At 42.0% G+C, this 144,179-nt stretch overlaps 5 protein-coding genes and 2 pseudogenes across 6 annotated transcripts; 2 read left to right on the top strand and 5 right to left on the bottom strand.

The window, feature by feature from the left end:
* Window positions 1–54,666: 54,666 nt before the first annotated feature.
* LOC136713628 (prosaposin) lies at window positions 54,667–59,629 on the bottom strand. Its single transcript, XM_066690762.1, has 4 exons — window positions 59,551–59,629; window positions 58,742–58,800; window positions 55,550–55,645; window positions 54,667–55,250 (listed from the first exon to the last, which is right to left on the bottom strand). Exons 1-4 carry the CDS (start codon window positions 59,594–59,596, stop codon window positions 55,086–55,088), a joined length of 366 nt encoding a protein of 121 aa, XP_066546859.1. The 5' UTR covers window positions 59,597–59,629; the 3' UTR covers window positions 54,667–55,085.
* Window positions 59,630–63,013: 3,384 nt separating this feature from the next.
* LOC136713647 (saposin-C) lies at window positions 63,014–64,836 on the bottom strand. Of its 2 annotated transcripts, none has more exons than XM_066690794.1 (5): window positions 64,755–64,836; window positions 64,481–64,524; window positions 63,733–63,834; window positions 63,252–63,429; window positions 63,014–63,117 (listed from the first exon to the last, which is right to left on the bottom strand). In XM_066690794.1, the coding sequence occupies exons 1-4, from the start codon at window positions 64,804–64,806 to the stop codon at window positions 63,268–63,270; spliced, it is 360 nt and encodes a 119-aa protein (XP_066546891.1). In that variant the 5' UTR covers window positions 64,807–64,836; the 3' UTR covers window positions 63,014–63,117; window positions 63,252–63,267. The 2 variants fall into 2 exon arrangements, with proteins under 2 accessions (XP_066546891.1, XP_066546892.1); XM_066690795.1 differs by having other exon boundaries at window positions 63,014–63,114.
* Window positions 64,837–80,337: 15,501 nt separating this feature from the next.
* Window positions 80,338–83,844, top strand: LOC136713534 (antimicrobial peptide NK-lysin). Its single transcript, XM_066690652.1, has 5 exons — window positions 80,338–80,493; window positions 80,905–80,957; window positions 81,118–81,222; window positions 81,419–81,579; window positions 83,702–83,844. Exons 1-5 carry the CDS (start codon window positions 80,451–80,453, stop codon window positions 83,715–83,717), a joined length of 378 nt encoding a protein of 125 aa, XP_066546749.1. The 5' UTR covers window positions 80,338–80,450; the 3' UTR covers window positions 83,718–83,844.
* Window positions 83,845–88,042: 4,198 nt separating this feature from the next.
* On the bottom strand, window positions 88,043–94,752 carry LOC136714107 (tonsoku-like protein; annotated as a pseudogene).
* Window positions 94,753–104,639: 9,887 nt separating this feature from the next.
* LOC136713615 (antimicrobial peptide NK-lysin) lies at window positions 104,640–107,052 on the top strand. The gene is made up of 5 exons (XM_066690746.1): window positions 104,640–104,839; window positions 105,243–105,295; window positions 105,456–105,560; window positions 105,757–105,917; window positions 106,910–107,052. Exons 1-5 carry the CDS (start codon window positions 104,797–104,799, stop codon window positions 106,923–106,925), a joined length of 378 nt encoding a protein of 125 aa, XP_066546843.1. The 5' UTR covers window positions 104,640–104,796; the 3' UTR covers window positions 106,926–107,052.
* A 5,855-nt stretch (window positions 107,053–112,907) lies between these two features.
* On the bottom strand, window positions 112,908–124,463 carry LOC136714106 (tonsoku-like protein; annotated as a pseudogene).
* A 9,086-nt stretch (window positions 124,464–133,549) lies between these two features.
* Window positions 133,550–137,186, bottom strand: LOC136713642 (antimicrobial peptide NK-lysin). Its single transcript, XM_066690783.1, has 5 exons — window positions 137,032–137,186; window positions 136,576–136,628; window positions 136,311–136,415; window positions 135,954–136,114; window positions 133,550–133,692 (listed from the first exon to the last, which is right to left on the bottom strand). The coding sequence occupies exons 1-5, from the start codon at window positions 137,072–137,074 to the stop codon at window positions 133,677–133,679; spliced, it is 378 nt and encodes a 125-aa protein (XP_066546880.1). The 5' UTR covers window positions 137,075–137,186; the 3' UTR covers window positions 133,550–133,676.
* Window positions 137,187–144,179: the final 6,993 nt, after the last annotated feature.

Below are 144,179 nucleotides of genomic sequence, written 5' to 3'. Positions count from 1 at the left end.
TTGGTGCTTCCCGAAACAATAGATGCTAGAACAGAAAAGAATGAAGAGAGGAGGAGATTATGACTTGGGGAATAAAATAAATGATTTGAGATGTTTCTGTGTCTATTAGAATGATGTCAAAGTCTTGACATTATAAATGAATCAGTTGGATTGACTGTTTGTCTTAGCACTCCTCTTTGTGTTTCTGGAGTACAGTATACTTCAATTTGATTTGATTGATATTGTTATGAAATCACCGCGACCCTAGCTAGGATGAGCGGTTTCGAAAATGGATGGATGGATGTTATGAAATCAATCCCTTGGTTGGTCAATCTAGAGTGGGAAACAGATAAGGATGGACTCGCTCCATGGAGCACATTTGTTCCCTCCTAATTACCTTTATTTTATTCTATTAATTAATTAATTATTTTACTTTTCTTATTTTGAGGACAGTTTTATTTCCCGGAGGATAATGAAACCCATCACTGAGTGAAAGATGTAGCAGCCTTTTTGCTCTCATTCATATTTTTCATTAAATATAAACAGCTGATGTAGAATGAATTTCCTCAGGTTACTGGTGTGACAGAGTAAGCAGACCATGTGTGTGCAGGGAATAGACTGCTTTCTGTCTGAGCAGTGGGCCCCACACAATCATACATTCATAAGGAGAAAGATTTAGTAAATTCATCATGACAATGTTGGGTATAACATCAGGGTGACTTTCAAAGCTTTTTGCTGTAGTGCACAATTTGTTCCACTTTTTCCTAATGCCAAATACATTCCCATTCCCAGTCCTGCATTTGAGATTTCCCTGTGACTTTTCAGCAATATGAAGCAAATTATGACCCAGAGAAAACGAATTTGTTAATCTCTCTTCATGTGTTAAATACTGCTGTCACTAAACATTGAGCTTATTTTATTGATCCTATAAAGCAGGATATTTTACAATGTTATTATATACTGTGTCCCTATAATGTTACACAGGAATATGTAATGAACACGCTAGTAAGCAAGCACCAGCTACTAATAGCAAAGCAGGTAGTTTTGGCAATGTCACTATATGAATTATTTATAGAATTATATATGTATAAAGCATGAACACATGGGAACAATGTACCATTTGTTAATGACATGCAACTGATCATTATTTGATGTCAGTTCATACCTGGTTTATAAACAGCCTATTCTACATTTATTAACATTTTGCTAACTCAAAAAACTGTTAATACATGTCACTTGCAGCTAAAAAAAATATTATAATATTATGATTATAATATTAGATCAACACACACTCAAGAATCAAGTCACTGGTATTTTTAATGTGTTGGTTCATTACTGATGCTGTTCGTGGACTTTCAGCCTGTGAAGACCTCACCGTGGATCAGAGCAGGGTAAAGCTCCTACATTATATGAGACACACCCCGAGGCCCCTAAGAACTTGCTCACATTTCCTATTCTCATTTAATCTAAAACAGCAACTTCAAACCACTTACCAAAAAGATATTCCTACTGTAGCATGCTTACAGTAATGCCCATGTGCTCTACTGGACGAGTTTCAAATGCATGTAATCCTGGACTCTGTGTTTGCTAGAAACTGGATCTCCTTCAGTTCAGCATTTCAGTGTTTGGTTCTAAAAGGGCTCTTTAACCCAGCTGTCTCATTCCACTGTGGCTAAAACAAGTACCAACTAGATTAGTGAACATTTATTTTTGCTTGTCTTAATTCAGATGAACATAACAGAAGAAAGGCTACAAATGAAAAGAATCCTCTCAGCCCTTCTAGCTCATTTGGATGCATTTCTGAAACTAACTGACCCAGGTGTTTCTTCTAACTAGTTTCTTGAAGGACTCTGGTGTGTGTGTGTGTGTGTGTGTGTGTGTGTGTGTGTGTGTGTGTGCCTGCTTCAACAGTGTGTCTGAGCTTGTGTTTCTTCATTTCCACTGACTAACTTCAACAGAGTCAGTACTGCTTGCAGTCAACCTTGTATTTAAACATTCACATCCATCATCCTTCGGGGATCATTGTGTTCTATAATACCCCTCTGTCTAGTAGTTTCATTGCACTGATGCCTTACAACAATCAACGCAGGCCTGTCACAAGTCGGCAGTGAACGAGTTAAAAATGCATTTAAATATTTCATATTATATGATAATGTGTTCATTTCAAAGTCTATGTGAACTGCATTTAATGTTTTGTATGCATGTGTTTTATTTCTTTCTGTGTTCATTCACAGAGAGTTTCTTTGACATATACAGTCTGTTGTAATTTCCTCTTCGGGTAATTGAAATTTATGATCCTAGGGAGAAAAAATAACTAAAACAACTGACAATCATAAAAACATGAGAATAGCAGATCCAGGACATGATGGTAAATTTAATAAACACCACTTGTAAAGTAAGAATGATACATAATAAAAACATCTGACTGATTACTGTCAAAAATATGAATGATCAATTACATTAAAATAGTAGTGAGACATGATCTGGAATTAAAGTGAATCCTGCAATTGTATTGAAATGATTCCTGATAGCAAATTCAAACAATACTGTATTGAAAACCTTAATTACTTAACCATGTAATCAAAAAGTAAGACTGACAACCTGATCTAATGATTGAAGTAAAGACTATGAATCTCTTCAGCTTTCTTGCTCCAAACCTCATGTTAGTGCACATTGAGAGCTCAGAGGTGGTGACCTTTGAGATGTATATTTAAACATCAGTTCATGACACTTGCACATAAGTTTAACATAAACCACAAATGATGCTGCCTAGAGGTTACAATCAAGCCTATGCACCTTGAAAGCATTCTGACTAACATCAAAGAGGACACTTCTGAGCCCAGCTGAACCACAGGAGAGTTTAGTTGCCTAAGAGCTGTGCACACAAAAGGAAGGAAGAATGATTCTGTATTCGCGGTCTTATCATTTCATATAATCCATGTAAGAGAAACAATGATATTAATGATCTTATTTTAGTTTTTTTAAGTGTGACATGTAAGAGCATGCATTAATCCTGGGCCAGCATTTGTGTTGTGTTAAACAAGAGGCTTCTCTCCCTCACATGGACTCGTGCCCGGAGCGTATCTCTGTGAGTGTTCAGTCAGGCCAGTCTGAGAGTGTCCACTCGCCCTGGCTGTCCTCCAGGCAGGTGATTTGTGTGGGCCGGCATCCAGGGCTAATATCATCCCACCCCTCTGTCCGCTGCTCCTGCCAGGAACATAGTGCACTGTAACCCAAGATCTGGGTTAGATCTGTCACCAAAGTACAACTAAAGCACCTGTGCCTCTTACTTCCCACCAACTCATCTCCACATTTAAGGGGATATGAGTACAACCAGGTCTCACAGGTGAGTTTCCCAAAGCTGTGAAAGGCGGCCCACCCTGGCCTCTTCTATGTCATTGATATTACTCATGATGTGCGAAGCCTGCTGCTGCCAGGGAGGACATGTTATTTAAATGTTTAATAACTCAATTAGGACCTTTGGGTCGCTTTGGAAGGACTCCAGTTTAAAGGAAATTATTATAAATTTAATTATTATTAGTTATTTTTGAATTTCAATACAATGATTAATAATGCTGCTACTATTACTACTACCTCTACTAATGCTATTACTACTTTACTACTACTACTACTACTAATAATAATAATAATAATAATAATAATAATAATAATTCTATTAAATTACATTTTTACTGAGTATAGCACCATTTGCAACAAATTGCCACAGAACATGCTTAACATGAGAAAAACAAGAGAAACCCATTAGGCACAGTGGAGAGAAAAACAAAATCTCCTGTAGGATATCAGAGACTATTATAGGAGGAAATCGATCTCTGGGGGTCCATGGCTTAATGCCGAGGCCTGTAATAATAATAATAATAATAGGATCCAGAGACAATAATAATCTGTGCCAAAATCACAGAGCAATGCTGTGAGTATACCTCTGTTTCCTGCCTGCCTCCTTTACTCTCTGATTAAAGTGAAATGAAAAATTGTAATTTGGCACAATAATATGAGTTTTAACATAAAATAATACAAGATGTTTCCCTGGGATGAAAATTAATCATCAGGTTTAATTCAGTGTTTTCATTCATAATGCATGCATATTATGCTGAGATACTTTCTAGGTGTGAGAAAGAGGTCTTTTAAAATAAATGATGTTTTTACAATTATACTCACAAATGCTGGTGCATCAGTTGCATTTTAAGTTCATAAGTAACAACATGTGCAGCCCTTGTCAGTAATACTAATTATAGCAAATTCAAAGCTAAACTAGAACAGGCAAATAGGCGTCACATTCTCCATCTTCTCTTTAACAGGGTCCGTCCATCTGTAATTCCAGATCACGAGTGCTACTCATGGGAATGGGACTCACCTGCATGGGAATTCAGTGCAATTCAGTAACATGATGTACATACATATACACCGATCAGCCATAACATCTTGACCACTGACAGGTGAAGTGAATAACACTGATAATCTCGTTATCATGGCACCTGTCAGTGGGTGGGATATATTAGGCAGCAAGTGAACATTTTGTCCTCAAAGTTGATGTGTTAGAAGCAGGAAAATTGGGCAAGCGTAAGGATCTGAGCGACTTTGACAAGGGCCAAATTGTGATGGCTAGACGACTGGGTCAGAGCATCTCCAAAACTGCAGCTCTTGTGGGGTGTTCCCAGTCTGCAGTGGTCAGTACCTATCAAAAGTGGTCCAAGGAAGGAAAAGCGGTGAACTGGCGACAGGGTCATGGGCGGCCAAGGCTCATTGATGCACGTGGGGAGCGAAGGCTGGCCCGTGTGGTCCGATCCAACAGACGAGCTACTGTAGTTCAAATTGCTGCAAAAGTGAATGCTGGTTCTGATAGAAAGGTGTCAGAACACACAGTGCATCACAGTTTGTTGTGTATGGGGCTGCGTAGCCGCAGACCAGTCAGGGTGCCCATGCTGACCCCTGTCCACTGCCGAAAGCGCCTACAATGGGCATGTGAGCATCAGAACTGGACCACGGAGCAATGGAAGAAGGTGGCCTGGTCTGATGAATCACAAGATCAAGGTGTTGACTTGGCCTCCAAATTCCCCAAATCTCAATCCAATCGAGCATCTGTGGGATGTGCTGGACAAACAAGTCCGATCCATGGAAGCCCCACCTCGCAACTTACAGGACTTAAAGGATCTGCTGCTAACGTCTTGGTGCCAGATACCACAGCACACCTTCAGAGGTCTAGTGGAGTCCATGCCTCGACGGGTCAGGGCTGTTTTGACAGCAAAAGGGGGACCTACACAATATTAGGCAGGTGATCATAATGTTATGGCTGATCGGTGTACATGATCTGACAGAGATCTCCCTGCTTAACAATGAAACATTAACAAAGTTAAGCCTCTTAAATTACTAATTCATATATTTTGATTTGAACGCCAGAGTAAACGCTGTGGTACCTTTAAGAAGCATTCAGTGGTGTGTGTGGAAATGGCTGGTTCAACGTGTACCTTGAATTGACTGCAACGCTGAAAGATCCTGTTAAAATGTAAAAAAAAAAATGTGGATGTTCTTGTTCAAACCACAAATCAATGATAATGAGGCAAATGATCCGAAACTGCAATTACAGAGAACATCTTTATAGGCCTTTCCTTCCCATTCTGCTCATTAAGCATAGTTAAAGACCCTTGTGTTTTACACTAGAGTACGTTTTGAAAATATACATTTGATAAGATGTATCCAGGCTGAAGGCCTCCATAGTGGATGGCACTGTTCTAAGATACTTCAGGTTCCATAATATATCCATATGAGACACAATTACTGAAATTGCACATTATACCACATTAGAGGATAATTCAATTAGACCACACTACATTATTATATGGCTAGGCATAACCAGGGTTAAGAGAACATTTCTTAATTACTGCCTTCCAATATGACACCTACAGGACAAAAACAATGCTTTGATAAAGGCATGTTAAACAAGCAACTGGCAATGGATGTTTTCTCAGGTGATATATTTTAAACAGCTTTCCTTGATAGGCCAATGTTTGACAGAGAAAAGCATAAGTGCTCATCTGGATCATTACAGGGGATTATAATGGAGAGGGCTTTGTAGTGGCAGAACAAACAGAATCACCAGATAGGCATTACAAATATCTGAAGCAATTCTATCATTCTGTAATGGAGGCAGTAAGATTGCCACTTCTCTTCTTGCATTTGGGTAATATATTATATAAAGCATTTTGTTTTAGGTTAAGCCACTTATCACACAGCCAGTGACAAAGGGAACAGAGACATGTGCTCAGTGGACTGGGACGTTTGGAGGGCAAAGATGACGTCATCGTGTCTGGGAGAAGAGAGCCAATACACGACAGCATGGAGAAATGAGCATGAGAGGCAGGACACACAACCTCCAGCAAGCAGACAGTGCAGAGACTTCAGAGGCAAAGAAAGTAAATGGGGGAATCGTTGATCAGTGATTTGAACCTCATTATCAGAGCTGTGGAAAAGAAAATGTTTTGTGTGCTTGTGGAGCAGGTGATTGTCAGAACCTATGAATGGCTACAAATGGGAGGAAGCCTTTTGGCCCATTTAGAATATCTAGTCGATTAGCTGCTAATAACTAATTGATCGAAGGATGTTGTCCATTATATATATATATATACAGTGAGGGAAAAAAGTATTTGATCCCCTGCTGATTTTGTACGTTTGCCCACTGACAAAGAAATGATCAGTCTATAATTGTAATGGTAGGTGTATTTTAACAGTGAGAGACAGAATAACAACAAAAAAATCCAGAAAAACGCATTTCAAAAAAGTTATAAATTGATTTGCATGTTAATGACGGAAATAAGTATTTGATCCCCTATCAATCAGCAAGATTTCTGGCTCCAGGTGTCTTTTATACAGGTAACGAGCTGAGATTAGGAGCACTCTCTTAAAGGGAGTGCTCCTAATCTCAGCTCATTATCTGTATAAAAGACACCTGTCCACAGAACCAGTCAATCAATCAGATTCCAAACTCTCCACCATGGCCAAGACCAAAGAGCTGTCCAAGGATGTCAGGGACAAGATTGTAGACCTACACAAGGCTAGAATGGGCTACAAGACCATCGCCAAGCAGCTTGGTGAGAAGGTGACAACAGTTGGTGCGATTATTCGCAAATGGAAGAAACACAAAATCACTGTCAGTCTCCCTCGGTCTGGGGCTCCATGCAAGATCTCACCTCGTGGAGTTTCAATGATCATGAGAACGGTGAGGAATCAGCCCAGAACTACACGGTAGGATCTTGTTAATGATCTCAAGGCAGCTGGGACCATAGTCACCAAGAAAACAATTGGTAACACACTACGCCGTGAAGGAATGAAATCCTGCAGCGCCCGCAAGGTCCCCTGCTCAAGAAAGCACATGTACAGGCCTGTCTGAAGTTTGCCAATGAACATCTGAATGATTCAGAGGAGAACTGGTTGAAAGTGTTGTGGTCAGATGAGACCAAAATCAAGCTCTTTGGCATCAACTCAACTCGCCGTGTTTGGAGGAGGAGGAATGACCCCAAGAACACCATCCCCACCGTCAAACATGGAGGTGGAAACATTATGCTTTGGGGGTGTTTTTCTGCTAAGGGGACAGGACAACTGCACCACATCAAAAGGACGATGGACGGGGCCATGTACCGTCAAATCTTGGGTGAGAACCTCCTTCCCTCAGCCAGGGCATTGAAAATGGGTCGTGGATGGGTATTCCAGCATGACAATGACCCAAAACACAGAGCCACGGCAACAAAGGAGTGGCTCAAGAAGAAGCACAGCCAGTCTCCAGACCTTAATCCCATAGAAAATCTGTGGAGGGAGCTGAAGGTTCGAGTTGCTAAACGTCAACCTCGAAACCTTAATGACTTGGAGAGGATCTGCAAAGAGGAGTGGGACAAAATCCCTCCTGAGATGTGTGCAAACCTGGTGGCCAATTACAAGAAACGTCTGACCTCTGTGATTGCCAACAAGGGTTTTGCCACCAAGTACTAAGTCGAAGGGGTCAAATACTTATTTCCCTCATTAACATGCAAATCAATGTATAACTTTTTTGAAATGCGTTTTTCTGGATTTTGTTGTTGTTATTCTGTCTCTCACTGTTAAAATACACCTACCATTAAAATTATAGACTGATAATTTTTTGTCAGTGGGCAAACGTACAAAATCAGCAGGGGATCAAATACTTTTTTCCCTCACTGTATATATATATATATATATATATTACTATAAAATCTTCCTCAACTACCTGAATAAAGAAATGCTTCCTATTTTAAATCCTAAAATCACATCTATTTAATTACCATGTGTGTCCACTGTTCTGGTACAACAGCAGATCGTAACCCTAAGAATGAAGTGATTTCAGACAGAGATCAGGAGCCCCAAATGGCTTGCTTTCACTTCAGTAAGAAGTATGGGTATTTCAATATTTTAGAATCTTTTGAAACTTAAAACCAGCCTCCCAGAAGGGTCTATAATTGTGAGAAAAATAAAAATAACAATTTAAAGATGTTCTGATGAGGTGAAAATAAAAACAAAGAAATCCTTTGTTGTTCTAATACACAACTGAACAACTGTGACTGGAATTGTGTGATAATAATCGGTATTCTGCAAATGATGGCTTCAGTGAGATTTCATATTTAGCATATTTAGACTGCATATAAGGTATGTAAATGAATTAATAAAGACATATTTCCCCAAAAAATGATTAGGATTTTGCATATATGTATTTTGTTTGTGGTCAATGATGATTGGACTGACTGAGTTCTGGTCTTGGTACATGCTGATGTAGTGATATCAGAGACATTATTTTCAGCTTGAACCAGGCAGGCTCTCACTCTGAATCCATAGAGAAAACCTTGAAATGCATACTTTACTTGGATGGATGATGCCGAATCAATGCTTGAAATAGCAGTGCAGTCATTTGAACATCCTCGGAAATATTAGTCTTTGCTCATATAACACTATAATATATCTATAAATCAAATACATAGTCTATAACAACATGAGCATAATCTAGTCAAAAGTCATAAAATAAACATTATCGACACATTTCAGAAAATAGAAGCACGTTAAGACTTTCTATATACAGTACAATACCGTGAATCCATAAATACATAATTTACGGGAAAAGATAGCAAACACCTAAACCAAGGTAAGTGAGCTATATAATGGCATAAACCTAAGACGAATATATTTATATAAACTAATATATATACTGTATATTATTATGTTTTTATTTTTTTATTGTGGCACTTTTGTGGTTTGAATATGACTCGTGTATTTTGATTACTGTAGGAAATACGCTTGGCCGTGGTGTATAAATTGTTTTCTATGAGACAGTAATGAATCTGACTAATATCAGACACGTTTCTGCTGAATCTTCAGCCACGTGAAGAGAACAAAACTGATTGTTTTCATGGCATCCATGTGTTACTATCAGCTGCAAAGAAAAATAGTCCATAACTCTTTAAACAGTGTAGTGTCACATTAAAGACGATGCTAACACCTTTACTGAAAGTGCTCCCAAAGTATCTAAAGATAAATGTTTTGACTTCACCAAAACAATCACAATCTCCCTAGTCTACCCTACGTGGTGTGCAATTGCCAGTTACAACATGCTTAAACTTGTGGACTTGTCCTAAATAAACTGTTGACCTTCAGATTTATGTTGTATACTTGTGGAGCACATCGGTAGCAGAGCAGAACTGAATAATGTCTCCTCCATATATTACCTGTGCCAGAAGAATTAAAAAGCACTATGTTATTCAGAAGCACTATGAACAGAAGTCTGTGTAACATTTAGCAGCTTAGAATATTTTATATCAGTAATTAGAAACTTTATTATTATTCCCATCCATCTGTCAGTGTGAGAAACAGTTTATTCCATATATAATTTTGCAGAGATAAAGCGTCCACCATGCTACAGAATAATAATGTAGCCCAAGGACAGCATGTCTCCTGTTGGGTTTAATAAGGATCATATTGAAAATGCAGCTTCATGCGTCAAAGAACTTGTCCAGGAAAATCTGCATCAGAGTCCAAACTTTGCATATCACTCTCTCTCTCCGAACAGCTCAGTTGCTTGGCTGGACACAGCAGTTGCGACCCCTACAGCTACAGCTGAGACTTCGCAGTGTACAGTAGGTGTTTGTTAGTACAGAGGCCGAGGGGACACCACTTTTTGTGCTGCTGGAGAATGACAGACAAGAATTAATTAAAATGTATGTGTGAATTAACGTCACTGGTCCTAAACAGATTCTATACTAGTGCATTCAATGTGTAGAAGATTGATCTGACATTTAGAACACATGGAGAATCTGTGCGGTCCGGTTTTAATTTAATGATTGCAGTGAGCGATGGTCTCGTTAATGAAGCCCAGTCCACAATGAAGAATGGCACTCGTATCAAAGTGAAATATTGTGGCTTCATCTTAAGTCCTGACACAGTCCTACATTCAAGGAGAGGCAATGACGTGTGACGACCCCCTCTCTACCTCCATTAAGGTATAAGGGCAAAATAGTGCAAACTCTGTGTAGTAGTTATTGTACTTGTAGGATTCAGAGGCTCACACTGACCTCATCTGTTTGTAAATGAAAGGAGAATGAATATGACTGCCAAATGCATTTGATCCAATCAGCTTGATCCATGTGAATAGATTAAGTTTAATGGTGTCTCATTATAACCCCAGATGCATGGATCATTTCACATTACAGAATGAAAAATGCACAGTGTGATTTGATTGAAAACAAAAATCTATCAGCTGCCCTTCGTCCAATAACTCTGGCTCGCTCCTGATCAAAGCTCATTGACTACCATAAGCATATTTAATGGCTATTCAAGCGGCATGACAAGCTGTTTTAAGAATCGAGTAATAAATGTACACAAGTGTTTTATAACAGTTTCCAGCTAGGTTTGTAGTTAACAGATGATCAGATCCTAAGCCTGTGCAAGATTAATGGGGAATTCAAGCAACTATTTAGTCTTCATTCTGACCCCTAAAGCTGTTTATCCATCCACTTTGTCCTTCAACAAAACTTTTTGACCCAACAATAAGAGACAATTATGTACATCCACTGGAACTCATGTAACAGTGTCTCCAGTAAATAAGTAAATGCATACATACATACATGCATAAATACATAAATACAGACGGGTGACAAATTAAAGGAAAAACCAACATAAAGTGTCTCAGTAAGGTGTTGGGCACCACAAGCCTCCAGAACAGCTTCAATGCTCTTGGCACAGATTCTACGAGTCTCTGACTCTACTGGAGGGATGAACACCATTCTTCCAAAAGATAGTCATTCATTTGATGTTTTGATGATGGATGTGGAGAGCGCTGTCTAACACGTCGGCCCAGAATCTCCCATAGGTGTTCAATTGGGTTGAGATCTGGTGACTGCAAAGGCCATAACATAAGAACATAAGAACATAAGAAAGTTTACAAACGAGAGGAGGCCATTTGACCCATTGTGCTCGTTTGGTGTTCATTAATATCTAAGTGATCCAAGGATCCTATCCAGTCTATTTTTAAATGTTCCCAAACTTTCAGCTTCTACCACATCGCTGGGTAGTTTATTCCAGATTGTGACAACTCTCTGTGTAAAGAAGCGTCTCCTGTTTTCCATTTTGAATGCCTTGAAGCCCAGTTTCCATTTGTGTCCCCGGGTGCGTGTGTCCCTGCTGATCTGGAAAAGCTCCTCTGGTTTGATGTGGTCGATGCCTTTCATGATTTTGAAGACTTGGATCAAGTCCCCACGTAGTCTCCTCTGTTCCAGGGTGAAAAGGTTCAGTTCTCCTCTGAACTGCCTCTAAAGCAGCGATATCTTTCTTGAAGTGTGGTGCCCAGAACTGTACACAGTATCCAGATGAGCTCTAACTAGTGCATTTTACAGTCTGAACATCACTGCCCTTGTTCTCAATTCTACACTTTTGACAATATACCCTAACATTCTGTTTGCCTTTTTTATTGCTTCCCCACATTGCTTGGATGGAAAAAGTGAGGAGTCCACATAGACTCCTAGGTCTTTCTCATGCGTTACTTCATCTAGTTCTGTTCCTCCCATAGTGTAATTATAGTGGACATTTTTGTTACCTGCATGTATTACCTTGCACTTGTCCACATTGAATTTCATCTGGCAGGTGTCGGCCCACAACTGAGTATTATCGAAGTCCCTTTGAATAGCCTGTGCTGCCGAGATTGTATCTGCTGAGCCACATATTTTAGTATCATCTGCAAATTTGACAAGTTTGCTAACTATCCCAGAGTCCAGATCATTAATATAGATTAGAAAAAGCAAAGGCCCTAGTACTGATCCCTGTGGAACTCCACTAACAACCTCACTCCAGTTAGAAGCAACTCCTCTAATCGACACCCTCGGTTTCCTATACATCAACCAGTTCATAATCCATCTACTTACATTACCCTGAATGCCTACAGCTTCCAATTTGGGGATCAGTCTTTGGTGTGGAACCTTATCAAAAGCTTTTTGGATCATTTGCATACTCATCAAACCATTCAGTGAGCCCTCGTGCCCTGTGGATTGGGCATTGTCATCCTGGAAGAGACAACTCCCATCAGGAGTGATCACTCAGAATACATTTGTAATGATTTGCATTGACCCTTCCCTCTAAGGGGACAAGTGGACCCAAACCATGCCAGGACAATGCCCCCCACAGCATAACAGAGCCTCCGGACCCCCTCACTGTAGGGGTCAAGCAGTCAGGACTGTACCGATCTCTTGGTGTCGCCACACATGCACTCGCCCGCTTGTCCAGAACACGAGCCAGTTGACTGTGTGACTGAAGCTCCTGCCATTCGTGCCCCAATAATGACCCCTCTTTCACTTAAATCCTTTCCTCTTGCCATATTGACCCACAATTGAGGTCAACTGGGTCTGCTCAGCATTTGTATACATGCCACAGAGCATGACAGGATGTTAATTGCTTAATTGTATCATGCAGTACACCTGTTTGGAGGCACCTGCATTCATTATGTTCCTCCACTCATTTATTCAGGGTTTTCCTCTAATTTGTCACCCATCTGTACATACATACATGTATACATACATACATACATACATACATACATACATACATACATAAAACAGAAAGTAAAAACAATGCAGCTCTAAGTTTTGTTTGACAGACATCTAGATCTGTAAATATCTTCCTGAAAGAAAGAAAAACATAACCCCAATGTGTTTGAACTCCTCAGGAAGCACACAAACATGTAAGGGCATTTATTCTGGGAAAAAAACAGAACACTGTAAAATGCTTAAATGACAGTTTTTAGGGATGTCACCATTATTTTTTTTATTTTTTTTGTCTGACATCAGATAAGACCTACATTTTTTGGACTTGTCAATGTCGATACATTTGTTCACTTCCAAGCCCATGATATATGATGAAGGATACACAGTATAAAAGATCAACTCTGACGGACTGGAGCTCGTCGCAAGAGACATGTGTACCTGATTTAGCCTGATGTTAGAGTTCATCTGCAGTTATAGTGTTTCTTTGTCACTCTGCTGTCACTCAGAGTGTAGCGACCGTGAGGCCAGCTTAGAAGTGGCAGAGTCATTACGTCTGTAAACTCACACACAGGCCAAATGATCCAAACTGTTTTTACTATGCTAAATTAACAGAGGGGGGAAAGAAATTACATTTGAAACTCTACAATGTATACAAAAAAATTTGTAATTATGCACTGAATCTTTTTTTGATTGCTTGTTTGTTTAACTTGATGCACCAAGAGCTATGTAGATTTGCTACTACTGCTGGAAAAAACAAACACAAAATCTTTGCAACATATTCCTAATAAGCAGGATACAAATTAAGTGAAATGTGCAGTGTTGTTAGGGATCGCTGGGAGCCAACCACACACCCTTCAAAAGAGAGGTTGGCTTACCAAAATGTATCTGCAGAGCTGGTGCTGTACCTTCATTATCACTTTTAAATACTAAGGGCTGGGCCCACCTAAGACAAGCCAATCATCAAGTCCTGTTATTGATCCGTGATTGACGAGACTGTTGAGGTTTTGCACCAGGTAGGAAGGAGAATCCTCAGTCAAACAAACAGCCACTATGGCATCTTGGACACTGGCAACACTGGTCAAGGTTTTAGTTTAATCTGCCTCAGAGTGCATCTGCATTGCTACTACAAACACGTTGCTTTGAAGCAATTGTGTAAGTTTCATCTCTGTATTCAAGGTCAGGAGGATTTGCATATAAACACCATATAACCTTCAAGTTGCTGACACACACAACCTCTGAGCCAGGGGGGCTTAATCTGCTGCATCACAGGCTGCTTAATAGTTTCTTATAGGTAAACGTAGTTGTGCTCCTTGTCAGAGATGTATTGCATTCCTGTCTGGAAAAATATTCATGGTCATAGGTTTGAGGGGAAAGAGGGTATAACTGTCCTACAAATCACTGTCAGCTCATGTTTCTGTACTTATGCAAGAGGTAACTTGTACACAATACTTAATGTTTTCTATAGTTATTAATCATGAATGAGAAACCAGCCAATCACAGAGCAGCATTTGCAAAAAATCCTACACTGCGTAGTGTCTGTAGAAATGCCATCACATGCAGGGAATTAAAAAATACTTCATTTATTTCAACAGGGGTGCGGTTAATCATGTATTCATTCATACAATGCTTTGGGCTGTACAGACAGGTGACAAATTAAAGGTAGGGTATGCAATCTTTTCCAGATTTGTTTGTTTGTTATACTGGTTGAAAGTCTCTTCACATCCTGATAGCAATCAAAAATGTAAGTGGTCTAAATGTAAAAAAAAATATATATATATATGGAAGGCGAGCCGCAGCTACTATTTTTAAAAACATAATAACCGTAAATAAGTTGTTTACACTCGTTATTATTGTAATGTCTAACCTGTGAATGAGACATGCGGTTTTGAAAGAGTTGGCGATCGATGTGTGTTTGTGTGCGCATGTGTGATAGAGGGGCGTGGCTTTGGAGACGCTCTGAAGCGAGGGCGGCTCTATGCTTTCAAAACAAGCTGCTCACTGCTGGCCTCTCAGGATTGCACACCCTAGCTTTAAATGAAAAACCTGGATAAATTAGTGGAGGAAATAGCGAATGCAGATGCCTCCAAACAGGTGTACTGCATGATACAGTTAAGCAATTAACATCCTGTCATGCTCTGTGGCATGTATACAAATGCTGAGCAGCCCAATTGACCTCGATTTTGGATCAAGATGGCAAGAGGAAAGGATCTAAGTGACTTTGAAAGAGGGGTCATTATTGGCGCATGAATGGCAGGAGCTTCAGTCACACAGTCAACTGGCTCGTGTTCTGGACAAGCGGGCGAGTGCATGTGTGGTGACACCAAGAGATCGGTACAGTCCTGACTGCTTGACCTCTACAGTGAGGGGGTCCGGAGGCTCTGTTATGCTGTGGGGGGCATTGTCCTGGCATGGTTTGGGTCCACTTGTCCCCTTAGAGGGAAGGGTCACTGCAAATCATGACATAGTTATTCTGAGTGATCACCTTTATCCTGTGGTGAAACATTTCTATCCTGATGGGAGTCGTCTCTTCCAAGATGACAATGCACATCCACAGGGCATGAGGGGTCACTGAATGCTCTGATGAGTATGAAAATGATGTGAATCATATGCTATGGCAGTCACCAGATCTCACCCCAATTGAACACCTATGGGAGATTCTGGACCGACAGCGCTCTCCACCACCATCATCAAAACCCCAAATGAGGGAATATCTTTTGGAAGAATGGTGTCCATCCCTCCAGTAGAGTCAGAGACTCGTAGAATCTGTGCCAAGAGCATTGAAGCTGTTCTGGCGGCTCGTTGTGGCCCAAGACCTTACTGAGACACTTTATTTGTCAACCATCTGTATGTGTGTGCCTAATCCTTCCATGTAAATGACAGGTGACTTTTATTCACTCTTCTTTACTTTAAAAATAAAATTAGTGATTTAAATGTTTTAAGCTGTAAAATAGAAAATAATCTGTTCATCATCCTAAAATTTTAGGATCTCAAATCATCACTTTTTTAATGCACACAAAGCTTCCTCAAAGAACAGAATTTGATCCAAAATAATTTAATACATTTTGCATTTGACCTTGAAGAAGAGATGACTTGTGACTGGAATCAAAGCAGAAACATAAAAGTGCGAATAGCTCATCACTTTGGAGATTATCTTTGCATGAGTTTTACAAGATGATCAAAGAAAAAGCAAGAAATGCAAAACACTTAAAAATGAAACATAATTTGCTGTTAAATCTTGCAAATGAAATGCTAATTCCTGTCGCTTTTTACCAAACAGTGGGGCCGTTCTCACCACTGGGATCATTTAAAAGTATAAATTATTTATAATGAAGTGGGATGCTTTAATAGGATACTTAGAGAGAGAGTGAGCTCACTAAATGTTTCAGTGATATAGTTCATTGTGCTATATAGTGCATTCTGGGCCAGCTGTGTTCTCATAGCCCCAGTAGATCATCTGTGCCACTGGACTGCATGTCATACTTCAGCAGAATCACAGGGGAAAATAAATTACAGAGATTTTGTTCAAAGAAGTCTCAGATTCATTAAAATTTACATTCAAAGCATTGTATATAAAGATAGTAGCAGTAACATATGAAATAACAAAATGTTAAAATTAAAATAAAAAAATAATGAATTGGCTTTAGGGGAATTGTATTATTAATGGTACTACGGAATATGTGATCATATGACTACTGGGTCAATGTAATGCGTAAGTTCTGAAATAAGTATATCACTTGTAATATTTTACTTTGATACATTAAATGTTTGTTGAATACAAAATAACGGATTACTGTATCTTCAATACGGAAACCTGAACACTGAATGTCCATTGCTTTTAATGTTTTGCATAAAGACAAGGTGACGTTCACTATGTTAATCTGCTCAGTCTATCTTACTGAGAAGTGTAGTTAGAACTGTTTGTTGGTAAAGTAAAAAGGAAAAAAAAATATGTTACTGTATTTAATTCAGAGCTTAATCCCTAAGGGTCATATAATACTTACCCAAATACCCAGAACACAATCTGGAATAAATTTGGCGCATTGGTGTCTAAAATAAAAATGGTGAATTTCTAGCGTTTGTCTTTCTCTGTTGTTAAGTAAGTTGCTGAATCAATTCTCTAAGCCTCTTGATGTACATTACAATGTGTCTGGGGATCTGTGCTGCAGGAGTTTTGTGTTCTGTGAGCTGGCCTTTAGGTAAAATTTATATCCACTCTTATTCCTGGCCCTGTTCTAGAGAAATAACAATGCTGTTTCCCTCCCCTGCATCTTCAATCAGTGCATCACACAGTGTAGACTTTCTAAGCATTGCATAAAACCTGGAGAAAACAAACAATAAAATGAACAAATAAATAATAAAATGACACAATGATGTGTTTATTTCTCAGTTGCAGTCCAAAGAATAGCTCCATGTTTGGAGAGCTGGGAAGAGTCCATATTTTTCTGCATAGTCAGTTGCAGAGCTGCAGATGTTCCAACATTAGTCTTTCTATTGCTGGAGCAGTAAAGCAAGGCAAGTGTTTCTGATGATAGTTTAGCACTTTTTAAAGCAATGCAGATTACTGTGGGCAGTGGCAGCGTGCATGATGAGTGATTGGAACACTTGGTAAGTGACAGAGTCTGCAATTTGAATGCTGGCAATTGTGGATGAAGCCTGGGTTCAAAGGGCACACACCCCTTGCATCCCAGCAGAGAGCAAACACTTCATGTCTGGTGCAGCACAACTTGCATGAAAGCAGAATAAATTATGTACTTTTTACTATTTACTCCTTGATGTTGCACTGATGACAGACTGGGGGGGTGAAATCTGCATTTTCTCAACTACCCCCTCTCAGGACAAGAGAAAAAAAGCATAGCAGGCAAACAATAGTGCACAGAAAAACATGACCCATTACCACACAGCATGAATACCTGTGTTACACAAGAGTATTTTACATTCAATGTATTTGTTGAACCACTGCTTTTAATGTACCATCCTCCCCTCGATGGTGTCAAGGTCCCTTTTCTCTGATCAACATAAGGTAAAAACAAAAGCTGAATTCTCCTTAGTACAAAACAATAGGGCTTTCATATTGCACAGCAAATAAAACATAACCTATTGATAATCAATCAGTAAATTTAAATTTAACAAGGTAAACCTGAAAATGTCTTTTTCATGCTCTTACCTCAACAAAGCACAATACACGCATAGCAGGTACCAGGCTATTTCCCTTGTGCTGTGAATGACCTTTCATAATATCCTGTTCATTGTTTTGGATTGCTGCATAAGATGGTATTGATTGTTTAAGGTTTGTGAGAGACTTTGATCTGAACCTTGGGATTGATGTTTTGATTCATCATTCTTCCTATCAGAGCAGCCAGAATTGAATTTTTTCTTCAAAACCTTTGCTATATTTTCTATTGAATTTGTTTCTTGTTTATGTAGCCTCTATGACTTAGGTGTATATTTTACGAGTGGTGCCCCTTGATCATTCTTTTAAACCTGGTAAACCAAAAATATTTAGTTTAAGCTTTTGCTGGTTTCCTAAAGGTGACAGAGATTTGATTCAAATTCAGTGACTGACCCTAATGACACCATCAACTTGTACTCCTGCCTGGTAAGGTTAGAAGGTACATTAAGATACTTTCTACTTGTGTTAGCAATGCCAAGTCAACTAATCCTTATACTATTACACCTCAATGCTATAAGCATCATTCAATTTTTTTTTTTAGCTTATTATGGACAATGATGGTGGAAGATTATAGTATTATTATTATTATTATTATTATTATTATTATTATTATTATTATTATTATTATACACAGTTTACAAAGAGAGAGGAGGTGGAGGGGTAGCACTTCATATACACAAATTGCCTAAAACCTCACAGTATACTATAGAAGACCACAACACCACCAAGAACACACAAATGATCAATAAAAATAAAAAAATGGAAAAAGGAGAATCCTGATAGAAATTATCTGGGGAATTCCCAAACATTGTTACACTTAAATCTGTGGACAGACTTTCATCTCCCTTTACAAATAATGAGAAACTCTAATCCTTGTGTTAATTGTGCTCTCTGTGATCTACAGCTTATAGGCATTGACACTTGAGCAATGCTATTCCATCCTTCCACCTCTGCGTCTGAGCTGGAGTCGAAACCCATTAACTCCATGGAGCAACAATGACTGAGTGGAGGGGGGGATGAGGGAGGTTTCACAACCTGATTCTCCTGTGTTGCTCTTACTCTTTTTTGTTGTTATCCCTGGAAGAACATCCCCTTTAACCCATAAACTTTAAGATGACTAAAACCACGGTTGTGACAAAACAACAACTTTGTTTAAATAAAAATAAAAAACAGCATCAGTCTGCAGGGGAAGATGTGGTAGTCTTCATATTTTTAACGGATTCAACACAGCTGTCATCCTACAATTTTCAGCAAGCCTTTGTTCAAGTACAGCCTGGATGGGACAGCACCCACACACCACACTCACTGGACTCCGGGGCAATTAAGGAGAGGCCAGGCTCTTAGCAGCCTGTGTTTGGGGTGTGGGAAACAGTGGAGCACCCAGAGGAAACAAGGGATCGAGTACAGGGGCTGTGAGATGCAGCAGCACTTACCACTACACCACCATACAATTTCAATTAAATGTTTTATACCAGAAGTACATTAAAGAAGGGAAACAATTTAAAAAATAAATACAACTACTTTTTGTTGTACCTGGAACAAGAGCACAATGACGTTGTGCGAGCCGGTGTGGGTTATAATTGCAGTAGTTGATTCCACTGGGAAAGTAGCCAAAAATGTGCATGGAAAAAGAGCCTGCTGTGTTTTAAGAAGGGAAGACACGCTTACTGTCAAGTGCTTACTTACAATTTTGTAATCAAGGCAGATGTTTGACTGTTTCTGGTGAGAAGAGGCCCCAGACTGGCAGGCGAGTGTACTGTATCTGCACGCCTTTTACCCTAGGAATGTGCGACCACAGATCCCTGAAACTTCAATCAATAAAGGTGGAAACTTTGTGAATGAGCTCTTCCCAGAGTTGGTGCTGTGAAATTAACTAATTTGAACTGAGTGTCAAGGAAGCCCACTGTTTCGCAGAGATAATCTGCTCAACGGAGAGAGCTGGCTGATCAGTGCCGAGATAAACAAATCTCTGCCGGTGCAGCCCATCGCTTCTCTCAGAGGGAGCTGCAGTCAGACCCACTGGGGACCAGAGCTCATGAAGCGCAGAGAAAACGCCGGCCGTAGAGCGGGAAGACGGGCGAGCAGAACTGTCACACAGTTGAGGTTGTGGACAGTAGATAATAAATAATAGTGCTACTGTATCCACAATAGCATTGGACACAGAACAGGTTACCCATCACAGTATTATCTAACCTTCACCCTCCAAATGCAGTATTTTATAACTCCTCACCCAAACAGATTTCTTATATTGCTTTAGAAATGGAAGAAATGTATATATACAGCATATATATACATACTGTATATAGGTGCTTGGAGGGGCAAAACAGGCTACTCCTATGGATACTACATGCCCCAGAAGCCTGTTAGCTGATTGGCTGATATGCAGGGCTCCCATGTTTGGCGCAGTTCCTCCTCAAAGGGAGGACACCATCATATTCATGTTTGAGGCATTTTGACGATGAAGTGTAGACATCACACAGGAGATAGAATATACAGCTCTGTAAAAAATTAAGAGACCACTTAACATTGATTTCTGAACTTGTGGACTCTGGTCTCTTAATTTTTTCCAGAGCTGTATATGTGTAAGTGTGACGGGGGTGCCCTGGGGGTATAGAGGGTCTGCCCACTAGAACCACACCCACGTCACTAAACCTCCCTTCTGACCACGCCACCACATTTTTATTGATGTGAGGGCAGGGGCCTCACTAACACCCGCCTCAATTACAACTCCTTCCCCCTACAGGTTTGACGCTAGAGACACCCAACACAGAGACAACAGCAACTATCTTTCAAAATGTATTTATACAATATAAACTTGGAAGCAAGTCTCGTCCCTCTTCCTCAACTGCCTTTCCTCCTTTTCTCTGTTTCCATCTCGCTGCCCAGCCACTTACTCGCACTGAGCCAGCCGCCATACACCCCCTATGCAGCCTGTCTCTCACACCCTTCTCTCTTCTCACCCTCTCTCTGATCTGGTTCAGCTTTTCTTTGTCCTCCTCAGCCCCCTCTCTTATTGGGCTCTCCTCTCATTCCAGGGAACAGGTGGGCCAGTGATTGAGATAGAGAAACAGGTGATGCCCCATCTAGCGCAGGTGTAATCACTTAAGGGATCTGGCTCAAAAACACTGACTCATGCATAAAAGCAATTTGTGAATCAAAACAAATAAAAAATAATCATAAAGGATAATAAGTGATAAGCAAGTGAATATAAAATTAAGCAACAAAAGATAATTCAATTAACCAATTAATAATAAAGTAGCCTTATCCCGTCTGTGACATAAATTTACTTTTGTTTTATGCACTTGGCCTTTGGAATTGTGATTTTGGATTGTTGCTACGTGTGTTTGTGTGTGTGTGTTTAGAGAGGACCTGTTCAAAGTACAGGAGTTAGGTTTTCTATGTATTTGTCTATTAACTCATCGTCACAAAGCACTGTATAATAAATGCACATCCCGTTCAGCCCATCCCTGCCTCTGGGTGTGCACCTGCTTATTAGACCCCACCACATTCATGAGCTCGACACCCTGGCACCCCCCCCCGGTGCTTCAATATTTATATTGACATGAAAACTGGAAGCTATAGATCAAAGCAAGTGGAAACATCTTGAGGAAGCTTTCATCCAGCAATGGATCGATATAGGTTGATGATCTGAGATATGTATATTTAGCTGCAATTGCTTTAAACATCTTAAATATACACATTAGCAAGAGCTGTTACTTTACTGTATAAACCCTGACAAAGAACCAACTTCTGTGATTTTTAAGATATTGCTCTTTGCTTTATTTTTTTAAGTGCCAGACTAGCCTGAGAGAAAACCAGCTGGGGGGTCTCAGTGTCACAACCTGTCTTTCCAGAGATGCAGAGATGTGAAGCACAATGAAAAGATAAGAGGAGACTCATCTATCTGCACTCCTCCCTCTTGTAGCCGCTGGGGAAAGCAACGTGCTGGGCCTTCGAAAAGAAATACACAAAGGGTACAATTTTAATTTGACATTCTTACTTGAAGAGAGGCAAAGTTGTATGAGCAAGCCAGAGGCAAACTGTCTCCCTCTTAACATCTAAGCTGGTGTGTTGATAAGTGGGATTGGTATGTGCTCCAGTTTAATATATATATATATATATATATATATATATATATATTTGTGTGACGGATTGATGGTGACATTCAGTTCTCAGAGCTACAGAAAAGTCTTGCTGAATGTTTTGTGCATTAGGCCTGGTATGGCTAATATTATGCCTTGGAGCGGAGAGACTGGGAAGTCAGAGTCTCTGACAGTAGTCAATTACGGAGTCTATCACCTCGATCAATCTCACACAGACCCCCGATCTTGATAAGAGATTAAGTATTTCCCATTGGAGGTCATCATCTTTATCTTAGCTGGTGTGAGGTTTTTCAGCAGTGGGGATCAATCCAGTCCCACAGGGTCTCACTGATTCCCACACACCATTGCTTAATTGACCACATTTTTTATGAAGTTGTTTTCTCCATGTCTGAGGGCAACAATACCAGCTAACATAATTATCAGGTAACAAAACATAGCTAACATTAATTTAAACTGCGCACATCTTCTATGGGAGTTGAAAGTGTAGTATCATTTTTCAGGTGATTAATTTTCATCCAATTTTTATCCACAGCTTTTACATTTTCTTGACTTACTTTGAAAGCAGCTCCAACATGCAGTAAAATAATCCTTGGTGTTGTTACTCGCAAATGCAGTCGCTCCAACCCTCCTCGTCAGCAGAGTCTCACTGAGTGGTCTGTGAAACCAACCATCCCCTCCATAGCTTCTCACGGATCAGGTTGTGCTTCATGTCTGTGCTCATTACTGAGCTACAGCACAATGTTTTCTCTCAGTTTTGCTACTTTGTGGTTTAATTGTAAGGCATGGCTGGATGTGTCCAGTATTTTAGTCTTTAAAGAGCTTGTGCTTGCTAATTTCTGTAGTAGGAGTACAGTGGAAGTCAGTTTAATTTTCAATCTGTGTCTCTGTGCACAAAAGACAGGTCTCAAAATCAAATAATATAATTATAACAGATATATATGTACAGTGCCACAGTGGGGAGATGATTACGATGCTGGGTTCATGATTAGGCGGGGTCTAGGGAGGGATACAGTCACAAAGAGGCAGGGATATGGTGCAGAAGATTGTGAGTCTGCTATTTACAGTGTTCATGATGAATCACAATAAATTAAACACATACAAAACATAAATAAAGCCCTAATTCCACTGGAGCCTACCTAGGAACCATGAAACACATCCCTCTACAAATGAAACTAATAATTAACAATCCAAGGTGCACAAGCAAAGTCCTTGTACCAGTCTGCCATCTTGTTCATTGTGCACTCTCTCAGACACACTCCTCCTCCTACACACCACACACACACACCTTCTTCAACAAATAAAGCATACCGGCTTCCTGCTTATATGCAGGAGACAGGCCAATCAGGACTAAATAAACATCCAAGGCTTATGGGAAATAGAATGCCATTCAGGGCACCATTTTGTGTCCTGGTCAGCACTGCACCACATTATATATAAAGTGCCTACAGAAAGTCTACACCGCTTTTTTAACATTTTGTTGTGTCAGTGCCTCAGAGTTTCATGCATTTAAATTAGGAGTTTTTCGACCAATCTGCACACCATACTCCATACTGTTCAGGGGAAATCATTTTTATTGTGAAAATAATATATACAGTAGGTCCCCAACTTACAAACTTTCAAAGATATGATATAACAAAGTGTTAGCATTAGTTTTTTTCTGTTCTGGAAAAACCCAGACATCTAGCCAATAAGTGTGTGTACAGATAAGAGCTAACAAACAAAGACTGGATGAAGGGATAAAAAGCAGCTAGAAAATGCAGGGCCATCCACATCTAAGGAATACAGAAAATACTGTATTTCTGAATTAGGAAAATTTTTGACTGATAAACACACCTCTAGAATGTATTAAGTTTGTAAGTCGGGGACTGTATAATAAAATTACAAAAAAAAAAAAAATTGGATAGGTCTCCATCCACTGAACTAATACTTGTTGGAAGCACCTTTGGCAGCAACTGAGCTGTGAGTCTTTTGGGAAAGGTCTCTACCAACATAGCACACCTGGATTTGTATGTTCATCTTTAAAAAACAGTTCAATCTCTGTCAAGTTCCTAGGGGAGCATTGATGGACAGCAGTCTTCAAAGTCACATCCCAAATTTACGATTGGATTTAGGTCAGGGCCATTCAAGGATATGTACCTTCAAGGACAGTTCCTTAGCCACTCCAGTGTAGGAGTGAGTGGAAAAGGCTGTGTGCTTTGGGTCATTGTCATGCTGGAAGGGGAAATTCCATTCTAATTTCAGCTATCTTGCAGAGGGCAGCAGGCTTTTCTCATTGACTTCTTTTCTTAATTCTTTTTACCTTAGAACTATATCAACAAGTTCCCCAGTCCCTGCCAATAAGAAACCCCATAACAAGATGTTGCCACCACCATGCTTCACAGTAGAGATTTGCATAAACATAACACTTTGTATTTAGTTCCATTTTAGTTTCTTCAGACCACAAGACCTTTTGCTACATGCTTTTTGCATAATTCAAATGGGATTCTGGGTAGGCTTCTTTGAGTATCATACAGGCCACATTTGTGGAGCACTTGGGATATTGTTGTCACACTTAGACCAGTTTTGGCCATAAAAGCTTGTATCACTTGCAAAGTTGTCACTGGCCTCTTGGTTGCCACTCTGCTTCTTGATCGATGATCCATTGTGGAGGGACGGCCTGGTTTAGGCAGTGTCTTGGTGGTGCCAACTTTGTCCCAAAATTGTTTTGAAAGCTCCTTGGTGCTCATGCTTCAGACTTTGCATTGAAATGTAATACCCAGCAGAGACCCACAGGAACTGCCAAATTGATCCTGAAATCATGTGAATCATTACCATTTAACACATGTTGCAGGCCACTTCAGTAGGTTTGTGATTCTGAAGGCGATTGCTAACAATTTAGGAAGGGAAGTGGACACTTATCCAATCAAGCTATTTCAGTTTTTCATTTTAATACATTTTCTACAAATTCTAGTTTCTTCTTTTATTATTTGGCATAGGATGTGTTTGATATATGGAAAAAAAATATTTTGCTATAAGGCAACAAAAGGTGAAGATTTTGAAAGAAGGCACAGACTTTCTATAGGCACTGTATTTAAATCATGTTGGCTGAATGGTTTGGCTGGTTTCTAACCTGAATAAACTGACATGTTACAATGTAATTTCCATGGTCAGATGTTAGGTGTTCATGAACACAGGAACTGGCTTTCTGACAGTGCAGATAAATATCCGTCAATAAATAAGGACTTTATAAAAGGAAAGCCTTGTGATGGTGTGGGTTAAGAGCGCTTCCTCCCTCCCTCCTCTCCCAATGCCTGAAGGGTCAGATTGAACACCACAGAAAACTGAAATGAATCTGATTGGATAAGTCTCCATGACACTGGACTGAGTCAGAAGTCTTTTAATGTCTATTGAAAATTGTCAGTAATATACCTCAACTACTATTAGACATATAACCTAAACTTTAACCCTATACATGTAATGTATTTTGGTATTCTGGTGAAAACACAATGAAAATAATAACTTTGTCGATATACTATTAATCAGCTGGTACACTAAGGAATCTCGAACCCCCGAGCAAACTATAATAACAGATAATATGATGCAGAACAAGTCACATTCCTGTAGCATCGTTCATTGTACTGATCCCAAGAGTCTTCATACAGCAAAAGAAAAAGGAGAAATCAATAGTCAGATCCTGTTGTATACATAATTATACATCTAATATGTAATACATTTTGGATTTTATTTTTCTTTAACATTATGTTCCTGACAGCCTAGAAGACAAATACAGTTCGTTTGTTTTTTTTCATTTCTTGGGAACCTGCTTAAAAAAAAAACATCTCTAAAGTAATACCTCCACAACCATGCAACAAAACAAAACTTTTAATCGTGGACAAATACCACAGGGTCACACTTTAACCACACCGGTGCGAGAGTGCCTTGTGTTCAAAATGAGCTGATCTGACTTACGGGAACATTGGATTGATTTCTTTCAGGGGAGGGAAGCAAAGATGGATGCTAGGGGGGGTTGTTGTCTTGGACACGGAGGTAAACAGGTCTCTGGGTGGCAGAGATCTGGAAAGTATTTAATGCTGCATTTTGGAGACACTAAAAAAATGAGAACTCTGAATTTCTCTTTTTCTCTTTAAATGAAGACCTTATACCTGTTGCTGTGGTGCATGCCCAAAAGAGGACTGAACATGCAAGCTTCCTGAAGGACCCTTACAGACAGACAGAGAGAGAGAGAGAGAGAGAGAGAGAGAGAGAGAGAGAGAGACTGCATGCTGGCAGAGGAGAGCTCTGATGGTGTGACTCTGACCCCTGCAGGCTTGTCATATATTAGCATACTGTGACTGCCCAGAGTCACCCACCACATCACAGGCACTTATAGTCCACAAAGTCAGACTAATCTTGCTTTTTCCCCATATAAGAAAAAACAGCATGATGAAGGGCAAAAATGTCACATAAATCTTCTATGTTTTCAGTTCAAGAGCTACTAATAGACATTTATGTTTGGTGCTGTAACATTAAGATGGTTTGTTTTTCATTTTTCTAAGAACAATGGTAGAATGTTTTCATACAATTCAAACATGTAATTACAGTGTAACTAAATATTTATAATTGTGTATTAATATGGTTGTTGCATTTGAATTACACTGTAATTTGAAGACAATATGCCATCATCTGTGTACTCAGTTACTGTATTTATTTATTTTATGCTAATGTTTATTAACACAAAACTGTGTGCAGATTTTGGTTTAATAACAATGTCTTAATTGACATGTTTTGTGAATCAGATTTATGACCATAAATATGCTCTCTAATTACCACCCTGGGTGGTTGTTGCAGTACATATTTTTCACAGATGGGAGCAGGACGATTAATAGAGAAATGTTTTAGCCTAGGTTAGATGATTCTTTTGAAATGAATGCTAGTTAAAGAAAGTGTTATCAGACAAGTTGTTTCTTCATTCTTTTATGATTTGTTAATGTATGGCATTCTAGTTTTTAGTCAGTTCTAAATGTACACTTTGAAGTTTTATTTGTAACTCTTCATTGCAATGCATCATTTGGAACACATGATCATATAAAATGAATTAATTCATGTATTTATTAATTGAAAAACTAAACGATAGCCCTGGAGGAGTTACAGCAAATTTAGGTAAGTGTTTTGTTGTTGTTGGTTTTTTTACTAAAATGTCAACATTGTGTTGGCATTTACTATAAAAACTATTCTCCCTTCTGTAAACTAAGTGGTAAGTGGATCTCACTGGAGAATGCCTATTAATGGAGATACCGTCTGCACGAAGCCAGAGTCAGTAACGTATTCATTTTATTTTCCAATAAGTCTTTGATGCATGATGTCAGTGATCGGTCCTGACCTGAGCCATCGGGGATATTCAGTGACCTTTTTGAGAAGAACAGCAGGAGAGTGTTGCGCACAGCAGGATTCAGGATCTTCTGTCCTGGCGCGGGGCAACACAGGGACACCAACCTGAGGAGTATCAGCGCACCATTCATCCACAGCACAAGGATTCAGGAAAGTCAAGCCTTTAAATCCAGCCTGATCTGACACTTTTTCTAATAATATAATAATTGGGATCATATTACGAGGTCAGTAGGACAGAGGAATCCCCATAGACTGTGTACTGAAACCAAGTGTCATGAGTTAAAACAAGTAATGTACAAGTTGTTCTTGGCCACCGCAACAATGTTACCAGGCACATTTGAGCTTCAGTGTATGTGTAGATAAAGGGTAAAGCCAACTAAAATGTGTATAACTAACAAGCAGATATATCAATTAAAAGTGTGTGTGTGTTTATGTATGTACAATCTAACAAGTGAAGCATAAAAGCATTGTAACTGGCAACGTGGGTTCATTATCTGGTCATGTCTTCTGAGAATTGCGTCATTGTACAGATGTGCTGGAAAGGACAGTGTGTGGATCAGGTGGGTTAATGTAGTGTGCTGTGAAGGCTGTGTTTTGAATGCAGCCCAGCGTTCTGTGGTTTTTGCTTCTTCAAAAAAAAAACATGTTCATTATCTGGATTGGTTTGTAAACAGTACATTTGTTACCTTTGCTGATTAGCCCAAGAGGGTGGTGCTTAAGAAGGCAAAGCATAGGTAATGGATAGCACTGAGTAAGGTCACAGAGAAGGCAAATGCAACATTTCAGCAAAAATCTGTTGTGAGAGCAGACTGTAAAATAAAAATGAAGTTATTCCTGTAAAGTCAGTTTGGTTTAGTTTCCATGAAATGTATTTGCCCACTCTGACTTTCTCATTTTAAATATTCACTTCGGCCACAAGATATTACCTCAGTAATCTGTGGAAGTCATTTTAAACTACCTTTCAGCTTCACAAAACCTTTATTTATTTAGGAATTGATTTAGAAATGCGGAAACAATGTTGAATTAACATTATGAGTCAAACCTCACTTAATATATGCCTGTGACTAAACTGTCACATCAGTACACTGTCTTTGAGGAATCGCATTAGAGGTGTCAACTTGCTGCCCTCGGTAATCTTTATTTCATGTATTTTTCCAATTCCTAGGTATCAGATACAGAACAATGCTCACCAGTATTCAATACACATATGCCTATATAATCACGCATATTTTGTTTAGGGCGTAACACATGCATAATGTGCCACAGTGTGCAACACCATTTCAAAGAGACCCACATTCTCATTAAACGGCATTCTGTACGCTAAATTGTGCTTTTCCAAGGATCCACATGATTATGACAGAAGCTTCTTCACAGACAAAGCCTGCACACTTCCTCAGCAGGTGCGTGTTATGAAGTGATGCATGCAAAGTGAGCGAGAAAATAATTAATAGAATCAAAATCTGAAGGAGAGCCAGACCTAAACTACCACAGCATGCAATCATTTGCTCATATTCCACACAACTCTGCCTCCAGGGTCTCACGGCACTAGCCTCTGTGCCACTGCAGCTGTGCAGTCATTTTTCCATTTAATAAGGAAAGGTGGCTCTGAGATTTACAAATCTACCCCACAAACGAGACTAAGAAAGAAAGAAAGAAAGATTTTAATTAATATTGTGGGAAATGGTGCTCATTTGGTATTCACAACGACTTCTAAGTACAAAAGACGCGGATGCATTATTTTAAAATGATCCTTCACTTTGCAGGGTGTGCCGTACGCTGATGTGGCACGCCGCTTGCTCGTGGTGCTTCTTTGATGGAGTACTTAATGAGCTGCTGTTATTGCGACTTTTGTTTTTACTGACAGATTCCTAATGAAAAAGCCCTACTAGTAATAAAGTGAGCTACAGTACTCACGGCTGGGGACCAGGAGGGTGATGTGCATGACAGCTGTCTTTGTTCCTCACACACTCCAGCTGACTTTGATTCAGCAGCACGGCGATGGCTTCACTCGCGAGAGCCTAGGGTGTGCTCAGTGCCGGCTGCGACAGTGACACTTCATCAGGGGCCCCCAAGATGTATCTGCATGTGAAGCGTTTCATCGTTACCCCCATTATTGAGCTGACAGCGCCAAGTGGAGGAACTTGACCTAATAAATCGCTCTACCTCCTGGCGGTCAAAAAGAAAAAGTGATTAACAGAGGAGCGTGATAGATCGGAAGGATATTTTCAACATCAATCGTGTTATAAAAATAAAACAAGAAAACAACCTTTAACAAAATGTGAAAACATCGCCTGCTGGTTTGAGTTTGAATCGTCCAGATCTGTCACAGTGGACGAGACCATGTCTTTGTCAGTGCTCTGTGCATTTTTATTTGGTGGAAGATCACCCAATCTTGTGTACTTGTGTATTGAAATGTGGATTCAGGATATAGCTCACACTGCCCTTCCCTTCAGTATTGCATTATTAGTAGTTGCTGTATTTGAAAATGCATGCTTATGTCTACCAACACAAGATATCAGTAGGACAACTGCAAATGAAACCCTTTGCCGGTAATATTGAATGCATTTGAAAGCCATTCTGAGGCTCCTACCTGAACAAGCCAACACCGTCCTTATAAAGATGAATAGGGCATGTCAGACAAAGACCCGTCAGAAGGCCAGCCCCACAGGAGCGATCGCTTCTGACAGTCTGTATAGAGAGGGAAGAGGGCCAACAGTATTGATGTTCTTTGGAGGTGTTGGTCCTATAGCACTAAATACTAATTAAATTCCAAAATACATTTTATGAGATGTCAACCCTTTGACTTTTAAACCTGACAGTGGGACCTTATTGCTCCGAGAGATTTTTTTTTTTTTTTTCCAGAAAGTAGTTTAGTATGGCTGCTCCCAGGCCTTTAATCGCTGGCTTGCTGAGAGCATGCAGGATTGTAAAGAGGCTGATCTGCAGGACGCCCATCTGTGTTTTTAGACCTGCACACCAATACAGACTCCAGTCTGGGAGGCAAATAATGAGCTAAGCTTTCCACCATGGTGAGTAGGAAAGAAAGCAATGAAAAGAGGATCAGATAGGAATTTACAGAATTGATTAATTATTGATCTTTGCATAGGTTCAGATTTTATTGCTTGCATTGTGTTGCAAGGCTATACACTACAGCATTAAGGGAGCCCAGTGGCAATTGGGATGTTAACTCATTTAGCTGAGAACTGTCACGAAGGCGTAACTCACTGGTACAATTTCTTATACATAGAATTAAAACCCTTTCTGTCTTCAGCTTCTCCAGTGTTTTTCACAGCAGCGTGCGTAATTATGATATGGAGGTTTGAATTTCAAACATTGGCAGGTTGTGTCTAACTGACTCATCTCAGCAGGATCTCCGCCTGGGTCAAGGTAGACGACGTGTCAACGTTCAGCCCGGCGCCCCTTCCTTTCACAATCCCTCATTATCTCTCCTGGCTCTCCCTGCTCGCTTACCCCGCGCCTCTGATCTGTGCTGATCGGCGGGATGGCAGTGAGCATAGTGAGGCCGGGGAGAGATCAGTGTAAGCTGTGCCGAGCTACTTCTCCATGGCACGCTCTGCCAAGCACATCATCCTGCCGCAGCAAATCTCAGGCAACTGGCGACTCTCAGAGCTGTCTGCGTCGAGGCTTCCCCGGGAAACAGAAACACAGGCAGACTGAAGCGGAGGCCTCCTCTACTGTCACGAAGCCCCAGGGAACACAAATCTTTATGCTTGGGGGAAAAAACTAAATTTAGGTAGCCGATGTTCGCTGTGTAGATGTGGTGAATATGTTTCTAATGTACTTGAAATAACCCCTAAATAGAAAAAGTATTTTTACCTCCTCTTAGTTAATTGTACACCAATTAGGACTAAAATCATATATTGTATTGTTTTGCTCTTACTATATCATATTTATTTAAATCTGCATATTTTGTGACAACTGTAAGCATATAAGAATAATAATACACAATCCACACTTTCCACAGTATCACAATACAGACAGGGCCTGCAGTATTCTTATCTTTGCTAATACAATAAAGCCAGTTATCTTTGAATGGCCTGCATTTGCATTGCATTTTCATAGAGTATCAGTGTTCCCAATGACAAGACTTTAAAAAATGTTATTACTGGAGGAACATTTGTCTTGTTTTTTTCCTTATCCCCTCCGCAGTATCCGCTCCCGAAGCCTGCCTCGCCCGCAGGAGAGAAAGGATATTGAAAATATTAAGTCTTCAGCCTGGGAAAGCAAATAAAAAAGCACAACTGCTGTCTCTCACAGTGTACACAGAACTGTTTCTATAACTTAAGGGAGTTATGTCCTAGAGCTGAACGGAGTATAAGCAAATGCGCCAGGTTGTGTGCAGCAAGCGGCTCCCTCAGGACCAGTAAATTCATTACTTTATGACAGCGGCATCGTGATTGAGTTAATCCAGCACCTGTGGCTGTGTGGCAGCGCGCCGCAATGAAAATGGATTTCTTTCCTCTTTATTTTCCTCGGCCGTCCTGCACTAGCCTGACCGCCTTTGATATATGGCGTTATTATTATAAACGAATTAGATTCCCCAATTACAACCTCAATGGCATATTGATTCCTAGCATGTCTAGGGGAAGGCCAGCTCTGTTTAATCCACACCACACCTATCTCTTGTTTTTTTTCATCGTTGCTGTTTTGTTTTCTGTTTTTATCCGTCAGATGGCGGTGTGCCTGCAAGACACTGTGTGCTACCTCGAGAGGTATGCAGCTCAGGCAATCTGTGGAGGAAGGGCCTGGGGTAGGAGGAGCGATCTATCACACCTCGTCAATTCCCTTCGCCACGCAGTGATTGATTGTCTCCCTGCATAGTGGATAAAAGATAATCCTGAGAATCCAGGGGTACCGCAAAGCACAGTCACTTTCCTGGCTCCCTCACTCTCTCAGAATCTGCCTGGCACTGAATATGGATAAAGAACTGCATCCCTCAACTACACTTTCCACAGAGCCGTGTCATCATCAGCCAAGAGGCCAGGTTAGAGAAATCAATCAGTCACGTCACAGGCATCGCTCTTTGCCACAGGGTGGCAAACCCCAAAGCAAGGCCGGCTCATGTTTGATTGGCTTTTGCAATTGAATCATAGGTGTCGGCTTAGAACCTATTATATGAGAACATGGATCACTGCTTCTACCCACAAGCAACCTCAGCTTACACACGTGCAGATACAAAATGGGAAGTTTTCTTTGAGAAAATCTACAACAGGCAAATGCGTTCCATCGTATCTCTGTCATGTCTCTGAAAAGCAGTGAAATGTCATCCCATGTTTTATGTTAAGTGATGGATCTCTCTGGTTAACTTTTAATTGTGTCCATAAACCAAGAGATACATCAAGGTCTGCCTGGTCAAGTGAAAATTTGATATAATAGATTTTATTGATCATTTTTGCTACACTGCAATACTTCTGACAGCACGGCAAAACTCATTGTCATACAGAAATACAGTTAGGATGTGGCTGCTTAGGTTTGCTGTTGTTGTGATTGCTGAGGCAGTGTAGTTTTGAAACCTCCTGTTTGCGCTGCAGTTTTAAAAACACGGCAAGGTTGTGTGGCTCTGCGGATTTGAAAGAGGTCTATAGTATGAAACTCACACAATGCTTTCGCTACAGGACCCCACAGGACACTTCTTCTGTGAATGCATATCAAAAAACAACAGTTACTGATATGAGCTGGCTGTGTATTTTGGTGACAGTTATTCTTGGTTCACTTATTCACTCCACCTGAGCTCTCAAACGGCAGCACTAAATCGATTATTGGCCAAAATGACCACTACACTCAGGTTTAAAAGCACAGGAATATGGTTCTTTTGTGTGGTTTATATATTCTGTGCTGGAGTTAGCCCCTCTTAATGGCCATCTCTACAGAAAGTGAATTATGTTTTGAAACCCTTTCAGTTTTTTTTTTTTTAAAGCTTCAATCACATCTGCCCAAAGCATGATCTCTCTAAATCTCTGCACGCAACTCAAACACTTAAGTTGGGAATAGCCGCCAATCACTTTTGAGAAGCGCTTCAGGAAAGTAGCCTTTTTTATTGCCAGTTATGGGCAAAGGACGCCTTCTACCCACCGAACCAGCTCGAATCCTTGCTATAAACACTGTTGACATTTTTTACAGTCTACTGAGCAAATTGCAGAAGAGGATGAAGAGTATAATTAACTGTCTGTGGGAGAAGGCCATTAAAAGAGTTTAACAATTAAAAAAAGGGGAATAGGAACGCATGTGCAAAAGCTATAGGGTGTTTATGAAATATTGAAATCCTAGTTTAAATAAATTCCACAATTTCATATTTATATTAGATTGTATATTTAATACAAATACAGCTTTGAAATTCCTTCTTAAATGTTTTCTTTGTGTTTTTCAGTGTGACAATCTGTTGTGAGGCTGCAAGTTACAAGTGTAAACCTGCAACATCAAAGTGCAGTATGCATGTGTGTGTGCGTGCGTGCGTGTGTGTGTGTGTGTGTGTGTCTTAAAGGCTCATTGTTTGCATGAACCTGTTATGCTGTTGCCCCTCCCCTAGACTTGGAGCAGCAGTCAATCCACTGTGCCATGGGACTATTGTCTATGCTTGGGAATCTTATGTACTGTGTGTTCACAAGATATGATCCCCTGCCTCCCATGATTAATTGTGAACAATATAAATATTTTTCTAACTGGTGTGACTCCCTCCTTAAAGAGAGTAACCACATCTTAATTGCCATATGTTGGTATTCTTTAGAACACTAATACACTCTTCACTGTGTCTTAATAATTGAGTCTCTGAAAGCATTAAAACATGATTGCCATTCATTTAATTCACAACCCATTTCTCAAGATGTAATCAGTGGGCATTATCTAAATGGAGTGTAAAGGCATTTGTTTCAGTTCTTTGTAAGAATATTTTGTTTCACTGCGAACGAGGATGGATGTCGACTCAAGAACGGGAGCCGTGCGGCAAAGCTTGGCGCAAATTCATTTAACTGGAAAAGGGTCCATGTTGATGCTCGTGTTCCCTGCTTCACAGAGAATTTGGGATTCAATTAAATCTCAGCTGAACAGAGGTCATTATTAATATTCTGGGTTTGTAGCAATCACTTAAAGCTCTGCTTTAATGATTAATAATTCAAAAATGATACCTCACTAAAGTTGCACATCTCGTGTCTGATCTCGCCACCTGTGATGTCACACCCAAGGAGCAGTGCAGCACATTGTAACCTCCCTCCCTGACTCAATTATTTAGCTCTTTCACTATGCATGGTGTTGACACATGAATCCATTAAAGATTCATGATGTTCCCATCGATTGCATTGACCCAGTTACAATGAGCCACATTTCCACAAAACTATACAGAAATGTGACCAAGATATGGATGAGAACTACCCCTCACCTGACAGTGCAAGAATAGCCTACCTGAGGCTATGTATCTTTCTATATATCTAGCTGGCTATAAAAGTCTTGGTTGCATCACGTCATGTAATCTTCAAGTGAGAATCCTGCAATTGTTTTTCATCCCCTTTTTTTCTTGCATGATTTGGGTCTGTTTGGGTTCATCATAATAGCCATCTCTCTCTCTCTTTCTCTCTCTCTCTGCTGTTTACATTCTTCACACCCTCCCACACCTCCCGTATCATCAGCACACACTACCTCTACATCCATCTGAATCGGGACCTTCGTATAAGTGTTGGAAGGGTGAGGAGCTGCTTCTTCTGAAGGAATAACAGGAATAACAGCCATCAAAATGTCCAAAATGTCAGTTCATTTCTGCCCAGTAAGGTGTGTGCAGAACTACAGGTGACTGAGCTAGCTGGAGACGGGCTGGAAGGTCTTTTGTGTGCTGGTTGGACACATTTAAATCCTTAGCTTTGTGGTGTGCTCCTAATTCACAACTTCTACAGGCAGAAAAGAGAGATTTTGCTGCTCTCATTTTTCAACTCATAAGGCAACATCAAAAGATAATAAAACAGCCAGTCAGTAAAGTCAGCTTACAAAAGTGCTTTAAGCAATGGAGGAGTAAATGCAACTAGCACGTCTTTGCTATTTTAAACCTTATGCTGCCCACAGGATACAAATCCAATTTAAGTAAACGCTCTGGCCCTTGGTGACAGTTAATGAAAAATGTAGTTAGCATGTAGTCTATTTTCACGCTGTAATAACTCTCTGAACTTTTGATGGTAAAGCCACCAAAGAAAATCAGGTGAAAACCCAGCGAAGAAGCCCAGCGATTATGGCATGAGAGGTGTCCATAAAGGGCTGATTATTATTATTATTATTATTATTATTATTATTATTATTTATTTATTTATTTATTTATGTATTTATTTATTTATTTATTAGCAGACACCCTTATCCAGGGCGACTTACAAAATATAAGCCAATACAAAGTGCAAAAAGTGCAAAAATACAGTGCAGTTCAAGGCATAAAACATCATAATCAAGTTGTTTGATGCACCAGGAAAGCTTGAATTATTTGATACTTTGGAGCAAGCGCTACTCCAAACATTGAGAGCACAGAAATGTGCTATACTCACAAAAAAGAAGAATGCTGTTAACCTCTTCTTATTTCTAAATCCATCATCGTGATGACTGCCAACAGAAAACATCAGAAAACAGAAAACCCTTTTGGAAGCTGAATAATGAAAGCAAACTTGAAATAAACCTTGTGTCTTGCGGCGTCTCTCTCTGCGGCATCTGCATCAGGCTACTATAAGCAGGCAGAGCGAGAGATACGGTGAATGGTTCATGGTTCTGTTCTGACCTACATGGCTTCTCATGTGACCCGACAGACAGCCTCTATACACTGTCTGACTGCAGCCCAGGGTCCACTGGGGACTACAGACTCACAACAATCGGTCAAAAGGTCTCGGTTTTGAATCGGATTAATAAGGGTCTATCACCCTCACTGCAGGAATTGGGAAGCGCTCTCCAGCTACTTACGCTGTTAAAAATCATAGTAATTGGCATCACGCTCTGGATAGAGCTGCAGCTCCTCGTCTACACTGTAACGCATAATTATAATAACTTCCACTTCACTTGACCTCTGCCACTGAAGGTTATTTTTAAAATGTGTGTGTGTGTGTGTGTGTATGCATGCATTTAAATGTCAAGTAATGTGTATGTTTATACACTTGCTGGGTATGGCTGTGTGGGGTCTCTGTGGAGTGCTGAGGAGACCAAGCTCAACACGTGATCATCAAAGAGCGTTTATTATTCTTTCTACTTTCTTACATTTCAGAATCCATTTTACTTCAGGATAGATGAGACAGAAGGGGCCGGCAATTGTAGTACTGGTTTCAGCACCATAGGCTGGAGAGACAGTGGACTTTCAGACACATGACAGTGCTGGATTTTACAGTGCATCCACTGCTGTACAGGGATCTCAGGTATTGGAGGGCAGGACAGGAGGGATGTCTGAGGGGCTCATGGGAGTGGGGAGGAGGCAGAAGCCAGGCTGCGACACTCTGTGACTTAACTCGGCAATGCAATAGCCGGGCTGCAACCCTCTGTCACTCAACCAGCTGCAACCAGTTATGTCAAGGTACTGGTGATATCACACAGTCCAGAGCCACCTGTGTCAGCAAGCGAGTAGTTGCCCTGTGCTGTGGGAAGTGTTGGTCAGCTGGTTGCACTCAGTATAGGGAAGCACAGTAACACAATGAGATAGCAGCACCTGGCTAAGGGAGGGCTTGCTATTTATACAAATATTCCATGGTCTAAATGGATGATTTACAACAAAGGAAGAAAAATCTATATAGATAAGCATATATATTCATACAGTCAATTCAATATATCTTGATACATAGATAGATTGTTATTAAGAGCAAGTAAATTATGGAAAAAGGTATTCCGTTATACATGAATTAGCTTAGGCTCCATTGTCAGTCCTCATGGATTTATGATTTTCATTAACCTGGATATTAAATCTTTACATTTTTAAAGCCACGGAATTTTCTGCACATGAAGTGTTCTGCATTAATGTGTTGGAGTCCTGGAGCTGGTTTAAAGTTCAAAGAACTCGTAATACAAATGCTTACCACTATATATATATATATATATATATATATATATATATATATATATATAAAGGTAGATAGATAGATATACACCAATCAGCCATAACATTATGACCACCTGCCTAATATTGTGTAGGTCCCCCTTTTGCTGTCAAAACAGCCCTGACCCGTCGAGGCATGGACTCCACTAGACCTCTGAAGGTGTGCTGTGGTATCTGGCACCAAGACGTTAGCAGCAGATCCTTTAAGTCCTGTAAGTTGCGAGGTGGGGCCTCCATGGATCGGACTTGTTTGTCCAGCACATCCCACAGATGCTCGATTGGATTGAGATCTGGGGAATTTGGAGGCCAAGTCAACACCTTGAACTCATCAGACCAGGCCACCTTCTTCCATTGCTCCGTGGTCCAGTTCTGATGCTCACGTGCCCATTGTAGGTGCTTTCGGCAGTGGACAGGGGTCAGCATGGGCACCCTGACTGGTCTGCAGCTACGCAGCCCCATATGCAACAAACTGCGATGCACTGTGTGTTCTGACACCTTTCTATCAGAACCAGCATTCACTTTTGCAGCAATTTGAGCTGCAGTAGTTCGTCTGTTGGATTGGACCACACGGGTCAGCCTTCACTCCCCACGTGCATCAATGAGCCTTGGCCGCCCATGACCCTGTCGCCAGTTCACCGCTTTTCCTTCCTTGGACCACTTTTGATAAGTACTGACCACTGCAGACTGGGAACACCCCACAAGAGCTGCAGTTTTGGAGATGCTCTGACCCAATCGTCTAGCCATCACAATTTGGCCCTTGTCAGAGTCGCTCAGATCCTTACGCTTGCCCATTTTTCCTGCTTCTAACACATCAACTTTGAGGACAAAATGTTCACTTGCTGCCTAATATATCCCACCCACTGACAAGTGCCATGATAACGAGATTATCAGTGTTATTCACTTCACCTGTTAGTGGTCATAATGTTGTGGCTGATCGGTGTATATACAGTACTGTGCAATAGTTTTAGGCAGGTTTGAAAAAATGCTGTAAAGTAAGAATGCTTTCAAAAATAGACATGTTAATAGATTATATTTATCAATTCTTCTAGGTACACTTGCGCAAAGTAAGGGATTTTGTAGGCATATAGTCAGGTGTATGATTAAACAATTATACCAAACAGGTGCTAATGATCATCAATTCAATATGTAGGTTGAAACACAATCATTAACTGAAACAGAAACAGCTGTGTAGGAGGAATAAAACTGCCTGAGAAACAGCCAAACTCAGCTAATAAAGTGAGGTTGCTGAAGGCACTTTACTGTCAAAAGTCATACACCATGGCAAGACTGAGCACAGCAACAAGACACAAGGTAGTTCTACTGCATCAGCAAGGTCTCTCCCAGGCAGAAATTTCAAGGCAGACAGGGGTTTCCAGATGTGCTGTACAAGCTCTTTTGAAGAAGCACAAAGAAACGGGCAACGTTGAAGACCATAGATGCAGTGGTTGGCCAAGGAAACGTACTGCAGCAGATGAAAGACACATCATGCTTAGTTCCTCAGCTCAGAATTGGCAGAAAACAGTGGGACCCAGGTACAACCATCTACTGTCCGGAGAAGTCTGGTCAGAAGTGGCCTTCATGGAAGACTTGCGGCCAAAAAGCCATACCTCCGACGTGGCAACAAGGCCAAGCGACTCAACTATGCATGAAAACACAGGAACTGGGGTGCAGAAAAATGGCAGCAGGTGCTCTGGACTGATGAGTTAAAATTTGAAATATTTGGCTGTACCAGAAGGCAGTTTGTTCGCCGAAGGGCTGGAGAGCGGTACACGAATGAGTATCTGCAGGCAACAGTGAGGCATGGTGGAGGTTCCTTGCAAGTTTGGGGCTGCATTTCTGCAAATGGAATTGGGGATTTGGTACAAATGAATGGTCTCCTCAATTCTGAGAAGTACAGGCAGATACTTATCCATCATGCAATACCATCAGGGAGGCATCTGATTGGCCCCAAATTTATTCTGCAGCATGACAACGACCCCAAACATACAGCGACAGTCATTGAGAACTATCTTCAGCATAAAGAAGAACAAGTGATGGTATGGCCCCCACAGAGCCCTGATCTCAACACCATCGAGTCTGTCTGGGATTACATGTAGAGAGAGAACCAACTGAGGCTGCCTAAATCCATGTTTGGGCCAACCTACATGCCCAGTTCATTCAAAACCTGTGTGCAAGTGTCCCTAGAAGAATTGATGCTGTTTTGAAGGCAAAGGGTGGTCACACCAAATATGGATTTGATGTAGATTTTTCTTCTGTTCACTCACTTTGCATGTAGTTAATTGATAAATATAATCTATTAACATCTATTTTTGAAAGCATTCTTACTTTACAGCATTTTTTCACACCTGGCTAAAACGTTTGCACAGTACATCATCTTCATTATCATCATCAGCCTATATCGATCCACTGCTGGGAAAAGGCCTGCCCAAGATGATTCCACCTGCTTTTATCTACAGCTTCTCTTTTCCATGCCACACCTGCAAAGTTTATTATTTCAATTCCCCATCTTTAAAGTGGTCTTCTTCTAGGTATATGTATATTGTGACACCCTGAGGGGACTAGTTCATGTTGGGCAGCACCTCCCTGTCCTTATTTTTCCTGATAAAACCAGTATGGAAAACTATTGTCTTGTGCACCTGTCAGTCTCGGCAACTAAATACACCTGTCTCTCATCAGACAGCAGTATATAAGGGAATCACGCCCAGTGGATCATTGCATAGTGCCTATTGGGAAGTGTAGGATGGTGTGAGGAGTGCTAGAGTGCTTTTTGGATAACAACCCCCGATTTGTCAGCTGACCAAGCACTGGACAACAACTATGAACACCGAAAATGACCCTCCTTGGAAAATGACTGATGTATCCGACTCACATCCCAGATTTCCCGACACACACGTCCCATGCCCCACACATATATATATATATATATATATATATATATATATATATATATATATTATTATTATTATTATTATTATTTGTTCTGTAAAATCAATGCCTATGTGTCATGCCCAGCCATGACACTTCTTAGCTCCCCACCAGAGGTCACTAATTACCACGCCTTGCCATGCTCCTTCATCCTGATTAATTCAATTAGAGTTGACGCATGATGAGTTTTGGTGCGCTGAGCAGTTTAACGTACGATTTAAAAATATAGGTATTCATATACATATATATCTTAAAGGTAGCACCTACCATTAATTGCTGTGATTGTGATTTCTGTGAACATCTGCACAGTTCAAAGCATGAGTGAATTTACAGCTAAATGTATTTTTTATTTAACACTTCAGAACAGCTCAGAACTGACAACAGTCCAGCAAATACAGTAACTAATATACTAATCCACACGCTGAAGGGGGAAATATATTGTACAGCACATTCTTATTTTTTATGTGAAAAAAAAGATGGCTTTAAGGTTATGTGACAGAGGACTAGAGAATCCAGAAGGCAGCTTAAAAATAAATGCAGTCACAACTTAATACTCGTCATACAGGCCATGCAAGATTATGTGCCATACACTGCAAAACAATTCACACAGTACAATGTACAATGATGATTATTTTCTTTCTATAATGTATAAGTTGAATTTATGATAATTTCTAAATCCCTACAGTTGTATTTGTTTTGATCATATTTTATTCAATATTTTTTATTGGATGCACATACGCCGACACACGCCGTGCACTGACATCTACACTGCTGTACCGTGACACAGAGGAAGCCTTACCTCTGAGCGCTGCTGCGATGGTATCGGAGAACACACCTTCATCACATTTCTTTTCATGATTATTTCAGTTGAGGTCAGTGTAAAAACCTCCAAGGATTTGGGATATGAGGGGTTTAGAAACATATTTTTTAAATTAAATGATATTAAAAAAAAAAAAGTTTTGAAGAGTGGTGTGCTGAGGTTGGTAAACTGTGCTTAATGTGCTTTTCAGAGATTAGCCGAGTCCACGGTAATTTCTGGAGCATGGAGATAACGATGCTGAGCTTCCACGCTGGGGATGGAGGCAATTGCTTCACGTTTATTTTGTAATTCAGCTGCTTTTCATTCATGTCATGACTGAACGACAGTAGCGAGGCAGGCTGCTATCAACAAGACTGTTGCAAACCTGAGGGAGAGGGAGGAGGGGGAAATGAGAGGCACAGCAGCCAGAGCTTGAGAGAGATATTGGGCACACTGGAAAACATGCCAGGCTTTTCCCACATGATAGCAATTAGGTAAACGAACCCTGCACACCTGAAACGGACACCTATCAATCCCTTCTTTAATCAATTGACCTTGAAAATCCCCTGGCCCAGGTCTTTCACCTTCATACTGTATGATTAGGTTATTATCTCTCTCTCTCGCTCTCTCTCGCTCTCTCTCTCACTCTCTCTCATATATATATATATATGTACATTTAAATATTAGATTATGTAGTTTTTACAGCTCAGGATAGGAAACAGATATATTTAAGCATTGGATCTGGACACATATAGCAAAAGCAGCCAATGGTTAAATTCTTAGGCCACAGCCATCATTATTTTTCCAGAGACATTTTTAATGTAATATAGTTTAGTATCCATATCTTCTTCAGGAATGTTTACTCTGCGACTAAGAGCATCAGTAGAGATGGCGATATAAAACCCAGTTATAAGTGAGTGCACTGTCACTGCTAATGTAGCAGATAATAAGGGAGGAGGTAATCACTGACCTAATCACTTTATTCCTGATCTTGCTGTGATAAAGTCTTCTCTGTTGTATATTCCATTTCCAGTTGTTACCTTGGGTTCACTATCATCCAAATGTTTTTTTAAACTTCCATCTACTGTAGGTTTTCGTGTGACTGCCTTTTGAAACTTAATGCCATTTGCTTTCAGTCTGCATGCAGCTAATGAAATGCCCTGAAAAAAAAAATCATATGCCATATATTCTAAGAGTGCAGGACCTGCTTGGCTTATTACAAGATGGCACAGAAATGGCAATGGGAAGCATCAGTCACAAATTATTGCAATTATTATTGGTAGTATGAATAAATCTAAATACCATATATATATATATGGTATTTAGATTTATTCATATATATATATATATATATATATACACTCACCTAAAGGATTATTAGGAACACCTGTTCAATTTCTCATTAATGCAATTATCTAACCAACCAATCACATGGCAGTTGCTTCAATGCATTTAGGGGTGTGGTCCTGGTCAAGACAATCTCCTGAACTCCAAACTGAATGTCTGAATGGGAAAGAAAGGTGATTTAAGCAATTTTGAGCGTGGCATGGTTGTTGGTGCCAGACGGGCCGGTCTGAGTATTTCACAATCTGCTCAGTTACTGGGATTTTCACGCACAACCATTTCTAGGGTTTACAAAGAATGGTGTGAAAAGGGAAAAACATCCAGTATGCGGCAGTCCTGTGGGCGAAAATGCCTTGTTGATGCTAGAGGTCAGAGGAGAATGGGCCGACTGATTCAAGCTGATAGAAGAGCAACTTTGACTGAAATAACCACTCGTTACAACCGAGGTATGCAGCAAAGCATTTGTGAAGCCACAACACGTACAACCTTGAGGCGGATGGGCTACAACAGCAGAAGACCCCACCGGGTACCACTCATCTCCACTACAAATAGGAAAAAGAGGCTACAATTTGCACAAGCTCAGCAAAATTGGACAGTTGAAGACTGGAAAAATGTTGCCTGGTCTGATGAGTCTCGATTTCTGTTGAGACATTCAGATGGTAGAGTCAGAATTTGGCGTAAACAGAATGAGAACATGGATCCATCATGCCTTGTTACCACTGTGCAGGCTGGTGGTGGTGGTGTAATGGTGTGGGGGATGTTTTCTTGGCACACTTTAGGCCCCTTAGTGCCAATTGGGTACCGTTTAAATGCCACGGCCTACCTGAGCATTGTTTCTGACCATGTCCATCCCTTTATGACCACCATGTACCCATCCTCTGATGGCTACTTCCAGCAGGATAATGCACCATGTCACAAAGGTCGAATCATTTCAAATTGGTTTCTTGAACATGACAATGAGTTCACTGTACTAAACTGGCCCCCACAGTCACCAGATCTCAACCCAATAGAGCATCTTTGGGATGTGGTGGAACGGGAGCTTCGTGCCCTGGATGTGCATCCCACAAATCTCCATCAACTGCAAGATGCTATCCTATCAATATGGGCCAACATTTCTAAAGAATGCTTTCAGCACCTTGTTGAATCAATGCCACGTAGAATTAAGGCAGTTCTGAAGGCGAAAGGGGGTCAAACACAGTATTAGTATGGTGTTCCTAATAATCCTTTAGGTGAGTGTATATATATATATATAAAATAATACTTTTTTTTTTAATGAGCCAATGTGAGAAATAATTAACACAAATCAAGGCTAGTTTTGGTTCACTGGACAAGGTAATATGTGTAATTTGTACATTTAATACTTCCACTCTCTACACCCAGTTTGAAGTACAGTCTACATTATCTATAATATTTTGTTAATTTCACTTTCAAAATGGACCTCTAATCCTTTTGTTTTTGTCTTTTGAGGAAGGGTTTTATTGTCTGTCTTAATATGCTTTACTTTGAAGTTAGAGTACCTTATCATGAAGACAGAGACACCCAGTCAAGAAATTACAGCTCTACCCGTTTGTGTCTTTAAACATTTCCTCCCAGGAAATCTGAAACACATTTTACTCTTTAACACAAAGATTTTCAAAAACGACTGTAGTTTGCATGGGTGTCACAGGCAACCTCTCCTGACTGAAGGTGTCATCTTTCTTTGTTAATTTCACAGATTTGGGAAGATCTCAATCACATCTCTCCCCAAGCTGTCTTCACACAGATTTTCTGAGGGGATGGTATTTGGGGAGGTTGGAAAGTGTGAAACAACAGATTCTAAGTAGTCATTGAGTAAATGAGATTACAGTCCAATTTCTCTCCTCCATTATTACATATATTAATTAATGTATTATTATTAATTACTTAATTGTATAATTTTCCTTGAATTTCAAGCAGGATACAGTGTAAAAACACACACATACAGTAAGACAGCACAGGGTTAACATGTGAAGGACAGTCATGTCAACTAAGGTTATTGCGTATTGAGCACACCTGCAGCTCATCATGGAGCCGCATTAAAACATCAAGCATGCAATATTGCTTTGCATTGTACCTGTGCAGGAGGGCGCTGGGAGTGCTTTACCGGCAAAAGACTAGAGAGGATTATGTATTGTGACTTTTGGCTTTGACAAAAAGGTGGAGGGCTACAATGATAGCTTACAACCTCTATTTTCTGACCTACGCTCACGACTACCACATCATGACTATATCTGGTCCCTATTTATTCTCTCTTTTAACTGGGAATCCGTTTAGTGGCCCAGAGGCTAGAGAAAATCTACTCTCCCCAGTATTAGTACCCTTCACTGGGGCAGGTTTTCTTGTTTTACAGCCTTCCTTTTGGGCTATATGTTATGTTGAAGTGCCACAGCCCCTGTTAAAATGTTTGTGAAGCAATATATCAATCTGTATTAAACATACTAATTTAAACACAGTAATATATATACACATTTTCAAGTGAATAAAAGTCTTCAGGTTTACTCCTCTGTATTAAATCACCAAGCATGTTCATCAGTAGGGCTTGCATGGCTATGTATTGTGTACCGGCACTCAGACACACGGAGGCCATTCAGGGAACCATGTGTAGATGGAAAGTCCAATGTCAGCCCTGACAGGAGAGGACACATTTTTCATTAGCAAAAACATTTACATGAAGTAGATCAGGTCTTTAAAAAAATGAACCAGTGCTTCTCCAATTATTCATTCTTTTATCTAATTTTACAACAGGACTTAAAGTACCAGATTCCACTGGCTGTCCTCATTGTGGGGATGCATTGTGCATACATTAATGTGACTGAAAAAGATGAGCGCTGTGTCAGGGTTTCAGACATTCTCATTCATAGCTGTAATTCAAAATCACCATTTTACTAATCAAAACTCTAATGCGCTCGAACTGATATCATCGCCAGTGACTGGAACAATGCTGAGACATGGACCTGGTGGCGGCAGGGAGATGGAATTGTAAGACAAGTTAATCTGCATAGAGGTGACAGAGAATATAGGCTGATTCTCCTAAGAGGTGGGGTCAGGAACACACTTCAACTTATTATAAATTACTTCTAATTAAAAAATGTCTGCCATTTACATGTTGTACAGTTGTTAGAGATGAATGTAATAAAGAATGATTACAATAAGGACGTCAATAGCTATTGCTTTAAATCTATAGAGCAACCATTAACCTGCACATATTTAGACAAGACTGAAAAAGGTATTTGTGATGTACATTAGGTTAAAATTATTTTTTAAATCATGTTACAGTTAACCTAGTGTACATCATATGTACCCATGATCTTGTTTTATTCACTCTTTTATTTGTACCTTAAAGTTTAATCCTTTCTAACATACGCAGACTGGCCATCGGGCAAGTCTGGCAAATGCCAGAAGGGCTGGTCCATTTTTTAGTTCGGTGGGCAGGTCACCCCGTGTAGAGTCAATTTAGTGATTGGTTTTAGATTTGTCTTTGTTTTCCCTTTACCTCCTGAGAATATAAAATTAATCTGAAAAGCTTCTGGAATTGTGGTAAGTAATTGCTGAGTGGATTTTTGTAACTCAGTCATGCCTGCTTGAAACTGAGAGGAGGGTTTCCTGTGTGGAGGCTGTTTTTAGGCTTTTTATTGTTGTTTTGTTTCCTTGGTCATGGTAAACAACAGCTCAATAACAGGCCCTCAATCTACTCCTTGGTCTGCTTCCCTGCATTAGACACTGATTTCGGGGCACAAAACTGCTGTGTCAGTGGAGGAAAATTGCTTACTAATTATACACACAATTTACTGCATAATTACATTGTTCTCCGTAAACCAATGGCTGGGCAGAAGCCACGAGAAATATCCTGTAGAGTGAGTCAGTGTGAAACAATACCCTGAATTAGAAAACAAATCAGTGCATAATGTGACCAGAAAGGTAGGAAATGAGATGCAGCTCCTCAGGTATACATTTCTCAGAGAAGTATAAAATGCATCATATTTGTACATCTATATTCACATAACCCTGGACAGTATATCTAAAGAAGAACAGGAATACAATCCTCCTGTGACCTGCAGCTGTGTTCATGCTTGTGTTTTAGCATTGGCCTGTCTACAAGTACAATCTTTTAATCTACATTATTTAAAAGAGCTTCTCCCTTCACTAGCAATTATTTATTTTATGAGTGACATTTAAAGCGGCTCCATGTGAAGAAGTGCGATGCAGGGGCGCAGGTATCTGAAGCAGGAGGCACGTTGTATAATCTGTGAGCTGCAGGACAGATGCAGGACCACAATGTGTTTTGACATTTCAGTCAGAGGACCAGACGGCTCTGGCCAAACACAGGCCTGAAAAATCATTGCTGACATTTTCCAATTGATATCTTAAACACAGCTCTGCTTTCCGAGATCCTCGCAGGAAAGAAAACAATAATAATGAGAACAACAAAGACACGGCCTCCGGGGTGACATTACTCTCATGTGTGTGAGCAGTGCATTCACTATGAGCACGGGAGGCGATAAGGATACAGAGATGTGTGAGAGGACGGCAGCGAGGCAAAGTTTCACTTTAGAAGCACGTTAGAGCTAAATTATGAGGAAAGAAGACAGAAAGAAGACACTTCTACGTGTGGATAATTAATGATTTAATTATTTAATTGAAACATTAATGTGTTCATTCTCTAGCAGACCCATCATTAAGGGAGGCAGCTGCCTGGTCTGCCCCCCCTCGAAATTAAACACAACGAACCCAGATAATACGTGAAGCACTGTTCTTTCATAGGTTTTGGGGAGATACCTCAGCTTCTTCCACTCAACTTGCTGAGTTCGCTCTGTTCCCTCATTCTCTGCTGTCAAATAAAGGACAATGAAGTCCCCTCCCAATCCCCACACACCTCACTGTTTCCAGGCAGGATGCACGCTCTCTCTATGTGACAAAAATTTACCACAATTAAATTATATTTAATGCTTTTAAAGTAGATATCTTTTCTTCATGTGAAATGAAACTTACAAATGCAATGAAGGCAATTTACCTTTATTATTGTAATCAGTTTGCTTTTTTGATGATGAATGTTAATACCTTTAAAAAGGCGACACAATAATTGTGAATATGAAGAAAAGCGCTGTTCATTACAGAACCTCATTACATTAAATGGCTCGTGCTGTCATAACAACGCACGCAAAAGCCACCGCAGTGATTTTGAAGAGTGTCAAAGTGTCGATGCTTTAGGAAGGTTTCTTATGACGCTCTGTGGTCTTCTCTCCCTTGAACATCAGAGATTTAATTTATATTCACAGATGCAGATGATTCTCCTCAGAAGAACTCTGCTTTTTCCATTACATAAGCACAAAGAATGACTTTAATTAAAAGTGTACAATCCGCTGGGACAAATGACATCTACATTTTGCGTTTTTGTTTTTGTTTTCATTTTATTTTAATTGCTTCTGTTTCTGAATTAAGGGTCCTGTGAGTATCTCTACCACGAGGCTGGAAAGCTCCTGAATTGAGGGTACATCGGGAAGGGGGGGATCAGGCATGTTCCTACAGTGCACTGAGGGAGTTACGCTGATGAAACTGTAATAGGCACTTACACACATGTTTTATTCTTGGCACGAAGTGCCTGCTCTGGCATTTTAGCTATGGCAATAGATTCATCCACTTAACGTTGGCGGTCACCCTTTTGTCCAGGAAAGTCCTCCACCCACAGAGAGACAAATTCCAGACAGAAAACTGAAACACATGTTTTGAACTGCTGATAAGTCGTCGTTGTCCTTGTGACCACTGTTATTCCCCCTCTCCCTCTGCTGCCCTAGTCTCCACACCCAGGTGCCTCAAAGGACTCGATGGGGAACAGGACCTCCCAGTGAACTCCCCAGTTCCAGGGTTCAAATGCATTGGAGTTCATGGGTGAGTTTTCCTTACTGGCCTGGTCTGGACCGTGCATGTGTGTCTATTTGACTCTTTGAAGAGACTATTGAGGTTGTCATTTCTTCTTCTAAGTGTTGTACTGCAGATTCTACCACCAGATGGTGATGTTACCCTGTGCCATGGTCCCTTCCTTTTTTACTGTACTGCAGGAATAGCTTCACTGGTGTCATGCAGCCATTGCTTTAACTAGGGGAACCATCTGGCTCTTACGATTCCCCAGGCACACGGCATTTTTGTTGCCCCAGACTGAAAGAAATTGTCATGGAAATTGAGCGTTAAACATTATTACTGCATATTGTATGGCAGCATTAAAATGCAATCATTTTTGATGAAATAATAATAATAATAATAATAAAAAGGTCTACTGCTCAATTTATGCACTTATTTCTTTCAGGAGAGACTTTAAAAACCTTTCCTGTCTCAAAGTGTCCTGGGGATTGTGAGCCACACATGGTCACTCTATTTCTGACCAATCCAAATCATATAATGAGAGAAATTTTAAACATGCTTCAGAACAGGTTTGAGTACCAGTGGTGTAGTCAAGGGGATACACAGGTATACGGCATATGCCCATGTAAACAAAAGTGAACTTTGCATATGCACAGGTAACTTTGCGTATACCCTACTATAATTCTGTCAATAGTCCACCATTCCCTGGTTGACAAACTGCCAGCCTTCCCCCTGGTCGACGAATTGTGCCAGCCTGGTATTAGAGTATACTCACTGCAGCACTAATGTACACAAATATGGCTAACCCTCAGAAATCATATCAGATAAAGGCAAACTTAAAACAATTAATACAAAATCATACTAACATCTGACTGTCATTTGTACAATTAACGTGAATAAGAACAAGTATATCATGTTAGGCAACATTTGAATAAGAGATGTGCAATGAGTTTCTGCAGGTCTGAGGTTTCTGTATGCAGTCTTTTGTGAAGTAGTTGTCTTAGCCACAGCTCAGTGACTACAGAGGCTGCATACTCGGTATCTAACTGGCTTCTGCTGCAGGGACGATTCAAGCATTTAAAATCCTCAAAGGATTTCGCCTAGTCAACTCAGAGGACTATTTATTCCAAACTCCCAAAATTCAGAAATGAAATGTGGACCTGCGATCACAAGCAAAACATGAAAAGCAGAGTGTTTGGGGAAATATGTTTTTTTTTGTACATACCTAGCCACAGAGGGGGTCTGTAATAAACCACCCAGCCATGTAGCTAAAGATAACTGACTTTAGGTATTTTCTGGAGGAAGATAGACAGAGTAGGAAAGAAAGAGCAAGAGCTAAAGAGAGAGAAAGGGGGGAGAGAAGAGAGTGTTTGTGCTAAGAGTTTAAACAGAGGTGCTGTAACCTCTAAGAGAAATGGGAAGGGCAGAGTGGGGGAATATCTGGTGCCTGAATTTGATTAGCAGTGATCCCACAGCTATGCCCTCAGAGCAGAGCCCCAGCTGCTCAGACACAGACAGCACTGAAGACAGTGGCCTGGGACTCCCACAGTGCAACACTGCCCCCTGCAGGAGCAGAGCTGGAAGCGCAGAGAAGAACAGGAAGTGCTACTCCTGCAGTGACATAGGCTTATTTTATTACAAAATGGTAAAATCAAATAAATCACTCCTTAATTATCTCCTACCTGAGGCTTCAAATTACATTGTCAAGTCCCAGAGATGAAGCATTGCAGATTGGTAATAGGATCAGATTAAGTGAGAACTCTCTTCCTTATGCACTGATCAACTTGGTTTTAATTTCTTTAGCTTTCTGCGACTTCTTCCCCGCCTCAAGTCTCAGAGATGCACAGGTGTAAGTTATTACTGTATGAAAAAATGAATAAGTATGTGAGAGCTATTCTCTAGCACAGACCTTAAACTCTTTGGGTTCCTTCAGCCAGCTATGCCAGCCACTCAGGGGCACAGTATGTAAGCAAAGTAATCAGTAAACCTACACCCTGCGAGACACATTTACAAACTTGACCGGCAATTCACCATATCGTTCCTGCCCCACCAAACTAAAATAATTTCCCACACTGAGCTGCACTGAGCCTGTAGACACACTACAGGGAAGAGTGTGTAAGGAGCTCCACACACACACACACACACACACACACCTCATTAATGTAGAGTTCAGTTCTCACAGCATCACCACTGATAGTTTTGTTCTTTTGCTGCGTTCATGAGAAATATGTGTGTGTGAGAGAGAGAGAGAGAGAATTTTATGGGCGAGTGAGTGGGCACTGGTGGGTGCTACAGCCAAGGACGTCAATAGCAGTTGTTTGCAAACACCTCTTCCTGAAATAGAGTCTCCTGTGAAGAAAACTATTTAAGGACAAAAACAAAGCAAAAATATGAAGTCAGCTATCATGTGGAAATATGGCCTAACCCTAGGGTACACAAATGTCATTTTAGGCACTATACTATACTGTTACATCCAAGTTTTTGACACTAAATAATTCAGACCCTAGAATTCTGAAGTATGAGAACAACCAACAGACAAGGGCTCTTTCACTGAAGCTAGTTACACTTCCCGATCTAAAGTATTACCAAAGCTGTTTAAGAAGATACTGTAAAAGATTGTTGTGTTGGTTGGTTGTGTAAGCATCACATGGAACAGAGCTGCAGAGAGACAGAAGGTCTTCTGCTTTTTGCATCCATCCCCGACGCAGTGCAGACTGGCAGCACAGAGGACTGGGTCGTCTCGGGTCATCTTTCATTTGTTTCCTGCAAATTCAATAATTATATCTTATCTGAAGTAATCTGTCAAGTATTATGTGTCTCTGACACACAGTAAGTGTATCAGCCGCCACAGCTGTAACATCAACATGCAGCCCACAGATCAGACTCGGTAACAAAGGAAATGGAATGGGGAGTTGGGTGAAGGGAGCATCTGAGAGGGGCCATATGAGATTGTTTACCCCCTCCACTTCCTCAAATGAGCACAATTTGTTTTATTTATTGGAATTTATTAACTGCCTGCTGTGGCACTCGGCTGCTGTCACAGATATGGGAAGATTAAATTGAGAAATGGTGCAGAGTCTTGCTTTATGTATGTTGTGATACCGTGTTGGGTTGAACATGAAATCTGGGGCTCTCAGGTGGGGTTTAGGAAACACAGAGGCATGGGTTGGTGGGGAATAAGTGTATTATTTCTATACAATGTGCAAGTGCTCAAACCGAAACAACAGAAATTAAAATAAACCTTAGCTCCTGGTTGTGCCTAAACTAAACATAAACACAAGTCTCTAATGGCACATGCATGTATTTATATAGAGCACTGGTAGTCAGGTTGAAAAAGGGTCACAGTGTATAGGTATTGGTTTTCATGTTAAAGAGAAGCAGTGGTTTTTACTAAAGATTATTTCAGAGCTCAATACGTGCATTACCATGTGAGGGTGATGTCACTTCCCTGTTCTCACTCATTAAGGGATATCAATTAGAATCAGCCTGTGCAAGCAGCCTGAGTCTGAAAAGTATAACGTTATCGTTCTGGCTGCTGAAGTGAGATGCCTGCATTTTCGCTTTTTGACTCACTCAGTCAAGATAAAATATCCACAATCAAATCAGAAAGTGTTCAGATGAAGAGTCAGCCCTGAACGTGTGACTGGTTTCATTTGTCTCGGAAAACAGTACAAATCAACAAAGAGCCATTTCATAGTTACATCAGTAAACAAGCAGTGTGTCACCCTCTCTGCATTTAAACTCCCCCATTAACAGCGCTGGGGCTAATTGTGTGAAATAGAAACCCAGTTTTCCTCAGGCACCCTTAATTTGCTGCTGGCTGGACCATTAAGCATCAAATACTCCTGATGGTTGTGAACAGGTCTGGTGTAATTGAAAAGCACACAGGTGTGAAACGATGCATGAGATGAGCAATTGTGTTCCTGTGTTTTGTTTAAGAAGTGTGTGACACTGTGTACGTGAGGACCAGGAACCCAGTAATAGATCCTGACACAAGGACAAGTGTGACAGGGGGGCTCTGGGAGAATTATCTTTCAAGGTGAGAATACTACCCAAAGTGAGGTGGGACGTCCATCGTTACCATGTATTGACTTAAATATAGATGGCTTAGTTACACAAGAGATTCTATTTAATTATATATTTATCTATTGTGTGTTATTTTATTCTGTACTCTACACCACCACCATCAACCCACCCAATGAACATGTATGAGTGGCTTTTTGTGGCTATTGCAGCTGTGTCAGAGGGTGTGCTCTTTCCGTATAATGTGATTAATACGTTGGCCCTGAAGTGCAAAACACATGCAAATAAAAAAAGATGACATTACAATTACAACAAAACACCAGCAAACTTAAAAAAAGAGTCTGGATCTCTGTGTGGAGGAACACGTATTCAATTCTGCAGACCAGGAAACGTCCTTCAGCAGCTCAAGTTACCGTCTTTCTGTTGTTTTTGTAGGTATTAAAAATACTTCTAAACACAAGACAGGCTGGAGTATTTTATATGTTTTACAACATGAAGTGGGAAATATGAATCATAAAGAATGACATGTTTTGACTGGTAACACGCCTACATGTATCGATTGGAGTCGAAGAAGAAGAAGAAGAAGAAGAAGAAGAAGAAGAAGAAGAAGAAGAAATGTTTGGACACTTCCCGAATGCATACTTCCTTGTTAATAGTGTACACCTCTATGCCATTTGATAGGGATAAATGTACTCCCTCAATAGATAGGCAGACAAGGAATACTCAGGGCCCTATTTAACTGAAATAATACCAAAATACTTTATTCAGCTACAACGAAGTGCTCTGGAGATGGCCAGTCGGGAAAACACATGTAAAGTTTTTCTAAAGAACATGCTACCATATACAAGACGACTCCCTTTGGTTGCTGAGTAACTGCATGATGTCAATGAGGTGCCCCAAACTTGATCACACACGTCTCCTTTGTCTTCTGTTCTCTCATGGCCTTGGATGAAAATGTTTTTCTAAAAATCAGCTACACAGAACTACTGCAGCTGGCCTCTCTGGAGCAATACACAAAGCCTTCACTAACAATAGTAGCAGGTGTCTACACTCAACTTAAATAAGGAGCGGACAAGCTCAAGTGTCTATTCCAACAAACTATATACACAGTGGGGTGCAGGAGCCAGCTCATGCACCACACGCAGGACACAGGAGCAAGTTACACACTGCCGACCAGCAGCTAGCAGCAACAGACGCTTCACTGATGTCAATAAATGAACTATATACACAGTGGGGCACAAGAGTAAACTCAAAGCCTCCAGCTGGACACAGCAGCAGCGGCCCTCAGCACAGCTAGGATAGCTAGGGCGGGGACACAGACCTGCTCACAAAGGAACTAATAGCGGGATACAGGTGTAAAAACACATGCACTCCCGCCTACAGAATAAACTATATACAAGTCACAGTCCGGTAGGAAGGACGGTTCTGCGTCGCTTCTCCAAGCACACTCAACAAGGGCAGACAGGGATAGAAAAGCCAGGAGCCAGTGCCTGACAGGCTACTGAGGCTCAACTGAAGCCAACACCGGATTCCCAAAACGGACACACAAAAGGGTGAGCGGACAGGGCCACTGTAGATATATGTGCGAAAGATGCAGCACATATGTTGAGTGCCACTCTAAAAGGTTATTAGGATTATCGTGTTATAGATCCTTACAGATACACTATTGTACACTTCTGAGAGACATATTTTGCTTTGCTATATCCAAAACTCAATTTAATGTCATTGCAAAAAAAAAAAAATCTATTAAGATGTATCAATACTATATATTATTATGCATTCATAAAACTAAACAATTTCACAAAACAAATTACCTGCAAATTACAATGATTAATTTCTGATGTTACCAATAGTATTCACTCTTGTATTTTGTGTTTTGAATAGAATGGTTGTGTTGTCTTCCCTCTGTGTCACCAGCAGCTGTAATAGCCATGTGTAGCTCTTTGACTCATGATTTCAGTCACAGAAACACAGGAGCTTGGTGAAGTTGTTGCTTGCTTTATTGACTCTGCTACATTACATATACACTCACTCTTCAGAAAAAAAAAAAAGCAGCCGTTTTGCATTAATGGAAGTCGTTACAGGGCAGAACCTTATCGCTTCTCACAATCATCACTGACGATGTGGGCAAGTCACTTTCATTTCAACTCATAATATTATGAAATCTGGAAAACCTTTTACTTTTTTAAACAAATATTTATATATATGTTACTGTATATATAGACATACAATTATGAAAATATCATAATTGTCACGTAATTTTAACTTTACTATTTTTGGTTTGGCCTCATTGATTGTGCACATATTCAGATCTTGACTGAATGATTGCATGTGAAATATAAAGCTTTACATTAGCAGGAAAGGGAGAAGCAATGTGAGTGAGGGGCTCGGCAGCCCAGCTTCACCACCAGCAGAGGCGGATGGCCCGGCAGATGGCCCTGGGGCTGCTGTGCAGCAAGATGTTTTCCACCAGCTGCTTGATGTAGTTGTTCACAACCCTGTGACACAGGAACTTCAACACATGTGTCGTCTGGCAGACATGTTCCAGAACTCTGCAGATCTGTTGCTGTTGACAAACAGTAAAGAATAGGTATATAGCCAATGGTAAGAGGTCAGGGGTGTCAATCAGCTGCATTTATTATAACTAGTATTGGACTCCCCTTCCTGAGTCTGTGAAATGGGAAGATGTGTTTAGTTGTTTATCTGGACAGTTTAAGATCAGAAGTACTGAAAACAGCATCTGTCTGTTAGTCTTGTAACATAATAATCACATTAACCAGCAGCTAACACCCACATAACAACCAACTGGATACCAACAGAAGACACGGCACTGGTTAATAACGATAAAAAATCCCCCTGCTTTACCTTGGTATCGTTGACCGGTAACATTCTCCTGACCTCAGTCACCACAGTCCTGCAGACATAGCAGACCCCTGGGATTTTCTCAGTGCTGTTCAGTTTCTGCAGAGCAAATGTGTTCAGTTTATATTGGCACGGTTGTGTACAGCAGTAGTGACAGTAGTTGACCAGTAGCCACTTATATATAACATTGTAAGTATTTCTAAGGGTTTTGCACAGAATGCAATGTTTAAGTCAATATGCTAGTTTGTCTCAAATAAATGTATAAATGAAGAAAATAAATAAATAAAAATATATACATACTGCTAAAAAAAATAAAGGGAACACATAACATTGATTTCTGAACTTGGAGTGTTCCTTAAATTTTTTTGAGTAATATATATACAGTGAGGGAAAAAAGTATTTGATCCCCTGCTGATTTTGTACGTTTGCCCACTGACAAAGAAAAGATCAGTCTATAATTTTAATTGTAGGTGTATTTTAACAGTGAGAGACAGGATAACAACAAAAAAATCCAGAAAAACGCATTTCAAAAAAGTTATAAATTGATTTGCATGTTAATGAGGGAAATAAGTATTTGATCCCCTATCAATCAGCAAGATTTCTGGCTCCCAGGTGTCTTTTATACAGGTAACGAGCTGAGATTAGGAGCACTCTTTTAAAGGGAGAGCTCCTAATCTCAGCTCATTACCTGTAAAAAAGACACCTGTCCACAGAAGCAATCAATCAATCACATTCCAAACTCTCCACCATGGCCAAGACCAAAGAGCTGTCCAAGGATGTCAGGGACAAGACTGTAGACCTACACAAGGCTGGAATGGGCTACAAGACCATTGCCAAGCAGCTTGGTGAGAAGGTGACAACAGTTGGTGCGATTATTCGCAAATGGAAGAAACACAAAATCACTGTCAGTCTCCCTCGGTCTGGGGCTCCATGCAAGATCTCACCTCATGGAGTTACAATGATCATGAGAACGGTGAGGAATCAGCCCAGAACTACATGGGAGGATCTTGTTAATGATCTCAAGGCAGCTGGGACCATAGTCACCAAGAAAACAATTGGTAACACTACGCCGTGAAGGACTGAAATCCTGCAGCGCCCGCAAGGTCCCCCTGCTCAAGAAAGCACATGTACAGGCCTGTCTGAAGTTTGCCACTGAACATCTGAATGATTCAGAGGAGAACTGGGTGAAAGTGTTGTGGTCAGATGAGACCAAAATCGAGCTCTTTGGCATCAACTCAACTCGCCGTGTTTGGAGGAGGAGGAATGACCCCAAGAACACCATCCCCACCGTCAAACATGGAGGTGGAAACATTATGCTTTGGGGGTGTTTTTCTGCTAAGGGGACAGGACAACTGCACTGCATCAAAAGGACGATGGATGGGGCCATGTACCGTCAAATCTTGGGTGAGAACCTCCTTCCCTCAGCCAGGGCATTGAAAATGGGTTATGGATGGGTATTCCAGCATGACAATGACCCAAAACACACAGCCAAGGCAACAAAGGAGTGGCTCAAGAAGAAGCACATTAAGGTCATGGAGTGGCCTAGCCAGTCTCCAGACCTTAATCCCATGGAAAATCTGTGGAGGGAGCTGAAGGTTCGAGTTGCCAAACGTCAGCCTCGAAACCTTAATGACTTGGAGAGGATCTGCAAAGAGGAGTGGGACAAAATCCCTCCTGAGATGTGTGCAAACCTGGTGGCCAACTATAAGAAACGTCTGTCCTCTGTGATTGCCAACAAGGGTTTTGCCACCAAGTACTAAGTCGAAGGGGTCAAATACTAATTTCCCTCATTAACATGCAAATCAATTTATAACTTTTTTGAAATGCGTTTTTCTGGATTTTGTTGTTGTTATTCTGTCTCTCACTGTTAAAATACACCTACCATTAAAATTATAGACTGATCATTTCTTTGTCAGTGGGCAAACGTACAAAATCAGCAGGGGATCAAATACTTTTTTTCCCTCACTGTATATATATGCAGTACTGTGCAAAAGTTTTAGGCAGGTGTGGAAAAATGCTGTAAAGTAAGAATGCATTCAAAAATAGACATCTTAATAGATTAATTGATTCTATGTTTGTATATGTGGGTGGCACGGTGGTTAGCCCTGCTGCCTCACAGCTCTAGGGTCCCAGGTTTGAGTCCTGGCTTGGAGGACCTCTCTGTGTGGAGATTGCTCTGGTTTCCTCTCTTTATTTCTTCCACCATCCACAGACATGCAGGTTAGGTTGATTGTGTCTGTCTGTGTGTGGTGCCCTGTCCTGGGTATATTCCTGCCTTGTGCCCTATGCCTGCCAGGATTGGCTCTGGCTTCCCTGTGACCCTCACCAGAATAAGCAGTTTCAAAGATGTGTATGTATGTATATATATATATATATATATATATATATATATATATATATATATACACACACAAAAAAAGTGTGTGTGTGTGTGTCTTCTATGAATATACAATAAGTTAATGCACTTTTGGATACAAATGCTCATGTTGAGAACATATGAAGGGGTTGAATTGTTGGGAACCAATTGTCACAGGGCAAATTAACAGGGACAAATTGTCATGGACCTTCCAGATATAGTGAAATACATTCTGGATATACTGAAACTGTATGTATACTGTGAAATCTCTTGCACACACACGTATGAGAAAACATCTATATGAGACTTTCTCACGCATATACATGTGTGTGACCCTTTCCTTTTTTTTGTCTCTTTTGGTCTTGTCAGGCAGTTATTTAATCCACCCCAAATATATTCTGTCCTTGATACTACATTTATTATTTTTTGTTATGTACTGGACTGATAATGCATTCTTATGTAATTTCATGTAAGAGAGAAGTGCTGATCATTACATGTTGTTACACTGTAACAAGGGATGAGTTTAAGGTCATAAGTAACATCACAAATGTTGGCACCATTTTACATGAATATTTAAAGTAAATAACACACACTAGATGTAATTAAGCCATACTACTTGTTGTTAAGTGTATCGAAGCTTACATCATGCTGTAATCATGCTGTAATTACCAAATCAATACTAGCATTTAATATTTAACTATACACCGACTACATGGTCAATTCACTTTTGTTACTGTGTAATTACAGTATAAGTAAACTGTAATAAGGGTACTGTATTATAAAGTGTTTCCCTTTACTGAAATTAGTTCAAAGCAGATTTCAATTAAAAAAAATCTTACCAGCAAGTCCAGCAATACTTCTTCATCAAAGGTAATTGGGGGATCACTAACGGCATATGCTGTGGAGAAAGAAAAAAGGACATACATATACAAAAGTACGAATCATGTACTCAGTTACCTGACAGTAACGTGTTTCTTCATTGCATATTAACTGCTCAGATGATGGTGTTGAAACACTTCTCTGACTATCATGGGTGACTTATATTTAAAAGGCTGTCTTTTCAGTGATCTCTCAATTTCTTTGACGGCAATTAACTTGTAACTAAGGGCTGGATTAAATCAAAACTTTTACCCACACGCTAATAGAAAACTACAAGTATATTCAGTTGCAGCTGCATTTTTAGTAAGATGCCACTTTCTTCTAAACATAAATTTAACTGCTATGATGTAGAGGTTTGTAGTTTTCTATTAGCTGGTGGGTCAAAGTTTTAGAATGCTATAATTGTTGTTTAATCAACATCTATTTTTATAGATATAAAATATCTACAGATCATTATAATACATTACCAAAGTTTTCACATTTGATTTGTGGTGTTTCATGGAGAAATATTGTTAATTTAGCTACATGTATTTATTAATTATATAATTCCAGTTGAACAATAATTCCAGCTAAATAAAACTTTCCAGTCAGAACTTTACCTCAAAGTCAGACCCCCTCATTAAACTAAACGAATTACCAAATGACCAATCCAATATCTGAAAATGTTTGTGTACCCTAAGGTAATAATGTTCAGGAACGTGTGAGATCATCTGATGCAGTGCAATGTGTTATAAAGAGAAGAACCTGTTTGTGGTTAAAGTATTCTCACCTGAGGAGACAGCAATAAGGCAAAGGAGCCACCCCTGAGGAGACATCTCGAAGTGCTTGAGAGTTCAGATCGCTGGTCATACAACAGCCCTGCGAAAGAGGATCTTTTATATAGGCCAGTGGTTTCTTGCAATTTACCATACATAGACAGAAAATATTAGAGTGTTGAATTTGTGTGAACAAAAGTTATAAGCATATGTGGCATGCATTTTCACAGATCCATGAGGTTTGCTTTTAAGGAGCAATATTAATCAATGAATCAACCAGTAAATAAACAACTTGGAATAATGTTTACAAGTGTTTATACTAGTTATATAACAAATCAAATCCAAATGCTATTATTGAAAAATACACAATCCGTGATTTTCCACAAATTAAAATATAATGCTAGAATTAAGAATTACTAACCAGAATATACACAAACAATATATTGAGTTAGACTAACAGTTTTTTATTCAAAGATTAATCATGTTAATTAAGATCAGAGCTCAATAAAAACCACCAGCCTAATAAAATACATTTAAAAAGGAAAAAGAAAACAGGCTACATCATTTTAATAGTTCATCAAACCGTATTCACTATTGTCCATTGGTGAGAAAAAGTGACTATGTTTTATATACAGTCAGAAATGGAAGTGAAAATGTAATGTGGACTTTAGTCATCGTCAACATTTTGGTTGCTATTGAAGCAGAGCTGCAGCATTCCTCTCACATTTTCATCATAGACATTAGCGCTGAGTACAGAAAAATATATTTAAGCACAGATCACAAGAGGATGATGTGGTGTACAATTCAGAAATTACACTCAGTGGTAAGCTAAACATTCAAAATACATGTATCAGCAAAGTTCATATATTTAAAAAAATAACAAAAACAAGGAAATTATTTGCCAAATTGAAACATTCATGTTTTTCTGCTGCAAACGGATTGCCAGGAACCTTGGTCATAAGGTTTGGGAAATGATTGTAAAAGAAAATCTACGGTAAAACAGAAGTACAATAATAACACACTGAAAGAGTTTGTCTCCTGACATTTAGCAGTATAGTGCACTACTCCTGCAATGCATACCTGTTTACAATTCTTGACTACAACAGACATTTCTACAAAGAGAAGAATGCATGCGAACAGCTTATCCTTCATGAATTGCTCAGAGTAATGGAGACAGAAGCTGTGCCCAAACACTCAGGTATACCACAGTAAACCAAAGAGCGGGGTATAGGTGTTTATTACTGTAGTAATACAAGTAATACATTCCCCCGGCTCAGAAATATTCCCTTACAAGGATATTTGTTGAGCTTCTATCTACAGAGAAACAGCCCTTCAAAGACCCATACGAGAGACACAAACTTCTCTGTCATTCCCCCACTTTGTGAATGTATGTTTCCGGTCCCTCCTTGTCCAGAGTTTCTGCTGTTACTCTCTTCTCTTTTGTCCCCCTTTTATTCTGTTAGTTCCACTTCAAGACTTAGGAGACAATGCCTCTTCACCAGTAGAGACACTTTAAAGCACTTCCAAGTCCTGTCCATTCATTTGATACATCATATTCTTATAACCAAAATGTTAAACCAATGGCTCAATCTGATAGCTCAATAGCTTGTGTAAGACACCGTAGTCCTGTATTTTTCCATTCATTTTCTTGTATTGGTTGATATAGATTGCAAGTGTGGGACGTTAGTGTCTTTCATTGCAGACGTGCCCCAAACCTCCTAATTTCTGTTTGAGCACCAGAATTACTTTACTTTAAAGTCAGTATCTCTATTGTGCAATTCATGTTTTGTTAAAAGTCTCCAGAAAAAAAAAAAAAAAAAACGGACAGTGGGTCATGGGTTTACAGTTGTGTGAACTACAGTACTAATGCATTAAAGAAGTAAATTTTTATGAAAACTAGTTACCTAGCTGGGTAATAGGCATGTAATGCAATTCACACCTGTGCAGAATAGTATCATACGTGTTAAAGGCAATATAAAAACCTTATAATTTATGTTTGAGGCTTTTGAGTGTGAAAAGAAATGAGACGGTTGATTTTTCACTTCCTTTATTATGATCCACACAGGTTCATATGAAGTTATGAGAGAATAGTAATGTATATATTCAGCAAAGAAAGAAACGTCCTCTCACTTTCAACTGCTTTTATTTTCAGCAAACTGAACATGTGTGAATATTTGTATGAACATAAAAGGATTCAACAACTAAGACATAGACTGAACAAGTTTCACAGATATGTGACTAACAGAAATGGAATAATGTGTCCCTGAACTAAGGGGGGGTCAAAATCAAAAGTAACAGTCAGTATCTGGTGTGGCGCCCAGCTGCATTAAGTCCTGCAGTGCATCTCCTCCTCATGGACTGACCCAGCTTTGCCAGTTCTTGCTGTGAGATGTTACCCCACTCTTCCACCAAGGCACTAGCAAGTTCCCGGACATTTCTGGGGGGAATGACCCTATCCTTCACCCTCCGATCCAACAGGTCCCAGATGTGCTCAGTGGGATTGAGATCCGGGCTCTTCGCTGGCCATGGCAGAACACTGATCACGTCCAGCACAGGTGGGTTTGTGCCCATAGGCGATGGTGTTGCCGGTGATGTCTGGTGAGGACCTGCCTTACAACAGGCCTACAAGCCCTCAGTCCAGCCTCTCTCAACCTATTGCGTAGTCTGAGCACTGATGGAGGGATTGTGTGTTCCTGGTGTAACTCGGGCAATTGTTGTTGCCATCCTGTACCTGTCCTGCAGGTGTGCTATTCGGATGTACTGATCCTGTGCAGATGTAGTTACACGTGGCCTGCCACTGCGAGGATGATCAGCTGTCTGTGACTGGCACACTCAAGGACATTAATATTCTTCATTTTCTTGGCCGATTCTAGCAGGTTTTCCTGTAGGATTTACCTGTATTTTGCACCATCCACTTTCCCCTCAATCCCGACAAGCTTCCCAGTCCTTGCTAATGAGAAGTATCCTGATAACATGATGCTGCTACCACCATGCTTGACAGCTGGAACAGTGTTGACTAGGTGATATGATGGGTTGTGCCAGATGTTTTGCTTTGAGTTTCAGGATGTGTCGTTATTCAGGCAACTGAGTGTTAGAGTTTCACATTGTTGATCTGATAATAATTACTTGACTTGCCAGGAAGAAGACAAATCCTGTCCTTTTGTATTTTTTCCACTATCCAGGAAGTTATGACACAACATATCCTGAAAAACCGAACATCTTTATGTATTGAATAACAACTATGAAATATACTGTAGCAACTGTTCTGTAAAGTATAGTGTTAAACTGCAGAAAAAGGACCATTATTTCTTTACATGATAATGTTTGAGGCATTTGAGTGTGAATAAGGTGGTTTATTTTGTATTTTCTTCCCCTTTTTATGGCTCCTATAATCACTGTGCTTCTGCTAATAAAAAGCCCTGACAAAGATCAGCCATACTCATCACATGCAAAATAAGCAGCAACTGCCACACAACCCAAGTTTTTTTAATGCTTTATTGAGATTTATATTTCACCATGTGAGGATTTCAGAGCCCTCCCGACCATCAGTCCACCGAGACCTCCCGAATCAGGGCTTTCTGCTTAAAAACAAAACTGGAATCAGTCATCAAGGTGCTATTGTATCTCAGTACCATCACTCTTTTTCTTAACTGACTGTGACGTGCAATTTGAATCGTCTTTTACAAATGATGTTTGTTTGCTATTTATGTCTTACCTGCAATTGTTTTCTGTCACTTGCAAAGTTTCACTTGACGACAGACTTCTCTTGGGTCAGAGCTGGCCATGAGGGCATCAGCCAAATTGCCAGAATAGCGGCCAATAACCCTCGTGCAAGCGGCTTTCAGGAAGCGCATGATGTTGCACACGGAATGCAGTTTCTCAACGATTGCCTCCTGACATAAAAAAGGATCAAAATCAATGTGGAAAATCAATGCAAATAATATTACAGCCTTTTTAGGTCGTGACTTTCTACTGATATGGTGAAGCACAGGCAGGCACACAATATGTTTCCCTTCTTAAAACTGCAATTCTGATTAATATGTAGTATACATTCAAAAAATTTTTTTGTATAAATTGATATTTAAACTAAATCACAAGTGTTGTAATATGGCATTCATTTAAAATATTGTGAATTAATTATTAGATTAAAGAGAAGGAAGTTGCCCTCTGGACATTGTTCCTAGTTCAGTCCTCACCTTGGTTTTATTTTCTGGTAAAGTTCTTTGGATCCTCTTCACAATAAATCGACACACTACGCAAACCCCAGGGATGCTCTTCTCCCCGTAGGTCTGCAGAGGCTGGAAGACAGACAGGAAGGCATAGACAGGGATAGTGCGAGTCAGAGACATTATGACACAAACCATGCTGTTTAGATAATGGCATTTCTCATGTTGAAGGACACCTTTAATGATAAAATTTTGTAAATGCATCAGACGTATTGCAAATCCAGAGTACCTGTTGTGTTGTAAATTATCCAGCCCAAACCAGGTATCTTTCCAATGCATTACCCAGGAAGATAGAAAATATAGCAAAATCGATTCTGAAAACATGTGTCAGACAGCAATCTCGGTTACTCCTAGTGAAAACGATGGGTCAAATGGCCGCACGATGGGTCGAATGGCCTCCTCTCTTTGTAAACTTTCTTACTTTCTAAAAGGTTCAAACCAACAGTCTTTCCTGTGTCTTTGTGCTAACGTCACAATGAACAAATTAGCAAAACCCTACCAGTCAAAGGACATTTAACAATAGTAATATTTAATTATTATATTTTTAATGAGTTCAGCACAGGAAAATGTGTAAAATGAATTATAAATATGACATATATGTATATAAATGCAATCTTAGTATTAAAAGTATAATAATAATAATAATAATAATAATTATTATTATTATTATTATTATTATTATTATTATTATATAATTTAGTTGTGTTTTTCTGCTCACCTGATCCTCCAGCAGTTCGTCGTCCAGGTGAGCATTCCCCAGTGCTGAGGACAGAGCAGCACACTGAGACACAGCTTTTCCCAGTTGCAGTATATTTCACATATATAGATTACAAACAATACAGCTTTGAAAAATAGCCTTGTAACTGCAGGTGAAACTATCCCCAAGTGCTGCTTTTTAATACAGGGTGTAAATCTGGGGTGCATTCTCCACTAGATGTGGAATTATAAGAAATCTTGTAATATTGTAGTTCTACGGAAAGGTTGACTCTTACCTGCAATAAACAGCACACAGAAGGTCAAAGTTAACAGAGACATTTTGAACATCGTCTGTGAGCAATTGACAAGAGTATGCACTTTACGTTTTGGGAAGAGCAATTTATATTAGTGAAGAGTCAAGAATGACCACTTCTTCAAAAGCAACTTCCTCTTAGCATGCACAGTACTGCAACCATTTTAAGGAGTAAATGTGATTACATGCCCATCTCCAAGTTTTTATTTTTATTTAGACACTTTATTTTCTGTTTATTGCACATATTATTATTATTATTATTACTATTATTATAATGATAATGATGATGATGATGATGATGATGATGATGATGATGATGATTATTATTATTATTATTATTATTATTATTATTATTATTATATATTGTCAGATACCCTTATTCAGGGCGACTTACAGGATACAAGAGCATATAATACAAAGAGCATTGATATGATTCAGATGATTTGTTCTGGTTTAAGTTCTTTATATTTAATGCACTGTTGTGTTGTATTTCACCAGGCTGCACCTGAGGCTAAACACCAGGTCAAATCTGCTAATAAACCCAACAACCTCTTCTCCACCTTCTGCTCCCTCTCTGCCTGTCCTATCTGTCACTGAGCTTTGACTCTGCATCTACTACTCCGCTACTCCCCTGCTCTGCTCTCTCCACTGGCTCCCGATCTCAGCTTGCATCTAGGTCATTATTTTGGTTCTCGCCTACCGTTGTCCTGACCAGACTGCACCTGGATACCTCTATACTCTGACCTTTTCTTACTCTCCCTTAAGACCACTCCTGTCTTCCTGGGCCAGACGATTCACTGTTCCCCATCTCCTCTCCACCCTCACCCATAAATGGTGGAACAACCTGCACACCAAGGTCAGGTTTGCACATCCCTGGCCCTAACCAACATACAGCTTCTGCTCAAGACATGCTTTTTCACACTGTACCTGTAATAACACAGCCAGCATCTGCTGGGCCTCTCAGCAGTCTTGCTCTTATGCACTTTCTGATTAGACTAATATGCTCCCTCATGCTCCTGATTACTTATGGTATGTTTACCACTAATAATCATTTTAACTGCTCCTGTACTTATGCCTGCCCTCCCCCTTAGCACACAGCAGTTTTAGCTCATTTGTACTAGAAAGTATGCTTATTGCTCTGATTGTATTTACTGGAGTTGTAAATTTGACAAATTTGGGTGTACTTTAAGGGTGAGGGCATGCACGTATGTCTATGTCTATGTCTTGAAGAGCACTTTTACGACAGACCTGTGCTCACCAAAGTACGACAGATAACACATCCATGCTGGAGACCGCCCAACTGACAAACGGGCTGCTATGCCCGTCTCCAGAAAGACCAACATCACATTCCAATTGAAGATTTCTCTTGTGCAACACAGACGTTCAAGGTACTTTATATATTCCATAGACCAAGGCAACAAACCCAAATACAATCTACAGGCTGCTAACAGAAGTGTTACCCAGCTTCTCCCTCAGATTGATAACAAACAATAAAATGTGACTTAAACCTAACTTAATGACACTTAAGTAATTCTACCTCAGAACCAAAACATGCTCAAGCCATGTTTGGTCTTAAAAGAAAGAGCATTAGCTAAAACAACCATTGGACCACTTATATTTCACATACAATGCAACATTAACATTTGGTAAAATAAGTATTCACACATCCTAATTGATCCCTCACTGACATGGGCATCAGACCAGCCCCCCTGGAATTCCAAAAATACTCAAATCTAACATCACCTGGAAGAAGAAACCAAGGAGACGAAATCCAGGAAGACTGAACGGAACCAGAACCAGAACTTCTCCACCAAAAACCTGAAAGCTTTGCAACCGTCCTCAAGTCGACACAGTCTGCCAACCCTCCCCGCTTTCGACCATCTGCATAACTGAATCTCAGTAAACCACACAGGTAGTATATTTCGTGTACTAGTCAAGAATCAGGTAAACCACAATTACATAAAACCTAGTTGTGTATGAAATCTAAATTGTAGGAACGGGCAGCGTAATCATAATACTTAGTTGTTATTTTACATGTTTTGTGTCTCGAGTCAAAACTCGAGTATTGGATAGATCTCCTCTCACTCTTACTTTTAATATTATCCACCCTGCTTGTCTCTATCCTATCTTTGCAAATACATGTTGTCTATTCACATTTTAATAAACATATATCCTATTTGAATGAAACAGCCTCAAGGTCAATTAATGCAGATCAACCTCACCGCTAATCTGAATTTGTATCAGTAAAGTATTGTGGTAACTTACATATCAACCACGTCTTGTTTTCAGAGGACTTGTCTGCTGTGGGTTGTATGTGTGGGGGGTCACTAGATAAAAGGACTTTATTCAGCAATATAATTTCTTCAGATTTTGATTCCAGATTAAATGGAAACTCTAGTTTAAAGTCCTAAGACAATCGAAAGTACTTACTAATAAAACAATAACTGTAATGCTAAATTAAAACAATATGTCCATTGCAATATTTTAGCTGTATCTTGAGATCAGCATCCTTTCATTTCACTAAACTATTTACAGACAGCTGCAGTGCAGGCCTGCCAGAGCATCACCAGGGAAGAAACTCAGCATCTGCTGATGTCTATGGGTTCCAGACTTCAGACAGTCATTGACTGCAAAGGATTTGCAACCAAGTATGAATCTCACAATTTAATTATTGATTATGTTAGTTTGTCCAATTACTTTTGAGCCCCTAAAATTTGGGGGACTGCATATAAAAATGTGTGTAATTCCTACACCATTCACACAATTTGTATATAACCACCCTCAAATTAAAGATGAAAGTTCACACTTAAAGCACATATTGATTGTTTCCTTTCAAATCTATTATATAAAATATAATATTAAAAAATGATGACAATTGTGTCTCTGTCCAAATATTTATGGACCTAACTCTATGTATTAGTGTAATCGTAAGTCTACTCCTTATAATTGCATATGGGATAATTGCATACTCTTTTATTGCATAGCAAACAGCTGGTCCCATTTTAAAATGCATAGTTTTTAATTGAAACATGCTTCGGTTAAATGCATACCCTTAGTGTATAATGTGGTCCCGTTCACAATTTCACACTTCATTTTACACCTGATAATTGCATAGTGCTCTCCACTACAGTAAAGTTCAGATTTATATCAAATACTTTTTTCATACTTAGTAGAAGTAAAAAATCTAAGACAGTGTACCAGCTACGCACTTTATTATCATTGACCACAGAGAAGTGTGAACTGTTTTTATTATAACTCATTATTAACCTATCCTTTTTTGGTGAGCAAGCGAAATTCATTAGTACATTTTAGCACCAATGGCTAGATAGATATGACTAACAGTAAAATTATAACACATTAGAGAAAATAGTTTATTTTTGGTAGCGTGTATCTTCATTTGTGTTGCCAAGAAGCAGTGTTTACTTTTCAATGGTACATTATTCTGTACTATACCCCAGGCTGATTGAGTTTAAGTTTAAGGTTTTGCTTGCTTTACATGTAATAACATTTTCCTACTGATTTCTGTCTATGTTTGTGCTAGTACCATAAACCTACAGTTACAGACTTTTAACTTAGGGTTTTGTTGGAACTAATAGCTGAAGCCCACTGTGCATTGTACTGGTGATGAATCTGATTTATACAAGTCATGTACACATGCGCAGACTATATTGTTGTATTATATTTTAACAATTTGCTCCGGATTAATGCATACTCCAGTTAAGTGCATAACGTCACAACAGTTCCAAGCCTATAGTGGTTTCAGTAAATCTCAGGAGACAGATGAAGAAGTAACACGTTTATTATACAAAATAAGAAATAAAACTCGGAGCCCCCCTCTCACATTAAGTGAGGAACAGAACTAGATGTGAGATGGAAGAAGCTCCTTTGCATCTTTGATAGACAACAGATTACAGCAAATCCAACTCAAACAACAACTCATTCAGCTGTATGAGTGCAATTTACCCCATGCATACTGATACAGTTGTTGATCAGGTATTCAAAGACAATCGCTGTAGGCTAATATTCATAAACAGTGAGCCTTAAGGCAGAGGCAGAGTTACTTGAAGACCATTGTTGAATTGCTTTATTTAATGTAAATTTGAATTTGTAATGTTTGATGCCTTGCACTGTATTCTTGCACTTTGCATTCTTGCACTTTGAAATAAAAAAATAAATAATAATAATAATAATAATAATAATAATAATAATAATAATAATAATAATAATTAAAGTACAGTACTGTGCAAAAGTTGTAGGCAGGTTAATTAAGATTGCTTTCAAAAATACACATTAATAGAGTATATGTATCAATTAACTAAATGCAAAGTGAGTAAACAGAAGAAAAATCTACATCAAATCAATATTTGGTGTGACCACCCTTTGCCTTCAAAACAGCATCAATTCTTCTAGGTACACTTGCACACAGTTTTTGAAGGAACTTGGTAGGTAGGTTGACCCAAACATCTTGGAGAACTAACCACAGTTCTTCTGTGGATTTAGGCAGCCTCAGTTGCTTCTCTCTCTTCAAGTAATCCAAGACAGACTCGATGATGTTGAGATCAGGGCTCTGTGGGGGCCATACCATCACTTCCAGGACTCCTTGTTCTTCTTTATGCTGCAGAATAAATTTGGGGCCAATCAGATGCCTCCCTGATGGTATTGCATGATGGATAAGTATCTGCCTGTACTTCTCAGCATTGAGGAGACCGTTCATTCTGACCAAATACCCAACTCCATTTGCAGAAATGCAGCACCAAACTTGCAAGGAACCTCCACCATGCTTCACTGTTGCCTGCAGATACTCATTCGTGTACCGCTCTCCAGCCCTTCGGCGAACAAACTGCCTTCTGCTACAGCCAAATATTTCAAATTTTAACTCATCAGTCCAGAGCACCTGCTGCCATTTTTCTGCACCCCAGTTCCTGTGTTTTCATGCATAGTTGAGTCTCTTGGCCTTGTTGCTACGTCGGAGGTATGGCTTTTTGGCCGCAAGTCTTCCATGATGGCCACTTCTGACCAGACTTCTCCGGACAGTAGATGGGTGTACCAGGGTCCCACTGTTTTCTGCCAATTCTGAGCTGATGGCACTGCTGGACATCTTCCGATTGCGAAGGGAAGTAAGCATGATGTGTCTTTCATCTGCTGCAGTAAGTTTTCTTGGCCAACCACTGCATCTACGGTCCTCAATGTTGCCCGTTTCTTTGTGCTTCTTCAAAAGAGCTTGGGCAGCACATCTGGAAACCCCTGTCTGCCTTGACACTTCTGCGTGGAAGAGACCTTGCTGATGCAGTATAACTACCTTGTGTCTTGTTGCTGTGCTCAGTCTTGCCATGGTGTATGACTTTTGTCAGTAAACTGTCTCCAGCAACCTCACCTTGTTAGCTGAGTTTGGCTGTTCCTCACCCAGTTTTATTCCTCCTACACAGCAGTTTCTGTTTCAGTTAATGATTGTGTTTCAACCTACATACTGAATTGATGATCATTAGCACCTGTTTGGTATAATTGTTTAATCATACACCTGACTATATGCATACAAAATCCCTGACCTAGAAGAATTGATGCTGTTTTGAAAGCAAAGGGTGGTCACACCAAATATTGACTTGATGAAAATGTTTCTTGTGTTCACTCACTTTGCATTTAGTTAATTGATAAATATAATCTATTAACATGTCTATTTTTGAAAGCATTCTTAATTTACAGCATTTTTTCGCCTGCCTAAAACTTGTGCACTGTACTGTAGTTCTCATAATACGGTGGCTCATTGGACATAAATTACCTCCGGTTAACTCATGATCACTACATAACAGGCCGTTCCTTGAGCATAAAAAATAATGCAGAAAATAATAATCCACAAAAATTATAAATGCCCGCAATTGAAGTGCAGTGGGTATCCTGTACGAGCTCAGGGCAAACTATAGGGTGAAAAGAGTGGTGGCCCTGACACTGTGGACCAGTTCCTCTTAACAACGGTATGCCATAGTGTGACTACAAAATAAATTCCAAAACTTAGTGTCATCTTCAATTATGATATAAACATAACATATATTAATTGACTCATCTGAAACTGCAGTCACAAGACACAATCCCTTCCTACTTTAACTATTCCACACTTTTCCTTATTCAACAATAATGATTACTTTTCTCTCTCTATTCCACTCTGTTAATAATAACAACCAAAATACAAAAAATATGGACAAGATTCTGGGCTCAGATAGCTTCTAAAATCTGAATTAATTAATCTGAATGTATTGCACTTATGTTATAAGTCGCCCTGGATAAGGGCGTCTGCCAATAAATAATAATAATAATAATAATAATAATAATAATAATAATAATAATAATGTGTTGCTTAAACAGTTGTAATACGACAGGGGAAATACAAGGCAGGAAAGGGATTAAGATTCAGTTTATATTTTTAGCAAATGCATGTTTCATTCCTAAGAATGATCAAAAGAGTGAGATATCGCAGCAAAGAAACAATATGCCATTCTCAAGATTAAGAGCTACAGAGCAATATGTAGGTAGACAATTTGTTAATAAAAACAAAATATATTCATTCAATTATATACTGCTCGTATATATACACTCACCTAAAGGATTATTAGGAACACCATACTAATACTGTGTTTGACCCCCTTTCGCCTTCAGAACTGCCTTAATTCTACGTGGCATTGATTCAACAAGGTACTGAAAGCATTCTTTAGAAATGTTGGCCCATATTGATAGGATAGCATCTTGCAGTTGATGGAGATTTGTGGGATGCACATCCAGGGCACGAAGCTCCCGTTCCACCACATCCCAAAGATGCTCTATTGGGTTGAGATCTGGTGACTGTGGGGGCCAGTTTAGTACAGTGAACTCATTGTCATGTTCAAGAAACCAATTTGAAATGATTCGACCTTTTTGACATGGTGCATTATCCTGCTGGAAGTAGCCATCAGAGGATGGGTACATGGTGGTCATAAAGGGATGGACATGGTCAGAAACAATGCTCAGGTATGCCGTGGCATTTAAACGATGCCCAATTGGCACTAAGGGGCCTAAAGTGTGCCAAGAAAACATCCCCCACACCATTACACCACCACCACCAGCCTGCACAGTGGTAACAAGGCATGATGGATCCATGTTCTCATTCTGTTTACGCCAAATTCTGACTCTACCATCTGAATGTCTCAACAGAAATCGAGACTCATCAGACCAGGCAACATTTTTCCAGTCTTCAACTGTCCAATTTTGGTGAGCTTGTGCAAATTGTAGCCTCTTTTTCCTATTTGTAGTGGAGATGAGTGGTACCCGGTGGGGTCTTCTGCTGTTGTAGCCCATCCGCCTCAAGGTTGTACGTGTTGTGGCTTCACAAATGCTTTGCTGCATACCTCGGTTGTAACGAGTGGTTATTTCAGTCAAAGTTGCTCTTCTATCAGCTTGAATCAGTCGGCCCATTCTCCTCTGACCTCTAGCATCAACAAGGCATTTCCGCCCACAGGACTGCCGCATACTGGATGTTTTTCCCTTTTCACACCATTCTTTGTAAACCCTAGAAATGGTTGTCCGTGAAAATCCCAGTAACTGAGCAGATTGTGAAATACTCAGACCGGCCTGTCTGGCACCAACAACCATGCCACGCTCAAAATTGCTTAAATCACCTTTCTTTCCCATTCAGACATTCAGTTTGGAGTTCAGGAGATTGTCTTGACCAGGACCACACCCCTAAATGCATTGAAGCAACTGCCATGTGATTGGTTGGTTAGATAATTGCATTAATGAGAAATTGAACAGGTGTTCCTAATAATCCTTTAGGTGAGTGTATATAGACGGGTGACAAATTAAAGGAAAAACCAACATATAGTGTCACAGTAAAGCGTTGGGCACCATGAGCCGCCAGAACAGCTTCAATGATCTTGGCACAGATTCTACAAGTCTCTGACTCTACTGGAGGGATGAACACCATTCTTCCAAAAGATAGTCATTCATTTGATGTTTTGATGTTGGTGGTGGAGAGCGCTGACTAACACATCGGTCCAGAATCTCCCATAGGTGTTCAATTGGGTTGATCTGGTGACTGTGAAGGCCATAGCATATGATTCACATCATTTTCATACTCATCACACCATTCAGTGAGCCCTCGTGCCCTGTGGATGGGGGCATTGTCATCCTGGAAGAGACGACTGCCATCAGGATAGAAATGTGTCACCATAGGATAAAGGTGATCTCTCAGAATAACTTTGTAATGATTTGCAGTGACCCTTCCATCTAATGCCTCGGTTCCACTGACTTCGTCATGTCCATCCTCAGATGTGTCCCAGAGCTTTTTTTGCAAAACCAGGCCGTTGTGAATCCGTCCCTCTGATGGAGGAGCAGCGACTGTGGGTTTGGTTTGTGTTCGTGTTAAAAACAGAGACAGTTAACACTACGAGCGATAGAGCCTGACGTGGAAAGGACTTGTGTGTCTGTTTTATTCTTTGTGCTTTACATGATTGTAAACAGCGTAATAAATACACGTTTCTGTTCAGAGATATTAGGAAGAGCTAGACATGTAGAGACAACATTATATTCAGACAAGCATAAGAAAACGTTTATATTTGCAACAATAATACTAAATAGCAAATATGTATTGTTATTATTATCGTCATCATTTGTGCTAGTATATATGTATTTTAAACGGCACAGCGTGACTCCCTTAACTTATTACTCTTACTACAGATTTATAACTGCAAACAATACTTTTTGCCATATTATTTATAATTTACTTATCAGACATCCTTAACCAGGGCAAGTTACAGTTGAAACAAAATACACACATTTCACGATTAATCATCCAGATACAATATAGCAGGTTTAATTTAACTAAAGTGTGCGCGTCTCATTCATGGCGTTTATGGACACATTTATTAAACCAGTCCTTATTGTTTTAGAGGAAACCCAGATCTGCTGTATTTATTTATTCATTCATTTAACTTGTAAATGGACACGTTAACTTAATCGTGTTCGTTTTCATACTGATTGTCTCTGCAGATTGTCCTGCATACCATTCACAGCCTGAAACACCGTCCAGCTGTTCATACAATATTAATAACATCGGCTGCTACGATCCGATTATTATCCTTCAGTTTATTTTAACTAGTCACGGCACTGCACCGGTCCTGTGAAATCCATGTTTTTAATGCACTCGGATATTAACTGTAAGCAGTCATTGTTTCTGTACGTGGATTTCACTCCATGCTGCTAATAAAACTGCAATTTCTTCGTGATCGCAAACGGCACTTGAGAATATATCTTCCAATATAATGTATCTGATCTCTTCCCTGTCTGTCTACAAGTTTAGTGCACACCTCTCTTCTGAAAGCGAATCATGTCCTCAGTGGGGACGGATGCTTACGGACACGTCTAGCACCAGATTGTTACCCGTCCACAAAACACGGACGCGTCCACCAGTGGAAACAGGGCATAAGGGGACAAGTGGACCCAAACCATGCCAGGAAAATGCCCCCCACAGCATTACAGAGCCTCCGGACCCCCTCACTGTAGTGGTCAAGCAGTCAGGCCTGTACCTTTCTCTTGGTGTTGTCACACATGCACTCGCCCACTTGTCAAGAATATGGTGAAGGATGACTCATTTGACTATATCACTTTTTTCTCTGTAGACTAGTGCCTATCGTTTTTGCACCACTGAATTCTCAAATGTGCATTTGTCTTTGTAATGAGGGGTTTATGCACTGCCTTCTTGACCCACAATCGAGGTCAACTAGGCCTGCTCAGCATTGTTGTACATGCCACAGAGCATGATAGGATGTTATTTGCATCATGCAGTACACCTGTTTGGAGGCATCTTCATTCATTATGTTCCTCCACTCATTTATTCAGGTTTTTCCTTTAATTTGTCACCCTTGTGTGTGGCACGCATGCACTGAGAGGTAAGGCTGAGGTCAGGGCGGGTCTTTCAGTGGAGAAGACTACAAAACCAAGACTTTCCAAGACTCCAAACCCCAGAAGCCAGCAGGGCTCCTGATGGGCATAGCTCCACCCACCACTTCCCCTATAAAAGGAACCAGGAAACAGACCAGGGTGTGCATGCTTGGCTAGGGGGGTAGCAAGGTGCACAGGAGGGCAAGAAGATGACAGATTCACTGGCTCGAGACCCTTTTTCTGGACTTGGACCATTCTCCCTCTTGAACCCCAGACTGTCTGACAACCTCCCACCGGTAACGAACCTGTTATTATTGTTAGTAGTGTTTTGCTTGTAGTTAGGGACCGTTTGTTTAGTTAGTGCTCGGACAGAGCTAGGTTTTGTTTTGTGTGGTTTGACACTGTGCTTGCAATTGAGGGAAGCAAAAAAACAGCGAGCCTGTATTGTACCCTCTGCCTGCATCCCTACTGTGCGTTTCAAGACCAGACCAAATGCACCTACATACAAGCCTCTCTTTGCGACAGGCCCCCCAACCTGCTACAATTGGTGGAGAATATGGGCACATTGTCAAACCAAACCAAATAAAACAAAACCTAGCTCTGTCCAAGCACCAACTAAACTTAAAAAGTCCCTAACTACAAACAAAACACTACTAACAATAACAGTAAATGCCTGGGTTGGCAGAGCCAAACACCGGGCAGACAGAAGTATAAAGGGATAAGGCAGGTTTATAATCCAAGTTCGTTACCGGTGGGAGGTTGTCAGACAGTCTGGGGTTCAAGAGGGAGAATGGTCCAGAAAAAGGGTCTCAAGCCAGTAAAACGGTCAACTTCTTTCTTCTGCTCTCTCGCCCTGCTGTGCACCTTGCTACCCCAGTCAAGCATGCACACCCTGGTCGGTTCCTTTTATAGGGGAAGTGGTGGGCGGGGCTATGGCCATCAGGAGCCCTGCTGGCTTCTGGGGTTTGGAGTCTTGGAGGTTTTGTAGTCTCCTCCACTGAAAGACCCACCCTGACCCTAGCCTTGCCTCTCACACTGCCACAATATATACATACACTCACCTAAAGGATTATTAGGAACACCTGTTCAATTTCTCATTAATGCAATTATCTAATCAACCAATCACATGGCAGTTGCTTCAATGCATTTAGGGGTGTGGTCCTGGTCAAGACAATCTCCTGAACTCCAAACTGAATGTCTGAATGGGAAAGAAAGGTGATTTAAGCAATTTTGAGCGTGGCATGGTTGTTGGTGCCAGACAGGCCGGTCTGAGTATTTCACAATCTGCTCAGTTACTGGGATTTTCACGCACAACCATTTCTAGGGTTTACAAAGAATGGTGTGAAAAGGGAAAAACATCCAGTATGCGGCAGTCCTGTGGGCGAAAATGCCTTGTTGATGCTAGAGGTCAGAGGAGAATGGGCCGACTGATTCAAGCTGATAGAAGAGCAACTTTGACTGAAATAACCACTCGTTACAACCGAGGTATGCAGCAAAGCATTTGTGAAGCCACAACATGTACAACCTTGAGGCGGATGGGCTACAACAGCAGAAGACCCCACCGGGTACCACTCATCTCCACTACAAATAGGAAAAAGAGGCTACAATTTGCACAAGCTCACCAAAATTGGACAGTTGAAGACTGGAAAAATGTTGCCTGGTCTGATGAGTCTCGATTTCTGTTGAGACGTTCAGATGGTAGAGTCCGAATTTGGCGTAAACAGAATGAGAACATGGATCCATCATGCCTTGTTACCACTGTGCAGGCTGCTGGTGGTGGTGTAATGGTGTGGGGGATGTTTTCTTGGCACACTTTAGGCCCCTTAGTGCCAATTGGGCATCGTTTAAATGCCACGGCCTACCTGAGCATTGTTTCTGACCATGTCCATCCCTTTATGACCACCATGTACCCATCCTCTGATGGCTACTTCCAGCAGGATAATGCACCATGTCACAAAGGTTGAATCATTTCAAATTGGTTTCTTGAACATGACAATGAGTTCACTGTACTAAACTGGCCCCCACAGTCACCAGATCTCAACCCAATAGAGCATCTTTGGGATGTGGTGGAACGGGAGCTTCGTGCCCTGGATGTGCATCCCACAAATCTCCATCAACTGCAAGATGCTATCCTATCAATATGGGCCAACATTTCTAAAGAATGCTTTCAGCACCTTGTTGAATCAATGCCACGTAGAATTAAGGCAGTTCTGAAGGCGAAAGGGGGTCAAGCACAGTATTAGTATGGTGTTCCTAATAATCCTTTAGGTGAGTGTACATATACTCAGCAAAAAAAAAAACCTCCCTTTTTCTAGACACTGTATTTTAAAGATAATTTTGTAAAAATCCAAATAACTTTACAGATCTTTATTGTAAAGGGTTTAAACAATGTTTTCCATGCTTGTTCAATGAACCAGAAACAATGAATTAACATGCACCCGTGGAACGGTTGTTAAAACACTAGAAGCTTACAGATGGTAGAAAATTAAGGTCACAGTTATAAAAACTTAGGACACTAAAGAGACCTTTCTACTGACTCTGAAAAACACCAAAAGAAAGATGCCCAGGGTCCCTGCTCCTCTGCGTGAACGTGCCTTAGGCATGCTGCAAGGAGGCATGAGGACTGCAGATGTGGCCAGGGCAATAAATTGCAATGTCCGTACTGTGAGACACCTAAGACAACGCTACAGGGAGACAGGAAGGACAGCTGATCATCCTCGCAGTGGCAGACCACGTGTAACAACACCTGCACAGGATCTGTACATCTGAATATCACACCTGCGGGACAGGTACAGGATGGCAACAACAACTGCCCGAGTTACACTAAGAACGCACAATCCCTCCATCAGTGCTCAGACTGTGCGCAATAGGCTGAGAGAGGCTGAACTAAGGGCTTGTAGGCCTGTCGTAAGGCAGGTCCTTACCAGACTTCACCACAACACCGTCGCCTTTGGGCACAAACCCACCTTCACTGGACGTGATTTCCTGCAAGACAGGAATGTCAGTGTCTGCCATGGCCAGCGAAGAGCCCGGATCTCAATCCCACTGAGCACGTCTGGGATCTGTTGGATCGGAGGGTGAGGGATAGGGCCATTCCCCCAGAAATGTCCAGGAACTTGCTAGTGCCTTGGTGGAAGAGTGGGGTAACATCTCACAGCAATAACTGGCAGATCTGGTGCAGTCCATGAGGTGGAGATGCACTGCAGGACTTAATGCAGCTGGGGGCCACAGCAGATACTGACTGTTACTTTTGATTTTGACCCCCCTTTGTTCAGGGACACATTATTCCATTCGTCTGTGAAACTTGTTCAGTTTATGTCTCAATTTTTTAAACCTTTTTATGTTCATACAAATATTTACACATGTTACTTTTGCTGAAAATAAAAGCAGTTGAAAGTGAGCAGACATTTCTTTTTTTGCTGAGTGTGTATACAGTATATATATATATATATATATATATACACACACACATGAGTATGTGAATAGATTCTACATACACATTCATCTGTGTGAGCAAGTATGAATTGTGTGGTTACCAGTGGCTGTTAATGTGATTCACTGTGATGCTGCAGTGCAAGATGGAGAGCAAGCACAGTGTGAGAAGGGACACAAACACACTCAGAGCTGCTACCCACACATCTACATCTACAATCAGACAGTACACAAGACATGCATCCCATGTCCTATAGGAAACAATCAAACTATCATTCAGACATTGTTTAGATTAATATAGAGCCTTTCAGTAAAGATCAGCAATGCCTTTCATGACTCTGACACCTTCATTCGAAGTTCCTCCCATGTCCCCCAATGAAGACTAAAGAGCTTCAGCTCCTTCAACCCAGGGGTTCTTAGCCTACACCCCTAGGGGGATGCCCTTTCTGGGGGTGCAAGACATGGCATATTTCTTTAGAACAATGCTTCTTAAACAGGGGCGCCCGTCCATCTTGGCAGCACCCCCAACACAGCTAATGCATCGCTGCAGGGGGTGTGAGCTTACAGGAAGGTTAAGAACCACTGCTTTAACATCACAGTAACCAGTTTCCTATGACTAGGAGCTGCATCACATGTTCACGATTTCTTTCAGTTTACTAAAACACATTTCCTGAAACTATTTGCTCAATTTTAAAGAAACGGCTACTGAAAAAAGATAAAAGAAAAGGCTATTCAATCAAATTAATTTATTTGCAATAGTAAGTTTCTGTTATCATTAAATATAATTTAGTCATATCATTTAAGTTTCAATATCATTAAATGTTTGTACCAGGTCATGAGATATTGATATTCTGTACTTAGCTCAAAAGAAACGGCTAAACTCAGCATGCTAAATTAGGTCTTGTTAATGAATTTCATACTTTAAACCCTTTGTTTAAATGTTACACTTCTGACTAAATACCCTTGTTTTGCTTGTTCAATTATTCATATTGATCTCACCACAGCTTGAGGCTTCTCTCATTATCAGTAATCAGTTTCTGCACAGCAAAATGGTACACATGCAGCACCCTGGACTGAGAACTAATCTTCTGTGTAGAATTGTATTTGATGTCGAATAGATATACAGATCCTATAGAAAGTCTATCCCCCCTTTGAGAGAGACTCAACCTTGAGCACCAAGGATCTTCCAAAAGAACTCCAGGCACAAATCAGGAGACGGCTATCATTAAATGTAAAATGCCTTGAATATCCCTTGGAGCACGGTCAAGACGATTATTAAGAAGTGAAAGGTTTATGGCACCATCAAGACCCTGCCTAGATCAGGCTGTCCCTCTAAACTGGATGACCAAGGAAGGCAATTGCCAACTTTGCAAGAGCTACCGGCTTTTAATGCTAGGACTGGTCAAAGTGTGCATGTAATAACAAAATCCCAAGCACTCCACAAATCTGGCCTGTATGGTAATCAAGGAAATTCCCTTGAACTTGAATCCTGTTTGAAGGATGCCAAAAACCAATCGGGAGATTCTATACCCATGTGGCAATTTTGTTTTTGGTTTGATTAAAATGTATGTAATGTTAAGGGGCTGTTTCTCATTGGCAGGGAATGGGGAATGTTTCAGGATAGAAAGAAAAATTGAATGGAGCAAAGTATAGAAAACTCCTTGAGGAAAACCTGCTGTCTTCTGCAAGAAAGTTGAAACTGGGATGGAAGTTCACTTTTCAGGGTAACAATGACCTGAAACACCCAGTCAAGACTACACTGTGGCTAACGAACAATAAGGTAAATATCTTCGTAAATCCAATGGAACATTTGAGACATGACTTGAAAGAGTGCTGTCCATCAACGCTTCCTCAGGAACTTGACAGAGATTGAGCAGTTTTTAAATATTGACAAATCTAGGTGTGCAAAGTTGGTAGAGACCTGTCCCAACAAACTCACAGCTGTAATTGCTTCCACGAAATATTAAGTCTTTTCCACTTATTATATTTCAGTTTTGTATTTTAAATATATATATTTTTTTCACAATACAAAGTTTTCCACTGTAAAGGTATGGAGTATGGTGTGTAGATTAGAGGGGGAAAAATCTAAATTTAAATGCATGAAACTCTGAGGCACTGACACAGAGAAATGTGAAAAAAACGGGTGTAGAATTTCAATAGGTACTGTGAATGCATCTTCATCTTACAGCCTCTGCTGTTCTTTCTTGTATGTCACATCCTGTCAAAAGTGACTCACCCCCCCCCCTGTAGTCAATACACGCTGATACAGAAGACAGAAGTGGTATAAATTGGCAGGTACTCCAGAAATCTGCACTCAAGAATCATTTCATACAAGGTTGTGAAAATGTCTCCACTTGTCTTCTTGTGTTTGCTGGTCTTCTCGTCAGGTGAGTATCCTGCATTGCCATCCATATTATTGCAGGGTTCAGTAATCACTGCCGGTTTGTTCCAATAAGGAAAGTGTTTGGTGATTTTTCAACTCAAATAGCACATCATGGTATGGCGAGATGGACCTTTCTGTCTTGATTTGTATTAGGTCACATGCAAATTCTTCTGATGCACAAGGAAGGACATTTTGAAATCTTTTTTGAATGGTGTAGTATATTTTCCACAAGAGTCTGTTGTCTGGATTTCAATAATGCAGCTTTTTTGTCTATAATCATCATAATCCGCATCATATTAATAAAATAAAATCTAAACTGTGCACATCCCATTTTCTCCTGGGACAGAAAGGAACAAACAGTCATTTAAGCTGCTGTTGTCTCTTAAACAATTGTAACTTCTGTTTTTGCTCACAGCATTGGTTGACTTGGGCACTGCTAATGATAACATCAGAGAGTTGTACATCAAGGTAAGGACATTCATTAATAACAAATAATGACGATTTAAATAGTTATTATAATAATGTTTTAGAATAGCTTTAGAAGTGCACTACAGCCATCAGTGCACAGTGTGTTCAGCTGCCTGTAGGAGCGCCCGTGGTGGTGAGTGTGTCCCACTTTGTGTTGCAGGCCCTGGATGACTCTGGAGACACAGAGGAGATCCCCAGCTTGTGCAGCGCCTGTAAGTCCCTTGTCAAATGGGTGAAGAATGAAATCCCCGAAGATGCAAATCAGGTGAATGTTTCTGAATCTGTCGGACCTGGGGCAGGAGGGATAAGGAGGTGGGTGGGCAGGTGGGTCAGTGGTACATCTGTTTGTTTGTGCTGTTCAGCATGTCCCTGCACAGGGAGGTCTGCACATCAATATGCTCAATGTGTTTGTTGGACTATTTTTGTTTGTCTTGTTTTGTCTATCTTTTCCTTTCTTCCAGGATGATGTTGATAAGAGTCTTCATGACGGGTGCGATAAACTGGGATGGGGGTTGAAGTCAATCTGCAAGAAGCTGATTAATAAATACCTCAGCAAACTGATCAGTGAAATTATGAAAAACGAGGATCCCAAGGAAACCTGTGTGAACATTAAACTTTGCAAGTAAGAATTAATTTCACGTGAAATTATGTTATGTAAATAGTTATGACTTCTAGGAAACCAGCTTAAAATTTATCGGAGAAAACATGCAAAAGAAAGAAATTGAGAATGACAGGTCACGCATAAATTCAACATATCATGGTAATGTGCAATATGATTGATTAAATACATGATTTCAACAACTATTTTTAAATGATGGTGCAATGAAATGGACAGTTCATCTACATGTGCATATGTATAGTCTTGTCATGCAGCTCTCAGTTACCGCACTGAACCTTTAGCATCTATCTCCACGCTGTTGAATTGCTGATAATAAATAAGTGGCCCAGTCGACCATTTAAACTAAACTGAACACTTAAACCATGCTTTGAGGTGCAACTTAAATATTACGAAAGTGCTATCCCTATGTGCAGACCTGTAGTTTAGTCTGCAGTGACACAGTGCAGTGACACAGTGCAGGCTGGAGGACTCCCATACTCTTCTTGTCTAAAAGTGATTTCTGTAAAAACAAGGAAGTATTTAGTCTTGGGAACGCTGTGCAGGCCTTCTGGTCCCCCGGTCTGTGTGTGTGCTCGTGCCGTATAGGCTCTGAGCTGACGTGATATGTTATGCTGTCAATCAAGTTTGAAATCCTTGATTGGAGCTGTATGGAGGAGAGAAGGGGTGTGTGTGATGTGAGAGCGGGCGAGGCAGAGAAAAGAGTTTCAGAAATACTGATGAAGAAGTAACAGGTTTATTACAGAAAAAGTTCACCTGGAGCTCCTCTCACATGAAGTGAAGATAAGATCTAAGGATGTGAGTTGGAGAAGCCATTTTATCTCTTCAGATAGACAATAGGTTGCAGTCTTATCTACCAGAAGTGATTATATCTTGTTAAAATAGTTGTAAAGAATAGATTTACCACATGCATAATAAACACAGACCTGAGTTTATTGCTGTGGTTGTGTTTGATGTGTTGATTAGTGCTGGTTAGTATTTTTCAGGCAGCAGATGTAATCAAGACATTGTTTTAAGACCAAATACCTGTGTCTCAAAACACGCAATCTTTATACTGTCTTAGGGGATTCAACTAACCTGAAGACAATAGCTGTAATACAAATCTAAGAAAATAATAAAGTAAAGTAGTCCCCAAAACAGAGTAAATACAAACTAATGATTCCCTTATAGACAAAACAGAATTAACAACATGAAACCTTTAACATACAGAATATTAAGAAAATAATAAAAATACATTTTCCCACTACATTGCAAACCGTAGAAGATTTGTCTTTTGTTTTAAGTCACTTATGTACAATGTTTTGCTGAACTTCAAGAACTAAAGTAAAGAGATTTTAGACAGACAAGGATTAAAAGACATCTGTTTTTGGGACATCTCTGGTGTTTGTTTTGCCCAGTTAATCGGTGACTATCAGGACCAGAGCATGTTTCCACAGAGACTATGATGGGTTTGAGGAATCCAAAGTTTCTAATTTCTATTTTGTTTGGCATTCAGATAAAAAGAAAGTGCTTTGCTATTGGAACATCCTGGGGGTTCCAGCCACAGTGAGATTCAAACCCTGGTTTCCTGCACCACAGTGCAGTGACCTTACAATGTCACTAATGCCTCATTTACAATAGTGTACCCATACGTGTGTTTCCACTAACAATAACTGAGCCAAGCCGGACCCAAACCGTGAAACTCTGGCCTCGTAACGTATGTGAATCTGGCTCCGTGATGAAGGGGGCTGTGGGCAAGGTTACACCAATTAATTATAATTCTGAAAACACACAGGAAAAAATTAATATTTGTATTGTTTATTAATCAGTAATTAATTCTAAACATAATCCCTACCTCTACTCAGGGTCACTACACTATGTTGGTTTGCACTTTTGAATTCAATGTGCATGGATTAGCTCCCCTGGTTTGTGTTAAATGCTTTCTAATTCCAGTTTCTCTGGCACCTGGGTTCAGTAGGTAGGAACATACTGTACATACTGTAGTTTTGCTACTGAGTCCTAGTAACAATCTGAACCATATGAGATGTATTCATTTTTTTATGGTAAGGATAATTCTTGCCTGGCACCCCAGCATCATTGTACCAATACCATTATATCCTAATTTACATGTTTTTTGTTGTGTTTCCAGGTCTCAGCGTTTCTGATGAGACTTGTTCTAAGAAGGACCAGGTTCTGGCATCAATGAAGGACCTGCACATAATGCGTCTCTCCATTGTGAAGAACTCACTCCCTTTGCATTGCCCTTCAATAAAGCACGATACAGTATAGCAATCCCAATGTGTCTGTGTGGTCATTAAACTTGTTTCATATAAAGGGTCTCTGATGTTGGACTACATTGTTTAGAAGACAAATACAAGTATTAACTGTATTTTGCATTTTAAAAGATTATTTATTATCAGAATAAATAATACAAAAAATCATATAACAAACAGACCAATTGCAGTTTCGAATGTGTCTGTTTAACCCTCAGAGTACTGATCGGGGTCATTTTGACCCCAGTGGTATATTTCCCGTCATATCTCATTGGTGCTTTATTTTATCATTCTAATTTTTAATGACTTCGTCAATCAATTTGTTCCTAATAACTTCATATAACTGTTCTTTGTTTCTGATTGGTAAGAAACCAATGTATCGGGGTCATTTGAGCCCAGTCAAAATCATCAATTCTGCCTATGCACTTTTAATAGATGGAACTATGTACCGAGTTGCTGTTTCTCTGGGATAATCATTTGAAGTGTCACAAATCATCAGCGGTGGGTAGGGGAGTCTGTCAGTGACTTTGGAGCACATGAGAGCTGTCAGCTCTTACTAAGGCAAGATCATTGTCAAAGTCAGCAATACCATATCAACACATCATATTAAAAATGTTTATGGGTGTTATATTAAATGTTTAGGTTCCATTCTACAATATAAGATTAAAGTCTTGTGTCTTGCATATCACTGACATGCAGTTAGAGCACAATCAGCACACAAGTTGATATTTTCATTGTTGTTTAAAGACACGATAATGATGTTCATACTAACAGATGAGAGCTGTTCAGATAAGGCCTGTTAGGTTGTGTTCCTAGTTCCTGTAAATGCCATTCATTATAAATGCAAATTAACACATCTACACTCAGTGTCCACTAATGCAAATAGCCTTTCAGCGAATCATGTGGCTGCAAATCAATATATTAAGCATGCAATAGGCCTAGTTGTTGTTCGACCAATCATTAGAATGTGGGGGAAGATGTGTGATCTAAACCACTATGGCTGTGGGATGGTTGTTGGTGCCAGAAATGGTGGTTCCAGCATCTCAGGAACAGCTGACCTCCTGGGATTTTCACACACTACAGTCTCTAGAGTTTATAGAGAATGGTGCGATAAACAAAACACATCCAGTGAGCTGCAGTTCTGTTGGCAAGAACACCTTGTTAATGAGAGAGGTCAGAGGAGAATGGCCAGACTAGTTCAAGCTGACAGAAAGGCTGCAAATACTCAAATAGCCACACTTTACAACAGTGGTGTGTAGAAGATCTTCCTCTGAATGCACAACGCATCGAACCTTGAAGCCAATGGGCTGCAGCAGCAGAAGATCACACCCTGTTCCTGTCAGCTAAGAACAGGAAGATGAGGCTACAGTGCTCTATTTGGCTGTAATTGTTGCTTATTCCAATAATTTATTTGTGGGGTCAAAATGACCCGAGCTGGTAATCCATGTTTATAAAATATGTTGATTGGATGAGGGTTAATAAGTCAACACATTTGGTACAGCTGTGAATGGAGCTATTATAGTATTAATGTCACCCTCATTCCTACTCTACTGTTTTGATAATTGCTGAACTTCAGCTTTTTCTGTCCCCTCCCTTCCACCCTAATTCACATTAAAGAGTCTGTTACTTCCAAATCCTCAAAAGCCTCAGGATCAGCACTGTTCACTGATTATTTTGGGGTACAGGGAGGTGGGGTTACATTTATGTTGAGTATCTCTGATCTCACCAGAGAAATCGAAACCAGGAGAGCTGAGTTTCCCTGCTTGAGCCACTTTAAGGGCTTGCCTGTCACTGGAAAACACTACAACACTAAGGGGATTCAATTGCCAATGCCTGTAGTGAGCACTGCCATGCCAGACTGTGCAGAGCCATACCGGGGGTCTAATCTGTTTTTAAATGTTCCCAAATTTTCAGTGTCTACCACATCGCTGGGGAGTTTGTTCCAGATTGTGACGCCTCTCTGTGTGAAGAAGTGTCTCCTGTCTTCTGTGTTGAATGCCTTGAAGCCCAATTTCCATTTGTGTCCCCGGGTGCGTGTGTCCTTGCTGATCTGGAAAAGCTCCTCTGGTTTGATACGGTCGATGCCTTTCATGATTTTGAAGACTTGAATCAAGTCCCCACATTGTCTCCTCTGTTCCAGGGTGAAAAGGTTCAGTTCCCTCAGTTCCCTCCCTTTTCACATCGTTTGGATGAAGAAAGTGAAGAGTCCACATAGACTCCTAGGTCTTTCTCATGCACTCGTCCACATTGAATTTTATCTGCCAGGTATCGGCCCACAATTGAATATTATCTACCCGACTCTACCCGACACACAAAGCTACACATGCAGCTCATAAATTGGTTAATGCAGAGAGAGTGCAGATGCCTGATGAGAAGAGAGGTGCCAGGGAGTGACAGAGGACACAGTATTATTATATTGGGCTTGAGACCAGCTTCCCCTTGGTTTCTCCTGAGTGTATGTTGAGTTCCATGACATACTACAAAGTACTTTACTGAGGCAGATACACTAGATGAAGGGAAAAGCTTTTAGGTTCAATACTTAAACCATTCAATGCTCACTGTTACATGCACGGGCCTTTAATTATGAAGCAAGCATTTAAACTACACATTCACACTTAATCGTTGATGAGAAACCCACACTAGCAGTGAGATATTAACACCCAGGCCATCTCAATCAGCCACAAGAGGCTCAAGATGCCTATTAAGCACATCTTAGTGCCTCCCTCCTCTGTGAACTTTTTTTTTTTTTACTGAAGAATAGTAACAATTTCCATGGTAGGACCACAGTTGTCGACAAATAAGCTGAATAGTTTGAGGGTGAGATGAATATTATCACAATGCAATAAATACTCTTCACACTACACTATAGGGGACAAGGGACAGGGGACTGGGTACCCAGTAAGTGTGCAAGGAGATCCAATTAGAGAACACTCAGGCCTTATGTGGAGACCAAATGACAATACGTAGTGGGTGCGTTTTAAACTTGTGTTGCCCCAGTCAAAATGTGCTTAATTTTAATGGTCTCATCCATGGCCATGAAAACGCTGTGTAGTGGGAAGTCATCACTCTCCCACTGCCTTTCAACTCGGGCTGAGCCCAGGGGCTGCAGTCTCACTAAGATACCAAGGCCAGGACTAAATCAAAGCTTTGACCTAGACGCTACAGATACTACTACTAGATAATACTACAGAACTGTACTCAGTTGTGGCTTTGTTTTTAGTAAGATGCCACTTTCTTGTAATCAGAAATGTAACCGCTATGATGTTTGTAGTTTGCAGGTTTGTAGTTTGTTATTAGCGGGTGGGTCAAATTTTGATTTAAACCGGCCCTAAAACTGTTCAGCTTCCATTAATGGGTATATTGACTCAATTTTCTCATCAGCCCTTTCAAATAAAATAAAAGTGACAGTTTCTTGTGAAATGGAGAAACTAAAACAAAATAAGAGCTGACTATGATAACTCTTCCTGGAACAAAGGAGCCTTACCAGCAATGTGCATGACTTCTCGTGTTTCTTGCTGACCCACAGCCGTTTACTGGTTTAACTTCACCCCAGTATCGTGGTGGGGGACATGTTTACTGCCCCCGCTATAACCATTACTGTTCTCCTGATATAAAAATAGATCATTTATAAGATACAATTATTGAAACCACAGCCTCTGTACGAGAAGATGCATCCTCTCACAGCCAGATCTGAAAATAACACGTGTTGGTTTAGATGTGTTTTCTCTAATGTGGTTTACACATACTATGAAACACAGTTCATGCAACTCAAGACTCCTCTGAGATATCTGGGTGAAAACCTGAAATGTACAGGCACATGTGAAGCTGCATGAAGCCCATGCCTCTCTTGGGACATTGTGAAGGGTAGGAGCAGAGGGGCTGAAACTTGACTGGACCCTGCAGTTCAGGTCTGTGTTCACATCACCTGGTTAGAGGTCCATGGAAGAAACACAGACCCCGGCAGTCATGTAAACAGCAGTTCTGTGACTAGCAGCACAACACGTGACAGAAACAAACCACAGACTTCAGTCTTCACACACTCGCACACCCAGTTCGAACAATAGTGAGATTCTTACACTGTCGAAATAAATACCCAGCGTGTGCTGGGGGAGTTTGACACCATCTCACACCCACAGGCTGCAGTCACTCAGCTCAGCACTTTCAAAAGCAGCACCAGTTTCCAGCCATGCAGGCTTCCTCATGTTGAATATATAAATATACACACGCACACATCTGCGTCATCGGTTTACGCTGCAGCCCACGAAAAACTGAGATGAGGAGAACCACCGTCTTCTACCTCTGCCTTCCGCCAGACAGGTTGAAGGGTCAGCTAAGGTGGTGGGCTCTGATGAAACACTTGCTGTGTCGGGAGAGCAAGCTGACCCTCCCCCCAGCCACCGCCCCCTCTCCCCCCCAGCTCTGCAGCACGGCCTGCTGGTCCAGCTTGTTGAGGCGCTGAGAGCAGAGACGCAACTCCCCCACGCAGGAGGACAGGCTGTCCACACTTACACCATCCCAGGGACCGGACACCCGACACACTGTGAGAGACAAAGCAGGGGGGGAGAGAGAGGCTGTGAGATTAGAGCATTTAGCTACTTATTAAATTATTATAAATGTAAGCAATATAAGATAGACAGAGTAGAGACTGGGAAAGTGGGTGTATGACCACATAAAGGACAGACAGTATTTAGATTAATAAAAAGGGGGCCAGAAGGAAAGACAGGAAGAGAGAAACATGCTATTATTATTATTATTATTATTATTATTATTATTATTATTATTATTATTATTATTATTATTATTTATTTATGAGTGTGGGGGGAGGGTGACAGGGCCCCTCTGCAGTACCGGCCATGTTGAGTGAGCGCAAGGCCCGCTGAGCCTCTCGCAGGGAGCAGAGCAGAGCCTCCAGCCCTGCTGTCGTCACACCAGGATTCCCAGACAGATCGAGAGACTGCAGAGCGGGACACACCGGCAGACACCTGCACACAGACAGTAGTGTTAGAAACCCACTCTTTATTAACTAGACTAGACTACTGCACTTCTGTCAATATGTAGTGCTGTAGGAAGAGACTAGTTCAGGCTTGTACTCAAGGATTGTGGAGTAGCTTCCCTAAGATGTGCAGCGGCACGGTTGGAGATACAGCTGTGCAGTATCAGTGTGTACCTGGGACAGGTGTGCCGTCAGGTGCTCGGTGGCGGGGGGGTCTGCAGGGCTCCTGCGTATGGCACACAGGTACAGGTGTGTGAGGGAATGCAGCGGCAGCGTCTTCAGGATGAGCTCCAACCCCGTGGAGCCCAGTGCATTGTGGGACAGACACACAGATCGCAGGTACAACATACAGACTACTGTGCACAGCCTGGTCTCAGCGAGTGTGTGTGGATGCAGTCCAGTGGCCTGGTCAGTGGGTGTGGAAACAGACTGAGAGTGGGAGTGGTGTCACCTGCCAGAGCGCTGGCCAACAGGAGGCGGTGCTGCTGCAAGAAGCGGGTGCGGAGCTGGCAGGCCTGCAGTCTGAGTGTGGCCAGCAGGGGGCAGGATGACAGCAGCAAGGACAGCGCCTGAGACACGCCATCTCCCAGCGGGTTCACACTCAGGTCCAGCTCCTCCAGGCACTGCAGGGCACAGCACTGTCAATACTGCACTCACTCAATGTACACTGCACACGCGTCTAATAACTGCAGTGTGTGACGCTTTGATTACCTAGGATGTAAGACCTAATATATTGTTTACTGAACATCTCGTATACACTTGTGTAAAGTGGAATTTGTGAAATGTATTATGCCTTGAACTGCACTGTATTATTGCACTTTGTATTGCTCTGGACAAGGGCATCTGCTAAGAAATAAAGAATAACTACCGGGAACGCAGCCTGGCTCCTCCCATCCAGGGCCGTGGCAGCCTTCCTCAGGCCCTCCCCCGTGATGTGGTTGGAGGAGAGGTCCAGCAGGCAAAGGCTGGGCATCAGGCCGTCGTGGAGACGGTTGCCCAAGAGCCGGAGCTCCTTCCACTGTACAAAGACAGAGACACTGTACAGAGACAGGACAATATAGAAACACTGTACAGAGACAGAGACACTGTACAGAGACTGGACATTATAGAACCACTGTACAAAAAGAGGACATTACAGAAACACTGTACAGAGTCAGAGACAGACACACACACACACACACACACACACACACACACACACAGTGAGCACTCACCCACAGCCGGGCTCTGGGAGCCCTTGCTGTAGAGCTCCCTCAGGGTGTGCAGGTCCCGGATTTCACCTCTGCCAGCACCTGCAGGATGGAGAGAGAGAGAGAGCAGGAGAGAGAAAATGAGAGAATGGGAGGGCACAGTCACTATCACAGACTCAATCAGACAGAGAAACAGGGGCCTGTAGTACAGACCAGTGCAGCACAAGGTTATTCTCATTATTCCTGAGCTCTTAACTCCCTAATTGAACTCAGCTGCTAAATTGGACTTTTCTGCCACCACTTTCCTGAGGCGCTGATGATTCAGAGCTTTGTGAACCCGGGTGCACCACAGGTCTCTCCCAGTCCAACGACACCACCACAGACACCGCAGACACAAGCTCTCCAAACCTCTCCTGTCTTTTTCATCTACAGATTCACCCCCCCAGCCTGCTCACCTCCTCGTTGCTGTGCAGCACAGTGAGCAGCAGGTCCTGGGGGGCCAGGACAGCGCCCTCTTTCTGCAGGGAGAGGCGCGGCTGCAGTCCGCAGGCCTGGTAATAGCGCTGAGACGCCTGTTCACACAGCCAGGACACAGTGCAGGTCTCCGCTTCACTGAAACACACACACTGATTACACTACTACACACAATGATTATCACACCCCCACACACACACACAGGTTATTGCTAGGACCAGATATATCGAACGCATCTCTTAGACAATGCTGGATAAAACTGAAACTATACATGATACTTATAAAGCTATTTCAAATCCTGAAATTGCTCATGTACCTTGTTCTAATGTATAGAACATGCATATTTATATATTCTTCCTTTATTCCCCCTAATTCTAATGTATTTAATGTATTATTACAATGTTTGATTCGTGGTTGTTATTTATTATTAAAATTAATGTTACATTTCTTATGTAAAATGTTAAAATCCTGCCTTCAGGGGCATATTTTACAATTTCTCTCCGACAGTTAGAGATTTGAGGGGTTCATGCTGGAACATGTCTGTTTTGCATGCTAACAAAAAAAAGTAAATATTGGCAGATATATCGGTAATCAGGAAATGTAGCTTCCCAGTTATCGGTATCAAACCCAAAAAATCTGTATTGGTCGGGCTTTAATTACACATTGATTAATACAGGGCTGCACACAAAGGGCTGTAGAGAGGATCCACTCACCTGTGGGGAACTGGAATGAGGAAGACATTGTCCTGAACTCTGACCCTCACACTGATTGGTGCAGGCAGAGAGGTGCCCAAGGGCTGCGACTGGGCTGGAGGCTAAAACAGAGAGAGACTGGGAGGGAACGTCAGCAAGGGAGCAGGAGAAATCAGGCAGAGTTATAATTCAGGGAGCGGCGCCCGCTCTTTACCTGCCCTGCCACTGTGTATGTATTTGTTGCGGGTACGTGGGCTGGGCAGGCGTGTCAGCGGTGGGGCTGTGAGGCGGCCGCTCTCCCGGCGGCCCAGCATCACCATGCCCGACATCTGGGTCATCTTCGCCTGCCGTACCCGAGCGCCCCCCCACCGCAAAGAGAGACCTCTGCCCGGAAGGAGGCACCAGTGTCTCTGAGTTCTCTGCGTCGAACAGCTGGCTGTCCTGCAGGGCACTGAGAGGCTACACTGCAGTCTGGGACGCAGACACCAACACTGCGGGAGGACAGGGTCTCATCAGGGCATACAAGCAAATGCTTTTCTGCAAAAAACTTTTTTGGGGAGGGGATCAATACACAATGCTGCCCCTCTCTCACCATTCCCAGCAGCTGCTCTCCTCAGTAATCTCTCCATCTCAACGCACTCCAGCCGTGTCTCCTGGTCCAGGTGTTTACTGTAGGTCTTGAGCCACTGCCTTAGGCTGTCCTGGGGTGTGTCGTCCCTGCAGGGGGCAGTAGAGTAGCACACTCAGAGAGGATGGCAGGGACACACAGGCACACGACTCTACATACATAGTCACACACAGACACACACTCCTGCATACAGACACAAACAATGACACCCACATGCTGACAAGAGCAGACATGCAGAACCTGCTCCTCAACAGCCAAACCCTGCAAGATAAAGAAGGCCTTCCTGTTCAGCCACGTCTTCAAACTCATACCCAAATCAAAGAGCAGCAAGAGCACTGGAAACCTCACTCTGTGCTGATGTTACTGTGTTAACAACCACAGGCTTCCGATTCAGACCAGACCACGACCACTTCCTGACTCTGTTTATCAATAACCTGGTCACGATGCCGAGCAGTGCTGTGCTGTCAGCACTGGACAGCTGTTGTGTTGTGTGGCAGACTCGTCATGGGGTTGTGTACCTCGGAGTTGCGAAGACTGACACAGGCACCCCTCTCAACCAGCAGCCTGGCCACGGGGAAGTGTCCGCAGCTCAGGGCGTCATGCAGTGGAGTGATGCCCTCACACAGCGGCCCCCTGGGGTCGTTCACATTCGCCCCCTGGTCCAGCAGCGCCCGCACAATCTCTGAGAGACGGGGAGAGAGACAGCCTCGGTCAAAATGGTCTGCATGTGTTTTTTTTAAGTAAATTATACTCATTGATGTGCTGCGTTTATTGCCCAATGCCCTGTGCTGACCTGTTCTGTCCACAACGGAAGGTCTTTATAAATGTTTTGGCAAGACTTGCATAACAAAACAGTTATTCTGAATCTTGGGAGAGAGGGAGAAATAAAGACACTCAAAAACTCAAAAACGGGAGACACAGGCAGACTCACCCAGCTGGCCGTGGTTACAGGCTTCATGAAGGGGGGTCCAGCCGTAGAAATCCCTGGGGTTCACCGGGTGACCCTGAAACACAGAAAAGCAGAGACCATGCGTGAATGATGAACAAAACCAAACAAACAAAACAAATCAAAAATACAAAAACAGTGACAGCACAAGATTGAAGAAACGGGTTTAGTTCGATTAGTCAGTATCACACACTGCGCAACCGCTAATGGTAGGCCTAGAGGTAAGTTGACATACATATTCATTTCTTAAGTAGCATCGAATTATTGTTGGTATTCATATTTTAATTCCAAAAAATATGTTTGCCAAAATGTGGTGACTAACTGATGTGGACTAGCTGAACTGGAATCTGGTGAAGAGCACCCAACATGCCTGAAGGATTGTCATGGGAGGTGACAGGGCTTTTTTTAGGTTGTTGTGTTGATTATTTTGATTGTGCAAACGTGCCTTATTTTCTTTTCTTTATATTTGTTTTATCACGTGCATATTTAATTAATTATTGATTGACAGGGGTTAGTTAAGTGTGCACACCAGTGTTTGAGGGAGGAGGCGCCTCTCTGCGTGACAGCCCCGGCTTTAAAAGGAGGGGAGAAAGAAAGTTTGTGAGGAGATCGGGAGATGTGGAAGTGAGGGGGGTGTGCGGCTGCCTGCCTGGGTATTACAGAGACTTCAGCAACCCGAGAGACCCGAGAGACTTGAGCGGCCCGAGAGATCTGAGCGACCCGAGTGACCCCTGATCTAGAGATTTGATGCACTGTTTCGGAGTTAAGTGGATATTGCTATATGCATTTAAGATAGTTGGCGGGGGCTTCCGAGGAGAGTGACCGGAAGCAGAGTATAGCGCCATGGTTCAGCTTCAGCTTCAGCTGCGTGCTGTAGTTGATGGCGCTGCCATGGCAATGTGGAGAGTGATATTGGGGTATGTAGTAGTATCGGATTGTTGGAAGATGGGAGGGGGGAAGAAGTGTTGGATTTGTGGCTCTGAGGGCGCTGTGTTTAAATTGCTCTGCGTTGGTGGAAGGAGAAGGATTCCTTATGTGGACAGTGGAATCTGAAGGGAGCCGTGGAGGGGGCGAAGGAAGGACAGTGTAAAGGACTCTTAATGGAGAGAAAGGGCGAGGGGTCTGAAGGGAAATGGGATCTTTTAGTTGATGTCTGCCATGAATTTCATTATTGTAAGGAAAAAGGAATGTTTTAATGAGTTAATTATTTTGTTTCTGTATCATTGTATTTTGTGTTTCTGTGGAGTGTTTAAGTATTTATTTTTCCTTTTCAATTAAGGGAAATGTGGATCTGGTCTTAATGTGGAAGATGAATAAAGATTGTGTATTTTATGTTCGGCCATGGTGGCTCTCTGGGTGACTGCATGGTAGTCAGAACCTGCGTGGGGGATAGTAAGGGGTGACGTGAGGTTTCCTTCTCCTCACCATAATCAACCTGAAGGTGGTGTAGTCCCAGGAATTATATAGAAGGTTGTTTTTGTGCGGGAGTAAATAGTTCCCTCGCCCCCCCGTTACAGGATGTTGAGTCGTTTTGCAGACTGGATGTACTCCAAGTTCCGGGGGTCAGTCAGAACCAGGAAGGGATGCGTGGCGCCCTCTAGTCAGTGTCTCCACTCCTCGAAAGCCAGATTGACAGTGAGGAGCTCACGGCTGCTGATGTCATAGTTGCGCTCCGCAGGTAACAGCTTTCGGGAGAAGAAAGTGCACGAGTGGAGCTTGGGTGGTTGTCCATGTCTCTGGGAGAGCACAACCCCCACTCCGGATTCAGAGGCCTCCACCTCTACGACGAACGGGAGAGAGGTGTCCGGGTGTCTGAGGAGGGGGACTGTGGTAAACAGCTTCTTGAGTCGGGCGAATGCGGCAGTGGCAGATCCGGGGGGATCCCTTGAACAAAGAAATCAGTGGAGAGGTGACAGTACAGAAATTGCAGATAAACCGCCAATAAAAGTTAAGAAAATAAGAACATATTAAAGTTTACAAACGAGAGGAGGCCATTCGACCCATCGTGCTCATTTTGTGTCCATTAATAACTGAGTGATCCAAGGATCCTATCCAGTCTGATTTTAAATGTTCCCAAATTTTCATGTTCTACCACATCGCTGGGGAGTTTGTTCCAGATTGTGACAACTCTCTGTGTGAATAAGTGTCTCCTCTTTTCCGTTTTGAATGCCTTGAAGCCCAATTTCCATTTGTGTCCCTGAGTACAGTATTCCAGATGAGCTCTAACTAGTGCATTGTACAGTCTGAACATTACTGCCCTTGTTTTAAATTCTACACTTTTGACAATATACCCTAGCATTCTGTTTGCCTTTTTTATTGCTTCCCCACATTATTTGGATGGAGAAAGTGAGGAGTCCACATACACTCCTAGGTCTTTCTCATGCGTTACTTCATCCAGTTCTATTCCCCCCATAGTATAATTATAGTGGACAGTGAATACTTGCATGTATTACCTTGCACTTGTCCACATTGAATTTCATCTGCCAGGTGTCGGCCCACAACTGAATATTATCTAAGTCCCTCTTAATAGCCTGTGCTGCCGAGATTGTACCTGCTGAGCCACATATTTTAGTATCATCTGCAAATTGACAAGTTTGCTAACTATCCCAGAGTCCAGATCATTAATATAGATTAGAAAAAGCAAAGGCCCTAGTACTGATCCCTGTGGAACTCCACTAACAACCTCACTCGTTAGAAGCAACTTCTCTAATCGACACCCTCTGTTTCCTATACATCAACCAGTTCATAATCCATCTGCTTACATTACCCTGAATGCCTACAGCTTCCAATCTGAGGATCAGTCTTTGGTGTGGAACCTTATCAAAAGCTTTCTGAAAATCTAAGTATATCATATCATATGCTTTCACCTGATCTACAGATGCAGTTGCATGTTCAAAAATTCAAATAAATTAGTAAGACATGATCTACCTCCTCCTCATTTATCCTGATCTTTCTTAGGGTTTGACTGGACTGGTTGTTAACATGTGGCATGTTATCCATTTTTTCTTTTGTAAAAACCTCTGTGAAATACTCATTTAGAACATTTGCCACATCTTGTACGTTTTCCAGGATACTTCCATGTTTGCCCTTTATCTGTTTCACTTCCTCCCTTATTGTCCTCTTGCTGTTGTAATATTGAAAAAAGCTCTTGGCATTAGTATTAGCTCCAAGAGCTATGTTTCGTTCTATTTCCCTCTTTGCTTTCCTGATCCCTTTCTTAAGATCTCTTTGCAGCTCAACATAATCTCCATTCCTTTTGTATGCACTATACAACATTTACTTTCTCTTGATATTTTTTTGCATACCTCTGTTAAACCATTTTGGCCAATATTTATTGGTCCTCAATTTGCTATGTTTTGGTACAAAAGTAGCATATTCTTAAAATATAGCCATCCATTTTCAACTGAATCTATATCCAGTGTGCTCCAGTCTAACTCTTCTAAGTGCCGCCTCATACCTTTAAGGTTTATTTTCTAAAATTGTAGACCATTGTTTTAGACTTGGAAGAATGCCTCAAAGCTAACCATATTGTGATCACAGTTTGCCATTGGTTCTCTAACTAGTGTCCCTCTGACTCTATCTTGGTCATTTGAAAAGATCAAGTCAATACATGCGCTCTCTCTGGTTGGTTCCCTGACAAATTGAGTTAGAAAGCAGTCATTTACCATCTCAACCATTTCTATTTCTGCTTCTGTAGTCCCAAGTGGGCTTTCCCAGTCTGTTTGGGAAATTGTGCTTCTGCTAATAAAAAAAACAAAAAAACATTGGTATGATTCCCATTAGCAATTACAGGATCACAGACACTGCCCTGACAAAGATCAGCCATACTCATCACATGCAAAATAAGCAACAACCGCCACACAGCCAAAGATTTTTGAATGCTTTATTGAGATTTATATTTCACCATGTGAGGATTTCAGAGCCCCCCCGACCATCAGTCCACCCAGACCTCCCGAATCAGGGCTTTCTGCTTAAACACAAAACTGGAATCAGTCATCAAGGTGCTATTGTATCTCAGTAACATCACTATTTTTCATAACTGACTGTGACGTGCAATTTGAATCGTTTTTTACAAATGATGTTTGTTTGCTATTTATGTCTTACCTGCAACTGTTTTCTGTCACTTGTAAAGTTTCACTTGATGACAGACTTCTCTTGGGTCAGAGCTGGCCATGAGGGCATCAGCCAAATTGCCAAATTGCCAAATAGCGGCCAATAACCCTCGTGCAAGCGGCTTTCAGGAAGCGCATGATGTTGCACACGGAATGCAGTTTCTCAACGATTGCCTCCTGACGTAAAAAAGGATCAAAATCAATGTGGAAAATCAATGCAAATAATATTACAGCCTTTTTAGGTCGTGACTTTCTACTGATATGGTGAAGCACAGGCAGGCACACAATATGTTTCCCTTCTTAAAACTGCAATTCTGATTAATATGTAGTATACATTCAAAAAATAATTTTGTATAAATTGATATTTAAACTAAATCACAAGTGTTGCAATATGGCATTCATTTAAAATATTGTGAATTAATTATTAGATTAAAGAGAAGGAAGTTGCCCTCTGGACATTGTTCCTAGTTCAGTCCTCACCTTGGTTTTATTTTCTGGTAAAGTTCCTCTTCACAATAAATCGACACACTACGCAAACCCCAGGGATGCTCTTCTCCCCGTAGGTCTGCAGAGGCTGGAAGACAGACAGGAAGGCATAGACAGGGATAGTGCGAGTCAGAGACATTATGACACAAACCATGCTGTTTAGATAATGGCATTTCTCATGTTGAAGGACACCTTTAATGATACAATTTTGTAAATGCATAAGACGTATTGCAAATCCAGAGTACCTGTTGTGTTGTAAATTATCCAGCCCAAACCAGGTATCTTTGAAATGCATTACCCAGTGAAGAGTCAAAGAAATCTTGGAGAGAGATAGGTTTCCAATCAAAGGTTTTTAATACATGCAGCTGCAAGGAAGAGGTTCAAGAGGCAATCTCAAGAACAGTCTTAGAGAAGTTACAAACTACAGGCACTTTTATGCAGACCAGACAGGAGAGAAAGATAACAGGACCCACATGTCTGTCCCGTGATGAGTGCAAGTTTAGTTTCTGCCTGACAACTTGTTAGGAAAACCCATATATGGTTAAACCTGTGGAAAATTAAAGCATTCATGAGGTTTAATTTAAGGGGGGTTTGTACGATGTATCAAGCCCAAATTGCTGGAGAAAACTGATTCTTATCAGACTCTGTTCCTCTGCGTATCAGGGTTGCACTATGGCACAGTACCGTAGCACAGCAAGGCCATGAGACAGTGACCTTGTTTACACAGACACACAGGGGAAGAAATGCAGTTCATCACACAGGAAGATAGAAAATATAGCAACAACGATTCTTTAAACGTGTCTCAGACAGCAACTGTAATGTACCGGGGGTCATGGGAACAGGGGACCCGTTTGCAGTGCGTGGTAGAGGTGGTCAGACAGGCGTGGGTCAGATACCGGCAGGACAGGGCAATCAAGGACAAGGCAAAGACGTGGTCGTGGTCACAGGCAAGGGTCAGGCGATCAGGGTAATGAGGAAAGTCCAAAGTCGTGGTCGAAAGGAAAAGCAAGGGGTCCGATGATTCAACAGTAATACAAGGCTCATGGAGAATGCTTGGAATTGCAGGGTAAACTGACAAAACTTCGCAGTGATTGGGAGTAAGTGAAGGGTTTAAATGTGGAGCAGAGAAACAAGACGAGAGGTGCAGGGCGAATGGGAGTAGGGGGTGATCACGGAAGTGCACAAGGGTTCCTGGAATATAAATTGAATGATAGGAGCTAGGAGAAGTGTCGGATAAGGCGACATCTAGTGATGGCGACATCTAGTGGGGATACAGTGTAAGTGCTAGATGGTGGCCGTGACCCGTGAACGCTCCTCTGGACCGTAACCCTCCCAGTCCAGGTATTGCAGGCGGCCCCGGAGGTGACGGGAGCGGAGTAGGGAGCACACCACATAAGCAGTACCGTCATCCAAATCCAGAGGAGGGGGAGGAGTAGCAGGAGAAGAGGCAGGCTGAGCAGAAGCAGGAGAGCTTCAAGAGGGAAAAGTGAAAAGTGGGGGCATCTGGTTGTGTGGGGGCAACTTCAGACAGTAGGCAACCGGATTGACCTGGCCCAGAACCCGAAATGGACCGATGTACCTGGGGCTGAGTTTCTTGGAGGGGAGCCTCATCTTGATGTCCCGGGTGGACAGCCAAACCTCCTGTCCAGGCAGATATTGAGGCGCTGGCCGGTGATGTCGGTCTGCTGCGGTCCTCTGGCGACAGATCACGCGTTGCGGCCAGGTGTGCGCCGCTTGCCAGACTACAGCACTGTGGCCAAACCAGTCGTCCAGAGCCGGGACATCAGCGGATTTCTCATCCCAGGGTAACAGGCAGGCTGGTAACCGAGGGTGCACTGGAAGGGAGCGAAGCCAGAGGATGAGGTGGTGAGGGAGTTCTACTCATACTCAACCCAGGGCAGATAGCAGATAGCAGATAGCAGATAGCAGATAGTCCATCTGGGACAAGCTACAATACAAACGCAGAAACCTCCTGATCTCCTGGTTCAGGCGCTCGGTCTGTCCATTCGACTGGGGGTGATAGCCGGATGTGAGGCTGAAATTTACATTCAGATCCTTGAAAAAGGCAGACCAGACACGGGAGGTGAACTGGGGCCCCCGGTCGGAGACGATGTCCTCAGGCAACCCGTAGATGCGGAAGACATGAGTGAACAGCACATCAGAGGGATGAGCTGACAGCCCTTAGAGAACCGATCGATGGCCACCAGGATGGCGGTGTAGCCCTGGGATTTGGGGAGATGAACTGCCAATAAAAATTGGCAAAGCCCAGGAAGCACTGCAGCTACTTCACAGTGCGGGGCTGCTGCCAGTCAGTGACAGTGCTCACCTTCTCCAGTTCCATATGTACACCACTGGCATCGATGATGTAGCCAAGGAAGCCCACACACCAGTGGTGGAACTTGCAATTCTCCGCCTTGATGTAGAGCCCATTGTGCAGCAGACACTGGAGTACCTGCCGCACCTGGGAAACGTGCTCGGAGAGGGAGGAGGAGTAGATGAGAATGTCATCAATGTATACTATGACGAACTGATTTAAGGACTCTCTCAGGGCATCATTCACAAATGCTTGGAAAACAGAGGGGGCATTAGTGAGACCGAATGGCATGACAAGGTATTCGTAATGGCTGGAGTGTGTAATGAATGCCGTATTCCATTCATCATAGAGAGGGGCTCTAATCTGGATGAGGTTGTAGGCACTGCGCAGGTCCAGTTTGGTGATGTAGCGGGCTCCTCTCAATTTAGCCGGTTAACTTCACGGTTAATGCATTGAGCCCCCTGTAGTCAATGCAGGGCCGAAGACCGCCGTCCTTCTTCGAGACAAAAAAGAAGCTGGCAGTGGCTGGTGACGTGGATGGACGGGTGGATGATTCCCAGGTCCAGAGCCTGCTTGATGTACTTCTCCATGGCCTGTGACTCTGGGTGCCCGAAAGGAGGTCAACAGCACAGTCCCCAGGCCGTTGCAGTGGCAAACGGGAAGCCTGGGTCTTACTGAACACCGCCGCCAGGTCTGCGTATACATGGGGGATCTGTGTCGGTGCGGAGAGAAGAGTGCGCTCAATGTGTGTCGCCCTGCAGGGGTGAGACAGGCACCGGGAAAAACAGTCCTGCCCCCAGGAGATTATGTCTCCATTAGTCCATGAAATGACTGGACTGTGGTGAGCGAGCCATGGCAGGCCAAGAATGATGTCTGCTCCAGGCAGTCAATGACAAGGAAAGGCAATTTTTGGGACACCGGACCGGAACCAATGGGCTGGTTGTTGACAGCCCGGACGCGAAGAGGAGGCACACACGGTGAGAGAGGGATGTGGTGTTTAATGGCTGTTTCCCTGTTAACTAAATTCCCAGCCGAATTTTATGGACGGTTAACAATCTGGTGCTGGACATGTCTGTAAGCATCCGTCCCGCCCACTGAGGACATGATTCGCTTTCAGGAGCGGAGGTGTGCGCTGGACTTGAGACACAGGGAAGAGATCAGATACATTGTGTCGAAAGATGCTGCATGTGATCCTTGTGCTGTTTTATTAGCAGCATGGAGTGAAATCCACGTACAGAAACAATGACAGTTAATATCCGAGTATATTAAAACGTGGATTTCACAGGACTGGTGCAGTGCTGTGACTAGTTAAAATAAACTGAAGGATAATAATCGGATCATAGCAGCCGATGTTATTAATATTGTATGAACAGCTGGCCGGTGTTTCAGGCTGTGTTGTGTGAATGGTGTGCAGGACAATCCGCAGAGACATTCAGTATGAAAGCGAACACGATTCAGTTAACATGTGCCCATTTACAAGTTAAATTAATGAATAAATAAATACAGCAGATCTGGGTTTCCCTCTAAAACATTAAGGACTGGTTTAATAAATGCGTCCATAAATGCCATGACTGAGACGTGCACACTTTAGTTAAATTATAACCTGCTATATTGTAGCTGGATGAATAATCCTCAAACGTGTGTATTTTGTTTCAACAGTAACTTGCCCTGGTTAAGGACATAAGTAAATTATAAATAATTGGGCAAAAAGTATTGTTTGCAGTTACAAATCTGCAGAAAGAGTAATAAATTAAGGGAGTCATGCTGTGCCGTTTAAAATACATATATACTAGCACAAATGATGATAATAATAACAATACATATTTGCTATTTAGTATTATTGTTGCACATGGAAACGTATTCTTATGTGAACATGCTTGTCTGAATATAATGTTGTCTCTACACGTTTAGCTCTTCCTAATATCTCTTAACAGAAATGTGTATTTATTACGCTGTTTACAATCATGTAAAGCACAAAGAATAAAATAGACACAAAGTCCTCTCCACGTCAGGCTGTATCACTTGTAGTGTTGTTCTCTGTCTCTGTTTTTAACACGAAACACAAACCAAACCCACATCCGCTGCTCCTCCCATAAGAGGGATGGACTTCACCGTGGCCTGGTTTTGCAAGAAAAGCTCTGGGACTCCGGCACGGCATGGCACGGACGCTTAAGCCAGTGGAACCGAGGCATTAGTTAAAACGATGGGTAAAATGGCCACACAATGGGTCAAACGGCCTCCTCTCATTTGTAAACTTTCTTACTTTCTGAAAGGTTCTAACCAAGTCTTTGCTGTGACTTTGTGCTAACATCAATGAACAAATTAACAAAATCCTACCAGTCAAATGACATTTAACAATAGTAATATTTCATTATTATATTTATCATGAGTTCAGCACAAGAAAATGTGTACATTGTAAAAATGAATGATAAATATGAAATAATTGTATATAAATGTAATCTTAGTATTAAACGTATAATTATTATTATTAATTATTAATATTATTATATAATTTATTTGTGTTTTCCTGCTTACCTGATCCTTTGTGCATTCCCCAGTGCTGAGGACAGAGCAGCACACTGAGACACAGCTTTTCCCAGTTGCAGTATATTTCACATATATAGATTACAAACAATACAGCTTTGAAAAATAGCCTTGTAACTGCAGGTGAAACTATCCCCAAGTGCTGCTTTTTAATACAGGGTGTAAATCAGGGGTGCATTCTCCACTAGACGTGCAATTAAAACAAATCCCTCTTGTAATATTGAAGTTCTACAGCAAGGTTGGATAGACTCTTGCCTGCAATAAACAGCACACATGTCATGTCCTCACCTCACCAGCAGAGGTCACCATCTCCAGAGTACTAGTCCTGTCTCTGGCATCACATTCCATAGCCACATGTGCATTCAGTTTAATTCACATTCTTCCCTCCTATTGGTCCAGCGCCCCACTGCTCTGCTATCTGCTCCCTCGGCCTTCTCTATATATATATCCCTCTGTTCTTTTAAGTCTTTGTGAAGTCTTGCCCTCTGTAAAGAAACAGTTCTGAGGCCTTCCTTTGTGTGTACAAACGCTCTGTGTGCCTGACCTTGCGTCTGCCTTTGATAACGACTCCTGGATTGTCCCTTGAACCCTGTTTGCTGATCGACTGACCTTTTGCCTACCTTTTGACAATGACTCTTGGATTTCCCTTTTAACCCTGACAACCTGTTTCTTATCCCTCTTCCATTTACCCTGACACTTTATTTTCTGTTTATTGCACATATTATTAATATTATATATTGTCAGATACCCTTATTCAGGGTGACGTACAGGATACAAAAGCATATAATACAAAGAGCATTGATATGATTCAGATGATTTGTTCTGGTTTTAGTTCTTTATATTTAATGCACTGTTGTGTTGTATTTCACCAGGCTGCACCTGAGGCTAAACACCAGGTCAAATCTGCTAATAAACCCAACAACCTCTTCTCCACCTTCTGCTCCCTCTCTATGGAATGCCGTTTGAGTCAATATTAAATAAATAAATAAATAAATAAATAAATAAATGAGGCAATAAATATATAAATATAAAAATTAATATATAAGTGAGTCAATATATAAATAAATAGTATATTTTTTATTTTTTTTCATAATGCCACATTTCATAATTTCATGGCACTATTTCATAATGGCACATTAAAAATGTGGGTGTGCTTTAAGGGTGAGGGCATGTGCTAAGGAAATTAAATTATTAATAATAATAATAATAATAATAATAATAATAATAATAATAATAGAAAGGATTGTCTTATTTGTGATGGTGGTGATGCCATGCATGGTACTTCTGTGAATACTACCCTTGGGGACAGGGCCGGTCCAGCATACAGGAGGACTAGGTGGTCGTCTAGGGCCCCAGAATATCAAGGGCATAAATAATATATTTTTAAAACACCAAATTAAAAACATTCAGACCGAGGGCTAATGCGCTGCATACAATGTGCTGACTCCGAGCAGAGTGACTGAAATGTAGCGTGAGCATTTACCTGTTACATCACGCACAATTATTTAATGTTTTTATGTGGATGTTTTTGTTCTTCAATATATTCTGTTTGGTGCAATATTTAAATTATGTTACTGTTACTACAGTTAGGTCCATACATATTTGCACAGTTACACAACTGTAATCATTTTGGGTCTGTACGCCACCACAATGGTAGTGATTGTGTAATCATGAATTTAATTGTGAGTTTTAATACTTTGTAACACTCACAATGTTACACAAGTGGGTGGTTAAACACCTACCTGTCCCTTTAAATTGAAACAGTAGCCTGGCCAGGTAAAAACTTCACCTCTGGTTCGATGTCTCCTCCCATTGGCTCATTCAAATCCTCTATTGGCCAATCACAGCCTAGACTGCACCTGATATACAGTGCCGTCATAGCTGGGTTTTTTCAATCCTTTCTATAGCTTTCCTATTTCTATTGTGTTTACTTTGATCAAACCTACAAACAGTGCATTCATAGATCTATAAACTTGGTCTTGGTGCCAGATACCAGAGCACATCTTCAGAAGTCTAGTGGAGTCCATGCCTCAGCGGGTCAGGGCTGTTTTGGTGGCAAAGGGGGACCTACACAATATTAGGCAGGTGGTCATAATGTTATGGCTGATCGATGTATTTTTTCATAATACAAAGTTTTCCACTGTAAAGGTATGGAGTGTGGTGTGTAGATTAGAGGAAAAATAATCCTAATTTAAATGCATGAAACTGAGTCACTGACAGGGAAATGTGGAAAAATTTTTTAAAGGCTGTAGAATTTCAATGGGCACTGTGAATGCATCTTCATCTTACAGCCTTTGCTGTTCTTTCTTGTAGGCCACATCCTGTCAAAAGTGACTCACACCCCCCCCCCCGTGCACGAAACAATGAGTGATCCATCTCTTCTATTGAGGTGTGAGACCTATTCTTTACTGTGAATAGGGTCTGGGGGAGGGAGCAGGGTGCCAAATATATATGTGGTTTATTGTAGCTTTCCTGTAATCAATACACGCTGATAGGTTTTTGAGGTCTTTGCTACAGAAGACAGAAGTGGTATAAATTGGCAGGTACTCCAGAAATCTGCACTCAAGAATCATTTCATACAAGGGTGTGAAAATGTCTCCGCTTGTCTTCTTGTGTTTGCTGGTCTTCTCGTCAGGTGAGTATCCTGCATTGCCATCCATATTATTGCAGGGTTCAGTAATCACTGCCGGTTTGTTCCAATAAGGAAAGTGTTTGGTGATTTTTCAACTCAAATAGCACATCATGGTATGGCCAGATGGACCTTTTTGTCTTGATTTGTATTAGGTCACATACATTTTTCTGAAGGAAGGACATTTTGAAATCTTTTTTGAATGGTGTAGTATATTTTCCACAAGAGTCTGATGTCTGGTTTTCAATAATGCAGCTTTTTTGTCTATAATCATCATAATCCACATCATATTACTAAAATAAAATCTAAACTGTGCACATCCCATTTTCTCCTGGGACAGAAAGTAACAAACAGTCATTTAAGCTGCTGTTGTCTCTTAAACAATTGTAACTTCTGTTTTTGCTCACAGCATTGGTTGACTTGGGCACTGCTAATGATAACATCAGAGAGTTGTACATCAAGGTAAGGACATTCATTAATAACAAATAATGACGATTTAAATAGTTATTATAATAATGTTTTAGAATAGCTTTAGAAGTGCACTAGAGCCATCAGTGCACAGTGTGTTCAGCTGCCTGTAGGAGCGCCCGTGGTGGTGAGTGTGTCCCACTCTGTGTTGCAGGCCCAGGAAGGCTCTGGAGACACAGAGGAGATCCCCGGCATGTGCAGCGCCTGTAAGTCCCTTGTCAAATGGGTGAAGAGTAAAATCCCTGAAGGTGCAAATCAGGTGAATGTTTCTGAATCTGTCGGACCTGGGGCAGGAGGGATAAGGAGGTGGGTGGGCAGGTGGGTCAGTGGTACATCTGTTTGTTTGTGCTTTTCAGCATGTCCCTGCACAGGGAGGTCTGCACATCAATATGCTCAATGTGTTTGTTGGACTATTTTTGTTTGTCTTGTATTGTCTATCTTTTCCTTTCTTCCAGGATGATGTTGATAAGAGTCTTCATGAAGGGTGCAATAAACTGGGATGGGGGTTGAAGTCAATCTGCAAGAAGCTGATTAATAAATACCTCAGCAAACTGATCAGTGAAATTATGAAAAACGAGGATCCCAAGGAAACCTGTGTGAATATTAAACTTTGCAAGTAAGAATTAATTTCACGTGAAATTATGTTATGTAAATAGTTATGACTACTAGGAAACCAGCTTAAAATTTATCGGAGAAAACATGCAAAAGAAAGAAATTGAGAATGACAGGTCACGCATAAATTCAACATATCATGGTAATGTGCAATATGATTGATTAAATACATGATTTCAACAACTATATTTAAATGATGGTGCAATGAAATGGACGGTTCATCTACATGTGCATATGTATAGTCTTGTCATGCAGCTCTCAGTTACTGCACTAAACCTTTAGCATCTATCTCCACGCTGTTGAATTGCTGATAATAAATAAGTGGCCCAGTCGACCATTTAAACTAAACTGAACACTTAACCAAGCTTTGAGGTGCAACTTAAATATTACGAAAGTGCTATCCCTATGTGCAGACCTGTAGTTTAGTCTGCAGTGACACAGTGCAGTGACACAGTGCAGGCTGGAGGACTCCCATACTCTTCTTGTCTAAAAGGGATTTCTGTAAAAACAAGGAAGTATTTAGTCTTGGGAACGCTGTGCAGGCCTTCTGGTCCCCCGGTCTGTGTGTGTGCTCGTGCCGTATAGGCTCTGAGCTGACGTGATATGTTATGCTGTCAATCAAGTTTGAAATCCTTGATTGGAGCTGTATGGAGGAGAGAAGGGGTGTGTGTGATGTGAGAGCGGGCGAGGCAGAGAAAAGAGTTTCAGAAATACTGATGAAGAAGTAACAGGTTTATTACAGAAAAAGTTCACCTGGAGCTCCTCTCACATGAAGTGAAGATAAGATCTAAGGATGTGAGTTGGAGAAGCCTTTTTATCTCTTCAGATAGACAATAGGTTGCAGTCTTATCTACCAGAAGTGATTATATCTTGTTAAAATTATTTTACTGAATGTATTCATTTTTTTATGGTAAGGATAATTCTTGCCTGGCACCCCAGCATCATTGTACCAATACCATTATATCCTAATTTACATGTTTTTTGTTGTGTTTCCAGGTCTCAGCGTTTCTGATGAGACTTGTTCTAAGAAGGACCAGGTTCTGGCATCAATGAAGGCCCTGCACATAATGCGTCTCTCCATTGTGAAGAACTCACTTCCTTTGCATTGCCCTTCAATAAAGCACGATACAGTATAGCAATCCCAATGTGTCTGTGTGGTCATTAAACTTGTTTCATGTAAAGGGTCTCTGAGGTTGGACTACATTGTTTAGAAGACAAATACAAGTATTAACTGTATTTTGCATTTTAAAAGATTATTTATTATCAGAATAAATAATACAAAAAATCATATTACAAACAGACCAATTGCAGTTTCGAATGTGTCTGTTTAACCCTCAGAGTACTGATCGGGGTCATTTTGACCCCAGTGGTATATTACCCGTCATATCTCATTGGTGCTTTATTTTATCATTCTAATTTTTAATGACTTCGTCAATCAATTTGTTCCTAATAACTTCATATAACTGTTCTTTGTTTCTGATTGGTAAGAAACCAATGTATCGGGGTCATTTGAGCCCAGTCAAAATCATCAATTCTGCCTATGCACTTTTAATAGATGGAACTATGTACCGAGTTGCTGTTTCTCTGGGATAATCATTTGAAGTGTCACAAATCATCAGCGGTGGGTAGGGGAGTCTGTCAGTGACTTTGGAGCACATGAGAGCTGTCAGCTCTTACTAAGGCAAGATCATTGTCAAAGTCAGCAATACCATATCAACACATCATATTAAAAATGTTTATGGGTGTTATATTAAATGTTTAGGTTCCATTCTACAATATAAGATTAAAGTCTTGTGTCTTGCATATCACTGACATGCAGTTAGAGCACAATCAGCACACAAGTTGATATTTTCATTGTTGTTTAAAGACACGATAATGATGTTCATACTAACAGATGAGAGCTGTTCAGATAAGGCCTGTTAGGTTGTGTTCCTAGTTCCTGTAAATGCCATTCATTATAAATGCAAATTAACACATCTACACTCAGTGTCCACTAATGCAAATAGCCTTTCAGCGAATCATGTGGCTGCAAATCAATATATTAAGCATGCAATAGGCCTAGTTGTTGTTCGACCAATCATTAGAATGTGGGGGAAGATGTGTGATCTAAACCACTATGGCTGTGGGATGGTTGTTGGTGCCAGAAATGGTGGTTCCAGCATCTCAGGAACAGCTGACCTCCTGGGATTTTCACACACTACAGTCTCTAGAGTTTATAGAGAATGGTGCGATAAACAAAACACATCCAGTGAGCTGTAGTTCTGTTGGCAAGAACACCTTGTTAATGAGAGAGGTCAGAGGAGAATGGCCAGACTAGTTCAAGCTGACAGAAAGGCTGCAAATACTCAAATAGCCACACTTTACAACAGTGGTGTGTAGAAGGTCTTCCTCTGAATGCACAACGCATCGAACCTTGAAGCCAATGGGCTGCAGCAGCAGAAGATCACACCCTGTTCCTGTCAGCTAAGAACAGGAAGATGAGGCTACAGTGCTATATTTGGCTGTAATTGTTGCTTATTCCAATAATTTCTTTGTGGGGTTAAATTTACCCGAGTTGGTAATCCATGTATGTAAAATAGGTTTAAATGAGGGTTAATAAGTCAACACATTTGGTACAGCTGTGAATGGAGCTATTATAGAATTAATGTCACCCTCATTCCTACTCTACTGTTTTGATTCTGAAAGCTTTTCTGTCCCCTCCATTCCTGCCCTAATTAACATTAAACAGACCATTATTTCCAAATCCTCAATAGCCTCAGGATCATCACTGTTCACTGATTATTTTGGGGTACAGGGAGTTGGGGTTACATTTATGTTGAGTATCTGTGATTTCACCAGAGAAATCGAAACCAGGAGAGCTGCGTTTCCCTGCTTGAGCCACTTTAAGGGCTTGCCTGTCACTGGAAAACACTGCAACACTGAGGGGATTCAATTGCCAATGCCTGTAGTGAGCACTGCCACGCCAGACTGTGCAGAGCCATACTGGGGGTCTATTGAATACTTGACCCAGTGCTGGGGCAGACCGTCACTCACAATACAGGGAAACTCTACATGACCTCTGTAGGACTGAACTATACAGCCTGCTTTATGTGGACATCTCTATGTCCATGCGATGCACACACACACAGCGCTGATGAGTCTGGGTGAGATCCGAGGCTCTGACCACATGGCGTATGGCTTGAGGTCAGCTCAAACTGCATGGGTCTCCTAACCTCATACACCAGAACACCCACTCTCAGGTTAGCATTGCAGGAAGGGGGGGGTGGGGACCAATACAGCACAGTATTCATTACAGCTGCTACATGAGAACATTAGATGGAAATATAACATTTACATTAGTCCGACCGCTCCATGTGACCTCACGACTCTTACACACTGCTGCAATACATTTTCCAGCTTGCTCTCCGAAGATAAACCCAACATTTATTAAAATAAGAAAAGCAGATTTCTAGAGCATAAGAAAGTTTACAAACGAGAGGAGGCGATTTGACCCATCGTGCTCGTTTGGTGTCCATTAATAACTAAGTGATCCAAGGATCCTATCCAGTCTATTTTAAAATGTTCCCATATTTTCAGCTTCAACCACATCGCTGGGGAGTTTGTTCAGATTGTGACGCCTCTCTGTGTGAAGAAGTGTCTCCTGTTTTCGGTCTTGAATGCCTTGTAGCCCAATTTCCATTTGTGTCCCTGGGTGCATGTGTCCCTGCTGATCTGGAAAAGCTCCTCTGGTTTGATGCGGTCGATGCCTTTCATGATTTTGAAGACTTTAATCAAGTCCCCATGTAGTCTCCTCTGTTCCAGGGTGAAAAGGTTCAGTTCCCTCAGTTCCCTCCCTTTTCACATTGTTTGGACATCGTATGTCAGGTAACTTCTCGTTATATATATATCAGTCTCATTTACGTTTAGGTGCCGAGAAAGATCCTATCATTACTTTTTACCACAATTTCCCTTAACTGATTATTATTCAATGATTAAGCTTCCCCTTGGTTTCTCCTGAGTGTATGTTGAGTTCCATGACATACTACAAAGTACTTTACTGAGGCAGATACACTAGATGAAGGGAAAAGCTTTTAGGTTCAATACTTAAACCATTCAATGCTCACTGTTACGTGCACAGGCCTTTAATTATGAAGCAAGCATTTAAACTACACATTCACACTTAATCTTTGATGAGAAACCCACACTAGCAGTGAGATATTAACACCCAGGCCATCTCAATCAGCCACAAGAGGCTCAAGATGCCTATTAAGCACATCTTAGTGCCTCCCTCCTCTGTGACCTTTTTTTTTTTTTTTACTGAAGAATAGTAACAATTTCCATGGTAGGACCACAGTTGTCGAGAAATAAGCTGAATAGTTTGAGGGTGAGATGAATATTATCAGAATGCAATAAATATTAATTCGCACTCCACACAGTACTGGTGACAACTGACAGGAGATTGTTTGTGATGCAGTTTAAATCTTTGAGAATGTTTCAACTTAAAGATGAGGTATTGTTTTTTCCTAAAGGGGATGGAGGAAGAGACTAAGTCACCCATCTGTCTGTTACAATGAAAATGATTTAATTAATATCGGGCTGCTTAGCTAAGTGACAGAAACACAGGGGGACTGGGGGTCCCAGTAAGTGTGCAATGAGATCCGATTAGAGAACACTCAGGCCTTGTGTGGAGACCAAATGACAATACGCAGTTTGTTTGAGTGCATCTTAAACATGTGTTGCCCCAGTCAAAATGTGCTTAATTTTAGTGGTCTCATCCATGGCCATGAAAATGCTGTAGCGTAAGGTACACTTATAAATTTCAATTAAAGAAGTGAATTTATAGTATCACCTTATCACGAATCCTGGAATCTTGTAGAACTCAATTTTTGAGTATTCAATGATTAAGGATAGGCAGGGCCACCAATAATCTAACGTCTATTAACTTGTGTCAATTTCAGACTAAACAGTTAAACAGGAATGAGAAGATATTTCTCGGCGTTGACAGATTTTATTTCTAAAATTATCAACAAAACAGTTTAATGCAACACACATTTATATTTAAGAAAACTAAATGATATTACACATTCTAGAGTTATGAATCACAGATTAACATTTCTAATTGATTTCTCAAATGTCATGAATCATGAACTCCAAGCTGTTAAACTTATCTGAACTTCGTCGCAGAGAGGCCTCTCTGGCTTCGGGCTCAGATAACAGCACACGGCACGAGGTCCGTGTGGTTGGAACAAAGGCAGTCCGGTTCGGCTTTGTCCAAGAACTTCCACTCAGTCGATGCACCTGGAAGTTGGGGTTTCGCGAATGTAGAGTCTTTTCCAAACAGATTTTCCACTGGATTGAAGGCTCCAAGGTTGTGCACAAAATCTTCTTTGTAAGCAGGGGTTCCACCGTAGTTATTTGAAGACAAAGTCTTTGAGGAAAGCAGGGCCCTGTTTGTTCCAAGGGTCAAGTTTCTTAAGACTCAATAGCTATTTAAATGACTGACACTTTCGTATACAGTCGACTTAGTCAATTGTCCAGCTGTTCTTTATTTAAAAAAGTCCTTTAAAAGAATTCTTCGTACGGCTCAATCTCCTTTTCCCTGTTTAACTCTTCTGTTGCCGGCAAAGACTTAGTTGGTTTCTGGTTCCGGTTCGGGCAACAGAGCTACAGGTTGAGCTGTGGCAGCAAGTTTCTGGTTCAGGTGAGAGAGAGAGAGAAAGAGACTGTGCGCTGTTCTTTATAGTCTGTCAGATCAATAGGTGATTGGTTCTTGAGTTTTTGAGATTGGATTTCGGTTTCAGCCCCCAGTGTCCTATTGGAGGGGGGCTTGATTTAAGACTGATGTCAATCCATGCCATCTTTTGGAAATGCCGGTTGGCCCGGGTTCGTAGCTCTATGTCGGGATTTCGGCTCTCGTCCACTTCAAAGAGTTTTTATTACCCACAGGCCCCTTTCTCCAGACATCTCATAGCAGGATTCCAAACCATTTGGCCTATTCTCGGCACCATCCTCACCAAAACTGTCACCCCGACGCAAACCAGCTCCAAGCTGATGAGCTAAGGAAATCTGATAACTTTGGGGGGCAGAGGTCTTCTTTAGATCAGTGATTCAGCTCAGAGCCAAAATGCTCTTATCAAAATACACCCAACATAATGCTACAATGCTGTGTAGTGGGAAGTCATCAATCTCCCACTGCCTTTCAACTCGGGCTGAGCCCAGGGGCTGCAGTCTCACTAAGACCTTAAGAGACCAAAACTGTTCAGCTTCCTTTGACGGGTACATTGACTCAATTTTCTCATCAGCCCCTTTCAAATAAAATAAAAGTGACAGTTTCTTGTGAAATGGAGAAACTAAAACAAAATAAGTGCTGACTACGATAACTCTTCCTGGAACAAAGGAGCCTTACCAGCAATGTGCATGACTTCTTGCTTCTTGCTGACCCACAGCCGTTTACTGGTTTAACTTCACCCCAGTATCGTGGTGGCGGACATGTTTACTGCCCCCACTATAACCATTACTGTTCTCCTGATATAAAAAGAGATAATTTAAAAGATACAATTATTGAAACCACAGCCTCTGTACAAGGATACATCGTCTCACAGTCAGATCTGCATGTTGGTTTAGATGTGGTTTCTCTAATGTGGTTTACACATACTATGAAACATAGTTCATGCAACTCAAGACTCCTCTGAGATATCTGAGTGAAAACCTGAAATGTACAGGCACATGTGAAGCTGCATGAAGCCCATGCCTCTCTTGGGACATTGTGAAGGGTAGGAGCAGAGGGGCTGAATCTTGACTGGACCCTGCAGTTCAGGTCTGTGTTCACATCACCTGGTTAGAGGTCCATGGAAGAAACACAGACCCCGGCACTAATGTAAACTGCAGTTCTGTGACTAGCAGCACAACATGTGACGGAAACAAACCACAGACTTCAGTCTTCACACACTCACACGCCCAGCTCGAACAATAGTGAGATTCTTACAATGTCGAAATAAAAACTGAAGAGCATGCTGAAACAAATAGCTTTTTAATAATACATCTTTTTTAATCGCATATATAAATGTTTGACACAAACAACTACAACATGACAGACACAGTTCAGAGAGACTGCAGCGCTATGCTGGCTGTGGCATGTGAGGGTCCGGGGGATGGGGGGGACAGAGCGTGTGCTGGGGGAGTTTGACACCATCTCACACCCACAGGCTGCAGTCACTCAGCTCAGCACTTTCAAAAGCAGCACCAGTTTCCAGCCATGCAGGCTTCCTCATGTTGAATATATAAATATACACACGCAGACGTCTGCGTCATCAGTTTACTCTGCAGCCCACGAAAAACTGAGATGAGGAGAACCACCGTCTTCTACCTCTGCCTTCCGCCAGACAGGTTGAAGGGTCAGCTAAGGTGGTGGGCTCTGATGAAACACTTGCTGTGTCGGGAGAGCAAGCTGACCCTCCCCCCAGCCACCGCCCCCTCTCCCCCCCAGCTCTGCAGCACGGCCTGCTGGTCCAGCTTGTTGAGGCGCTGAGAGCAGAGACGCAACTCCCCCACGCAGGAGGACAGGCTGTCCACACTTACACCGTCCCAGGGACCGGACACCAGACACCCTGTGAGAGACAAAGCAGGGGGGGAGAGAGACGCTGTGAGATTAGAGCATTTAGCTACTTATTAAATTATTATAAATGTAAGCAATATAAGATAGACAGAGTAGAGACTGGGAAAGTGGGTGTATGACCACATAAAGGACAGACAGTATTCAGATTAATAAAAAGGGGGTCAGAAGGAAAGACAGGAAGAGAGAAACATGCTATTATTATTATTATTATTATTATTATTATTATTATTATTATTATTATTATTATTATTATTTATGAGTGTGGGGGGAGGGAGACAGGGCCCCTCTGCAGTACCGGCCATGTTGAGTGAGCGCAGGGGCCGCTGAGCCTCTCGCAGGGAGCAGAGCAGAGCCTCCAGCCCTGCTGCCGTCACGCCAGGATTCCCAGACAGATCGAGAGACTGCAGAGCGGGACACACCGGCAGACACCTGCACACAGACAGTAGTGTTAGAAACCCACTCTTTATTAACTAGACTAGACTACTGCACTTCTGTCAATATGTAGTGCTGTAGGAAGAGACTAGTTCAGGCTTGTACTCAAGGATTGTGGAGTAGCTTCCCTAAGAGGTGCAGCGGCGCGGTCAGGCACTACACTGCTGCAGTGCTGTGGTGTAGACCCCTCAGGCACAGCATGTGCTGCGCAGGACTCACCTGGCCAGGGCAGCAAGGTCCCCATCCGTCAGTCCATTACCAGCCAGGCTGAGGTGCGTCAGGGAGCAGCCCTCCTGAAAAACACAGGCGGGTTCAAGGGTTCACGTCTCCTGCCTGGACTATAGCATGTCCCGAACGAGGGACAGGAAGACATGCGTGGCTGTGTGTCATTGTGACAGTGAACAAGTGATCCTGGGGGTCAGTGTTACAGCTGTGCAGTATCAGTGTGTACCTGGGACAGGTGTGCCGTCAGGTGCTTGGTGGCGTGGGGGTCTGCAGGGCTCCTGCGTATGGCACACAGGTACAGGTGTATGTGGGAATGCAGCGGCAGTGTCTTCAGAATGAGCTCCAGTCCTGTGGCGCCCAGTGCATTGTGGGACAGACACACAGATCGCAGGTACAACATACAGACTACTGTGCACAGCCTGGTCTCAGCGAGTGTGTGTGGATGCAGTCCAGTGGCCTGGTCAGTGGGTGTGGTCTCACCTGCCAGAGCGCTGGCCAACAGGAGGCGGTGCTGCTGCAAGAAGCGGGTGCGGAGCTGGCAGGCCTGCAGTCTGAGTGTGGCCAGCAGGGGGCAGGATGACAGCAGCATGGACAGCGCCTGAGACACGCCATCTCCCAGCGGGTTCACACTCAGGTCCAACTCCTCCAGGCACTGCAGGGCACAGCACTGTCAATACTGCACTCACTCAATGTACACTGCACACGCGTCTAATAACTGCAGTGTGTGACGCTCTGATTACCTAGGATGTAAGACCTAATATATTGTTTACTGAACATCTCGTATACACTTGTGTAAAGTGGAATTTGTGAAATGTATTATGCCTTGAACTGCACTGTATTATTGCACTTTGTATTGCTCTGGACAAGGGCGTCTGCTAAGAAATAAAGAATAACTACCGGGAACGCAGCCTGGCTCCTCCCATCCAGGGCCGCGGCAGCCTTCCTCAGGCCCTCCCCCGTGATGTGGTTGGAGGAGAGGTCCAGCAGGCGAAGGCTGGGCATGGTCGTTAACGCGGCAACCAGCTCCGCCATCAGGCCGTCCTGGAGACGGTTGCCCGAGAGCCGGAGCTCCTTCAGGTCGGCCTGCAGCTTCAGGCAGCGCAGCAGCGGGCGCAGGGCGGCGGGGGGCAGGCTGAGCCCACAGACACTCAGGGAGGGGCTGCCTGCCTGCACCTCACACAGACGACCCACCAGCCTGTTCTCCCCTGAGTACACAGAGACAGAGACACGGAGGAGATGCACAGCGCACCAGGGAGGACTGTCAGAGAGAGACTGGACATTATAGAACCACTGTACAGAGTCAGAGACAGACACACACACACAGTGAGCACTCACCCACAGCCAGGCTCTGGGAGCCCTTGCTGTAGCGCTCCCTCAGGGGGTGCAGGTCCCGGATTTCACCTCTGCCAGGACCTGCAGGATGGAGAGAGAGAGAGAGCAGGAGAGAGAAAATCAGAGAACGGGAGGGCACAGTCACTATCGCAGACTCAATCAGACAGAGAAACGGGGGCCTGTAGTACAGACTCATTATTCCTGAGCTCTTAACTTCCTAATTGGACTCAGCTGCTAAATTGGACTTTTCTGCCACCACTTTCCTGAGGCCCTGATGATTCAGAGCTCTGTGAACCCGGGTGCATCACAGGTCTCTCCCAGTCCAACGACACCACCACAGACACCGCAGACACAAGCTCTCCAAACCTCTCCTGTCTTTTTCATCTACAGATTCACCCCCCCAGCCTGCTCACCTCCTCGTTGCTGTGCAGCACAGTGAGCAGCAGGTCCTGGACGGCCAGGAGAGCGCCCTCTTTCTGCAGGGAGAGGCGCGGCTGCAGTCCGCAGGCCTGGTAATAGCGCTGAGACGCCTGTTCACACAGCCAGGACACAGTGCAGGTCTCCGCTTCACTGAAACACACACACTGATTACACTACTACACACAATGATTATCACACCCCCACACACACACACAGGTTATTGCTAGGACCAGACAGATACACTCACCTAAAGGATTATTAGGAACACCATACTAATACTGTGTTTGACCCCCTTCGCCTTCAGAACTGCCTTAATTCTACGTGGCATTGATTCAACAAGGTGCTGAAAGCATTCTTTAGAAATGTTGGCCCATATTGATAGGATAGCATCTTGCAGTTGATGGAGATTTGTGGGATGCACATCCAGGGCACGAAGCTCCCGTTCCACCACATCCCAAAGATGCTCTATTGGGTTGAGATCTGGTGACTGTGGGGGCCAGTTTAGTACAGTGAACTCATTGTCATGTTCAAGAAACCAATTTGAAATGATTCGACCTTTTTGACATGGTGCATTATCCTGCTGGAAGTAGCCATCAGAGGATGGGTACATGGTGGTCATAAAGGGATGGACATGGTCAGAAACAATGCTCAGGTAGGCCGTGGCATTTAAACGATGCCCAATTGGCACTAAGGGGCCTAAAGTGTGCCAAGAAAACATCCCCCACACCATTACACCACCACCAGCAGCCTGCACAGTGGTAACAAGGCATGATGGATCCATGTTCTCATTCTGTTTACGCCAAATTCTGACTCTACCATCTGAATGTCTCAACAGAAATCGAGACTCATCAGACCAGGCAACATTTTTCCAGTCTTCAACTGTCCAATTTTGGTGAGCTTGTGCAAATTGTAGCCTCTTTTTCCTATTTGTAGTGGAGATGAGTGGTACCCGGTGGGGTCTTCTGCTGTTGTAGCCCATCCGCCTCAAGGTTGTACGTGTTGTGGCTTCACAAATGCTTTGCTGCATACCTCGGTTGTAACGAGTGGTTATTTCAGTCAAAGTTGCTCTTCTATCAGCTTGAATCAGTCGGCCCATTCTCCTCTGACCTCTAGCATCAACAAGGCATTTTCGCCCAAAGGACTGCCGCATACTGGATGTTTTTCCCTTTTCACACCATTCATTGTAAACCCTAGAAATGGTTGTGCGTGAAAATCCCAGTAACTGAGCAGATTGTGAAATACTCAGACCGGCCCGTCTGGCACCAACAACCATGCCACGCTCAAAATTGCTTAAATCACCTTTCTTTCCCATTCAGACATTCAGTTTGGAGTTCAGGAGATTGTCTTGACCAGGACCACACCCCTAAATGCATTGAAGCAACTGTCATGTGATTGGTTGGTTAGATAATTGCATTAATGAGAAATTGAACAGGTGTTCCTAATAATCCTTTAGGTGAGTGTATATCGAACGCATCTCTTAGACAATGCTGGATAAAACTGAAACTATACATGATATTTATAAAGCTATTTCAAATCCTACATCATGTTTTGGGTGTGATTTGTACAGTTACGGTTAACATTAGTATTAAGTAAATTACACTTTCAAGGGCATTATTTTTAAATACATTTTTAAAACAAATGCAGCTGTGCTGTGCTGCCTGCGCAGTACTGCAGTATTGAGCACTGAGCAGGACTTGAGACCTGAGAGAACCTGAACCTGTAAAATGCAAATTTAAATCAAACCAGCATATTATTAACCATGATGTGTGAAATTGCTCATGTACCTTGTTCTAATGTATAGAACATGCATATTTTTATATTCTTCCATGCTAGAAAATGTCTGTAAATATTGGCAGATATATCAGTAATCGGGAAATGTAGCTTCCCAATTATCGGTATTGGACCCAAAAAATCTGTATTGGTCGGGCTCTAATTACACATTGATTAATACAGGGCTGCACACAAAGGGCTGTAGAGAGGATCCACTCACCTGTGGGGAACTGGAATGAGGAAGACATTGTCCTGAACTCTGACCCTCACTCTGATTGGTGCAGGCAGAGAGGTGCCCAAGGGCTTCGACTGGGCTGGAGGCTAAAACAGAGAGAGACGGGGAGGGAACGTCAGCACAGGAGCAGGAGAAATCAGGCAGAGGTATAATTCAGGGAGCGGCGCCCGCTCTTTACCTGCCCTGCCACTGTGTATGTATTTGTTGCACTCTGTGTCTGCGGGTACGTGGGCTGGGCAGGCGTGTCATCGGTGGGGCTGTGAGGGCAGCCACTTTTATTTTGAAGTGAGGGCCTGTACTTATATCCACTTCTAGGGGTAGACTCTGGAGCTGCCAAGGAGCTCTCCTGCCCCCTTGTGTCTGCAGAGGGAATGTCAGGCTCTCTCCTCCCTTCCTGCCCAGATCCCACTCTTCGCCTCTTCCTGGGCTGAGCCCCTCCCAGATCGTCCTCCAGCCAATCATCTTCCACGGACTCCTCCACTAGAGCTGACCTGCTATTGGCCGATGGTGTAGGGGCAGGGGGGGTGCGCTCCTGCTCTGATAGGCTCTGGGAGAGGAGGCGGGACTTGGCGCTACCCAAGCTCTGGATGGTTTGATGGTACTCCTCTTTCCTGCTGACCGGGGGCGAAGCACTCTCTCTCTCTGCAGTTCGGGGGGCCTCCTCACTCGGGGAAAGGGGTGCGGGGGGCTGCAGGCGAGGCCAGGGGGGGCACAAGGGGCTGATGGAGTAGACCGAGTCACCGTCGCTCTCAGAGGGACTGCTCTCCTGTTGGGGAAGACAAGAGGACAGGGAGACAGTAAAGTAATTTAATTGTGTGCTCAGTAAAGCCACCCCAGTAAAGGGGACTCCAGAGCTGGGCAGGCAGGATGCACCAGTGGTTCCAAGTTCTCTGCATCGAACAGCTGGTTGTCCTGCAGGGCACTAAGAGGCTGCACTACTGTCTAGGGCACAGACACCGGCACTGCGGGAGGACAGGGTCTCATCAGGGCATACAAGCAAATGCTTTTCTGCAGAAACCTTTTTTTGGGGGGGGGGATCAATACACAATGCTGTTCTCCTCAGCAGTCTCTCCATCTCAACACGCTCCTGCCGTGTCTCCTGGTCCAGGTGTTTACTGTAGGTCTTGAGCTTGGTCTTGTCCCACCTGCACAGAGTAGTCTGTGGTTATTTTGTGTATTTTTAATGGGAATTGGGAATGTCTGTCTCCTGCCAGGCTAATGCAGATTTTACACTGTAATGGTATTACAGCACAATTACAGCAAAGTATAGAAAAACTTGGAAGGATTAAGAAACAGTGCCTCCTATTGGAAAGTTGTTATGATTGCATGATCAGCAGTACATTGGAGTGTCCTGGGGTGTGTTGTCCCTGCAGGGGGCAGTAGAGTAGCACACTCAGAGAGGATGGCAGGGACACACAGGCACACGACTCTACATACATAGTCACACACAGACGCAAACTCCTGCATACAGACACAAACAATGACACCCACGTGCTGACAAGAGCAGACATGCAGAACCTGCTCCTCAACAGCCAAACCCTGCAAGATAAAGAAGGCCTTCCTGTTCAGCCATGTCTTCAGAGCTCAAACCCAGATCAAAGAGCAGCAAGAGCACTGGAAACCTCACTCTGTGCTGATGTTACTACGTGAAGAACCACAGGCTTCCAATTCAGACCGGACTAGATTATGACTAAATCTGTTTATCAATAACCTGGTCACGATGCCGAGCAGTGCTGTGCTGTCAGCACTGGACAGCCGTTGTGTTGTGTGGCAGACTCGTCATGGGGTTGTGTGCCTTGGAGTTGCGAAGACTGGCACAAGCACCCCTCTCAACCAGCAGCCTGGCCACGGGGAAGTGTCCGCAGCTCAGGGTGTCATGCAGCGGAGTGATACCCTTGCACAATGGCCCCCCAGGGTTGTTCACATTCGCCCCCTGGTCCAACAATCTCTGAGGGACGGGGAGAGAGACAGCCTTGGTCAAAATGGTCTGCATGCATTGTTTTTAAGTAGATTATATTCATCAATGTGCTGACCTGAGGGGTGTACTACGAAGCAAGATAACTTCACGGTAACTTCAGGAGTAACTGTGTGAGGTCGGGTGTAACTTCCCCGCACTACGAAAGGTGGATAAGTTTTTCCCGAGGTATGCTGTCATGGCAATATACACAGCATCTTTACACTGCTCCGAGCAGATATCTGCGTGCTTAACCCAATGTTACCCTATATAAGCACCGCCTCTCTGCCCACAATCTTGTCGAGACCCAATCGACATCGGCGCACAGATTGTGAGAGGCTCACTCCGCAGGGTGAGGGTGTTTAGAGACCGTGCAACTCCTCTAGCTCACCCCGATGATGCTCTCTATGAAAGATATCGATTCTCATCTGAGGGAGTTCAGTGTCTTTGCTGGCTTCGAGGGCCAGACGTCTCAATGCCACTCGTCGGAGTGATGCCCTCACTGTTGAACAGACAGTGTGTTTTGCTTTGCTGTATTTTGACACATTAGGTGGTGATCAAGCCACGACCAAGAGTGGATTCCCGAAATATGCGTGAATCATGCCCTCCTCCAGTTTTAACTATCTCTGCCTTTTTTCTGTTTGCTGTGAACACATGAATAGGCTATTATAAGTGTAGGCTACACACCACATCTGTACTGTGTATTAATGATGAGTAGTATTAATACACACCACTTACAGATAGATAGAATATTTTTATAATTCATCCAGACTTGTCGCAGGTGCTCTTTCCACTGGGGCTGCAGCTGAAATGATTGTTAGAATGAAGTTATTCTGAACACAATAGCATTAAATTCACACAGGCAGCCCTACAGCCTATGTGCTTTAGGGAGTAGATCTTAATTCATTAACAGTGAGTAACGGGTCAGTTTCAGAGATGTAGCCCATGTGTAGGCTATAATTGAATTATCCTAATTGTTGTCACATATTTAGATAGACTATTTGACGTGTCCTTACATCGAGTCATATTACGAATAAAAGAAGAATCCATAAGACAAAATAGAGAACATATGACAAGAATACTGTTATTACCTGGCTCTGTTGGCCACCACAGTGTTAGATTTAGCCACTAACCTTTCTTTAAACCCCTCATATCCTGACATTATCAGCGTGCATTATCCCAGGGACAATACAGCGCACAGCCACTGGGCACAAACTCAGCCTGCGCTGCCAGACATGCCCCTTTCACATGAACGTGCACAAACTCCAATTAGGTTAACACCGAGTCAACTGACCGACATCTTAACCACTGTCATAGTACCGTTTAACACCAGTTTAGGCAAACAGAGTTTGTCAACCCTGACTTTCTTTGAAGACCCCGAGTTAAATCTAAGTAGGTTAAACTCCCTTCGTAGTACATCCCTCTGTTCTGTCCACAATGGAAGGTCTTTGTAAATGTTTTGGCAAGACTTGCAGAACAAAACAGTTATTCTTAATCTTGAGAGAGAAGGAGAAATAAAGACACTCAAAAACGGGAGACACAGGCAGACTCACCCAGGTGGCCGTGGTTACAGGCTTCAAGAAGAGGGGTCCAGCCGCAGAAATCCCTGGGGTTCACCGGGTGACCCTGAAACACAGAACAGAACAGCACAGTCTCGCTGCATCATTCTTAGTCTGCCCATGTCTCTGTTTCTCCTCCGTCTGCATTGGGCTGCCCTGCTCAGCGAGTCTCAGGACGTCTGGCAGTCTGGCAGCTCTTACCTGCCCCTTCAGGTTGCCCTCGATGCAGGCTCGGTGCAGCGGCGTCTCGCCCTTCTCGTTCCGCCAGTTCCACTGCAGACAGAAGAACCAGTCAGCACAACAAACGCACGCTGGGAATACACAGCTGCACCCCGGCCAAGCCCAGGCCTGCACTCAACCGGCAGACCTTCCTCCTGGCTGGTATCATCTTGTCGTACTCCTCCAGATCGTCCTCCTCTGAGCAGCAGACAGGGAGGCATGGAGAGAGCGTATCAGAGGAAAGAGGAGATGCAGGTTATTGAGGGATAATGTTACGATCATACTTGCAAACATTAATTTGAAGCCGAAGGAGAGGGAGAGAGAGAGAGCGAGAGAGAGAGAGAGAGCGAGAGAGAGAGAGAGAGAGAGCGAGAGAGAGAGAGAGAGAGAGAGAGAGAGACCTCTGACACATCTGACTGTCTGATATGGGACCTGTGTGAAACACAGTGCCTTGTCAGATCCTGAGATGCTGTGGTGCTTGGGTTTGCACTGCGTTGTTTCAAAGGGCGTTTGCTGAAGCTGTACTATCCAATGACTGACACAGCTTACTACAGTGCAGCAGGGCTGTGTTAGAGCCAGTCTACTGCTTCCCTCCACTCCACTCACCTGAGTCAGAGAGATGAATGTCACTGTCATCTAGGAGCTCGCTGTTCTCCTCCTCTTCCTCCTCCTCCTCTTCTGCCTCGCTCGTTCCATTACCCCCGTCCGCACCACTCAGCTCTGCCTGCGACGCCGCCGTGAGCTCAGACTGCACCGAGCCCCCCGGCTGCTGCACTGAAAGCCACTGCCTCAACACCCGACACAGGGGTGGAGAGAGGCTGAGGAAAGGAGAGGTCTAATCACATACAGGACATATGCATGTGCATGTGTATACCTGACGGGGAGACGGGGAGACGGACCTGTAGCTTGAGCCGCTGTGCTCTCTGTGCACACTCCAGGGCTGTGCGGTAGCAGGGCTCCAGCTGCTCCAGGCCCTGTCCACTGTCCTCCAGGGACGCTGTGATATTCAGCCAGGTTTCAAACTCCTGCAAGACACACTCACTGTTAGGGACTGATGACGACACCCTCAGACACCCCCCCCAGACACACACACCCTAGACACACCTCTTTGGGGTTGCCCTCTCTCAGACTCAGCTCCTGTCTGTAGTGCTGGACAGCCTTGTCATGCTGCCGGAGGTCAGTGTAGGTCGCAGCCAGAGACACGTGGATCACAGCCAGCTCCCGAGACGGCCTCCCCAGGGCCAAAGCGCTGAGGACAGCTGAGACAGAGGGACAGAGGGACATTAAACACTTCCAATCCCTTCGATTCACTGTAGGAAAAGATTTTCCACTTAAATAATAGACTTTGTAAGTTTTACGATGTGCAAGGTCCATTTCAGCACGGGTGTCACTTGTTTCCTTCTATTGCTAAATTTGGGAGTGACCTCTAGTGATTTAAAAAAGTCACATTTGGCTGACCTGGGAATTAAACTGCTCCTGAGACAGACAGACAGACAGCTCTAATCGACTCCAATGTACTGCTGATTCTGCAATCACACCAACTTTCCAATAGGTGGCACTGTTTCTTAATCCTTCCAAGTTTTTCTATACTTTGCTGTAATTGTGCTGTAATACCATTACAGCGTACAATCTGCATTAGCCTGGCAGGAGACAGACATTCCCGATTCCCTTTGACAATACACAAAATAACCACAGACTATTCTGTGCAGGTGGGACAAGACCAAGAGAAATACGCGTCCAGGGCCTTGCTGTAGCAGCCCAGCTTGCAGCACAGGTCCCCCAGCTGCTCAGCCAGCCCCCCCGCATCCTGTGGCCGGCCCTCGGGCAGCTCGGCCAGGGCCTCCTCCAGGGCACAGCCGCGGATCGCTACAGAGAAACAGTCACCGCATCACCGCCACCATCACTGTGTACTGGACTCTATATTTCACCCCACAGTTTACTAAATACAATGCTCTCTAAACAACCTGTCACCTGTAGGCCATTCCTGTCATAATCTGTATCTGTAATGAAATCTTACCATTATTGTAAAATGATAAGTCCAGATATGGCAATTGATGAGCAGTGCATTTGAATAATATTAACAGCGCTTTCACATGACGCCACACTGCTCTGGCCATCATTCCACAATGACCCGGCGGTGTCTACATGTGCGTGCACGGCTCACCCTGCTTCAAGCTCCTCTTCACGGCCTCCCTGTCTGCCGCCTGCTGGGAGCCCAGTTTGTACGCCTTCTTCAGAGAGCGCCGCGCTGCCACAAAGTCACCCAGACACAGCAGCACCTGGACATACAGACACAGTCAACCCCTACACACACGCGCTCCACACACACACGCGCTCCACACACACACGCGCTCCACACACACACGCGCTCCACACACACGCGCTACTTTTATTGTTTAACTCAGTTTCACTTTTTAGTTAATAGCTATTTTGTTGAACACAGCTTCCTTTCTGCATTGAAGCTGCTTGGATAAAAGCATCACCTGCACAGACAATACATAATATCACTCATGACATGTCGTTGCAGCGCTGGGGGTCCTTGCGGGCATCGCACATGAAGCCCAGGTTCAGGTAGAGCCGAGCCCGCATCTCACTGAGCTCCCTCGCGGACACTGCACCTGGGGGCAGACAGACATTCACAACACTGCCCTATACACGGACACGGGGTGTGTGAGTGTGAGAGTGAGTGTGTAACCAGGGAACGTGGCAGAAGTGCTTCTCACCCTCCAGCTGCTCATCCACGATGGCCAGGCTGTCCTTGAAGGCTTCCTCCGCTTGGAGCAGGCTCTCCTGTGATTGGTCCGACTCATAGCGGAAAAGGAATGTGCGGCCAATGGTGGCCAAGGCCCTCTGCTCCTCCGCCGCGTCGTTGACTGAGCGAGCCAGAGCCAGGTGACAGCGCTGGTGCTGAGGGAGGGGGGAAAGGACGTAGCAGGATCGTGATTCAGGGCATACAAGAGTGACAGACTGACTCACTCAATAACCGACACTGCTCTACTGTCTACACTCTATTCTCAGTGTTGTGATGTCAGAGCTGCAGCGCCAGCTCCTGACGGTGCTCCTCGATGGCTGCCTGGAAATCGCCTGGGGAGAGAGTGACATCACCAACAATCTCATTGACATCACTGTCACTCACACGCAGAGGTGAATGTACGTCCGTCTGACTGGCATTCGTGTATTGCCACAGTCACACTGGCAGTCTTCTCATGTGTATTGCTGCCCTCACACACACAAACACACACACACACACACTCTCTCTCACTCACCATTCCTGGCCAGCACCTCGCCCAGCTGATTGCACAGGTTGGCCTCCTCTCTCAGGTTGTTGCAGCTCTGTGCTTTAGTCTTGGCTTTCTGTAGCTCTGAAGAGACAGTAAGTTGAATGCTGAGGCATTGTGTAAGAAGGGACGACAACAATGATGGTTCTGTCTGAGAAAGCTGAGGTCTTCTGATGTTGACAAAACTATTATGATTATGTTTCAAAGGGCCTTTATTGAGTCTGTAGTGTGATTTGTTGGTTTGTGAATCTTGGAGTGAGGCATAAAAATGCACTGTGTCGAATTGTCAGTGCGACAATCTGGCATACTTGCCTGAACTGTTTAATAGACATGCTCTAGGGAAAGATCAGGTCATTTGTTCTGACGGTGAACATCTCCTACATTTAAAGTTTATTACCTTCCCCTCTGGTATCCGATTCAGGATGCCAAAGATCAAGACCAATAGGTATAAGTATTCATACATTACCTCAGCCATCAATTTGTTAAATGGACTCCATTATGGATAGCATCAGTACTTTTTATTATTATGCACTTTTTACAAACTTGAGGATGCTTTGTTTGCTTTTTGTTTGCTTAATGTTTTTGCTGTTGTTGAAATTACATTGTGTGCAATTTGTTTGTTGTGTTGTTGTTTTTTTTATCATGCTGCAAATCATTCGCCCTTTGGGATTTAGTAGATAAACAAATATTGAAATACAAACATGGGATGGTTTATGGACAATGCACAGCTGAGCAGATCAGCTGATACACCCTGCACTGAAACCTAGCAGCTGCGACACATTTTCCAAGCGGACTCAGAGCTACAGACACACTGCAGTCCGCACACAACCTCTCCCAGATGCTCCTGGTTCACGGCCCGTTCACATCGAGTCTGTTGCATTCGCAGGACAGAAGAAAGTATAAATCGCGCTATAATAACATGTATGACAAGACATGTGGATCTGCTGGAGCAGGGATGCACACCCCTGTCCTGCCCCAGCCTCTGATGAGGTCATAACTAATTCGAGACCGACCATCAGCCTTTGTGAGGTGCAGGCGGGCAGCCCCTCCCTGAGTGTCTGTGGGCTCAGCCTGCCCCCCGCCGCCCTGTGCCCGCTGCTGCGCTGCCTGAAGCTGCAGGCCGACCTGAAGGAGCTCCGGCTCTCGGGCAACCGTCTCCACGACGGCCTGATGGCGGAGCTGGTTGCCACGTTAACGACCATGCCCAGCCTTCGCCTGCTGGACCTCTCCTCCAACCACATCACGGGGAAGGGCCTGAGGAAGGCTGCCGCGGCCCTGGATGGGAGGAGCCAGGCTGCGTTCCCGGTAGTTATTCTTTATTTCTTAGCAGATGCCCTTGTCCAGAGCAATACAAAGTGCAATCATACAGTGCAGTTCAAGGCATAATACATTTAAAAAAATCCACTTTACACAAGTGTATACGAGATGTTCAGTAAACAATATATTAGGTCTTACATCCTAGGTAATCAGAGCGTCACACACTGCAGTTATTAGATGCGTGTGCAGTGTACATTGAGTGAGTGCAGTATTGACAGTGCTGTGCCCTGCAGTGCCTGGAGGAGCTGGACCTGAGTGTGAACCCGCTGCGTGTCTCAGGCGCTGTCCTTGCTGCTGTCATCCTGCCCCCTGCTGGCCACACTCAGACTGCAGGCCTGCCAGCTCCGCACCCGCTTCTTGCAGCAGCACCGCCTCCTGTTGGCCAGCGCTCTGGCAGGTGACACCACTCCCACTCTCAGTCTGTTTCCACACCCACTGACCAGGCCACTGGACTGCATCCACACACACTCGCTGAGACCAGGCTGTGCACAGTAGTCTGTATGTTGTACCTGCGATCTGTGTGTCTGTCCCACAATGCACTGGGCTCCACGGGGTTGGAGCTCGTAATGAAAACGCTGCCGCTGCATTCCCACATTCACCTGTACCTGTGTGCCATACGCAGGAGCCCTGCAGACCCCCCCCACCACCGAGCACCTGACGGCACACCTGTCCCAGGTACACACTGATACTGCACTGCTTTGTCTCTCACAGGGTGTCTGGTGTCCGGTCCCTGGGACGGTGTAAGTGTGGACAGCCTGTCCTCCTGCGTGGGGGTGTTGCGTCTCTGCTCTCAGCGCCTCAACAAGCTGGACCAGCAGGCCGTACTGTAGAGCTGGGGGGGAGAGGGGGCTGTGGCTGGGGGGAGGGTCAGCTTGTCAGCAAGTGTTTCATCAGAGCCCACCACCTTAGCTGACCCTTCAACCTGTCTGGCGGAAGGCAGAGGTAGAAGACGGTGGTTCTCCTCATCTCAGTTTTTCGTGGGCTGCAGCGTAAACCGATGACGCAGACGTCTGCGTGTGTATATTTATATATTCAACTTGAGGAAGCCTGCATGGCTGGAATCTGGTGCTGCTTTTGAAAGTGCTGAGCTGAGTGACTGCAGCCTGTGGGTGTGAGATGGTGTCAAACTCCCCCAGCACACGCTCTGTCCCCCCCATCCCCCGGACCCTCACATGCCACAGCCAGCATAGCGCTGCAGTCTCTCTGAACTGTGTCTGTCATGTTGTAGTTGTTTGTGTCAAAGCACATTAGAGAAAACACATCTAAACCAACACGTGTTATTTTCAGATCTGGCTGTGAGAGGATGCATCCTCTCGTACAGAGGCTGTGGTTTCAATAATTGTATCTTATAAATGATCTATTTTTATATCAGGAGAACAGTAATGGTTATAGCGGGGGCAGTAAACATGTCCCCCACCACGATACTGGGGTGAGGTTAAACCAGTAAACGGCTGTGGGTCAGCAAGAAACACGAGAAGTCATGCACATTGCTGGTAAGGCTCCTTTGTTCCAGGAAGAGTTATCATAGTCAGCACTTATTTTGTTTTAGTTTCTCCATTTCACAAGAAACTGACACTTTTATTTTATTTGAAAGGGCTGATGAGAAAATTGAGTCAATATACCCATTAATGGAAGCTGAACAGTTTTAGGGCCGGTTTAAATCAAAATTTGACCCACCCGCTAATAACAATCTACAAACCTGCAAACTACAAACATCATAGCGGTTACATTTCTGATTACAAGAAAGTGGCATCTTACTAAAAACAAAGCCACAACTGAGTACAGTTCTGTAGTATTAGCGTCTGGGTCAAAGCTTTGATTAAGTCCTGGCCTTGGTATCTTAGTGATACTGCAGCCCCTGGGCTCAGCCCGAGTTAAAAGGCAATGGGAGAGTGATGACTTCCCACTACACAGCATTTTCATGGCCATGGATGAGACCACTAAAATTAAGCACATTTTGACTGGGGCAATACATGTTTAAGATTCACTCAAACAAACTACGTATTGTCATTTGGTCTCCACACAAGGTGTTCTCTAATCGAATCTCCTGCACACTTACTGGGGCCCCCAGTCCCCCCGTGTTTCTGTCACTTAGCTAAGCAGCCCGATATTAATTAAATCATTTTCATTGTAACAGACAGATGGGTGACTTAGTCTCTTCCTCCATCTCCTTAGGAAAAAACAATACTACATCTTTAAGTTGAAACATTCTCAAAGATGTAAACTGCATCTCAAGCAATCTCCTGTCAGTTGTCACCAGTACTGTGTGTAGTGCGAATTAATATTTATTGCATTCTGATAATATTCATCTCACCCTCAAACTATTCAGCTTATTTGTCGACAACTGTGGTCCTACCATGGAAATTGTTACTATTCTTCAGTAAAAAAAAAAAAAAAAAGGTCACAGAGGAGGGAGGCACTAAGATGTGCTTAATAGGCATCTTGAGCCTCTTGTGGCTGATTGAGATGGCCTGGGTGTTAATATCTCACTGCTAGTGTGGGTTTCTCATCAAAGATTAAGTGTGAATGTGTAGTTTAAATGCTTGCTTCATAATTAAAGGCCTGTGCACGTAACAGTGAGCATTGAATGGTTTAAGTATTGAACCTAAAAGCTTTTCCCTTCATCTAGTGTATCTGCCTCAGTAAAGTACTTTGTAGTATGTCATGGAACTCAACATACACTCAGGAGAAACCAAGGGGAAGCTGGTCTCAAGCCCAATATAATAATACTGTGTCCTGTGTCACTCCCTGGCACCTCTCTTCTCACCAGGCATCTGCGCTCTCTCTGCATTAACCAATTTATGAGCTGCATGTGTAGCTTTGTGTGTCGGGTAGAGTCGGGTAGATAATATTCAATTGTGGGCCGATACCTGGCAGATGAAATTCAATGTGGATGAGTGCAAGGTAATACATGCAGGTAACAAAAATGTCTACTATAATTACACTATGAGACGAAAAGAACTAGAAGAAATAACACAAGAATACCTAGGAGTCTATGTGAACTCCTCACTTTCTCCATCCAAATGATGTGAAAAGGGAGGGAACTGAGGGAACTGAACCTTTTCACCCTGGAACAGAGGAGACAATGTGGGGACTTGATTAAAGTCTTCAAAATCATGAAAGGCATTGACCGCATCAAACCAGAGGAGCTTTTCCAGATCAGCAGGGACACATGCACCCGGGGACACAAATGGAAATTGGGCTACAAGGCATTCAAGACCGAAAACAGGAGACACTTCTTCACACAGAGAGGCGTCACAATCTGAACAAACTCCCCAGCGATGTGGTTGAAGCTGAAAATATGGGAACATTTTAAAATAGACTGGATAGGATCCTTGGATCACTTAGTTATTAATGGACACCAAACGAGCACGATGGGTCAAATCGCCTCCTCTCGTTTGTAAACTTTCTTATGCTCTAGAAATCTGCTTTTCTTATTTTAATAAATGTTGGGTTTATCTTCGGAGAGCAAGCTGGAAAATGTATTGCAGCAGTGTGTAAGAGTCGTGAGGTCACATGGAGCGGTCGGACTAATGTAAATGTTATATTTCCATCTAATGTTCTCATGTAGCAGCTGTAATGAATACTGTGCTGTATTGGTCCCCACCCCCCCCTTCCTGCAATGCTAACCTGAGAGTGGGTGTTCTGGTGTATGAGGTTAGGAGACCCATGCAGTTTGAGCTGACCTCAAGCCATACGCCATGTGGTCAGAGCCTCGGATCTCACCCAGACTCATCAGCGCTGTGTGTGTGTGCATCGCATGGACATAGAGATGTCCACATAAAGCAGGCTGTATAGTTCAGTCCTACAGAGGTCATGTAGAGTTTCCCTGTATTGTGAGTGACGGTCTGCCCCAGCACTGGGCCAAGTATTCAATAGACCCCCAGTATGGCTCTGCACAGTCTGGCGTGGCAGTGCTCACTACAGGCATTGGCAATTGAATCCCCTCAGTGTTGCAGTGTTTTCCAGTGACAGGCAAGCCCTTAAAGTGGCTCAAGCAGGGAAACGCAGCTCTCCTGGTTTCGATTTCTCTGGTGAAATCACAGATACTCAACATAAATGTAACCCCAACTCCCTGTACCCCAAAATAATCAGTGAACAGTGATGATCCTGAGGCTATTGAGGATTTGGAAATAATGGTCTGTTTAATGTTAATTAGGGCAGGAATGGAGGGGACAGAAAAGCTTTCAGAATCAAAACAGTAGAGTAGGAATGAGGGTGACATTAATTCTATAATAGCTCCATTCACAGCTGTACCAAATGTGTTGACTTATTAACCCTCATTTAAACCTATTTTACATACATGGATTACCTCGGGTAAATTTAACCCCACAAAGAAATTATTGGAATAAGCAACAATTACAGCCAAATATAGCACTGTAGCCTCATCTTCCTGTTCTTAGCTGACAGGAACAGGGTGTGATCTTCTGCTGCTGCAGCCCATTGGCTTCAAGGTTCGATGCGTTGTGCATTCAGAGGAAGACCTTCTACACACCACTGTTGTAAAGTGTGGCTATTTGAGTATTTGCAGCCTTTCTGTCAGCTTGAACTAGTCTGGCCATTGTCCTCTGACCTCTCTCATTAACAAGGTGTTCTTGCCAACAGAACTGCAGCTCACTGGATGTGTTTTGTTTATCGCACCATTCTCTATAAACTCTAGAGACTGTAGTGTGTGAAAATCCCAGGAGGTCAGCTGTTCCTGAGATGCTGGAACCACCATTTCTGGCACCAACAACCATCCCACAGCCATAGTGGTTTAGATCACACATCTTCCCCCACATTCTAATGATTGGTCGAACAACAACTAGGCCTATTGCATGCTTAATATATTGATTTGCAGCCACATGATTCGCTGAAAGGCTATTTGCATTAGTGGACACTGAGTGTAGATGTGTTAATTTGCATTTATAATGAATGGCATTTACAGGAACTAGGAACACAACCTAACAGGCCTTATCTGAACAGCTCTCATCTGTTAGTATGAACATCATTATCGTGTCTTTAAACAACAATGAAAATATCAACTTGTGTGCTGATTGTGCTCTAACTGCATGTCAGTGATATGCAAGACACAAGACTTTAATCTTATATTGTAGAATGGAACCTAAACATTTAATATAACACCCATAAACATTTTTAATGTGAAAATACAGTGAGGGAAAATAGTATTTTATCCCCTGATGATTTTGTAAGTTTGGCCACTGACAAAGAAATGATCAGTCTATAATTTTAATGGTAGGTGTATTTTAACAGAGAGAGACAGAATTACAACAAAATAATCCAGAAAAACGCATTTCAAAAAAGTTATAAATTGATTTGCATGTTAATGAGGGAAATAAGTATTTGACCCCTTCAACTTAGTACTTGGTGGCAAAACCCTTGTTGGCAATCACAGAGGTCAGACGTTTCTTGTAGTTGGCCACCAGGTTTGCACACATCTCAGGAGGGATTTTGTCCCACTCCTCTTTGCAGATCCTCTCCAAGTCATTAAGGTTTCGAGGCTGACGTTTGGCAACTCGAACCTTCAGCTCCCTCCACAGATTTTCTATGGGATTGAGGTCTGGAGACTGGCTAGGCCACTCCAGGACCTTAATGTGCTTCTTCTTGAGCCACTCCTTTGTTGCCTTGGCTGTGTGTTTTGGGTCATTGTCATGCTGGAATACCCATCCACGACCCATTTTCAATGTCCTGGCTGAGGGAAGGAGGTTCTCACCCAAGATTTGACGGTACATGGCCCCGTCCATCGTCCCTTTGATGCGGTGCAGTTGTCCTGTCCCCTTAGCAGAAAAACACCCACAAAGCATAATGTTTCCACCTCCGTGTTTGACGGTGGGGATGGTGTTCTTGGGGTCATAGACAGCATTCCTCCTCCTCCAAACTGATTAATTGATGCCAAAGAGATCTGACACTTTCTCCCAGTTCTCCTCTGAATCATTCAGATGTTCATTGGCAAACTTCAGACGGGCCTGTACATGTGCTTTCTTGAGCAGGGGGACCTTGCGGGCGCTGTAGGATTTCTGGCCTTCACGGCGTAGTGTGTTACCAATTGTTTTCTTGGTGACTATGGTCCCAGCTGCCTTGAGATCATTAACAAGATCCTCCCGTGTAGTTCTGGGCTGATTCCTCACCGTTCTCATGATCATTGAAACTCCACGAGGTGAGATCTTGCATGGAGCCTCAGACCGAGGGAGACTGACAGTTATTTTGTGATTCTTCCATTCGCGAATAATCGCACCAACTGTTGCCACCTTCTCACCAAGCTGCTTGGCGATGGTCTTGTAGCCCATTCCAGCCTTGTGTAGGTCTACAGTCTTGTCCCTGACATCCTTGGACAGCTCTTTGGTCTTGGCCATGGTGGAGATTTTGGAATCTGATTGATTGCTTCTGTGGACAGGTGTCTTTTATACAGGTAACAAGCTGAGATTAGGAGCAGTCCTTTTAAGAGAGTTCTCCTAATCTCAGCTCATTACCTGTATAAAAGACACCTGGGTGCCAGAAATCTTGCTGATTGATCAAATACTTATTTCACTCATTAACATGCAAATCAATTTATAACTTTTTTGAAATGCGTTTTACTGGATTTTTTTGTTGTTATTCTGTCTCTCACTGTTAAAATACACCTACCATTAAAATTATAGACTGATCATTTCTTTGTCAGTGGGCAAACGTACAAAATCAGCAGGGGATCAAATACTTTTTTTCCTCACTGTATGTATGGTATTGCTGACTTTGACCATGATCTTGCCTTAGTAAGAGCAGTTTTTAGGGACGCTGACAGCTCTCATGTGCTCCAAAGTCACTGACAGACTCCCCTACCCACCGCTGATGATTTGTGACACTTCAAATGATTATCCCAGAGAAACAGCAACTCGGTACATAGTTCCATCTATTAAAAGTGCATAGGCAGAATTGATGATTTTGACTGGGCTCAAATGACCCCGATACATTGGTTTCTTACCAATCAGAAACAAAGAACAGTTATATGAAGTTATTAGGAACAAATTGATTGACGAAGTCATTAAAAATTAGAATGATAAAATAAAGCACCAATGAGATATGACGAGAAATATACCTCTGGGGTCAAAATGACCCCGATCAGTACTATGAGGGTTAAACAGACACATTCGAAACTGCAATTGGTCTGTTTGTAATATGATTTTTTGTATTATTTATTCTGATAATAAATAATCTTTTAAAATGCAAATACAGTTAATACTTGTATTTGTCTTCTAAACAATGTAGTCCAACCTCAGAGACCCTTTACATGAAACAAGTTTAATGACCACACAGACACATTGGGATTGCTATACTGTATCATGCTTTATTGAAGGGCAATGCAAAGGGAGTGAGTTCTTCACAATGGAGAGACGCATTATGTGCAGGTCCTTCATTGATGCCAGAACCTGGTCCTTCTTAGAACAAGTCTCATCAGAAACGCTGAGACCTGGAAACACAACAAAAAACATGTAAATTAGGATATAATGGTATTGGTACAATGATGCTGGGGTGCCAGGCAAGAATTATCCTTACCATAAAAAAATGAATACATCTCATATGGTACAGATTGTTACTAGGACTCAGTAGCAAAACTACAGTATGTACAGTATGTTCCTACCTACTGAACCCAGGTGCCAGAGAAACTGGAATTAGAAAGCATGTAACATAAACCAGAGTTTATCCATCCACATTGAATTATCCCCCCACAATGATTAACCCCCTCCCAACAAAACAAAACAGAAAATTAGCAATTTCGTACTCTTAGAATGACACACATGTACTTTGTTCAAACGATGAAAAAAACAAACATAAAAAAGATCTCCTCCCAACAATTTTTAATAACTTTAAACAAACTGTGCCACCAATGTATCTATCACAAACCAACATAGTGTAGTGACCCTGAGTAGAGGTAGGGATTATATTTAGAATTAATTACTGATTAATAAACAATACAAATATTCATTTTTTCCTGTGTGTTTTCAGAATTATAATTAATTGGTGTAACCTTGCCCACAGCCCCCTTCATCACGGAGCCAGATTCACATACGTTACGAGGCCAGAGTTTCACGGTTTGGGTCCGGCTTGGCTCAGTTATTGTTAGTGGAAACACACGTATGGGTACACTATTGTAAATGAGGCATTAGTGACATTGTAAGGTCACTGCACTGTGGTGCAGGAAACCAGGGTTTGAATCTCACTGTGGCTGGAAACCCCAGGATGTTCCAGTAGCAAAGCACTTTCTTTTTATCTGAATGCCAAACAAAATAGAAAATATTGGATTACTCAAACCCATCATAGTCTCAGTGGAAGCATGCTCTGGTCCTGATAGTCACCGATTAACTCGGCAAAACAAACACCAGAGATGTCCCCAAAACAGATGTCGTTTAATCTCTTTCCTTTAGTTCTTGAAGTTCAGTAAAACATTGCACATAAATGACATAAAACAAAAGACAAATCTTCCATGGTTTGCAATGTAGTGGGAAAATGTATTTTTATTATTTTCTTAATATTCTGTATGTTAATGGTTTCATGTTGTTAATATACATGAATCATTAGTTTGTATTTACTCTGTTCTGGGGACTATTTTACTTTATTATGTTATTAGAGTTGTATTACAGCTATTGTCTTCAGGTTAGTTGAATCAGCTAAAACAGTATAAAGATTGTGTGTTTTGAGACACAGGTATTTGGTTGAGGACTTAAAACAATGTCTTTGATAACATCTGCTGCCTGAAAAATACTAACCAACACTAATCAAAACATCAAACACAACCACAGCAATAAACTCAGGTCTATGTTTATTATGCATGTGGTAAATCTATTCCTTACAACTATTTTAACAATATATAATCCCTTCTGGTAGATAAGACTGCAACCTATTGTCTATCTGAAGAGATAAAAAGGCTTCTCCAACTCACATCCTTAGATCTTATCTTCACTTCATGTTAGAGGAGCTCCGGGTGAACTTTTTCTGGAGTAAACATGTTACTTTCGCATCAGTATTTCTGAAACTCTTTTCTCTGCCTCGCCCGCTCTCACATCACACACACCCCTTCTCTCCTCCATACAGCTCCAATCAAGGATTTCAAACTTGATTGACAGCATAACATATCACGTCAGCTCAGAGCCTATACGGCACGAGCACACACACAGACCGGGGGACCAGAAGGCCTGCACAGCGTTCCCAAGACTAAATACTTCCTTGTTTTTACAGAAATCCCTTTTAGACAAGAAGAGTATGGGAGTCCTCCAGCCTGCACTGTGTCACTGCACTGTGTCACTGCAGACTAAACTACAGGTCTGCACATAGGGATAGCACTTTCGTAATATTTAAGTTGCACCTCAAAGCTTGGTTAAGTGTTCAGTTTAGTTTAAATGGTCGACTGGGCCACTTATTTATTATCAGCAATTCAACAGCGTGGAGATAGATGCTAAAGGTTTAGTGCGGTAACTGAGAGCTGCATGACAAGACTATACATATGCACATGTAGATGAACCGTCCATTTCATTGCACCATCATTTAAAAATAGTTGTTGAAATCATGTATTTAATCAATCATATTGCACATTACCATGATATGTTGAATTTATGCGTGACCTGTAATTCTCAATTTCTTTCTTTTGCATGTTTTCTCAGATAAATGTTAAGCTGGTTTCCTAGAAGTCATAACTATTTACATAACATAATTTCACGTGAAATGAATTCTTACTTGCAAAGTTTAATATTCAAACAGGTTTCCTTGGGATCCTCATTTTTCATAATTTCACTGATCAGTTTGCTGAGGTATTTATTAATCAGCTTCTTGCAGATTGACTTCAACCCCCATACCAGTTTATCGCACCCGTCATGAAGTCTCTTATCAACATCATTCTGGAAGAAAGGAAAAGATAAACAAAACAAGACAAACAAAAATAGTCCAACAAACACATTGAGCATATTGATGTGCAGACCTCCCTGTGCAGGGACATGCTGAACAGCACAAACAAACAGATGTACCACTGACCCACCTGCCCACCCACCTCCTTATCCCTCCTGCCCCAGGTCCGACAGATTCAGAAACATTCACCTGATTTGCACCTTCAGGGATTTTACTCTTCACCCATTTGACAAGGGACTTACAGGCGCCGCACAAGCCGGGGATCTCCTCTGTGTCTCCAGAGCCTTCCTGGGCCTGCAACACAGAGTGGGACACACTCACCACCACGGGCGCTCCTACAGGCAGCTGAACACACTGTGCACTGATGGCTCTAGTGCACTTCTAAAGCTATTCTAAAACATTATTATAATAACTATTTAAATCGTCATTATTTGTTATTAATGAATGTCCTTACCTTGATGTACAACTCTCTGATGTTATCATTAGCAGTGCCCAAGTCAACCAATGCTGTGAGCAAAAACAGAAGTTACAATTGTTTAAGAGACAACAGCAGCTTAAATGACTGTTTGTTCCTTTCTGTCCCAGGAGAAAATGGGATGTGCACAGTTTAGATTTTATTTTAGTAATATGATGTGGATTATGATGATTATAGACAAAAAAGCTGCATTATTGAAAACCAGACATCAGACTCTTGTGGAAAATATACTACACCATTCCAAAAAGATTTCAAAATGTCCTTCCTTCAGAAAAATGTATGTGACCTAATACAAATCAAGACAAAAAGGTCCATCTGGCCATACCATGATGTGCTATTTGAGTTGAAAAATCACCAAACACTTTCTTTATTGGAACAAACCGGCAGTGATTACTGAACCCTGCAATAATATGGATGGCAATGCAGGATACTCACCTGACGAGAAGACCAGCAAACACAAGAAGACAAGCGGAGACATTTTCACACCCTTGTATGAAATTATTCTTGAGTGCAGATTTCTGGAGTAGCTGCCAATTTATACCACTTCTGTCTTCTGTAGCCAAGACCTCAAAAACCTATCAGCGTGTGTTGATTACAGGAAAGCTACAATAAACCACATATATATTTGGCACCCTGCTCCCTCCCCCAGACCCCTCTCTTCACAGAAAATAGACCTCAATAGAAGAGATGGATCACTCATTGTTTCGTGCACGGGGGGGGGTGAGTCACTTTGGAAAGTATGTGGCCTACAAGAAAGAACAGCAAAGGCTGTAAGATGAAGATATATTCACAGTGCCCATTGAAATTCTACACCCTTTAAATGTCTTTTTCACATTTCGCTGTGTCAGTGTCTCAGTTTCATGCATTTAAATTAGAGTTTTTTTTCCTCTAATCTACACACCATACTCCATACCTTTACAGTGGAAAACTTTGTATTGTGAAAAAAATATATATATTTAAAATAGAAAACTGAAATATAATAAGTGGAAAAGAGTTAATACTTGGTGGAAGCAATTACAGCTGTGAGTTTGTTGGGACAGGTCTCTACCAACTTTGCACACCTAGATTTGTCAATATTACAAAACTGCTCAATCTCTGTCAAATTCCTGAGGAAGCGTTGATGGACAGCACTCTTTCAAGTCATGTCTCAAATGTTCCATTGGATTTACGAAGACATTTACCTTATTGTTTGTTAGCCACAGTGTAGTCTTGACTGGGTGCTTCAGGTCACTGTTACCCTGAAAAGTGAACTTCTATCCCAGTTTCAGCTTTCTTGCAGAGGGCAGCAGGTTTTCCTCAAGGTGTTTTCTATACTTTGTTCCATTCAATTTTTCTTTTTATCCTGAAACGTCCCCCTGGCTCTGCCAATGAGAAACAGCCCCTTAACATTAAAGTGCAACCACAATGCTTCACCATAGGGCTGGTGTTCTTTGGGTGATAGGCTGTGTTGGGTTTCCACCAAACATAATACTTTGCATTTAGGACAAAATGTTACATTTTAATCAAACCAAAAACAAAATTGCCACATGGGTATAGAATCTCCCGAGTGGTTTTTGGCATCCTTCAAACAGGATTCAAGTTCAAGGGAACTGTCTTGAGTACCATACAGGCCAGATTTGTGGAGTGCTTGGGATATTGTTTTCACATGCACACTTTGACCAGTCCTAGCATTAAAAGCCAGTAGCTCTTGCAGTTGCCATTTGCCTCTTGGTAGCCTCTCTGATCAGTCTCCTTCTTCCTTGGTCACCCAGTTTAGAGGGACAGCCTGATCTAAGCAGGGTCTTGTTGGTGCCATAAACCTTTCACTTCTTAATAATCGTCTTGACCGTGCTCCAAGGGATATTCAAGGCATTTGAGATTTAATGATAGCCGTCTCCTGATTTGTGCCGTTCAACAAACTTCCTCCTGGAGTTCTTTTGGAAGCTCCTTGGTGCTCGAGGTTGAGTTGAGTAATTTTGAAGATGATTGATTACACCTGAGCTGATTAAGGATTGCTATTACAAGGATGGTTGAAAAGTATCTAACCAAGCTATTTCAGTTTTAATTTTTAATACATTTTCTAAAAAACACTAGAATATTTTTTTCACCTGGAAGTCGTTGGATAGGTAAATAAAAAAACAAAATCAATTTTAATGCATTTAATTCCAGGTTATAAGTCAATAAAAGATGACAATGTTTAAAGGGGGGATAGACTTTCTATAGACACTGTATATCTATTCGACATCAAGTACAATTCTACACAGAAGATTAACTCCAGGGTGCTGCATGTGTACCATTTTTCTGTGCAGGAACCGATTACTGATAATGAGAGAAGCCTCAAGCTGTGGTGAGATCATTAGTGGACTACCACATTGAGAAGGCTGATTAATATGATTAAATTAACAAGCAAAGCAAGGGTATTTAGTCGGAAGTGTAACATTTAAAAAAGGGTTTAAAATATGAAATTCATTAACAAGACCTAATTTAGAATGCTGAGTTTAGCCGTTTCTTTTGAGCTAAGTACAGAATATCTGGTACAAACATTTAATGATATTGAAATTAAATGATATGACTAAATTATATTTAATGATAACAGAAACTTACTATTGCAAAAACATTAACATTGAACGTTCGATTGAACGGCCTTCTCTTTTTCAGTAGCCGTTTCTATTAAATTGAGCAAATAGTTTCAGGAAAATGTGTTTTAGTGAACTGAAAGAAATCGTGAACATGCGATGCAGCTCCTAGTCATAGGAAACTGGTTACTGTGATGTTAAAGCAGTGGTTCTTAACCTTCCTGCAAGCTCGCACCCCCTGCAGTGATCCATGGTAATCCTGCACCCCCATTAGCTGTGTGGGGGGTGCTGCTGAACTGGACCGGCGCCTTGGTTTAAGAAGCATTGTTCTAAAGAAATATGCCATGTCTTGCACCCCCAGAAAGGACATCCCCCTAGGGGTGTAGGCTAAGAACCCCTGGGTTGAAGGAGCTTTAGTCTTCATTCGGGGACATCGGAGGAGCTTCGAATGAAGGTGTTAGAGTCATCAAAGGCATTGCTGATCTTTACTCAAAGGCTCCATATTAAGCTAAACAATGAACACAATCTATACTAAAATGTAGATTAATTTAGCATGTGAAATTGGAGGCATGTGAGGGGAAAGGAGAAATAGCCTAATTAATGAAGTCAGCAGTCTCCAGTGGCTGCAGCTCCCGAGACTGATGGATGAAGACAGCGATGGAGACAGTATTACAGTGATGTAATAGTTCCTGAGAATCTGTCCTTTTCCCGAGTCTGGCATCAATCAGAAGCCCCCCATGACAAACTCTGAGCATGCCAGAAAGGTTCCTTTGGTGTCCATATGTCTGTCTACAGTGCAGCTGTATGCACGTGTCTGAATGTAGGTTTGATCGTTTCCTACAGGACATGGGATGCATGTCTTTTGTACTGTCTGATTGTAGACAAGATGTAGATGTTGTGTGGGTAGCAGCTCTGAGTGTGTTTGTGTCCCTTCTCACACTGTGTTTGCTCTCCATCCTGCACTGCAGCATCACAGTGAATCACAATAACAGCCACTGGTAACCACACAATTCATGCTTGCTCACACAGATGAATCTGTAAATTCTATTCACATACACATATATATACATACATAAATAAATACATACATACATACATACATACATCCATCAGCCATAACATTATGACCACTGACAGGTGAAGTGAATAATACTGATAACTCGTTATCATGGCACCTGTCAGTGGGTGGGATATATTAGGCAGCAAGTGAACATTTTGTCCTCAAAGTTGATGTGTTTGAAGCAGGAAAAATGGGCAGCGTAAGGATCTGAGCGACTTTGACACGGGCCAAATTGTGATGACTAGACGACTGGGTCAGAGCATCTCCAAAACTGCAGCTCTTGTGGGGTGTTCCCGGTCTGCGGTGGTCAGTACCTATCAAAAGTGCTCCAAGGAAAGAAAAGTGGTGAACCAGTGAAAAGGTCATGGGCGACCAAGGCTCATTGATGCACGTGGGGAGCGAAGGCTGGCCCGTGTGGTCCGATCCAACAGATGAGCTACTGTAGCTCAAAGTTAATGCTGGTTCAAAAAGTGAATGCTGGTTCTGATAGAAAGGTGTCAGAACACACAGTGCATCGCAGTTTGTTGCGTATGGGGCTGCGTAGCCGCAGACCAGTCAGGACGCCCATGCTGACCCCTGTCCACTGACGAAAGCCCCTACAATGGGCACGTGAGCATCAGAACTGGACCACAGAGCAATGGAAGAAGATGGCCTGCTCTGATGAATCTCGATGTCAAGGTGTTGACTTGGCCTCCAAATTCCCCAGATCTCAATCCAATCGAGCATCTGTGGGATGTGCTGGACAAACGAGTCCGATCCATGGAGGCCCCACCTCGCAACTTACAGGACTGAAAGGATCTGCTGCTAACGTCTTGGTGCCAGTTACCACAGCACACCTTCAGAGGTCTAGTGGAGTCCATGCCTCGACGGGTCAGGGCTGTTTTGGGGGCAAAAGGGGGACCTACACAATATTAGGCAGGTGGTCATAATGTTGTATATGTGTATATATATATATATATATATATATGTGTGAGTGAACAGAAGAAAAAGCAAAATCAAATTCATATTTGGTGTGACCACCCTTTGCCTTCAAAACAGCATCAATTATTCTAGTTACACTTTGCATTTAGTTAATTGATAAATATCATCTATTAACATGTAAATGTTTTAAAGTATTCTTACTTTACAGCATTTTTTCACACCTGCCTAAAACGTTTGTACAGTTCTGTACTTTAGTTTACATGTGAAGAATCCACAAACAGACATTAAGCAAACTGACAAACCTGTGGGATGTACATCTGTGGGTTGTTATCTTATCATAGAAAAATAGTGGAAGCAGAGAGAGGAACTTCAAGAGGATGTAGCCTTATTGTAGCAGAAGCATAAACATAGACAGAAATCAGTAGGAAAATATGTGATAACATGGAAAGCAAGCAAAACCTTAAACTCAATCAGCCTGGGGTATAGTACAGAATAATGTACCATTGAAAAGTAAACACTGCTTCTTGGCAACACAAAAGAAAATACAGGCTACCAAAAATAAACGATTTCTCTAATGTGTTATAATTTCAGTTTGTCATATCCATCTAGCCATTGGTCCTAAAATGTACTAATGAATTTTGCTAGCTCACAAAAAAAGATTCTTCTCTGTGGTCAATGATAAAAAAGGTCATAGCTGTATGAAAAAGTATGAAAGTATGAAAAAAGTATTTGATATTTGAGAGCACTATGCAATTATCAGGTGTAAAATGAAGTGTGAAATTGTGAACGGGACCAAATTATGCACTAAGGGTATGCATTTAACCAAAGAAGGTTATACAGTTGTGTTTTGGCTCTGTATACCACCTCAATAGATTTGAGAGGAAACAATCAAGTGTAGATTGTTAGTGTGGACTTTCATCTTTAATTTGAGGGTAGTTACATCCAAATTGGGTGAATGGTGTAGGAATTATATGCATTTTTATATGCAGTCCCCCGAATTTTAGGAACTCAAAAGTAATTGGACAAACTAACATAATCATGAATTAAATTGTGAGTTTCATACTTGGTTGCAAATCCTTTAGAGGATTAGAAAAATTAGAGGAGAAACCAACATAAAGTGTCTCAGTAAGGTGTTGGGCACCATGAACCGCCAGAACAGCTTCAATGCTCTTGTCACAGATTCTACGAGTCTCTGACTCTACTGGAGGGATGAACACCATTCTTCCAAAAGATATTCCCTCATTTGGGCTTTTAATGATGGAGGTGGAGAGTGCTGTCTAAAATATTGGTCCAAAATCTCTCAACTGGGTTGAGATCAGGTGACTGCAAAGGCCATAACATATGATTCACATCATTTTCATACTCATCACACCATTCAGTGAGCTCTCGTGCCCTGTGGATGGGGGCATTTTCATCCTGGAAGAGACCACTCCCATCAGGATAGAAATGTTTCACCATATGATAAAGGTGGGGTCAAGCAGTCAGGCCTGTAATGTTCTCTTGGCGTCGCCACACATACACTCACCCACTTGTCGAGAATATGGTGAAGAATGACTCATCTGACCATATCACTTTTCTCCACATCTCTGTAGACAAGTGCCTATGGTGCCCCATAACTTAGATCCTTTCCTCTTGCCATCTTGATCCAAAATAAAGATGCTTAATTAATTGCTTAGTTGTATCATGCAGTACACCTGTTTGGAGGCATCTGCATTTGTTATGTTCCTCCACTCATTTATTCAGGTTTTTCCTTTAATTTGTCGCCCGTCTATATATAAAAAATAACTAACACATATGATACTATTCTGCAACAGTGTGCCAGTGATTTGCATTACACGCCTAATTCCCAGTTAAGTAACTAAGTAACAAATTTATTTCATAAATGCATTTTTTCTGCAGACCAGTAAAAAAAAACATTACTTACACAATATAGATATAGTACATGCTTTAAAGTAAAGTAATTCTGGTGCTCAAACAGAAAAGAAATTAGGAGGTTTGGGGCACATGTCTGCAATGAAAGACACTAACTTCCCACACTTGCAACCTATATCAATCAATAAGAGAAAATGAATGGAAAAATTACAAAATCTATTATCAGATTGAGCCATTGGTTTAACATTTTGGTTATAAGAATAAGATATATCAAATGAACGAACAGGACTTGGAAGTGCTTTAAAGTGTTTCTAGCTTCTGTCTCCATAACTCTTAGTTTAATTCAACTAAGTCAGACCATTCATTTTTCAAATCATGCTCCTCTGTGCAATTCATGTAGGATAAGCTGTTCCCATGCTTTCTTCCCTTTGGAAAAATGTCTGTTGTCATTTTAAACAGGTGTGAATAGCAGGAGTTGTGTACTATACTGCTAAATGTCAGGAGAAATATTTTCCAGTAGATATTCAACTTTTTTTTTATTTCCCAAACCTTATGAGCAAGGTTCCTGGAAATCTAATTGCAGCAGACTGTCACAGCCCTGTCCAGCACCTCTGCAATCCCTGTCTAGCACCTCCACTTCAACCCACTAGATGTCGCCATCGTCCATCCTTATCAGTCACTTCTCCCGGCTCCAGGGTCGTCCCAGACCAATTTGGTGCCCTAGGCAAGATTTTAGCTAGTGCCCCTTGCATCGCAGCCAAATCCACCACAGATGATTGTGTTCATACACTCATTCAGAAACTGCATTGCTTTATGTCTTTGAGATTTTCTTTATTTTAGAAACAAAAAAGAAACACAAAATAAAAACAGTATTATTAAAGAAACAAGTGACATAAAACGAATTATAAATACAATATAAATAAGTATTTCACGAAAAAACTATATTACAGACACCGTAGTGCATATGCATAATGTGGCATTGTTCTACAGCTTTACTCGCCTTTCTTGCAGCAAACAAGTGACATAAAACAAATTATAAATAAGTGGCTGGGTCGTGCAGCACACTTGCTCATGGAGCACATGCTCCTGCTCTGATAGGCTCTGGGAGAGGAGGCGGGACTTGGCGCTACCCAAGCTCTGGATGGCTCAATGGTACTCACTTGTCCCACCTTACC

Source organism: Amia ocellicauda, chromosome 18 (assembly GCF_036373705.1).
Source record: "Amia ocellicauda isolate fAmiCal2 chromosome 18, fAmiCal2.hap1, whole genome shotgun sequence".
NCBI classification, from domain to species: Eukaryota; Metazoa; Chordata; class Actinopteri; order Amiiformes; family Amiidae; genus Amia; species Amia ocellicauda.
This window is presented reverse-complemented; position numbering and strand designations above follow the sequence as displayed.

Excerpts from the sequence above, each read along its gene's own strand:
- LOC136713628 (XM_066690762.1), bottom strand. The coding sequence starts at position 59,596 with ATGTCTCCTCAGGGGTGGCTCCTTTGCCTTATTGCTGTCTCCTCAG. Across the intron at positions 58,801-59,550 it reads CCTTATTGCTGTCTCCTCAG|CATATGCCGTTAGTGATCCC; the intron begins GTGAGAATACTT and ends CTTTCTCCACAG. Across the intron at positions 55,251-55,549 it reads TACCGGTCAACGATACCAAG|CAACAGATCTGCAGAGTTCT; the intron begins GTAAAGCAGGGG and ends GTTTGTCAACAG.
- LOC136713647 (XM_066690794.1), bottom strand. The coding sequence starts at position 64,806 with ATGTTCAAAATGTCTCTGTTAACTTTGACCTTCTGTGTGCTGTTTATT. Across the intron at positions 64,525-64,754 it reads CTGTGTGCTGTTTATTGCAG|CACTGGGGAATGCTCACCTG; the intron begins GTAAGAGTCAAC and ends CTCTGTCCTCAG. Across the intron at positions 63,835-64,480 it reads ACGAACTGCTGGAGGATCAG|CCTCTGCAGACCTACGGGGA; the intron begins GTGAGCAGAAAA and ends TCTGTCTTCCAG.
- LOC136713534 (XM_066690652.1), top strand. The coding sequence starts at position 80,451 with ATGTCTCCACTTGTCTTCTTGTGTTTGCTGGTCTTCTCGTCAG. Across the intron at positions 80,958-81,117 it reads TCAGAGAGTTGTACATCAAG|GCCCTGGATGACTCTGGAGA; the intron begins GTAAGGACATTC and ends TTTGTGTTGCAG. Across the intron at positions 81,223-81,418 it reads TCCCCGAAGATGCAAATCAG|GATGATGTTGATAAGAGTCT; the intron begins GTGAATGTTTCT and ends CCTTTCTTCCAG.
- LOC136713615 (XM_066690746.1), top strand. The coding sequence starts at position 104,797 with ATGTCTCCGCTTGTCTTCTTGTGTTTGCTGGTCTTCTCGTCAG. Across the intron at positions 104,840-105,242 it reads TTTGCTGGTCTTCTCGTCAG|CATTGGTTGACTTGGGCACT; the intron begins GTGAGTATCCTG and ends TTTTGCTCACAG. Across the intron at positions 105,561-105,756 it reads TCCCTGAAGGTGCAAATCAG|GATGATGTTGATAAGAGTCT; the intron begins GTGAATGTTTCT and ends CCTTTCTTCCAG.
- LOC136713642 (XM_066690783.1), bottom strand. The coding sequence starts at position 137,074 with ATGTCTCCGCTTGTCTTCTTGTGTTTGCTGGTCTTCTCGTCAG. Across the intron at positions 136,416-136,575 it reads TCAGAGAGTTGTACATCAAG|GCCCAGGAAGGCTCTGGAGA; the intron begins GTAAGGACATTC and ends TCTGTGTTGCAG. Across the intron at positions 136,115-136,310 it reads TCCCTGAAGGTGCAAATCAG|AATGATGTTGATAAGAGACT; the intron begins GTGAATGTTTCT and ends CCTTTCTTCCAG.